Genomic DNA, 144,179 nt, shown 5'->3' with positions numbered 1-144,179 from the left:
ATTGAAAAATTCAGCAAGCTGTACACCATTAACCTAATTCTGTTATTAGCTTGTTTAAGAGAATGGGAAAAAAACATTTCTCGTGAGATTAGGAAGTTTGATTCAAGTCAGGGGCGGCTCCAGGATTTCCTTGAGGGGGGGGCGCGACGGGCTGCTTACCCCTCCCCACTGCCCCCACTCCCTCCCTTTCTCCCCCCCTCTCTCTCTCCCTCCCTCTCTCTCCCTCCCTCTCTCTCCCTCCCTCTCTCTCTCATGATGTGACATACAAGCGTCAAAATAAGATAAGAGTTTCGGCATTATAGTTGAGAAAGAATGAAGGAATTGGTACAAATTGTATGGTTTTAATGAGCGAATTACACCGAATACACCGAGAAACTTGCAAAAGCCCCTGTTATTTTCTGGAAAAAGTTGTAAAAGCCATTTCCGATTTTAGTGTGGAATTTCAAACGATCTGTAAATTTTTCGTTCCAAACGGGAGACACAAGCTTTGAATAGACGTTCTAATCGTAGTTTTCGATGGAGAGTTGAGGGAAATAGGGCGAGAAAATAAAAAAAAAACGCTGTGCAATCTTATGGGAAAATTGTGAGTATAATTTACGACTCATGTATTATTTATGCACTTTCAATTATGATCAAATCATGAAAACAGAGAATCCACACCAAATACAGCAAACCCCATCCCTGTAGACCAAAAATTGAGAGAGAAAAAGCAGACATAAGCGTAACATTTATAAATAAAGGGTAGTCTACGGTAATTGATGCGAGTTCGCATTTCATACCCCTTGGCAAAGTGTTTATCGGGCGAAATGAAGTTTTCTCTTCAATGTATAAAATTCCAGTTTTACCCATAAGTGTTTAACTTTTGGATGATTGATCGAGAAAATACAACTGAAGTCGACAGTAAAATCATTTGCCGCATTTCATTTGAATATCTTCGAAAATATTTTTGAGAAGTCACTATAGAGGTTATTATCAAGTATTTATAAATACAATCATGTGCACATTCAAAGTTCTATGGCCGTTGTCATTGGTTTCATGTCATTAAATTCCGGAATTTTCTTAAAAAAAAGTTATAATCTAATTCCGTTAACATTGTACTTTTATTTTTTCAATGACGGTGTGCATTTATCACATATTTTTTCAAGCATGCTTTCTAACGAGTTTTTTATTTCCATGAAAACAGCTGGGATTAGTGTATTCAACTTGAAGCACTCTACTGACTCTCCAACAAATCTGTCCTTGATATCCTAATTTACGTAATCTAAGATGGGAATAATGATTATTTTTTCCCAATACGCGATTATATCGTCTTCATCATTGTAGCCGGGTAATTTGCTCGAATCTTTTGCCGATTGGCTGCACGTGGAATGCGGATTTGAATGTCCATTTCCTCCATAATTTTCTTAGCCTTTGCAAAAATTCCATAAGTTTTAAGAAAATTTTATAAGAGTTCATCCGCTTATACTTTAGTACTTCAAAAGTTAGGTCAACTTTTTTTTAGCTTGAAAAACATCTACAGTCCCATTTTGCAAATATCTGCTTGAAATATAAATTGCACTCAAAACATCACTCAGACTATATACAGTTCAAATTAATTCATAATTACAAATTGATAGCAATAAACATCTTCCTTTAGTTGCCGTTTATAATCATCCCACTTTGACACTTTTTCGAGAGCTTTGGCAATATCATATGTGAGTCGTTTCTAAAAGTTAGATTAGCTTTATGCCTTTCTACCCATCTAGTCTCACAGTTACTTGTCATTTGATGAACTAAGATATCAACAATGGCTTTATTACGTTTACTTGATGCTTTAAAAAGTCGCGGGAAGAGATGTCGAGTCTCGTTCCTTTGAATCATTTTCTAGCCGAGGCTTCTTCCTTGTTAGCCACCTAACCATTTTGCATATCTATGCAAATCAATTTACATCTACACGTACACAAAGAAAGAGAAATCAATTTGATAACATAAAAAAAGAATACAACCCCAAAACGAAGGCAACTGTCCAAGCTCACGTGGGATTGATGAATTACTCCAACCGTTTCAGAGAGAAAGTCTTCAACTTTAGAATGTGTCGTCAGAAGAAATCTTCGACAATTTTAATAATAATAATAATATATTTATTTATTTTCTGTGGCAAAGCCACCTTAGAAAAACAATACATTTACATTATAATATATCAGTCTGCACTAGTGAATACAAATAATAATATTATAGATGTGCACATTTACATTACATATGATATTATTTAATAGTGTTCAAGAATATACAAAGGTGGGAAAGACTTTTACAAAGAAAAAGTTTTATAAAGATATTTCCAGTATTTATATTTAAAAGATTCTAATGATTTCACTTGGGTTAAGTTCGTTGGCAGAGAATGCCATAATTTTATTGCACTTACAACAAAAGATTTTCCATATACATAACTTTTGTGTGGTGGAAAGTAAAAATGAACTTGTCGTCTAATTTTCAATGAGGATTCAGTAGTCTGTCTTATGGGAAACATATCATACAGATAAGCTGGCATATGATTACGTATTAATTTAAAAATGAACAATCCCAGGAGATATTTTCTCCTAAGAGAAACTGGTAGCCATCCAAGTTCCCGAAGGTGGGGACTGATGTGTTCAAACTTCCGTTTACCATAAATAAATCTGGCACATGAATGCATTAGCCGTTGGAGCTTAAGGTTTAGTTCCTCAGTAAGGTCATAATAAACTAAGCAGCAATACTCTAGATGAGGAAATATTAACGTGGAAATAAGTTTCTTTCTGGTGTCCATAGGAAGTAAATGTTTATATATTTTCAACTGATATAGTGTGGAATTTATTCTGTTTGAAATTTGGGATACGTTATCTCTCCAGGAAATATTATTACTAATAGTAACACCAAGATTACGAGCGTTCTGGGAATAAATAATTTCATGATTATCAACCTTTATTTTTGGTATTTGGTCCAAATCAATACGCTGAAGCATACGTGTGCCTCCCATAATTAGGGCTTTAGTTTTGGCACCATTTAAAATGAAATTATTTGATGCAGCCCAAGAATGCAGTTTTAGCACGTCAGAATTCACTTTGCTTACGGCCTCTGCAATTTCTTGGGGTTTACAGTGGTAGTAAATCTGTAAGTCGTCTGCATAAAGCATATATCTACAATATTTCAGTTGCTGAGGCAGATCCAGAATGTAAATTGAGAAAAGAAGTGGCCCAAGTACCGAACCCTGGGGAACTCCAAGTGTGACAGAATTCCATTCTGACAATTTCCCGTCATGTCCCTTAACTGCTTGTTTCCTACCATGAAGGTAAGACAGAAACCAGTTCAGCACGCTACAAGATAATTTCAGTGACTTAAGTTTTAAAAGAAACTTAGTATGATCGACACGGTCGAAGGCCTTACTGAAGTCAAACAAAACAACAATAGTGACCATTTTGTTTTCAATTGCTAGTCTTATATCATCAGTTACTTTAAGCAGTGCAGTTTGGGTACTGAAACACTTACGAAAACCAGACTGATAAGGGTCAAATAGATTCCGATTTTCAAGGTGTTCACTTAATTGATTGTGAACTATTTTTTCTAAACATTTTGAGAGATAGCATAAAATAGAAATAGGTCGATAATGGGATACATCTGAAGGATTTTTGATCTTTTTTATGGGACGAACCAAGCTATATTTCCATTCGATCGGGAATATGGCCATTGATAAGGAAAAGTTCATAATCTCAGTTAGGGCAGGCAGAATTACTGGCATTGACATTCTTATGTATGATGGCGAAATATTGTCACTTCCAGTCGCTTTTGATTTCGATTCGAGCAAGAACCTTTGTATATCTCCTGGAGTAACGTGACGAAAGTAAAAATTGCTATCATCAAATGGTACTAAAGGATCAATAGACTGGTGACTATCAGTGAATGTTAAATGAGAGGGTGGAGGCAGCGTCAAGTAATCATTAAATTGGTTCAACGTGATGTTCGGAATAATAGAGTTATCTTTTTGTCGAAGTAGACCAATGTGCCTTAGTTCACGCCAAATTAAATGTGGCTTTGGCAGGCCTTCAAGTTTTGTAGCGTAATAAGAGCGCTTTGCGGCCTTTACAAGATGATTGACTGCATTTCTAAGAACTTTATACCTAGCATACACTTCAATGTTTCTAGACCTAACATAGGCTCGATGAATCCTGTCTCTTTCTTTCATTTGCTGTTTCAGCTCTTTAGTTAATCATGGAGCAGCATGGCGACGTGGGATGATTGTGCGTAATGTAGTGTGATTGGATATACAGTTGAGAATATTTTCATTAAACAATTTAACTTTCTCATCAATATTGTTCGAGGTGAATACAGTACACCAATCTTTTTCAGCTAGGTCATTTATAAAATCATCAAGATTAACATTTTTTAAATCTCGATAAATAAATGGGGAAAGGGTAACTCTAGAGAATTTAAACTTATAGGTGATATGAATTAAGTCATGGGACGAGAGAAATGGAACAGGACATTGTGATGCGCAGATAACTTTATCCTCGTCATCTACGATGAAGTGATCAAGCCAGGTATCACCATGAAACGTGTGGTGGGTTGGTTGAAAAGGAACCATATACATGTTATTGCTATGAATAAAACCTTTTAGATAATTACTGCTAGTGGACTCTCTAGTTAAATCAATATTGAGATCCCCCGTAATAATAATATTCTTATATGCAGTACTAAATTCGGAAAGCTCTGTTTCAAAGTTGAACAAGAGACTGGATTTTGGTGGGCGGTATATAACACACAGTAAAATTTTTGAGGAATTTTCTCCTGAGACCTCGACTAAGATACACTCGGGTTGAGAATACTTGAGATAGGCGCCCATCTTGGGAGGTGGCCACAATGCTTGCCTTAATGTCATGACGTACATAAACACCTACACCTCCACCAACTTTTCCTACCCTATCACACCTTAGAAATAGGTATTTATCAAGATTTACCATAGTATCGTTAATATTGGGGTTCAACCACGTTTCAGAAGTACATATAATATCATATTGATGCTCAGTAAAATAGAGTCAAAATTCATCAATGTGCTGTATCAGTGATTGACAGTTAACATGACAAAGTTTTAAATCATTCATGAATATGAAATCTTAACAGTACAATTGTATTTTTACAGATAATTTCACAAGAAACGGCACAACACATTTCACAACCAATTAATACAGTAATACATATAATAGTAATATTTATGCATAATTTGAAAATGGAACTATAAATGTGCATAATAAGGCATTGATTCAACAAATCATTTAATCTTAAAACAAAGAAGGAGAAAGATACTGATACATGAAAAATGAGATATACCCCACAAAATAACGGAAACAATAATTTTTGCTCGTAATTGTACAGACTTCCAACTTCAAACAGCAGGCCAGCAAAACAGATACCTGCGCTTTGTGCTGCTTGACCGTGCGCACGAGTGGAAACGACCGATGAATCTGTAGTCGGAGTTGCAGACTTTCAAATTCGAATCATAGATCTGGCAAGCTCATCTCAAGCAAGGAATATATAGTAGTAAAAAAAATCTCTGCAAAGAAAATAAACTCGCCTGCCGACAGTGAAACAAATTATTCGGAACATCTCAACTTCGAGAAAAACTCTGTCTGGCTGTAGGAATGTACTATGTACCGTAGAATCGGGTGACTTCGGCCACACGCGTTTCGCTCCACAAATTGATACTTGATAGCACAATGGGTGACGAGCCATCATTTCATTCTCGCCTTTCCTGGCATAGGTAAGAGGAGATTGCAAGCAGCAAAAAATTTCCGTCAGTCACCGCCCAGGGGGGGGCGCGCGTCCCCCGCGCCCCCTGGCTGGAGCCGCCCCTGATTCAAGTGCAAATTAACGATTTAAAAGCAAAAGGTAGGGTGGATGAATAAACATAGGAAAGTTCCCTCTTAAACACTTGAGTAAGAGAAGGGAGATATGATTTCACCTTTACTTTTTAATATTGCAACGGAAGAACCCTTGAATAAGGCAAGGAGTATCCAAAAAGGCATCAAATACCCAGCCGACCTCAATATTTTATAGCATTTGACAGCGTGATTTCAGCAGTAAAATTGGATACCCTCCACTAGCTGAAAAGTTTGTGAGAATGCAAGGCAGTAGGAATAGAGGCAAATGAAGGAAAACCCAACACTTAACTTTGAACAAATTGCTAATAACAGGAGTGTTGAAGATATTGAAAACTATTGCATTGAATGTGCAGAGAGTTCTGTGTATCTAGGGGTAACAACAAATAGGTTAAATATTGAAAATTTTGAGATAAAAAATTAGAAAATGCCAATGCAGGCTTTGAAGCCCATCGTAAGTATCACACATGTTATTATCGCCCTATCACCATGTTACAAAATACGATTGTATGAAAGAAATACAAAACCCGTCTCACTATATGGAAGTGAAGCTTGGGTCCACACTAAGAAACCCTGCAACGCACTTTATGAAAAATATAGGAAAGGGTAGTTTCCTTCATCAAAGAAAACGAAAAGCATTGATTGCGATTCGTTACCCACCATTAGTGTATTCAAAATATACAAATTATTTCGTTTTAGAAATAGCGGTTTAGACGAATGGCAATGGTCCATTTTTATCCTCATTTGAAAAGGGCCAGATTGGCGCCCATGCGATGCCAAACCACGTGACGTCACAGGGACCTTGTTTCTATACGAGAAGATAGGAGTTATACATCGTCTGAGGTTACCAATGCATGTATGACGCATAGAGCTCAGGGTAACAAGTCTTAATAATCACTTATTAAAAGTGGCTAAGGTCGGAAAGTTTTCTTCATTTGATAAGGTATTAATAATCCTTATTTAAGACAAGCGCTACCAGCCAGCATGGTACTCAGCTACCCGCTAGCAGCCTGCGTCGTATCAGCGCTAAGCCTCGCCTCAAGGTCACCTCAGGGGGGCAGCGGGAACCAGAAATAAGTCTCACAGAGAGATTTCCCGGCATTCATACTTACGCGTCGCGTTTTCGCGCGCTTGAAAATTTTCACTTTTCATTTAATTGCGAAAAATAGATATCGTCATTTAAAAATCTAAATGCGTGAAATACGTACTCCTGGTGAAAATGAAAATGTTGTTCCCATAACCTTGACTGTGTTACAACTTGAACGACCTCGGCTTGCCCGCTTCTATTTTCGATCCTGGGCACGCTGTTGCTCAAGCCATAATACACCATTTAAGAAGGTACGTCGAGGTAATCGTAGATTAATGCCTGAGAACGCCTCTTTCTTTGAAGGATACTGTGATGCGCGTGGAACCGATGGACGCAAGTTTGAGACAGGGCGACGTCATATTTATTTTCAGCTGATATGTTATGATTTATTTATTTATTTTTCAACGGCAGCAGCCAATTTACAATACTTATACAATAATTTACGATAAATAATACGATTATTTACAATAATGTACAGTAATAATACACAGTGGTAATATACAGAATAATATACAGTAATAATTTACAGTGATAATTTTCAGTGGTATATGAAATGTAAGGTGGTATAAAGTTTGTAAAATATCAGAGGGGAGTGTGACAACGAAGAAGGTTAGACAAAGTAAAGTTAACTAGAGAAACAAGAACAAGAGAACGACATGTCAAGGAACCAGGAGAATGGAGGCCCGTCTGCGGATTTTATGGAGGCTGTCAAAAAAGAGGTCGCATTCGGACGCAACTTGATTTCCGGGACAACGGGTAAATCTTGCAAGAGGACTGTTGAAGTCGAAATTGGTTGCATGGTACCTGCGGCTCAAAATGAGATGCGGCTCAGTGCTGCTAGAGATGAACACAGTGAGCGTTTTGGCCGAAATATTTTACACTTGTAAAAATAGAACCAAGTAAATTTCAGCAACACGTTAGATGATTACTTATTGATTCTGAATAGGGACTTACCAGATGCTAAATAAACAAGAAAATCCTATGAAAGTACTAGGGATGTACGGATCCAGGATTTTTATCGGATCTGGATTCGGATCGGATCCTTGATTTTCGGAGCCGGATCTTTCGGATCGGATATTTTCGGATCCAAATGCATTTTCAAATTCCTGTCGCTGAGATTCCCCCGATGATTGTTCAATCTCTTGGGAAGAGTCACACTGTGTGCCAGTCGTATTTTGCTATTTTTACATTCCACGGCTGAACTTCTTCTACGTAACCTCTGCGAGAGCTTTCAAGCAAAACGGTTCATGAGTAGGACAAGAATCGCTTGCGATGGCTCATTCGAAGATAGAATCGGAACTCTTTCCACCCTTATTGCGCGTTGCATTCACTGAAGCTATGATTCAAAATTTTAAAATTCAAAAAAGCCATTTTATTAATCCGCACTGATGAGAGTAAATTAATGTGGAAGATGAATGCTGTACAAGTAGTAGTTTTCCCTAGGTTGAGTTGCAAAGTTCATGAAGTTGACAAAACGGCTAATTTTTCGGTGCGCGGAGTCATTTATTGCACTGGCCGTGTCTACATTTTCGATTTTTTTTGTAATAAAATAAATGAGAATTAAGGATAAAATTTCCTTTAAAATGACGTATAGTTCATCATTATAGAATGCAGTGAAGCCAGAATATAAATTTCTAAAGTACAGCGGCTCATCATTTTGACGCCGAGAGTAGAAGAAAACGCTGTCTTCTTGGCTGGCACTCGAATGCATGAGGATCAACGTTGCTCTATATTTTCATATTTTCTCCCTTGATTTTAAACATCATGGAATTTTCAGTGTCCTTCCGTAACTGAAATTGAACAAGTGCCATAAATAATTTGAGTCCATCGTAACCATCGAGAAACACCCATCTCGATTTTTGTTGAGAAGTTGAGTTTTTATTCTACGCCGCGCTCGCGGCGGCCGAATTATCGAAAAATCTCAGTTTCAAGTTATTTAGTCGATGAAATATGGAAATATTATTTATGTTAAAGTTATCTTCGCTCACATAGCACACGGGTTTATCATTCAGTTTATTATACTCTTATTTTTCCGTATCGCTCATCCCGACAGACGGCATGCATCGAGGCTTTTCTTCTAATTTCCTCCGTGGGAATGCAGACGAAAATTTTTTCTGGGGTATTATTGCACAGAGGAACAATGCACCACTTGTAATTTTTCCTTATTTCACCCATGTTATCCTTTAAACGCAACGTGGCTCTTCCAAATCTGCAGTTACTGGGCTTGGATCTTGGACTCGTACTGAACTATGACGTCACAGCCAAAGATTAGTGGGGGCGGTATTTTTTAGCCCGCGAAACTCGGGAGACTTTTGGGAGTCATTTTCTAGTATATAAACTGAATTTTAAGCGAAAAAAGTATATTGTGGTACTAAGTGTTTACTGTAGTATATCAGCATACTGTTTCTAAAAAGTATTCAATTTCCCTATTGTCTATTTTTGGTCGGCCATGTGTGCTCTTGCATTCTGTATATCATATGGCTCTTGATGTTTGGTCAATATGTATGAGTCACCGCAAGAGCACTCAACTTAATTGTATGCTCCACTTTGGATATTCATTGGCATGCGATCCTTGGCCTTGCATTGGGGGATGGATGTCTTCATAACACGGTTGAAACATGCCACCCTACATTATGTTTCCCAAGAGTTGTTGCTGTTTTTTCCGATGTCCCAGCTACATAGGGAATTAGGGCATAGTTGGAGATATTCTTCTCTTCTATGTACCACTCCGTTTCCCCGACGGTCCTCTTTTTTTGGGGCCAATTGTTTGTGCATCGTCTCTTCCTAATTTTGATAATGTCATAAATAGTATGGACATAGAAGTCATTTTTCCTGAAGGCGTGGATGATGTGGCATTTTTTGTTCTCAATGGAGTCTCCGTTGCAAATCGAAAAAGCACGTTGGGAAAGAGTGCTTAAGATGGCTATCTACTGCTGTGGGTGATGGTGGGAGTTAATGACATTCTGGTAATGATCTGTGATCATTGGCATACGGTACACAGAGAGGCCAAGATTTACGTTCTGTTTCTTAGAGAAGAGTACATCCCGGAAGGGTAACTGTTTGTTTTCCGCGATCTGCATGGTGAAGTTGATGGAGGTGTTTAGGTTGGTCAGGTGCCGTAAGAAATTGGTCAGTTCGGACTTTTCGTGCGGCCACACGACAAAGGTATTCTCGTCCTAACTCAGGAACATTTTTGGAGGTGTTTCACATGTCTGCAGGGCCTTTTCCTCGAGTTTTTCCATAATAATGTAGGCATTGCAATGATTGGCGATAAAAATGAACCCATGGCTACTCCTTTCCGTTGCCCGTAAAAAGTTCCATTCCCAATAGCAGTGCGTGTGGAAAAATTCGACCATTTTCGGAATGTCTTCTGTCAGTCCTTCGGCGACGAGAGACTTTCCAAAGTCGCAACGATCGCACAGTGGGCGGAATCCAGGAACTAGGCGGAAAAAAGTCCAAAAACCGACTTTACAGTTGGGACAATTTTTGCCGTTAGCCTCATCCTGGGATAGTTGGAGCACCCTTTTTCACCCTTGAGGTCACTACCCTCGGCAAAATAGCACCGCTATGGCCATTTAAAGGCACCCTTTCTACGGTGACCAATTTACGACCAGGCTCAATTGTGTTTTGACAGTGAAGTGAAGAGCTTGCAGTAAGGTGACCAGTCCAAAAGGCATATATGTAGAATTTGGATTACTATTTCTAAGGTATGTTCCACCGTTTTTCATGATATTTAGTGTTACATTTGCCATTTCAAATTTTTTACTGTTTTTTGAAATAAACATTTCAAAAATACTTGATTTTTTGTGATACCAAATGTTTGGTTTGACTTATAAAAAAATGTTCTAGGGATGTCAAGCTAATTTAAGTAATAATGTCTAGAGAATGTATTTAAAAATCAGGCCCCGAAAGGATTTGGTGCGGAAAAGTGCGGAAATATAGTTTTTGTGTTTTTTTCTGGCGACATGGAGAGCGCTGTCGTGACGCACGGAGAGCTGAGTAGCCTACTTCACGACAAAATCGAGACAAAAGACTCATTACCAGATTATTTAATGAAGAAATTTGAGTTGAGTCACAGTGAAATTAATGCTAAGAAGTGTAACAGTGTAGCTATTAGGAATTTTTTAAACAATTACGCCAGGCGTTTAAAAAAAGTGGCGTTTAAAAAAAATATAATACGTGGCTTCAAAACCCATTGCTCCTGCCCAAAAAAGAGACAGAAAAACGTCTCAGAATTAACTTTAGTGCCGAAGCTAAGCCATCAACTTCCAAGGGATGACCTAGAAAAGTGTTCGAACACTGCACGGATAGAGCGAAATGGACGAGAGTGCAGCCGTTGATTAAGTCGCGCACAGAGGATGAAATCGTGTTCGCGGCCCAGTATTCTCTCCTTTCTTCTGGGAAACGAGACGCCGCAGCTATGGTGAGAGCAGTTACCCAAACTACTTAGTAGGGCTAATAAACTAAAGAAAGCCTACAATTCGCCCCCATACCACACAATACCTGGAGAGGAGGCGCTAGCGCTTCTGATTGAAACTGGATTGACAAAGGCGCAGTACACGAGAATCAGGACAGGAGCGAATGACAGATGAAGCAACATTTACCCGTCCTATGATGTGTTAAAATAGTCAAAATTGCAGTGCTATCCTCCTAAGGAAACTTTAAAAGTAGCAGAAAGGTGTGCAGAAATAAATTACTAGCTCTTTTGGACCACACAATCGAACGCATTGTACTAGTGCAAAAGGATGTTCTCATGCAGTGCACTATTGAGAGAGAATGCATTTAATACTGAAATGGAAGTGTGACGGTAGCAGTGGTCAAAGCGTATATAAACAGCGCTATGAAACTTAACGAGGGTGCTCAGAATGATTCATCTATGTTTGTCATCTCTCTCGTACCTCTAGAATTATATGAAATGCAGGGACTAGTGGGGAATTGAACGATACAGTGGAAAAATCCACAACCGTCGTCCACTGGCCTGTCAAACGTCGTCTGCCGGCCAATAAAAGTAATACATGATGCTTCCATAATAGAATCAGCCATTCTTCCTATTGGACAGTTGTCAGAAGAGGCACAGGAGGCAAGAGAAAAGGATGTTAAAAAATTAGGAGTAGGCATGCTATGAAGATTTCTCGTTCCGCAAATATTGAGGATGCCTTCATTAGGTTGCTAATTTATTCAGATCCTCTCATTTCATCCAAGCGTCAACAAAGTACAAAGAAAAGTAATGGTATTTCTGCTGAAGTTTTGTAATTATTAAAAGAGCCATATGAAACCAGGAGAAAGTGAGGTACATTATAGCAGTGAAATCGAAACGTCAGAGAGTGACTAATAATATGATAATATTATTGTGAATATTATAATTTTGCCGCAGGGAAAATTAGATGCATTTTTTTGACTCGTATATTAATTTTGACTCGTATATTAATATTAATTAAACTTTTAGCTACCTTTACCATTTGTATAAAACTATTATTTTGCTCTTCTTCGCTTGTACTGAGTGAATTAATGAAATAGATATTTTATTCATTTGAATGTTTGTAGCCTTGCTCTGCTCATATTTGTTTTTGTTTTGTCTTGAGGAATGATTTGAATACCTGATCGTATACAATAAAATCATTTATATCTCTTTTCTACATTTTTACTTCTGCCTCAGTCAAAATCAACAAAATTTGTGCGGAATCGAATTCGTGGAGGCGGGTGATCACGGTTTCTTTGTTAGCCGCAAGTACGCTGTCGCATGTACTGCCATAAACCGCCTCCCCCCGCAAACAAAAGTGCCAATATTTTCTACGATTTGGAAGATATAGTTTTGGAGACAATCACAATTCCTGGGCAAGTAAAAGGAAGTACCATTATCGAATGTACATGCAAGGTTACCATTGTCAAACCGCTAGTTTAGGACTAGACCCTAACTACCGTTAAATGGCATTGAATGGCTAAAATTGAGTTTAAAGCGAATTTATACTTAAAAATATCATTGGCTAATAATTTTCACTAATAAATTAACAAAAATATGGAGATAGTTCATATTTTGCCCAAATTTAGAAAAAAAAAATTTTTTCCGCCTAGATTGGGCATTCCGCCCACTGTGGATCGGTGCCTTTTTAACGCCAAGTTATTCAGCCGCCATATTAGTAGTATAACTTATAGGGTCATTCCATGTCAACTCAACCAGGGTCCCACGCCCACCATCTCAGATTTTGATAATTTTTTCCCTGTTGTTAGTTTCAACCTTAGTTAAGAAAAATCCAAAATATTAAAGACCCATTGCAAGTATTTTCCAAGATATGAGTGTTTGAAGTCAATGAGGCACACACAAATTCTGCACACCAGTCAAATTATTCAAAACTACCATATTTGTGCACCTGTACAACCTAAACAAAATGAGTGAAGCTAGTAAAAATTTTAGAGGCTATAAACATGCTGCTATAGTTTTCAAAAATCCTATCAAAACGATTTTCTCTTGAAAACTTTTTTTTCTATAAATGTTCAAAAATTGCACTTTTGACAAATTTCGTCAAAAAAGTGACATTTTCAAATACTTGTAAAAATCACATATGTCAAATGAAAGCCATAAAAATCTCTGTAAGCATGGTAAAGACCACCAACTTTAATAAAGAGTGAGGTTTTGGGCAATTTTGGATTTATTTGTTAATAAATCTTATGAAAATCATCGTTCCGCTAATGTTTTTTGTTGAAAAATGCCACTTTTTCAACTTCTAATAACAAAAAAGGGACACCAATTAGGTGACTGAGTTTTTTAATATAACTTGCACTATACTCTCTCTTTCAGTAAAATTAAACCTGAAGTTGCTTCCATGATGGATAGTGCTTCTATGATTTATTTTAATGATGGTTGTAAAACGGCGGGCTACAGCACTTATGTTTCAGGGCATCCCCCAAAAGGAGAGTTGTATATTTGAGTATCAAAGTTCCTGTAAACCCCTACCATTCTTTAAATTTAGCTGGTAATCTATTTTTAATTTCCAAATAGTATAAAATGGAAACATTTTAGCAAATATATGGATTTACTAGATATTTGCAATTAGGCAAAAACTGGTTGAATATGTACCTATTTGAAGGATAAGTACATAACTCTGACCTCTTAATTCTGAAGGTAAGCATCCCAGGCCTTCTCAATTGCAGTGACTGTGGAATCTGGCAAGGTACACTGCCTTCCTGTGATGGTCTTACGCTCTGGTAGATGCATTAACACATCAGTCAACATTATCCAGCACTAATCCAAATGTTTTGGCAAAATGTTTGACCTAGCCTTACCATCTGGTGTCATGAAATTCACAAGAATTTCACCATCCTCAACTGTTTGAACAACACAGCCAATGTACCATCTGTTTTCATACACAGCACCGACATAATAGCCAGGTGCATGATGAAAATATATGGGAAGTGGAGACGTTTAGACACACGTAGTTCAAGTCTGCTTTTGAGTTTGAGCACTTTCAATATGTTAGTTACTCTCATTGGAATCCCAAGTTTCATGTTGCTATGCTTTAGCTCTCAACACAGAGTAGATATCATTTAGACCATGAGTGTTTGAAATTGAAGATTAGAGTTCTGGTGTGTCAACTACTAATTTTATGAATTTGGACATCCCTGGAGGTTGTGGAACTTTTTAGTTTGAATTTCCATGTGATATGTAATGGAGGGTTTTGATATCTGCTTTACTTGAAAACTTTTGGAAGACAAATGTCACTAGACCACTTAAACTCAAGAACAAGGATTGTGCTACATAAATGATCTTCGATTGGAGTTGAAAGGTAACTTAGTATGGAGAAGGGGGTTTCGTCATATCTCCTCTGCAGGAACGGTCTCACCAGATTTTTAGATTTGTCTCCTCCACAAGTGTGTATATTTGGAAAAATATGCATTCTTACAATGATGCTGCATTCCATTTGGGGAACATTCTAGACCACTCAGAAAAAGCTTATGGGAAATTAGTGTGCAGACAGCAAGAAAAATTGAAATGCACAGCGGAAAATCTGTTAAACCTGGTCAAAAGTTATACCCTTGATGTTTAGCTTTGGTTTCAAGTTTTGAGGACATTCAGGTTGAAGATGCATTCTGCCCACCTCATTGTATCAAGCATGAAGATACATTGAAGCATGTTAATACAAGTTTTGAAAGTCTTAGCTGTTCACCAATCAAAATTTCAAATTTGAGTCAGACTAACAGATGAAGTTATAGCAGGAACAAAATTCACTCTTGTCAAGTAGTCAATTCACTCCTGGAAGAAAGAGTGAGCACATGCTTTGATGTACCAGGGCATAGTTTTCATAATTAAAACAGAGTTTTTAAATTTGATAATTGTTCTGATTTCAATGCAATGATAGATGATCTCAAAAAAAAATGTGAAGAATCAAACTGGGAAAAGCAGTCGTAAGTTCTTACACTGGTGCCAACAAGATGGACTATATTGTTAGCAGCGTTCGAATTCTCACTGATATCACGGCGGAGGGATACTCCGTCGCATCGGGCTGACGACGGATGTGGCGGAGGGAGCGCCGCTAGTGCCGGGTCTACACTAGTAACTTAAGTGACTACTTAAGTTGGCTCTGTATTTAAGTTGGTAGTGTAGGTGTCACCAGCTTCATTTAAGTACACCTCCACTTATAAGTCATCTTAGAACCCAACTTAGATTGCGTAGGCAACTGTTTCCGCACGGTTGAAGCTCTTCATGTGTTGTAAATGGCACATAAATACCCATCTCACGTCATCCTGACAAAAAATATTCTGTTTCGGTAACCAGTGGACGAAATCTTCGTGCCACTATGAAAGCTTCGACAGTTAGTCCGGAGAAAAAACAGGATCAACTATCTACTTCAAGTTTTATTCTTCAACCATTTTTAAAGAGTCACAACAAAGTAAAACAACCAATCCTTGACTACAAAAAAGTACATAGATACTTTTTTCTGTTGATAAAAAAATGGCATTGTCCGCGAATATACGAAATATACATTTCATGGAAATCTTAACACTCCCCCTCGGACAATACCTGTTTTGAAAATGCAATAATCATTTCACCTTCAATCTCTGAATGAGTACCAAACAGCACAAGACATTATAATTATAAAATATTCAAACATCTTAAATTCTATTGTACAGATCCTTAAGTCCTATCATCTTTGATAGCACTTTGATTCTTGTCCCTGGCAGTCTTTTAGTAAATATATCCGCAGTATTCTTGTCTGATGGTACATATATAAAATACACCATTTTTTCTTTGACTTGTTCCATGATGAAATGGTATTTAACAAAGAAATGTTTGTTTCCTTCAGTTATAACATCATTTTTGGCAATGGCAATGGAACTCTCATTATCACAATAAATAACACAAGGTTTAGGCATTAAACATCCTTGATTAATTTCTATTAACAACTCTGATAACCATACTATTTCAGTTACACACTCATACAATGCAATAAACTCTGCATGAGTTGATGAGGTTGCCATGCATTTTTGCTTCCTTGCTCGCCAGATAAATGGAGCCCCTGCTAAAGAAATATGATATCCTGTAATGGACTTACAATAACCTTTACTGCCTGCCCAGTCTGCATCAGAGTATGCATTAATTTTACTTTGACATTTTTTGATAACATAAAGCATAACCTCTAGTCTTAGACAAAAATCTAAACATATGCTTGACATTTTTCCAATCAGTTTGACATGGCTCCTCCATATACTGACTTAAAATACACACAGCATAGGAAATGTCTGGTCTTGTATTTCCAGACAAATGCAACAAACAGCCTATTGCTTTTCGATACAAATAATTGCTTATTTGGTTTTCGACATCTCTCTCTTGAAAATCTACTGGTAAAGGAGTATTCACCCCATGACAATCTTGCATCTCGAATTCTTCCAACATATATTTTATATAATTCTCCTGATCAATATATACCACACTTCTTTCAGGTCTCTGTATTCTTATGGACAAAATATTATGGGCTGAACCAAGATCCTTGACTCCTACATGCTTACCTAGATAACTCTTAAACTGTGATATCTTGTCCTTCGTTCCGACAAGCAACATATCATCAACATAAACCCCTACTTTAAGGTCAGACATGCTAAAAATACATGGATCACTTAAACACTGTTTTAATCCATACACAGACAAAATTGAGCTAAGATGCAAATACCAATTTCTACCTGATTGCTTTAAACCGTATATACTCTTGTTTAACTTACATACATAAAACTTTCTATCAACCGTTATATTCTCTCCGAGATATTTTGGTATCTCCATGTACACATCCTCTTCTAATTTACTGTTTAAATATGCCCCTACAATATCCAACTGATCCATTTCTAAATCTGTCTCAACAGCAATAGCTATAAGAAGCCTCAGACTTTTCTTTTGAATAACAGGACTAAATGTGTCATGGTAATCAACTCCATGAATTTGACCATATCCCTGAGCAACTAACCTTGCCTTGAACTTTATAATTTCCCCTTTATCATTACGTTTCAAAGCAAACACCCATTTTGAACCTACAATATTTAATCCCTCTGGTCTTGGCACTATTTCCCATGTCCCTTGGTCTGACAAAACTTTTACTTCTTCTTGCATTGCCTGTTTCCAAAACTCAGAATCTTTACTATTAAAAGCCTCTGTTACTGTCCCTGGAATGGAAGTACACTCAATACTTGCATGAGCATAGTTGCAGCTTTGACAAGATGTTGGCTTCCTAACACGCTTTGACCTCCTTGGAATGGACTGGCTTGGTACCTCACCTGCAACCTCACCAGGGTCAAGGTTTGTCACTGGTACCTCTAAATTAGTAACTGTGGGGTAGACCACCAAGACAGGCTGTTCAACGTCATCCTCCAAAACTGCAACACGAGGCGCTGCCTCCTCTGGTATCTCAGGCACTGCTCCCCCTGAAACTGAATCTGGGACCACTGGAGTCAGACCTGGTATCACCACCGCGTGTGATGAAATTTGGTTTGATTTAGTCTCCTCAGCTTTTCCATCGCCTGTGAAAACATAGCCTTGTTCCACAATGTCTTCTCCTGGATCAGGTTCGCCATCGCTGTCTAGATCGGGAATCTTGATATCATCTCGGCTCATCTTGAAAGGAAATTTTGATTCGTTGAACCTGACATCTCTGCTGATTATTACTTTCTTCTTTTTCAGACTCCAAAGTCGATATCCTTTGATGCCCTCTTCATATCCTAACATGATGCTTTCTTCTCCTCTGGGACTCAATTTTCCATCTCTTGTCTCTCTTGGCTGCCATGCCCATGCCTGGCATCCAAAAACTCTTAGATAGTTATAATCTATCTCTTTTAGTTCCCGTCCTTTCCACAAACTCATTGGAATATTGCTATTTCGTGCAGAAGTAGGAGACAAATTTCTGAGATGTACAGCAGTCATGAGAGCTTCTCCCCAAAATCTTTTATGAAGACCAGATTTTATCAGTAAACATCTCGTTGTATTCAGAATAGTTTCCTTGTACCTCTCAGATAGCCCATTTTGCTGTGGAGTATATGCCACTGAGAAACGATGTAAGATTCCACATTCTTCCAGGTGTACTGAGAATTTTTTATCTGTGTATTCTCCACCATTGTCACTCTGGAATTCCTTAATTTTCCTATCGTGCAGGCACTCCACTCTACGTTGAAATTTCTTGAAATTTTCAAATACTTCTGACTTCTTTTTCAATAAGTAGACCATAGAATACCTTGTAAAATCATCAATAAATGTGACAAAGTACTTAGCTCCGTTTAAAGTCTTGGGTGTAAATGGACCTGCCACATCAGAATGGATTCTATCCAAGACCTTGCATGTATCTTCTCCACCTATGTTAGGAAATTTTAACCTTTTCATTTTCCCAGCATTACAAGTGTCACAATCAAAATGGTTAATTCCACATTTTTTATCCAAAGGAATTCTCTTCATATCGTCTTCATTTAGATGCCCCAGTCTATCATGCCATATTATGGTAGATACTATGGATGCTTTCTTTGTCTCAGAAATAATCTTGACATCTTCAATGCTGACTCCTCCTACTGTAGTGATGTAATATAAATTATTTACGAGAAATGCCTTTAAGAAAACTTCTCCTTCATCTGATATCTCGTTCACCCCTTGATAACATGAGAACTTCATTCCCTTCTTGTCCAATACTCCTTGTGAAAGCAAATTATCTTTCAAATCAGGGATGTACAGTACATCTGAGAAGTCTATAGTAAAGCCACCACATTCAGTGGAGATCTCCAATTTTATGGTGCCAATTCCTTTGACTTCCAAAGCATATCCATCACCCACAACAACTTGACCAGTTATGGGACAAAGATTTATGAATAAATCTTTTCTATTGGTCATGTGGTCTGATGCTCCACCGTCCAGTATCCATAATCCCCCACCTCCTATACTTTTCTCTTGGTGAGTACACAATGCTTTATATCCTCTTGTGATGACAGAAGCTCGCCCCTTCTTCACAGATTCAAAATTTTGATTCTTCTCTATAGAATTTTGTTTCTTATCAGGGCACTGGAAAGATAGATGTCCCTCTGTTCCACATACATAACAGATGGGAGGATGGCTTTTCCTTCCACCTTTACCTTTGTTCTTTCCTTTCCCTTTAAACCTATTCACTCCATGCTCAGAAAACTCTGATTCCTTTGTGACCTTGTAAACTTGATGTGCATCGCTATTATCTTCAGATTTGAGCTCTTTCTTTTCTCTTGACATGCATAGCATCTTCTGCTCTTCCACAAGCATGTCACCCAATACTTCTCTTGAGACTAATTTCCCTTTCCGATAACTCTGGACAAAAAACTTCCAATCAGATGGAAGGCCGTTTAGATATACATTAGCTAGCATATCATCATCAATTTCCATACCACATTTCTTGATTTTCCTGCGATAATCGTTTATTATGGCAACATATTGATGAATACTCATCTCCTTAGTCTTTTGTGTGTTCCACATAGCTCGATTGAAGCTGCATAGCTCAGAGCGGCCGTAACTCGTGCACATGGTCTCCAACGCTTCCCACGCTGCCTTAGCATTATCGCAGGCGTCCACATGCTCCAGAAAAGTCTTCTGAACGTTACAATAGATGAGTCCCAGACATGTGTTGTCCAGCCTTTTCCTCCGTTTCACCTCATAATCCGGCGGATCTGCCGCGACTAACACACCGTTCTCTTCTATCGTCCACTCTTCAAAACCTTTGATAGCTTCAATGCATTGAGCTTTTAAGAATAACCCCTTCATTCCTAGTGTCCACTCGTAATAGTTCGGCCCTTCAAGTTTATCAGCCACAGGTAACTGCCCCTGGGCTGACTCGCTATCCATCATTTGATTTTGCCGCCGTCCGGACATCGTTCCTCTCTTTTTCTTTTTACGAGTTCGACGAGTTATTCCAAGCCAGACTCTGGTTGATTTGTACTCGAAGTTTATCACCGTTTGCTCAAACGATAGTCTTCTTCGCCAACACGTTTAATTCTCCGCACTTATGCCTGATGGGTCCATAACCTGACAAAAAATATTCTGTTTCGGTAACCAGTGGACGAAATCTTCGTGCCACTATGAAAGCTTCGACAGTTAGTCCGGAGAAAAAACAGGATCAACTATCTACTTCAAGTTTTATTCTTCAACCATTTTTAAAGAGTCACAACAAAGTAAAACAACCAACCCTTGACTACAAAAAAGTACATAGATACTTTTTTCTGTTGATAAAAAAATGGCATTGTCCGCGAATATACGAAATATACATTTCATGGAAATCTTAACACATCCCGTTGATTATGTTCATGCATGCATGTTCATGATTATGTTCTAAGTTGTGCTGTATTGTATGATGTGGTTATTGAGTTATATATACGTTAGTTAATTTCTAGTGTTGGGGATATTAATTCGACGAATTTATTTTGTAGTGTTTCTCATCTTATTGTTGGTTTTATTTCCGTGAAAACTAATTGCTATGCCTGTTGCTCACGGTGAAACTCGATTTATAAAACTTAGAAACGTTTTAAGGAATTTTAAGACTGACAATGAGACGACGGCAGAGGATCCGGTAAAACAGTTTATTTTCCATGGTGTCATAATCGAAAATAACGTAAACGAATGCACTCAGTAACTTCCCACACACTGTTATTGAAACTATTGCATAGGGCTTTAATGTTAGTCCTAGGGATGCCGAGGGAGATAAGATGTGGCGATTTCATTTGACGTGGGAGGAATTAATGGTTGAAATTTAACATCAATGGTTTTAATAAAGCAGTGGAATTTGACTAGCAATAAGTGTTTTTGTTTACGTTATGAATATGTCATTCCACGAAGTCACGCTTAGTAATTCTAAATTCCTATGGCTCCATCACCTCTCGCCATATAGCGTTCCCTCAGGAACTGAAATCGGTCTTTCCTTTTAACCTTCTGAATCCAAAATGGTTAATTCACGGAGTTTGGAAGTTTATTTCAAATAACAGTCGCTTTGGATCAAAGAATCACTAATTGCTCTCCTAGACCTTCATCTGTCAACATAACTGTTTCCCGATATAGACAATCACGGTGCTGAAGTCGACTTAAAGCTCAAGTGTAGCTACCGCACCATATTTAAGATTATATTTAAGTTAAGTGTGTAGTGTAGACAAGGCATAGGGCGCGCTAGGGGAATGGAGGGGAAGGAGACGGATGACGAAGCGAAGCCTGTCCAAGCCTGTCCGGAGGCGGCATATTGGATGCGAGCCCTGGCCTGAGCACACGCATGGTCGTGTTGTACCTGTGCAAATAAATGTGTAAAGCCGAGAGTCTCATGTCATTTTCAAAAGATCTAACATCAGAAGTGGGATTCTTCTCTGCGCTCAAGACGACGCCGACGCTGGGAAGAAATATTTTTTCTAGCTGCTGACGGAATGGAGGAGATACTCCTCGATGTGCTGAAGAAGGTGAAGAGCAGCCAAGGAGCCATAGACCAGATTGACCTGCCCCTTTTCCGCCCAGACATTGACGATGCTCAACGCTGGATTCAACATGCCGAGATAATTATGGAGGAGTTCTACTGGTCGGATGTCCAGACGCTTGTAAGAGTGAGGCGTTATTTGACTGACGAATCCAAGGTATGGTCCGAGAGCTGGTCTCCAGCTGGTGTGCTTTCAAAAACGATATTTTTAGAAGTTTTCCCCTCGCGGAAAATTCTTGGCCGATTGCTTGTTGAAGCTGCTGCTTGCAAAACTTCAGATTTCAATACTTTTACTGCATATGCTTAAGAAATTGACCCTTCTTAAAAGATTGGGAGCCCAATGGGGACCTGAAGATTTAATTGAATTAATTGTTCACGGCATAAGTGACGGGAAAATCCAGGAGTCAGCGAAAATGCGCGACTTTACATCCGTCTCTGATCTAATTTCTTATTTGAGCTCCCTTCAGAAGGTGGCACGTGGGGAAGTAGTCGAAGGAGATAACGTCGAATCAGTTCGGCGGGTGTTTATGGGCTTAATTGATACTGGAGCGGACGTATCTTTGATGTGTGATAAATTTTTGGCTACTTTCTCTGGTAAATTAATACGAAACGAACTTCCCATCATGTGGATTTTACCTGGGAGACTTATATCGAAGTTCCGTTTTGACGCAACCGTTGAGATTACTGGTCAAAATTCGAAGCTCACTTTCGTGATGGTACCTTCTGCATGCCTCGATTACGATGTCATTGTAGGGTGCAACCTATTTGAAGACATAATGTTAGCCGCTGTCACGGACTGCGACGGTACTCGCGTGATTCGGCGACAGCTGCCTGGCGTCATTTGAGCACGGCGAGTCGATTGAGGGTGAGAGGGGTCGGACAGAGGGGAAAAGCGGGGTGGGTAACTCTCGCCGGCAACGCATTGCCGAATGTCGCCACCGTAGCGTGGGAGATTCAAAACCGCGCCTGTTCGAATAGCGTACGCTTCTGGTCGTTTTTCTTAAATTCATACTCCACTATTTCCATCTCTTCGTTGAACACTAATGCAGAAAGACTAAGGAATAGCAACTGCCGCCACAGTGGAAGGGATAGTACATAAATAAATAATCCAAAAATATTTTAAAACATTTATTTCTCTTCTTCACTAATACATATGTTGACATGTTTATAAAAAGGTAAAGTATCAAAGCTGAATAAATAAACGAAAGTAACACAACAGTAGATACAGGTAAACGGAAATAATATTCCAACAGTAGGAATACCCATTACCAAAAAGATTCAACAACATAGTTACCTTCTACAAAAACCCATCACAAATACAAAAGCAAACACTACCTATTTAAAACCAATGAAAAGACTCAGGCATGGTAAAAATTGAATCATGTCATTAGAGTATTGTCAAAAACATACTATCAGAAATATTTTTATTAAATGAAAAAAAAATATTCTATGCAAATAATCTCCTCTATAAAATTCAGAACCCAAGAGGTTTGCCAACAGGAATAGGGTGGTTTCCTATTATTTTTTTATTGCCTTAATCGAAAGATTATTACTCCTGGATACGTATTTCGCGCTTTTAGATTTTTAAATGACAACATCTATTTTTCGCGATTAAATGAAAAGTGAAAATTTTCAAGCGCGCGAAAACGCGACGCTTAAGTATGCATGCCGGGAAATATCTCCGTACGTCGTATTTCTGGTTCCCCCTCCCACCCGGTGAGGTGACCTTGAGGCGAGGCTTAGCTCTGATACATCGCAGGATGCTAGCGGATAGCTGAGTACCTTGCTGAATGGTAGCGCATGGCTTAAAAAAGGTTTATTAATACCTTATAAAACGAAGAAAACTTTCCGACCTTAGCCAGTTTTAATAGGTGATTATTAAGACATGTTTCCCTGAGCTCTGTGCCTCATGCATGCATTGGTAACCTCAGACGATGTATAACTCCTATCTACTCGTATAGAAACTAGGTCCCTGTGACGTCATGCAGAGTGGAATCGCATGGGCGCCAATCTGGCCTTTTTCAAATGAGGATAAAATTTGGCCCTTGCCATTCGTCTAAACCGGTATTTCAAAAACCAAATAATTTGTGTATTATGAATACACTAATGGTGGGTAACGAATCGCAATCAATACCTTTCGTTTTCTTTGATGAAGGAAACTACCCTATTAGTCTCCAATGAGAAGAACGAGGCAATTGAAAACTATGACAACTGAAACCAATTCATTGGGGTCAAGAAGAATGAAGTAAGAAGGTAATATTAACGTATTATGCTGGTATAGGTAAATTTACATGGTGCATATGTTTATGCCTATCACCCCTTCCCTCTTTGAACTTTTTCCATTAATTCGTATTAAGGCACTTTCCCGTTCATGTTACCCATGAATTCTTTCCTTCCCCCTAACTCTCTTTTGGATCATTAAACCTACTATCATGGTTCCTCCATTCTTCATCCAAAATGATCAAACTTCACAAACGTAACCAATTTAATTAACATTCTCACCACACTTCATTTACCACATTTAACTATTTCCATACCGCCCTTACAATTTAATCTCTGTACATGTTAAACAGCAATGATGAAATTGGACTGCCATGCCTCACACCTTGAACAGCAGATGCCAACCTAGATTCTACATAAGCTAATCCCACCAACACAGTCCAATTCAAAGAAATATCAAGGATCAGTCGCCTGTTCCTCCAACCTATCACTATTCCCAACGAGGATTAGCCAATGAAATGGATGGAAAACCTGTATAAAATCTAAGGAACCGGGATACACAACAAATTTCCATGGTAGTTTCCATTCAATAAGGCACCTCATTACTAATATGTCATCATGAGTTGACTTTTCCCTTATAAAATTTAAACTGCTATTCGCCCACATAATTGTACACTCGAATTATCATTCATGTAACGTAAATTAATCAAAAACAAATAAATAATTTTAACTGAAAGCAGACTCATCATCAAACATTCTAGAGAATGCATCTCCCACGAAAAGAAGCAATTATTGTGTGCTACTAGGTTATAAAAATCAAATAAATCATTTTTAGTGGAAAATGATTCCACAAAAAATCCTAAACAGCAAGTGCCCCTTTTCTGGTAAGAAACAAATAGTGTTTGCCACTAGGTTAGCGCTCACATTAATCAGCTAAAACATAATCACCAACACATGAAAAACACATGAACAAAATTCGTCAAGCACGCTCATCAAGGAAGCAAGCAAGGAAACGAAAAAGCAATACATCATTTTCATTGGCAACAGACTTGAAAAAATTCTAAATAGGAAGTAACCCTTTCCTGGTAAGAAACAATTAGCTAATGCCTTTAGGTTAGGACTCACATTAATCAGCAAAATTTATAAGCCCACCACAAGAGAAACTCAAGAACAAAAGTTACCCACAGCAAGGAAACAAGGAAGCTATAAAATATTTTCAGGGGAAGCAGAGATAGCATATATATACTATGTAGCAAGTTCCCCGGTCCTGTTAAGAAGCTATTATGTTTTTCGAGTAGGTTTGTATTCACATTTATTGGCCAAGTAGATAAGCCCGCCACTAGAGATGTACTAGAGTAAAATGCTATCAAACGAAAGGAATCACCAAAGCAAAAACTCAGTTTCAATGGAAACAGGCCTAGACAAACATCCTAAATAGGAAGTGCCCCTTTCCAGGTAAGGAGCAATTAGTCAAAGCCATTACGTATGGACACAGAAGGAAAATGACAATACACAACCCCCACCACTACAGGCACACAAGAAAAAATACAATCTCAAGAACAGAATCAAATCAAATCAGCAATAAATTATAATCAATGGAAGTGGACCTGACAAACATCCTAAAGAGCAAATACCACTTTTCTGGTAAGATGCAATTATTTACGCCTCTAGGTTTGGACTCACATCAATTAGACAATTGCATAAGCCCACCACAGGAGATACACAAGCTCAAAGTGCATTTGCAGGCAATTAATCAAAATAGCATAAAATTATTTTCAATCGACACAATACTAGCCAAATATATTAAATAGGAAGTGCCCTTTTCCTGGTAAGGAGCAATTAGTTTATGCCACTAGGACAGGAGACACAATATAGAGCACAGTTCACCACCCACACCACACAAGAAACAGGCGAAAAAGTCACACCAAAGCCAAAAATAAAAAGCAATAAAAATACTCTGAAAGCAGAGAAAGCACAAATATCCTAAGTAGCAAGTGCCCTTTTCCTGGTAAGGAGCAATTAGTTTATGCCACAAGGACAGGAGACACAATATAGAGCACCCTTTGACAACCCCCATATTAATTCAAAACCACCACCATATGAATAACACAATGAAATATCTTATGCAAATAAAGAAAAAATGAAATATATACATATAGGCATAAATATAAATCAAAACTTACTTCTTTCCTCTGCAGTACATTCTTATGCTGTTTTCTATAACTGCATCATACATATCTTGCGAAAGATCATGCGCTGAGCATTTAACCCAGGAAAAACGCTCTTTTGCATTTAGACTTTTAGAAAGGCTTTTTTTTAATCCTATTTTGTGGGCAACATTAGGTATTTCTTTTGTTAAATTTTCTGTTACACTATATATGGCATCCTTTAGCAATGCTGATGGAAAAAATGTCTTGCCATCTCTATTCAGGGCAGAATGCTTGCCAAAGTTCTCTCCAAATAGCGATTCTTCCGTGTATATTACATTAATACAGTCATTGCAAGTCAATGATTTCATCACAGACTTGAGGACTGTATTACACAATTCCAACCTCTGCATTTCGCCAGAAATTGGGTTGACATCATCAGGGGTGTCAGTTGCTTCCAGGTTTTCTATGCTAAACTCCTCATCCTGAGGAACTTCATCAGGAATTTGCTGCATGAGCTCCTCTAAATCCGATAAAAAAGTGTCATCATCTACTTGACAATTTCCACCTTTTCTTCCGACCTTGGGAGTTCCATGCAGCATGGATGTCTTGATGGAGGATGCAAATTGCTGAGTGGTAGGGTTACTGTTACATCCACTGTGGAACCTTATGCTCCCAAACAAATTCTCCAGCGGGTCTTGATTAAGCCTCCTCGTTTCCAGTTTTTTCAACCCCTCCTTCTTTAGCCTACACCACAGCAATTTAACAGCCCTAATAGTGGACATCCATCCATCCTGGGACCTAGGTCTTATTGATTTTATTATTTTTGGCTTGCCAGAAGGATGTAAAAGTATCTCTCCTGTTGAAGTTTTCTTAAGTAATAAGAACGTCAGGATCTTCAGCTTCTTCAGTGCTTCATTCCAGAAGGCAATATGTGGACTGGTGTCACACAACGGAGACAATAAATCATCAACATCTTGCCCCTGATTAAAGCTGTTGAAGCTTTGAAAGAGCTTCTTGATGAATACCAGGAATTCTGCTGTCACCGCAGCACCAGGATCCATAAGCCCTGTCAAAATAAATTTATTGGAAATAGCATGAGATCAGTTATTGAACAGAATGGACTCCAAAGCATGACTATAATTTTTTTAAAAAACATACCAAGCCCAACAAAGACATCCATTTGAGAAGCTAGAGCCTGGCTAAAAATGTTGGCAGCCATTGAAACACTCATCTTCTCCTTCCACCTAGGTTGTAAACATGCCGGGGTAATCTTTGGGAAGGCGATAACATTTCCACTGCATCCTCTACTTATAGTAACAGCCTCCTCAATATGCTGCCATTTTCCAATGCCTGAAACCTGTGCCCCAGCAATGTCAACCTAGTCAATAATGTTTGAGAAGAAAACATTTGCATTACATCAAAGATCAAATGCCTACTAGCAACAATTATACATAGATGGAGACTTCCAATGGGCTACACACCTTGCCCTCGATGCAATACTTTATAAACATATTCCTCGTGCATTTCATGAGGTGAGGAGGATCATGAAGTGTGTATACTTCTTCTCCATTAAGGCTGAAAGTAAGTGGCATTCAGTTGTGTTAGAAATTCCCTTCTTTGGCAACAAATACATTTAGTAGGAGAACACTTAATCTTGTGCCCTAAATATAAGTCTGGAATAAAAATAATTCACCTGGCTTACCTGATGTAAGGGTGGGTTTTTGTGGACCCAAGTATTTTTAATGCAGACGTATTGTTGCTACCCATGTCACAGACTATGGCAGCTACCTTCAGCCCAGCATTATTCAAGGCTGAAAGCACCTCCTTTATTAAAACAGCCATACATAGGCTCGGGGACTCCTTTTATAAAAAGACAGGAAAATTAGCTTTTCCTGTGTGCTCCATCGCCTTGCATTCCTAGGAACATTACTGTTCCTCAATAAGGAAGAAATTATAGTGGAAGATTCCTTCGGTGCTTGAGCAAAGAGCAATTTGCTAACATCAGATTCCCCTTTTAATAGGGATGAAACTTTCTTTTGAGCCTCCTGCTGTTTTTGCTTCAAGTAAGAAACCTTCTTGGAGCACTCTCTTAATCTTTCATACAGGTACTTCTTACGGGGAGTGGATCCTACGAGTCGCCGGCAGCTATAACCCCTGGGAAAGAGGGTGCCAGATTTCACCTTTTTGGGGGTGCAGGAGTAGGTACTGGATGAACCTTCCCCATCATGTGATATTCTTGATGGAGGAGGCAAGTTATCTGCATTGCTCATGATGCCATCTTTAAAATTTTGGTAACTGGTGGTGGAAGTGGGTGTGGATAGATTGATGTCTGACACTGAAGCTGGTGGACCGCAGGTGATAGTGAATGTAGCAGATGAATGAGCCATAGGTTCAGGCGATGACAAAGTAACTGAGTGAGGGCTAACTGCAGGAATGCTATCTTCTGCATGTAATGGAGGTGAAGGCAAAGTAGAGGGTTGTGTTTGGAGAGTAGATAAGATGCTTGTGGAAGGAGAAGTATGTGTTGTAGATGAACTATGGCTGCTTGCAGGTGGATGGGATGATACTGAAGGCCCAGGATCACTGTCAGGGACACTGAATATCTCTGGAATAGCTCCTCGATGCAGCTTTTTGGCGATTGGGCACATATACTGTGCTGCTGTGAAATGCTTTTCACAGAGGTATGCAGACTTTGATACCTTATCCAGAGGTCTCCCAAGTAAATTGGGGTTGTTAGCCCTTCTCACCCATTCCAAGCATCTGAAAAATGTTCATCACGAAACTATGAAAACCTGCTTTTGTTACTTTTTAAAAATATTGTCAATGCTAAAAATATGAATACTTAGCACATATTAAAATATCCTTATGAAAAGTGAAGTACTTCACCTTACAATAGAATATTTCCACAATAAGATAAAAATAATGATGAGTGCTCCTTCTCCTTACTTCGCAAACAAGATATACCATCAAATGCACTACCTTTTTGATGCTGCTTCAAATACTTCACTAAAAGTTCATCACCAGTGAAAGAGATTTGAAAGTAATTATTTATTTACATTCCAATTACATGCTAGTTATGACAGCAATGGTGCACACACACCCACGACTACATGAAGTGAAGATTTACTGAGCGAATGCGTCAAAGTACATTCTCGAAGAAATTGCATGATGTGCCCAATTAATTCAAAATCAATATCATGCATCCGGTGAAGCTTGCCAAAATTACAGCTTGCATTGGCTAATATTAAACGTTAACGCAATTAAGATTAAACGGCACTTAATAAATTCATTCACTTATCCAATAGTATTCAAAATCACTTGCATGTACTTACTTGAAGCTGCCATTACAGCTTGCCATAAACATTGACAATGGAAAAAGGCATTCGAAAATTATATGTCATACAAAAATCCTTAATAATTTAAAATACGTCAAGTGCATACGACTGTTATATGCCCAAAGGCCGATAACAACGATATTTCATGCACATGCATACACCATACCAGCTACCATACTTATTTTATAAAAGGTGTTATAAGTAAATTGCGATATTTTATGGACTTTATTAAAGGAACTACCACATTCAATCGCAATTCTAGATATGATTACCACACCAAAATCCAGGAGACGCGATCCACCTGTAAGATATGAATGAAATTATTTATCAAGGCACAATGCCAGATGAACAGGAATTACTTTCATTCACCGTCCCAAAACTCCTTAACCCTGAAACTGATCTAAATGGAGAAAATACTCCGATGTCACAATGGTATCACATTGGATCCCTCTCTACAGGATGGACACAAAAAAGATTAAGTCAGTACACAATGATAATACACGGTAGACATTATCTATTATTCACGGTTGACAGATTTTAGTCTATCATAATTTTATGAACGGCGTTATATCAAATGTCAGTAACAATAAGAAGTAACGGTTGAAAGCAATTACGATACAAATTGTAGAACAACATGTTATGGAATAAGAGGGTAACAATATCCTTTAAAATACTCACAAGTTTTCATTCCGAGGAAATGCATGCAATTTCACCGGATTTTCCGGTGTACGTCTACTATCACAGTTGATAGCACTGCACTTTCTAATTGTAGACATCTTCAACATGTCAAGATGTCAATAAATTAAACACGGCTCGAAATATCCGAGTTTTAGATTATAAACAAGGTCCCACTTCGATTCACTCAAAAACAACCTGTGTTTACTGTAATACTGCCTTCCCATAGGCTAGCGAGCTAGCGACAAGAGCTAGTAGTGACAATCGGCAATGCGTTGCCGGCGAGAGTTACCCACCCCGCTTTTCCCCTCTGTCCGACCCCTCTCACCCTCAATCGACTCGCCGTGATTTGAGTTTCGGAGGATACGATGAACGCCCTCAGCGTGCAAAAGGACTACTATTCTCAGACAAGTGTAGTGCTAAAAAATTACGCCGAAATGATAACCTCTGGGACAGAAGTTTCCACAGTAAATAATGCTTCAATGGAAATAAATTTGATTGACAACTTTATTGTCAACCGACGGCCTTACCGTCTATCGTCGAGTGAGCGTGCGGAAGTTCGCAAAATTGCGGATGACCTAGTATCCAATTGCGTTATTAGAGGGAGCCCCTCCCCGTACGCTTGTCCCGTCCTTTTAGTGAAAAAAAAATGGGACGTACCGTATGTGTGTTGATTTCCGAGGAGGGCATCCGTCCAAGCCAGAGTAAAATCAAAGCATTGAAAAATTTATCTCGCCCTACCGACGTTAAGCAGGTCCGACAATTTATGGGGTTAGCCGGATACTTCCGAAAATTTATTCCCGAGTTTGCTAGTCGTACCGCATGCATAAATGACCTTACAAAAAAGAATGTAAGTTTCGTTTGGACGACAGAACATGAGGAAGCTAGAAAGTACATAATTGACTGTTTGACCGCCGAACCACTCTTGGTGGTATTCAACCCCGATATGCCCACGGAGTTGCATACAATGCGAGTGCGGTAGGCTACGGAGGAATCCTCATTCAAAAATATGACGGGGAAAGCAGAGTGGTTGCGTATTACAGCAAACGTACCTCTTCTACTGAGGCGAAATATCACTCCTATGAATTGGAGACCCTAGCCATCGTCAACTCTCTAAAGCATTTCCGAGTGTATCTTATCGGGATTAAATTTGTTATTGTCACTGATTGTAATTCAGTCAAATCGACTATGAACAAACGCGATATTGTTCCTCGAATAGCCCGATGGTGGACATACATGCAGGATTTCAATTTTGAGATAATTTACCGTAAAGGCTCTACCCTGAGCCACGTTGATTATCTTAGCCGTAATCCTGTCTCAGTCTTGCGAGTCTCTCAGCACGATTCGTGGTTACACATCGAGCCAAAGGGCAATGCCGAAGTTCGGCAAATGCTTTCCGAGTTGCGTGAGGGAATATTAGACTCGAATCAATACGTTGAGAAGGATGGCTTTGAGAAGGATGGCTTACTATGTCATCAAGAGATTTTAAAAAAATAGGAGGAAATTGCTGCGCTACTATGTCCCCCGACAAAGTAGGCTTGGACTTCTGCGATTATTTCATGACGAGCAGTGCCATATTGGAGCAGAGAAAACAATTAAGTCAATAAGTTTGCATTCTGGTTTCCGCGGCTAAGACAGTCTGTCAAAAACTATGTGAAACACTGCCTTGTTTGTGTTGTTAAGAAGACGCAAACAGGTTCTCTACAGGGACTCGTTCAATTACCCAATAAGGTTCCAGTCCCAATGCACACGATACACATCGATTGTCTGGGACCCTTGCCGGTGTCTATTGATGGACACAGATATGCGCTTGTACTAATTGATTCTTTCACTAAGCATTGCAACATGGTTGCCTTAAAATCTGTAAGATCTGATGAGACTCTGCGAGCCCTGCAATTTTTTATTTCCTGCTTCGGAGCTCCTGAATTAATCATTATGGACAGTGGCACCAATTTTCATAACTTGGCAGTGGCTAAGTGCCTAAATGAATGGAACGTTCGTTATCACTTCATAACACCCGATATTCACAGAGCAAACAGACAAGTGGAGCGTTATATGCGCACCATCATGAACTTAATAAGAATTGAGACAAGGTTCAGGGCAGAATGGCCGAGCGTTTTGTGGAGAATTAAGTTAGTTTTGAACACTACCATGCAAAAAGCGACAGGGGTCAGTCTGCTCAATTGCTCATTGGTATTGAAGTCACCACCCCATTCATTCAAGCCGCCTTAAATGACCTTTCAAGTGATCTAACTCCTGTGAGAAATATGAATGTTGACAGGAGGCGTGTCATCGAGCGACTTCGATCAGATGAATCATCTAGAGCAGCTCTCAACTCCAGAGGGCGTGACACCCAGCAGTACAGCATTGGAGACTTCGTGCTGCTTCACCGGGCGAGCAAGCTTCACGCGAGCAAGGCGGATTTCGAATTCCTTGGTCCTTACGAAGTTCGAGAGGTGACACCAGAGGGACGCTACGAGCTCAAACGGGTCGGCACTACGAGACAAAGGATCGTCAAGGCTGCCAAGGAACAGCTGCGACCGTGGCCGAAGGATTGGTCGGCTGCGACTGACATGTAAGACCTTATCTCTCTCCATGAGGGGGAGGGGTGAGGTACGAGGTAAGCCTGTACCCGTGATTTGTTTTGGCTTTCCGGGGTCTTCGGACCTTGAAGCATGGGTTTGAATGAACTCATGATTTGTGTTGGCTTCCGAGGTCGGAGTACCTTGAAGCATGGGTTTGAATGAACTCATGATATGTTTTGGCTTCCGAGGTCTGAGCACCTTGAAGCATGGGTTTGAATGCACCCATGGTTTGTTTTGTTTTCCGGGGTCTTCGGACCTTGAAGCATGGGTTTTAAAGAACTCATGATTTGTTCTGGTTTTCCGAAGGTTATGCACCTTCACGCATGATTGCTCCCATTATGCGTTTTGTTTTCCAAGGCCTTAGGGGTCTTGAGGTGTGTGACAAACTAATTTATTTAGATTTCAGATCGACACGAGTTGAACTCTGGAGCCAGCCTGGGTCCATAATGTGCCTATTTTGATGGCTGAGTGCTATCAGTGTACCTTACAACTTGATAATTAGATGTCGCTGCTAATGACAGTGGGATCGCGAGTTTGTATTCGGCTCTTTGTTGTTTTCACTTGTTCTAAGTTGAGTTCTTGCAATTTCAGACCTCGCGCAGCGGCAGTTCCGAGAGCGTAACTGCATTAGGATGGCCGTGTTAGCAGCGTTCGAATTCTCACTGATATCACGGCGGAGGGATACTCCGTCGCATCGGGCTGACGACGGATGTGGCGGAGGGAGCACCGCTAGGGCGCGCTAGGGGAATGGAGGGGAAGGAGACGGATGACGAAGCGAAGCCTGTCCAAGCCTGTCCGGAGGCGGCATATTGGATGCGAGCCCTGGCCTGAGCACACGCATGGTCGTGTTGTACCTGTGCAAATAAATGTGTAAAGCCGAGAGTCTCATGTCATTTTCAAAAGATCTAACAATATCAAAAATAGCTGAAGTGTGCAATGTAACTAAATAGCAAGTAAAGCAAGCTCGAGATCTGAGGAAAAGGAAAGGTATACTTCCAGATGTGTCCTGGAAAGAAGGAAAACAGCTAGCTGATAATATCAAAATAGGTGTAATTAAATTTTAAATTCAGTATGTGTTTGTATGGAACACCAGAATATTACGCTTATGCTAGATGTACTTCCTTCAGTTAAAATGGAATACAAAGATGCAATGAAGTGCATAGTTTGTGACATTGGTTACAATCGGAGTATGGTGCACAGGTGTGAGCAGTGCCCAGGTAAAAAGCAGCTGCGTGAATTGCTATGCAACCATTTAGCTAAGTAGTTATCAGATGATTTAACTCTTACTGATTTTCAGAGGACACATACAGATCATACAATAACTGAGAATGTACAAGTAAATGTAAATGATTTTATAGACCGGCTTTATGGTGAAAGATGTTAAAATTAATCATTTTACTGCTGTATTTCAGGCCAAATTTTTTAGAAGAATTGAATATTGATAAGGTCATAATTTTACTTGACTTTGGTGAGAATTTCTCTTTCATTGTGCAAGATGCCGTTCAGGGATTTTTCTGGGACAACCGATAGGCAACAGATCATCCACTTGTTATCTATCATAAAGTTGATGAAAATGTGTCCTACATGACCTTGTGCATCATCAGTGACTGCTTGGATCACGATGCAGTAGCAGTATATCCCCTATGAATGAGCCATGCCAATGTATAAGAATGTATAAAATTTTGAAACAGTTTTACAAATTTTTTTCATAGGAGATGCCTTTATCAGATAAGTAATTAAGTTTATTAAGGAGATATTTTTTGGCATTGCAAAATGCAAATATTTTAGTGACAGAACTGCAAGCCAGCATAAAAATTCAAAAATATAAAAAATATATGCTTGCATTAATCAGGCTTTGATTTGTCAGCAGAATGGCATTTTTTGCCACAAGTCATAAAAAAAGTGTATGTGATGAATCGGGGGAACGGTAAAATGTTTACCTACAAGAGCCTGTTTACAACAACCCAGTGGACGAAACATTTTATCAGTGTGTGACTTGAGTGAGTTGATAAAAATGTTGAAGGCATAAAAACATCATATGTTTCCAGTGATGATGTAGAGATTTGGAAACAAAAATTGAACATGCAGTTTTAAAACTCTAAAACAATTAAGGGACAAGACCTCCTCACTAAAACATTTCAATCAGTGAAAATGAGTAACAATTCAGTGGACGTTCTCTGCCCAAGTTCAGAGTGCCAAGAAAAGTTGATTTAATAAAAAGATAAATAAAAGCATGTGCCAAGAACATTATTAAAAACCGTGGAACTTATGTCACCACGGTATATAAAAGCAGATGGTACATTGGCTGTGTAATTCAAACAGTTGAGGATGCTTACCATCAGGCTTAAGAGGTTAGAGGTATGTACTTATCCTTCAAATAGGTACATATTCAACCAGTTTTTGCCTAATTGCAAATATCTAGTAAATCCATATATTTGCTAAAATGTTTCCATTTTATACTATTTGGAAATTAAAAATAGATTACCAGCTAAATTTAAAGAATGGTAGGGGTTTACAGGAACTTTGATACTCAAATACAACTCCCCTTCTGGGGGATGCCCTGAAACATAAGTGCTGTAGCCCGCCGTTTTACAACCATCATTAAAATAAATCATAGAAGCACTATCCATCATGGGAGCAACTTCAGGTTTAATTTTCCTGAAAGAGGGAGTATAGTGCAAGTTATATTAAAAAACTCAGTCACCTAATTGGTGTCCTTTTTTGTTATTAGAAGTTGAAAAAGTGGCATTTTTCAACAAAAAACATTAGCGGAATGATGATTTTCATAAGATTTATTAACAAATAAATCCAAAATTACCCAAAACCTCACTCTATATTAAAGTTGGTGGTCTTTACCATGCTTACAGAGATTTTTATGGCTTTCATTTGATATATGTGATTTTTACAAGTATTTGAAAATGTCACTTTTTTGACGAAATTTGTCGAAAGTGCAATTTTTGAACATTTATAGAAAAAAATTTTCAAGTGAAAATCGTTGTGATAGGATTTTTTAAAACTATAGCAGCATGTTTATATCCTCTAAAATTTTTACTAGCTTCACTCATTTGGTTTAGGTTGTACAGGTGCACAAATATGGTAGTTTTGAATAATTTGACTGGTGTGCAGAATTTGTGTGTGCCTCATTGACTTCAAACACTCATATCTTGGAAAATACTTGCAATGGGTCTTTAATATTTTGGATTTTTCTTAACTAAGGTTGAAACTAACAACAGGGGAAAAATTATCAAAATCTGAGATGGTGAGTGTGGGACCCCCCAAAAATTGGTTGAGTTGACATGGAATGACCCTATAGCGTATGGTGTTACGGCTATTTATAATTTGGAATTAGAACTGCGATTTTAATGGCTTCTTACCAGCCGCAGGTTTGATCCTTTTGTATTCACCTGATCCATTACCCAATTGGTAAAACGTAAAATAATATTTCATAAAGAAAACAAAGCGTAAATAATTGCAGAAGATCATATGTGGCGTAAATAATAAATATTAATTACCCTGTTGAAATGAGAAGTCTCCTCAATTAATTGATCACATTTGTGATGAAGAGTTGATGGATTTCGATCAAAAACATTAGTAATACTGGCATTTTTAATTGATACTATGGTTTAAAAGCCGTCGATAATTGCGCCTTCACAGAAACAACAGCATCGAGTGCTGCGCATTATTATTCCGTGAAGGCGGGAAGGCAGTGAAAGCATTTGTTGTCAACGAGAGGAATGCTGAATATTCACGTAAGGTTTATTTTCACTATGCCAGTTTATTTTTCGCAATGGTTTAAATCGTATAACTGTTAAATGAGTTCTAAATTGCAGTGGGTATATTCGAATGATTCAAATATGGTGTTGAAATAATGTGATATAGTAGTGTCTGTTTAATTTTGATGGTAAACGTTTCTTTTTTCTGTCATACAGCCGTGGTGTCGATTCAATTTTTAAATCAGTGGTTTTCCAAGAAAAATATTGCTGAAATTGCAGCTATCCTCTGAATTCCCTTATTAGGCACATGGTAAGTACGTACTTAAATCGAAAGACATCTTTTCATCTCTGGTGGTAACTTTTTTAATCTCTAGTTAAACTTGGCAGTATTTAATCATCTATCCGATTGTTATACTAAAAAAATACTCTAATGATAAGACTACGACGGCATTATGGTTCCTTACACCACTTGGAGTCACCGTATACACTTAATGTTTATGTGGCTCCGTAGCTGAGTAGGATTACTTCACGCAAATTTGATGCACTGAAGTTATGGGGGGGATTCGAACCTGAGCCAATTGTATTTTTTTTATTTTGTGAAAGGTCAATTGATAACATCAACACAATAGTTTACTCAATAAAAAAATTACCACCAAATTTTTTAAGCGACTAATTTATTTTTAAATAATGACTCAATCTGCCTTAATACATTTATTTCTAAACAAACTTATTCAAAGAGTGGAAATAAGCAGGGGAAGTGGCAGAGGTTGTAATTTGTCCTTGCTACTGTCGAATTTCCATTGGTAAAAATCTGTACTCCTATTGTGGACAATACTCAATAAATAGCCAGATACACTCGTGTGAAATCAGAATGATAGCCGTAGATCATGATGTTTGAAACTATCGATAACACTGATCAACCAAAAAATAATTTTTCCTATTCTAGCCATATGTTTTGCTAATCCTCTGGTATTTTTCGGGCTGATTCCGAAACTGGGCCAGATGTTTTCTATCGCATTGAGTTTTTTTAGGGCAATCGGATTCAAAGGAGTTTAAGTAAATAAATAAAATAATGTGAAAAATGGGTACTCACTCGTAATTTTCTCGCATATTTAGCTTCTGACGAATCCCTTTTCAGTGTCCACCGCTAATCTGATAATATGTTTCTGAACTTTTCATGGTGCTGTTCGTGCATCAGTGAAATATTCTGGTGGAAACACATATCGTGTTGAGCACTAACGGCGCCAAGGTATGTAGGATGTTTAGCCATTGTGGTGATATTTAGCCATTCTCTCTCCTAGAAAACCTTCAAATGCATTTTTGAATGACTTCCACGAATTTTTTTTGTTGAACTCTTTTTGTCAAAATTCCGAATTCTTCAGCACTTATTCAAAAAAAAAATCTGTGGCCCAATAAAAAATCCTTCTATTATCTGTTTTTCACTGATTTTTTGGACATTTGTTTCAAATATGTAAAACCTGCACCATTTTTACACATATCTTTTACTAAATTTTTAAAAATCCCTAATTTAATACTTAGAGGTAGCAAAATAATGTTTTTAGGATCGTAAAAAGATGAAAAGGACATTTTTGAATCCAGTGACGAGTGCTTAAGTTATAGCCAATCTTTTTTCAAGCAATGATTTTTTCTGTCTCTGCTATCCCAATCGTGGAAGAAGCAATAATATTTTGGTGCAGTGAAACTGTATGCCTAGTAAAATGCAGCTACTTCTAATTTTCCACAAATTTTGGGTACTGAAAAATTTACTGCCTATTCTAGTAAGATTCTTTTATGTCGGTTCCATGAGCTAATGCTTTGGAGGGAAGTTCAATTCCATTATGTTAAAAAACAGCCTTTAAATGACGTTAAAGGAATCAATGAACTGAATGATCATCTGTGTTATATTCAAAACTAAGAGTACCCATAACAGAGAGAACATCATTGCAAAACTTAACTTTTGTTATCATGAGAAAAAATTATTTGAATTCGTCATTGAGAGGTGGATGCATAGAAAGTTTTGTATTTGGATCCAGCAAATTCCAACCCATCAATTGTGATCTTAAGATTTCTCTCTGCTTTTTAGACAAATTTAAGTTGCGCAATAGATCACTTAAATACTCTTTTGTCATAAAATGAGGTGTATCAGAAATGTTTGGTCCAAAAATTGGGTCTTTCGAGTTTTCGAATCCATAATTCTCAGATACTTTCTGAATATTCGCTAAGATCAACATTTTGTGTGGTTCCACCACTGGTAAATTTTTCAAGTGTGGGGTTGATTCTAGGTTGTTTGGATCTTTTACAGTGCGTTTTGACTGTGGTGTTATTCCTTTAATTTCTGTTTCACAAAAATAGATTTCAGAAATATGATCCTTAGCTTCCCGTCGAATCATGAGGACGGAAAAATTCATATGACATTTTCCATCAGTCCAACCAGTGAGAAGCCTTTCACACCTGCTACATATCGCAGAAGACTCCGATCCTGTATCCAGGTCACCCAACGGACAGTCATAATAAAGTCTAAAACACTGTCTCAAAAAGGTAATATTCCTCCTTTTAGCCTTCAAAGTAATTTCACCGCACACGTAGTAAAAGTAATCGTGGTAGTTCACGCACTGTTTAGGCCCATTCCCCCTTTTAAAAATGTCTGCCAAAAAAGTATGGCTTGTAAATTTTTTCAAATGGTGTTTTGTGATTGTCTACTTGTAGGGAACCAATGAAAAAAATTCAGGATAATTAAAAATGCTGAACAACATGGCCTCGGTGATTTGAAACGGACTGACCCCATGATGAAAGCTAAGACATTTCATAACGATTACAATGTAATAAGCTGACATTTCCTGCGAGCAACAAATTTCTAAAACCGTCTGCAGATGAAAAACACACGTCTTTACGCGCCGACAGTCACATACTTATTTGGAGTGGAAGCTGATTATGCATTGCATCAAAAAAAATGATAGGTTACTGCAAGTTTAATTATATATTTTGTTGGGACAGGAAGGCATGCTCTCGTAGGACAACATGTTATGACAGGAAATTATTATTTTTACCTGTTCATGCTATTATGATATATATATGAAATAAATTACTACTTTTGTAAAAGAAAAAACATACATTCAGCTGTCCCAATGAAACTAGACGTGATGGAAATAATCCCTGCCCAGATTCCAAATCAGCCAAAAAATACGTCTGAGACCATCCAAAGACGCGTCCTGGAGACGTCGCGACGTCTCCAGGACAAAATCTTTGTTCACCAGTGTGGGAAGTTATGTAATTAAAAGCAACAATGCTTTTCTTCCAATAGGAGTGCGAAATACAAATATATCCAAGGATTAAGTTGAAGTAAATTGATACATGAAATCTTTCACCCTTAAAAAAGGACGAAAGGGTAATTGTGTGACCTCGGCTAGGGCCCATGATAGGGGGTCCTCCACCGGAAGATTTTGGGAAATCGCACGCCTACAGATGGATTTTGACGCTATTCTGGCTCTTAAAATTTAGATTCAAGTTAATAAAAAGTATCAATTTTGTAAATAAAAATACTAAGAAAAATGAAAATTACATAGCTTAAAAATTTAGATAGGTGTGATGGTTCTATTATCTATTTAGAATATTTGTACCTAAAAACCGCACTGAAATATAAAAATCCTCCAGAATAACTTTCGAATAACCCTTTCAAAAAGCATAAGGTTCTCTTTTATCTTCTAAAACCTTTATTTCATTATTTTTTTTACAAACTTTGCATGCCGATTAAGCTGTAAATAAAGCTGTAGATAAAAATAATCTAAGCTTAGAATTTTATAATTGTTAAAAATAATTTGATATTAATCGACCTTTCACAAAATAAAAAAATCATTTGGTTCGGATTCGAATACCTCCCGATAACTTCAGTGTATCATATGCGCGTGAAGTAATCCTACTCAGCTACGGAATCACATAAACATTCCGTGTTCACGGTGAGTCCAAATATGAATCTGAAGAGAGGAAATCCTCGCCACGGAGCTCGCAAGAAAACACTTCGAAGGCCCAACATGAGCGTGGACGTGAGTTTCCTCAGCGAATTCTATCCGCTAGGGCATTTCAGCCTGTAGTTTGACTCCTTTCTCGCTAGCCCGGTCGCCCCCACGTCAGTCCTCGTTGGCTATTGCTGGCGTACCGGTGAGAGATGCAGGCTAACTTATGTGCCAACCTTCTAAGTTTTTATCGACCCTACCACATAAGTTAAGTGGGACTCGTGGGTGTCTACATACTTTTGAAAACGATAGTACATTTTCTGGCAGCTTTCCCAGTCGTTTTTCGCCCTTTCTCGGAGCACACCCTACACCTCTTTCGAGCCTTCTTTTGTCCTGATGGTGCGGGAATTTTTTCAGTGAAATGCTTTTCAGATATTCTAGTTATCTCGGCTCTGGCGTTTTCAAGGGGCGATTCGTCTTCCAATGTAACTAACTCCGAACAAATTTTTTGCGTAAAATAGGTGACTGCAACGGATGTTTGGCTTAACTGATTGTGGCATTTGTCACTGCCATAACTATTAGGTGGAATACCAGCTTACGCCACCACTTCACTGATCGATGATCCAGGGCACCGTAACTCATTAGTTGATCAATTAGATCTACACCAAATTTTTTCTTGTTATAGTGTATTACTATCGCAGGTTTAGTTTTCTCCCTTCCTCTGCGATCTTTGAAAGTGATCATGTCACTTGTATGTCGAGTGGAGAGCAGAAACACATCACGTTTGTCTTTCCAACGCTGGACTAATATATTTTCATGTCGCGCGAAAACATGCTATCCATGTGATAGGCGAGCATTTTTTATTGCCAATGGAATCCCCGCCCTATTTTTCATGATAGTACCTACTAATCCCGTTTGAAGGCTTTCCAATTCACGGGCCAGGGCTTGTGTAAAATCGGTCTGTATATAATGTGTGACCCTTTTTAGCAAGCGTAGCCAAAAGTCTCTTGACTATAGCCAATCCAGAGTTTTCCTGGCCATGAAACACATCCACATTCCAAACAAAACCACTGCTTGCTTCTGGGAGCATGTAGAGTTTTATGCCATATTTGCTTGGCTTCTGAGGCATGTACACTTTGTAGCAAAACCTACCACGAAAGGGACAAATTCCCTCATCTACAGTTATATCCTCCGCAGGTTGGTAGGATTTTTGAAATTTATTTCGAAAATCCTCGAGCAATGGACGCACTTTGAATAGGGGGTCGTGACGGTCTACGCGTTTTTCAATGAATAATTGGTTGTCCGCAAGATGGAAATTTCCTAAGATTGCAAGTAATCTATCTCTAGAAAAAACACCAGGACAGAAGCCACACGCCAAGACGGGATCAGTACTCCAATGATCATGGATACGAGGACGTTTGCTAAAGCTCATGTGCATTATAACGGCAAGAAACTTTTTTACGTCACCTTGAGTCACTGTTTTCCAGGATTGCAATCTGCTTTTTGCGGATAGTAAGTTCCCTCTCCTCAGTTTTGCAATTCTTTGCCTTGCATATAAGTTCGTATTTTCCTTGATACAATTTATCAAATCAATGTCGAAAAATGTTCAAAAAATCATCATCTCACTTGAACTATTTAGCCCAGTACATATTTGATTTCACACCATAGTCACCAGTGAAGATTACATACTTCAAAGATGGAAAGATTATCGTTAGAATAGAGGCTCGAAAAGAAGCTAAGTTCCATATCCTAAATAAAAACCTTGGGAACTGCATCAATATCACTCCAAATATCTCCCGGGCCCGCTCCTCTGTTAGTTGACCGTCTTCCTCTAGGTGCACCCCTACGATTTCACATTGTTTTTTGAGCTTCTCCTCGCTTACTTAGCTGTTGCACCATTTCTGGTTCGTTCATACCTTCAGAGTCTAATATTAAATATCATATGAACAATGAAAAACAGTAATCGTACGAATAAATGTTGCGCAAAAGATATATAAAAGAAGTCAAAAAAAGGTCACGCAGGTTGCGTTACTATACGCTAGAAATGGAAATTACCTCTTGAACTATCTTTGCTGGGCATGTAATCATCATCGCAATCTGAGTCATCAAAATCACTTTCACTATCATCGCTGTCGAAACAATTCAACGCATTGGCAATGTCTTCGTCGGCGAGATTTCGCTCCATGATCACTGGCGAAAGAACGCACGAATGACAAACGAGGTAGGGATTTCCAAACCTTCAGACAAATTTTGTCTTGAAGGAGAAAAAATATGATGAAATATATGACTTTGTGGCATTAACTTCACCTATAAGAGCAAATGCATGAATCCGAGTAATACCAGCTGCGTAACTTTGAGGCGGGAGCCGCCACAATGTAAACAAAATGCCCGTCGTAATATTACGCCTCCCGCAAATTCTGCAACACCTCGCGCCGCATAATATTAAGCGGTTAGCGCTCAAAGTGTTAAAAGTCTTAGCAGACATAAGTTGTACACCAGTGAGCTTTTATGATCACAATTGCTCAAATTTAGCACTATCTTTGTATTTTCCTTCGATTGTATCTCCTAACGTTAAAAACGATAATGATTATTTTAAGAAAATAAGACTTGGTTTAATTCGTAATCCTGAAGTATGTATGTGATGTATTTAGTGCACGAACGCTTTAATACTCTCTCATGTATTCATGAGATTTGGCTGAGCAGACTTCTTTATGAATTTGCAAGTCTCATTCTCCTGTAAGTAGAATTAATTACCAGTGAATGTTCGTGCTGAAAATACATTATCAGCCTTTAAGAGAGCCATTTATAATTATTTACTGTTGCCATTCCTGAATGAAATATGAAATCTAATTCCTTTATTCAACTTTAAACTAAATTATGGACTCAATTTAAAGTTGAATGATACTTCTTGCTTTTTTATTACTATTTTTTAATATAATGTACTTTAAAGTCTTTAAAAATCTTCGCAAGTCTAAAAGGGTATTAGTCGGTCGATCTTGAATAAAAAGTACCTTTGAGGATAGGTTATTTGTTGGAAAAGGTATTGTCATTTGCACTCGAATGAGATGAAGTCAATCTTGGAGGGTGCCTACTCCAAATTGCAAGACAATGAAAAATACAGTGTTGTTTCTAATTGTTGAGTCTAGATGATACCGTTTGTGTTTCCTTTGAGTGCCACCAGGAGGTGAACCCATCGTCGCCAGCCGAGGAGGCCGGACTTCGAGCTTTCGAGGATTACATTATCGGAGCTGACTCGGTTCTTCACAAGAGCGGTAAACATTTTGTGGGGTGATTGGGGGCCCCAGTCGAGATAAAAGTTAATAAAAAGTAGTGATTTCTCAAGAAAAAATGTTGTGAGAATGCATAGCTTGTAAAATTTTCTAATTTATCCTGGTTCTAGTATCCATTTTTTTAATTTTTTCCTTGAAACTCCACTGAAATATAAAAAGCCTCTAAAATAACCAAGGACATGAGTCGGTTCCTAAATTTTTTTGGTTCTCGGTACTGGTCCGATTCTCTCCCATTGGTTCTCGATACTCGGCTCCAAGGATAAACTATTATTATCTGAATTAATGGCAAATTTTGATGAACAACAACAAGAAGTCAATGACAATAATTTCACTTAAGAATTAAATCAGCAGGAAAGCTCTTTAGAAAAAATCTTAAGATTGTCTCCATAATTTTATTTTCCTAGTAAAAAAAAGTTTAAATAACACGTTGTTAAAGAATGCATGATCGACCAATGTGTCACATTACATCAGGCAGCCACACTTTCTTTCTCCAGGTTTTGACTTTAAAAATTCAACATTTTTACCCTATTTATTCTTTTCTGGTAGAAATATTGCGTGCAGTACCAAACAGGCATCCACTGAAAACAGTAGGGGTTGAATGTTGGTGGTGGTTTTCGGGAATTGCTGCGTATGTAACATTTTCACATTCAACGTTTCACTCCTCCTACTGGGAGCGTTATCAAGAGAATGGGAGGGAAGCCGTTGTCGTCCTGAGCTTATAAATGTTTCGTTACCCATTGTTGACCCGATTTTGAATTTTAGGCGATAGCCGTTGGTCATTACAGGCATCCCCCGAGTTACGTTTGTCTTGACGTACGTAAATCCGTACTTATGTAAGTGATAACCGTATTTCAAATGATTACGTTAATTTTCGAATGCGAGCGCGAAGAAATAGATATTCGCTCGTACAACCTATGGTAGAAAAAATACCCAGACGGCACAGGAAGTTTTCGTACCTAAATACGAGGGTGGACAATCAAGATACAAAAATCGCGCTTAGGAAGTTACTTAGAAGGTTTTGTTTCTTTATTTCCTTTAATGACGAAAAAAGATGCAAGAGGACTGGCAAATTCATATGCATCGATAAAATTGTATCTCATCGATAAAACTGTATTCGGTCTGGGACTATTTTCTTTCGCGGGTGGTGCCATCTGGTGCCATCGTGCCCTATCCTCCTAGAAAGATCACATGCCTTCACAAGCCGTTGGAGATCGCGTCGTTTACGTCACGTCTCACTACATTTCAGGGATTTTTGTGGTTAAGTTAGTGAAGAATAGAGTGTCTGGTAATGTGGAAGTTTCCCTTATTCTTTAATTTCATTCACTGGGCTTCAGAAACGTGTTTGTGAGATATTTTTGTTATAAATGCCTTTCGTGTGTGTATTGTCGGGATGTAATGGAAACTCCGGGACATATGGTTCAAGTTTTTAGCTCTCCAAAAGATCCTGAGTTGAAGAAGAAGTGCATTTGGGCGATAAGAAGAAAACATTTCACCCCTACGAAAAACTGTTAGGTATGTACTCTACCTCGCTGTAATTATTTGGATGTAATTTTAAGTCAGAAGTGGCTATTCAGTACTAAAAATGGTGATTCAAAATATTGTAGCAGCAATTCTTTTGAAAATTCTTGCATTTTAGTTGTCTTTTTTGTATTAATTCATTCGGTAAACGTGTGGTTAAAGGAGAAACTAGGAATAAGCTGCCAAGTTTATAGGATCGAATATTGCTTCTTAGCTTGCCCTATGGTGTATTACACGTCGGCTTTCATCATTTCAAATTATCTTATGCTATAGTTTAAAACAATAAAAATATCAGGCATACAAATATTTACTATATTTACGAGCCTAGTAATTTGATTTCTCATGCAGAAATACCAAAAATTGGAAATGATTTGACCTAATAAGTTACATGGTATTTTATTATTTATTAATTTTAGGTGTGTGAGCTTCACATTGCACCATTGTGATATCAGAAAGTAATCTGTGGCCTTGGACGAGAAGACGAGGAGAAAATTCTTGCTGAATGGAAGGTGCCCAGATTGGAGGAAGGTACCATTGCTTCACTGTTACCTGTCGCCAAGAAGACAGACATTGTGGCAGAAGTGACATATTTGTGGATGTGGATTTGATTTGTGCAAGTTGGTGCAGTGATAGTGGACGTTCATCGGAGAAAGTATTGACGATAGTTTGTATGTATCGACCAGTCCTCTTTTAAATAATTTTCTATTCGAAAGAGAATAAGAGTAATTGTTTCGCTAAATTAGATGTGGGATAGAAGAGAAAATTGGAAATATTATTGTGGTTGACAATAGAAAATACATAATATATGTATTGTATTTCTGTGGGTTTTTTCTTTCCTGCCTCTTTAAAATTTCTTGCGGTGGTGACTTCATGCAAAGTAAGTATAAAATCGGAGGTGTGATCTAAGAGTGTGTGATTTGGCAGGACTTTCATATTTTTAATAGGTTGATACATTTACTGCAGTGACCTAGAGACTTTTACTCATCCCAAATAATTTTTCAAATACTTTAGCGCCTGATATGGGTAAGTTTTAGTAGCTGAGACTGAACTATACGTTAATTTTTGCTTGCATTTTGATGAATTCGATCATACTAATAGCAGATGTGTCAGCAATCCTGTTTCATCGGCAATTTTTATTTAAAAATTTTATTTCGTCAGGCTTTAGGGTAAGCTTTTTAATGCTCGTGGGCTATGTGATGTCTTATTTAGTGTCAAAATTAATAAGAATTTACTCTCATTAACATCTCAAGGTTTCCAAGTAAGTACGAGCCACTTAACAATGCTGGATGCTGGTGGTGCGTGAATTAGCCGTGAGAATCTCATTTTTCGCAGAGTTATTTAAGTGGCCGAGTAAGTTTTGTAAGTTCTCAATGGGTAAATAATACTATATCATGAATTCTAATTACCATGAAAAACTCACAACCGACAAAAACTTTGTCGGTCGTGAGTCTTTCATGGTAATTAGAATTCATGATATGGTGTTATTTACCTATTGAGAACTTACAATTCATTCGTATCAAGGTTCTCGCTACGGTCGGTAGTTATCGATTGTGTTGCGTTCGATACATTTTTCGATCGTGCGAGTTACGATATAACTAATTTCGACCTAATCGATTGAGATTAGCCTGAGTGCCGTGTTCCTGCGCGCTATGTATCCAATCGTACGTGCTTAGTAGCGGACATTCACATGCTGCGTACGCGCTTCGTCGACAGGCCGCGAATGGTATGTATCCATTGACGAAAAGCGACGGAGCAGCACAGTATCCCCTTAGTCAATGGGTACTATGTACATACGAATTAGATACGGAGGGTTCTGTGCCGTCTGGGTATCGATTGGTTATCGAGTTTTTTTACGTGCTAAAAATAACAAAGTGACCCATATTTGTCATTCCTCGAAGGAATTTTCATTAATTTCTGCAGAAAAATCGCTTATAAATCCCAAGTCAGCAATCAACGGGAAAATTTGCAGTTCTAACGATGGATGTGGTTGCGCTCATTCCTGTATGATACAACTTGTTATACAGGATGCTCACCCGAACTCCGACTTTCTACTATTTAAAATTTGTATCCTTAAGTTTGGACATTTCCATCTGTGGCATTAAAAGAAAATGAAGTTCAAGCAGAAATCTTTATTGTGTAAAAGAATTGTTTAGTACCCACGTAACGGCATTGAAATTTTGAGTGGTGGCAATGAACGCCACGAAAAAGTTTAGAAAAAGTTGACACACGATATTAATTGTGTAATTGTTTACATGTTTCTGGCGGAAGATTTTATTAAGCTGCATTTTCTCGTTCTCTCATATTGTGTGCATCTGTAAATGAATATTGCGTCATTGAAAGCTTTTCCCCACTAACTTTGTTGCACTTTAATGGTGGAGTTGGCTGAATAAAAGCTCACTTTTAATTAGCTTCATGCTTTGGAAATACTCTTCGATGTTTCCAGCGAAGTAAATATTGAAATGATGATATTTTCACGTTATTTTATTGTGATATGAGACAGTGAAAGTATGTTTCCGTGCGTGAAAGATTGAGTGTATGTGTGTGTGAATGTATCTAAGAATATAGTTATTCACTGGTATTTTTTGTGTGTTATTTGCTCGTAATCCTAGACACTCCTACTACGTGTATTTACTGTGGCAGTGAAACCACCAGATTCATCGATCAACGTAATATATAAAAGGCAGAAGATATAATGATTATAGGTAGGTAGACAATGCATTCTTTGGGCCCTTAGATCGCAGTATAACATAATACTACTACTTCCTTGGCACTACAGCCCGGTATGGGCTTTGGCCTCCCTCAAGACGCCTGTCCATTCTCTCCTGTTCTGCACTTTCTCCCACCATCTGACAATCCTCATTGCCTTTATGTCATCTTCCACATCCTGCATCCATCTTTTCCTCGGTCTTCCTCTTTTTCTCTTTCCATCCATATTTCCATGTAGAATCTTCTTAGGCACCCTTTCTTCACTCATTCTTTTTACATGACCTAGCCAAGCTAGCCGTTGGGTCTTCACAAACCTCACTATGTCTTCGCCTCGGATAATATTTTCTATTTCCTTGTTTGTTCTTATCCTCCAAGTTACCCCATCTGTCACGGGACCATATATCTTTCACAAAAGCTTCCGTTCAAATATCCGCAGAGCTTGCTCGTTTCCAGTGGAGATGCTCCACGTTTCTGCTCCATATGTCACGACCGGTCTGATAAGTGTCTTATAGATCTTGAATTTCATCTCCTTAGATAGAAGAGTTGACTTCAGGAGCTTAATATTAGCAAAGTAAGCCCTATTTCTAGCCATTATCCTCTTGTTGATCTCTTCTGTCATTGAGTTCTTACAGTTTAAATTAGTACCAAGGTAGCTGAAATATTTTACATTTTCAAAGTTGTACTGCCCAAATGTAACGTTTTGAGTCCATCTTCTGTCTTCCGTGGTCGACATTCTCATGTATTTGGTTTTTCTCTCATTTATTCTGAGCCCTATATTCTTACTCTTCTGTTCTAAGATTTTGAATATTTCTTATAACATAATGAATCAATTTAAGTATTCAGTTTAGTAATGTAGCGTTGAGATACGTACTTTCCTGAATCCACGCGATTGGTCAACTCTGGGAATAATATTATGCATTTTGATTGGCAATGCTCGAGATGCAACTCTCAGACTATATTAATGTTTATCAATTTTGTATCTAATAACGTAAGAATACGCAGTAGAATTCATGAATATCGCAGTGAATTGAATGAAACTTCACCGAGAATTTACCGCGCATTTCTTCGCTGAGAATTTCACCGCGCCGATCGAAATCTCTGAAGCACTAACTCAAAGGTTCGACTTACGTAAATTTCGACTTACGCAGAGTCTGCCGGAACGCATCTCTTACATAACTCGGGGGATGCCTGTATATTGGGCCAGGAACCCTCTCCATATGCTAATGATGCAGGCCTTTTCGAAACTCTAACCCGCCGAGCCAAAATCGTGTTTGATGCGGAGCATATCAGTGGTGAAATGCTACACCTTATGTGGGCACTGAAAGGTAATGGTTACAGTGTCTCATTCATAAAAAGAGCGATGAAAGAAAGACACCCGCCTCAAGATGACGACCACAAGGGGAAGAATTAACATATGATAAACTTCCATACATCTCCGGGGTCACTGATAGAATCGCTAGGATCCTTCAAAAAGGCTACATGAAGACTCACTTCCGCACGGTGAAGAAAATTCAAAATATCCTACCTTCACCGAAGGATAGCCATCCTCCCCTTCAATCCATGGGAGTGTATGAGGTTCCCTGCTGCTGCGCCAGAAGCTACATGGGACAGAGCCAGCGTTCAATCACCCAAAAGCTTAAAGAGCACGAAAGAGCGTTAAAATTACATCAGTGGGACGCATCAGCTGTCGCTGAACATTAGGCCTCCAGCCCTGGGCATAGAATAATGTTTAACGTTACATGGGTATTGGCGAAGACGGTAGAATATCATCAGCGTCTTATGCGTGAATCCATCGAGATAGCGAAAAGGCCTAATAACTTTAATAGGGAGGATGGATATATAACCTCAGCCACACAGGGAGAGGGTTCCTGGCCCAATCTAATGACCGACGGCTATCGCCTAAAATTCAAAATAGGGTCAACGATGGGTAACGAAACATGTATAAGCTCAGGACGAGAACGGTTTCCCTCCCATTGATAACATTCCCAGTGGGAGGAGTGAAACGTTGAGTGTGAAAATGTTACGTACGCAGCAATTCCCGAAAACCACCACCAACATTGATAAAAGAATCTGTGAAAATCTTCATACGAAAAGTAGTGGTTGAATTTGATTGGCCACGCGAAATATGCTCAGAGCACAGTTTACACACTTCATAGCATCAGGATCTATAGTGAAACTCCCCCAACATCTGATGACATCATCCGTTAATTTGTTGTAACTAGTGAGTCAGTTCAAAATATGTTCTGTATTCTGCGATGTAGCTTAAATTGTTACTTTAATTGACAACTCACTTGCATGCTTCACTGTCACAGTTCCTACAACCTCAACAATAAACTGCCCGATACGCCGCTACAGCGACACCATGGATAAACTGAGCAGACGTGAATTAAAGCATAGTTGCAATGCAGTGTTGCATTCTGCAGGATAACAACACTTTTCTTTGCCTTGCATAGGTTTATCAACTTTCGAACAATTTCTGGGAACATATCTTGCTTGTATGTCGAAGATTTACTGTATGTGTACGTGATTCAATCGTAACACCACTTTCACTTGAAACGATTTTCCGCTGATCGCAGTATATTGCAGTCCACACTGCGTTGCTGAGAGTCGTATTTTCTGAGCACCGCCTGAATATCATGTGAACGGCAGCTGGCAAGAAGTCGTTTCGTCTGAAAGCGGCCTCAATGTAGCATTGTCTGTACAGTTAAACTTCGATTTTACGCACTTTGATTTTACATCAAGTCTCGTTTTTACGCAGCGACACTCAAGTCCGGCCGGAAAGTATAGGGAATTGCAATGGTGAAACTTCGATTTTACATCTTTTCTTGATTTTACGCAGCTTTCTTTCGACTTTTTTTGAAAATCCCGATTGGAGCAATATGAAGTTAGGTTATTCATTCGTCTCAATGAGTAGCAAAAATGAATACAGGAACGGTTGAAATGACGTTGCGCTGTTGAACGAGAAACTAAAAACATCGCGAATCTAATTATTGTTTCTTCCTGCGTCTTCTCAGTAATATTTCAGTCTCCTTTACGAACGCAAATATCTCTCTTAGTTCAAATTTGCCGTTGAAGGATATCGAAACCTAAAACATACGGCAATCGCCGTGTATGCGTAACTACTTTTGATTAAGGCAGATGATCGCCGGAGATATTAACATTATCACCTTTCGTTTATTATTCGACTTATTGTTGGGAGCTGTTTATAACCAATTGATTGTAATTACAGTAGATGATCGTTTATCCAGAATTATGAACTACGGAATATCTAGCCCTAACGGAAAGTTTTCTAGAATTTTGCCAATGCTATGTTTTCCGTCGCCCCGGCGAAATATAACGGTGAGATGATCCATTAAAAATCCTCCCGTGCCAAAATTTTGGCTTCCAAGGTGATCCAAAAAAAAGTCGTACTTCTGGTATGGACGTAAGTCGATGGTGATTCAAAACGATGATAAAAGCAGCATGCGTTCCCTCATTCCGCGGGCTAACCCCACATCTGCGGGGACGAGTCTTAGAGAATGGAGGTGAGGGAAAGTTAATTGCGCGGCGCGCTTATCAGAGCTGACTCAACTTGTATCGCATTGTCAGTGGGTTTAAATGAAAGATGGTTGAAACTTACACCCCGCCAGGTGGCAAGCGTTTATTTTTAACGGAACGGGAGTTAATCCCTCGGAGAATAACTCGCGTCGTCAATCGTCATGTAATCATTGAAGTAACCCAGAGAAGTCAAACTCAAGACGTGAGTGTTAAGGCAGTCCCTTTAACTGAGGAATGGCTTAGCACCATTAAATCGAATTACAAAAAGAGTCCGGTGTTGTTTTCAGATATGGGGAAGCAAAATATTACGTGAAGATGAGTCACACAGCTTGTGAGTCGAAGGTCCCGGCGCTGAATCTGCGGAAGAATGCCGACAGAGAAGCTATACCCGGTAGATCCTATCTACTGGTGCTAAAATTTCATGGGAAAATGCTTTTTTCCGGTGTTTAGATCACTTTTTAAAAAAAAGTGATCTAAACACCGGATGTGGTTAAATGGATTTCCTGAAAACTGCTTTTAGTGAGATTAGTTTCGAAAATTAGCTTCTCTGCGAGCATCTAGTATCACCATTCCAAAATTTCTCCTGGGTAACAGAAGTAATCTTAGTGCCAGAAATGTTAGCAATTCAACAATGGGAAACATTGTTCAGGAATGCAACATTGTTTCTCTTAAGGTAACATGTCATCTGTGGTGTTGCTTGTGAGTAAATAAGATTATTAGGCTTCATTTTCTTGCCTCCAAATGAGTAATTGAATCGGGGAAACATGTGACGCGATTGAAAAGGATTTCATGCTCCTTTACTATGAAACCTCACGTGTGAGACTTTCTGGTTCTGTTTCTGGCCTAAATCAGAACTGTACTAAAGTGTATTACTAAGCGTTCTAAAAATAATGAGCAAGTGTTATCCTGGAAACTATACTCCAACTCAATACCAACTCTTGATTTTACACACTTTGATTTTACACAGTGCCCATATTTCAGTCCCTCCAACTGCGTAAAATCAAAGTTTTACTGTATTTGATGCGGTAGAAATTTGAACCAAGAAGGGGCAGTACCGAGAGCCATGTAGCGGAACCGACTCATCGCTAAATATACGTAACCGTTGTGAGTAGTCGTTTCAGAAAAGCATCAGGGTCTCTTCTATCTTCTTAACACTTTATTTAATTTATTTTTATATGATATTGATACCCTGAGTATGTTATAAATAAAACAAGAAATGAGTGCGTAGAATGTTATGATTGCAAAATAAATTTGGTTCTAGTAATCTGAGTACAGTGAAACCTCTCTTTAACGAAAGTCAAGGGACCGAAATTTTGCCATTTCGTTGATCGGGAGTTTGTTCCCCGGGTATGATACGCACGTTGCATCATCCTGGGGGCATGGAAATTGAAGCAAGTCTGCTTGAGTTATCTTCATTCTACCTTCGCACACTTCGAAACAGTGCTGATTTCTTCAGCTGCAATGCAAATTGCGGGCCAGAGACCACAATTAGGAAGCCTAAGTGCGTATTATTCAATCACTTTGCGTGCTTTTTAACCCGGCAGTGGTCGCGTGGGGTGTCCCGGACACCCCAGCCTTATATAAGCGCCATTTTTTCTTGCAATTGTGACTGCAATGATCTGTAACCTCGTCTAGCTGATTTTTTAAGCTTTTTGAGGATAAATGTAAAAGATCATTATAAAATCAATGCAAGTTTTTAAGAAAAGTTACTTTTGTCAAAGCTCTGCAGAGTGGGGTGCGCCAGACACCCCACGCGACCGTTCTCGCTACGGTTTACTGCTTAGTATTTATAGTCGCCTTGAATGTTTTTCATCCATTCTCATCAGATATTATAGCTACTTTTTCTGAAACTGGCCATGAATGTTGTCTTTTTATGTTTGCATAAATAAATATTTATGTATTGGTTTATTTATTGCCTCAATTTATGTAAAGAAATAGAAAGTAATTTCTAATAATGTTACAGTGATTTTTCTCGAAGTGAGCCACGAAAAATCGATCATGTGATACTTACAGCACGTTCATTCAGTACTCTATGGATTCATGCAGTCTTTCTGAAAAAAGGAAAAAGCTAATATATTTTGACTTTTGATTGAAAATTAGGAGGAGGAATTATTTGTTTCTGACGTCAACTGTTGTAGAAAATGCGATTTTTTAGAAGTGATTTTTTTAAGACTTCGTTCAATTACGTTAGTGCTGTAGTTATTCAAAAAAATCATTATTTACATGTCTCTGTGAATTTACCATTGAAGGTTGGCCCAATAACACTTACATTCATCGTTTTCAATTCATACTACATGTCAGCTACCTCTAGAGTAAAAGAAAGAGTCTTTGTCTTTTGAATGAATCTTTGAGGGAGGAAGATTGATTCTGATGAAAAATAAGATGGGTGTCGTATAGCTGCGCATGACACTTACACTGAACAACAGTGCAGAGATGATGAACTTTTGTAAAAGGGAAGGGAGCTTATGTACGTTGTAAAGTATGGAGTTGCAACATGCAATACGCAGGGATCAAGACCAAGCGTAAGAACATAAAATTGTAGCAGTGTTACTGAGAGGTGTGGACATGTTAGCAAAAAAAAATTTGATTCAAAACACGAATGGTTTGTTTTCGTATGATGTTCATTGATAGAATGGCAGAGAAAATTGTAAATTGCACTAATATTCAGGTAGAGAAAGTCACTGAAAATTATTCTCGTAAAAGAGACAGTGAAACAGACAGGAAAAACTAAAAATTCCTGAATAGAATTTTACTGCTAATCAGGGTAAATAAAGCTGAGTAACTGAATGATTTATTGTTTTGGAACCACGATGGATTAGGAGTGGAAATATGTTATTCCTCCATGAGCCATAACATATTTCTCTTTTCCCCTTTATCTTTTCGTTTCGGAAACGTGACTGCTAGAGTAGAGAAACGAAAAGCGGTAAATTAGCACCAAGTGGAGATGTATTTGAGATATTTGCTCGCAAATCACGGCAACATTTAGAAATGGGCCATGAGAAAAAGCTGATGAGCAATTGATTCCTTCTCAAAGAAGATGTTCATATAGGCAATATTTACCTTCCAACTCCGCAAAAAGTAGCATCAACATTTTTGCATTGGCAAATTTGATTGTATTTGAAGATGTACCTACTCAGGATGGCAACCAGAGTGTCCAGTTTTTGTAGATAACAGTCCAAAAGAGGAGTTAAAGCGAATGTTTTCTTTTGTAAACAGAAACGGGAAGAATATAATTTGAACTACTGGTTCAATAATATTCCGCAAGCAGATGAAATTCCAAGCAATAATTTGATGGTTGCGTGAACAGTGCGCAAAAAATAAAAGAGATTTAGCAGTTGAATGTCGTATATGTAAGAGAAAGAAGAAAATAGCAGCTTATTTAGGTTTAGGAAGAAAAAAGCACTAGTTTCCTGCGTCGTAAAATGGTCAAAGAATGTAATTCTTTCGCCAACAATTCTCAGCTATTTCTATCAATGAATCCAAGACGAACAGATAGTAAAAGAATACCGGAAATATTGACCTTTTATAACTGCACTGAAGGAGGTCTAGCCACATTAGACAAAATAGGCAGCACCTATCATACGAACAAGAACATCGGGAGAGGGTCCATGGCCATTTTCTTTCATTTGCCAAACACTGCTGATATCAGTGCATTTGTTATACCTAGGTATTCCAATTCATAAAAGGAATTGCAAAAAAGTTTTCTTCGTGAGATAACTCGATCGTTAACTTTTCCATACAGTAAAATTAGATCGATATTGAACACGATCTCTAGAGACTCGAAAAAATAGGGAAGTATGCGTAAAATGAGCCTGAGAAAAGGATGAGGAGAAATAAAGAAAAAAGTTGGAAGATGTGTTTTTTTTTCCAACTGATATACAAACAAAAATATACTGTGAACTTTGTTAGAAACTAATGCGTGGTACACATTTCCTGAAAATTTTGAAAAGTGATTAGAAGCAAATAAATAGTTTACATGATTTATTTTCTATATTCTTTAGATTCAATAAAACTTTTCAATAGCATGAAAGTGAACTTCTGTTGAGGACTACATATTTGTTAGTTTACCTTTCCAATGCTGTATATACATAATTTGTAAAAGGAGCATTTCAATAGTTAAAAGTGACCATAATATCATCGTAAATTTTTCCTCAAGAATACATTTTGGGAAATCGATGCAATATCGATAAGTAGATTAATTTAGTACATTTATTAGTATTTACGTAAGGCAAATAGAGGTCAAAGCTGAAAATATGATGAGATACAGTGATAGATGTTTATAAAAGTATATGCCACGTATTTATAACTCAATATTTCAACTGTGCTCTTTGGCTGAAACAAAAAAATGGCAATTTTTTTCCGGAGGAACTGGGACTGCCTACTGGAAAATAGGGTATTCAAAAACATTTTCTTAAAAAAATAAAAGTTGAATTTATGGTTTGAAATATATAGTGTATCCATTTCTAAATAAACAAAGGATGCGTAGCGATGTGAAATTTTTAAATAATATATACTGTTCGACAGAAATTGAAGAAAATCTTTTGGGGTGTCAAAGACACCCCACGCGACCATTTATGTTCGGAAAATGGGCGCGACTACCGCCGGGTTAATCGGTTTTCAAAAATTGGTTTCGTAGAAGAGGAGTTCATTCATTGGGGTTTTTCACTACACCCATGTCTCGTATAGCGCAATTTTGATATAGCGCAAATTCGTTCTTCAGGGAAACATTGCAATGCAGTGTAGCCTAATCAAAATCTTAAACGCTCTCATGATAAAATGTGAACTTGCGCTAAGTGCACACAAAATTGCAATCTTTTACGCATATTAACATTATTGCTCGCCTCAAATCTTCTTTTTTGTTTATATATTAATCGAAATCCATTGCTGTGCAGTGGCCAAAAGTATTACTCGTCATTGGGTCCAGATAGCCGGCCTACCGAAGTAATTTATCTCGTCTCCTTAACAGAATGGTAATAAATAATTTAGATCATTAACCCTTTCGCTGCTGTTCAATCTCCGGAAACCTTCTCCTCACATGCGGCGAAAATGTTAAAATGCGTTTCCTGGGCCCATGGAGCAGGTACTTCCAGGATGGGTGTGGTACACCCTCCGAAGGGTCACTAATCCGCGACCCTTTCCTCGACGAACTCACCCTCGCAGGACCGTCTCATCGGCCCTACCAGCGGGGGCCCTACCCCCCGACAAGTGACCGCTCTGATTGCATTTTGAAAATCAACCAATCAATCCGATCATCACAATATGATTGTTCTCATCGCTCTCCTGCCAATCAAGCAATCAAGTACGTCTTTGAACCGTGTCTCTGCGATAAAAAATAACGATTTTGCTAACCTTGCAACAAAACGTGGCTGCGGACCACCGGAAAACGATCATTATAACAAAGTTAACAAAATCGTTATTTTTCATCGCAGAAACACGGTTCAAAGACGTACTTGATTGCTTGATTGGCAGGAGTGCGATGAAAACAATCATTTTTTGATGATCGGATTTATTGATTGATTTAAACATTTCAGTCAGAGCGATCACTTTTCCGGAGGTAGGGCCCCCGCTGGTAGGGCCGATGAGACGGTCCTGCGTGGGTGAGTTCGTCGAGGAAAGGGTCCTGGATTAGTGGGTCCCTTCGAAGTGCTTCGGCGTAAGTGCTGAACGCATGGCAGGGAGGAAGAAAAAGTACGTCCACCGCAGTCTACCGTGCGGACGTACTAGGTACGTCCACAGCAGTGAAAGGGTTAATCAAGCGTGAGGCTGGTGGAAATGAGTTTCTTTTTAAGCAATACAGTTTGAGATGTATTTTTGCCGTCATAGGATATCGGGCGATTGACTTCCAGGTGGAGGGTCTACGCTATAGCCTTCAAGGTCATCAGTATTCACGGGGGAGAAATGGAGCGGTGGCCGAGTTGCATATGAATCAATAGCATCAACACATAAAAGGGTCCGCTATAGAGCCTCAAACACAATGGCTTCGCTCCCTCCCCGCAGTCGTAGGCCTTCTGCGTCTCAGGAATACAGTTCAAAGGTAGAAGGTGATTTAGATAGAGCCATACAGAGTAAAAACCAAAAGAATATGGCAAAAAATAGGAATGCGTGTAGAAAAATCAAGAATTTATCAAGAAACACCTTAAACCTAGAAGAAGTCAATTGCTTTGAAAATGGAGAGCGTCAAAGCGATATTGCTTGGAAGTTTAAACGCACGATGCCTTATTCTTAATAAAGACGAAGTTAAAACATCAGTGACCTCAGCTGCACCAGCTTCAACCAAGCGGTCTACACATACGGAAAGTTCATAGTGAATCAGTACAAAAAGACGAGGGTGGTAATCGCTCCGAGACATTCAGTGAAAGCTCCGGTTGGTTCCAGAATTTAAACGGTAAGCAGGTATTTTCAGTGCGGCGATATCAGGTGAATCTGCAAGTGTTGATAGCGCAGTCACCACAACATTTTCTGATGAGCTCCAAGCTGTGATTGAAAGTGGCTCCTTTCCCCTCGACTAGTTTTTAGTGTTGATGAGACGATATTCTTTTGGAAAAGAATGCATTCTCGTTCATTCATTTTCAGGGAATGAAAACCTGGGTCAGGTTTCGAGGCATTTAAAGACTGTTTCACGTAGCTGCTAATGACTTGGAGGACTTCAAATTAAAATGATTTATCATTCATTAACTCCGCTGGCTATGAAATGGCATTCAAAGAAGCATTTTCCTGTCATTTCAATGAGCAACAAAAGGGCCTGGGTGACACGATAGTTGTTTTTACACTGGTTTGAAATATCGTCAACTGTCGGCAACGCATTATGATCCCCTGAGATAGCAGATGTTGGCCCACCCACACGACAAGAGGGAATTTCGAAAGCACGTAAGAATTTTTTTTTAACGTGAATAAAAGTCTTTGAATGCAAGCATACTATCTTTAAAGGTGTTTAAACTATAAACATTTATATAAATAATGTTTTCTAAGGCTTTTTATGGGAATATAGATGTTTTAGAGGAAATTCAATGCCCAAGACCTATGCTACCAGGAATGCATCCCTATCTTCCCAGTGTTAAAACGCTCTCATATAACGCAAATTTGTATAGCGCAAAGATCCCAAGGAACGCATCCCTTGCGCTATACGAGACATGGGTGTACCGTGTTTACATAGACAATTGGCCGGACCAATAGCATTTGTTCGTTGAACGGAGTTCTTCGTTCAGCGGGAGTTCGTTAATGTGAGGTTTTACTGTATTTTTTACTACATCTTTCACATAGGCTTCACGATAGACAAGCGCATTGTGGGGGCCCCTAAGCTCTGGGCCCAAGGCAATTGCTGATCAGCTGACCTAGTCAGCATTTGTTCGTTGCATATCGGCTGACGTGGTGATTACTGCTGACCTAGTCAGTGGTAATCACCAGGGGCGGTTTGGGCTGGTCGCTCAAGCCCCTCTGTTTTATGTCGAGAGGTATTTTGTTTTGCAATCAGTCAACAGCCCTTATTTTGACCTCTCTGAGCACAAAAATCGTAGATGCCTGTTCAAAAAGCTTTCTGAAAGTGAGATATTCAAGTTAAGAGATGGCATTTTCTCTTAAAGGTCATATCACATGGGGCACTTCATTTTTGCAGGTTAGCACTGAAAATGTTTGTTGAAATTGCAAGAATGCATGCTCGGGATTAGAACAGAGGTTATTTTGCCGTCTCGCATCCACGCATCCTCACATTTATTCTAGCAATACTCCTCTATACACGACGAAATATTGATTATGCCTCGGTGTGTACGTAAGATTGCACAATTACGTGCTCCTTGTAAAACGGCCTTTAGAATTGGAATAAATCACTGGATTAAACATGTGTTGTAACAGATTGACTCAGTATAAATATCATAAAATGGCCTTATTTCTCAAGATACTTAGGAAAGTGGTTGCGTCTGTTGCTGATTGTGTTACATGTGTTTGTCTTTGTTGCAGAGGACTTGTTCTCGCTGATTGAGGCCCACGAGGGGCGTGCGTTGAAGCTGTACGTGTACAATACTCAGGAGGACGCTTGCTGTGAGGTGACAATCACGCCCAACTCGGGGTGGGGAGGAGAGGGGAGGTAAGTGAATATTCAGCACTCTTGCTAACAGCCTTATCACAAAGGTCTGGCTTTTACGAAGCAAATCGTTTGTCCCAGTGTAGGAGCCAATCCAATCTATAGTTAAAGAAACGTCATTAAGAAATTTAAGTTGTTACTAAATCTATAATCCCTGCCCCGAGCCTTATTCATGAAGGCCTCGATTTTGTCGTATCCTCGACAATGTCGAGGGGGCGACGTTCAAGCCTCTACGTTTCCGTAAGTTGCAATTCCACAAAGCTTATTGTCGCTGTTTTGAGGCCACCCTAGGCAGAATAAATATCGAGGCGACGTAGGCCTCGACAATTATTTCGAGTCTTGTTTATACTCTATTTACAAGGATAGCAGCTGACGTATTTAGAACCTTACAGTTCAGTAGCTGACGTACGTATGATGGTGATCACGGTCTTATTTCATATATTTAAGAAGGCAAAATAGGTATAATGATACATGTATGGTTGTATAATTTAATAATATCATAATTCCAAAAACCGAAGTTTCATGAGGTTGTTTCATAAGCTATCACCTGTGTTATTTTCTGTGAAGAATCGTTATTAAATATTCGCCAACACGAATCTCAGTCACATTAGAACAATATTTATGTAGCGGATTTTACTGCCCCTAAATTTGTGGAGTTGGGCAAAACTCATGAACTCCCACTGACTGATTTAGGGTTGTGTCAAGGTTCGTGTTGATTTCGTGATTATCATGGGTTGTGTTCATCTGTCCGATGCATGTTATATGGCTGTGTTTTCTGCTGTAGGTGATTGATGTAGCAATGTTGGAAAGGAGGAAAATCTCTGTAGTAATATCGAGAAAATGGTAACTTTATTGAGGGTTGTTTTTTATACCTAGACTATAGCTCGCCAGCATGGAAACAACTTACAGCTGTAGAGATAAATGAGTGTGCTTGTTTTGAACTGTAGTAGGTGGTGGTTCTCTTTGAACTTGATAATTTATGGAATACCTAGTTCTCTAAATGCATTGTACTTATTTGTGGATAGCATGAGATAAATACGTTTACATATTGTGCATTGATTCATAATATTTTGGAGCCAAACATCACATGCATCATTGGTACTTTCTTGTTATAACGTGTTGAATATGAATTATGGTTTTCATCGTGTAGCAATTTCCTGATTTTTATGCTTCTTCATGACCGTTGCCATATCATAAGTACTACTGTTTTAGTGCTACTGATTCTTTCCCATGAGCATGGTAAGTTATCATTCCTTAACACTTTCAACGCGGCGGTAATTTTTTTAAGTTTTGCCGGTGACTGAATTTTAATTCTTCGGTTTTAGATGGTTTCGGTCTCATTTTGAATAGATTGTTCATTGGAAGTTACGAAAAAATTTTTTTTTTATGAAAAATCGCAATTTCAAATTTGACGACGATCGTCGTCCGACGTCACCGGATAGCACAGCAGTCGTGTAATGCGTGGTTGCATAACCGAGCCCATTTTTCCGATGACTTTTTCTTTTTACTGTATGCCATGTTCTGTCTCTAATCTGACATGTCAATTGAATATAAATTGATCCGTGCCGTAAATATTAATTAGCAAGAACGTTGATGGCTGTGTAATATTCGAATTTCTTAGTCGTTGATAGAGAATTATGTGGCATGACCTTTTCTATTTCAACTTTTTGAATTTCTATTTGAAGGATCCGACGAGGAATATATCTTTCAAATCAAAGACGAGGTGGGAATTTAAAACAAATAAAGATGTAAATTTCATATATTTAAATTAACACTAAGAGGACGAGAGTTTCACCCCACCTATAAGGACGGCTAGTGTTCATTTGATCACAAATTCCTTTTATCGAATTCAATGCCGTTTTTCTACCCATTGACGGTGTTATTGTAATATTGTTCAAATCCATTCTTTAAAAACTTATCTTAGCATTAACAATGGTATTTCTGTTGAAAACTATACGTAATTATTATTTCTGAAAATAATGAGTTATATTATGTTCAGTTGTCATGAGTCTCAAAGTAAATTCTCTCAAATTTCAAAATTATATTGTTTTAAATGAAAAAAAGGACCTGCTCTAACCATTTATCTATGTATAAAAAATGATTTTTCATTCATTGAAACTAAAATGTATAAAATATTTCGAAGCATAATTTTTCAGACTCGTTTTTATTTTTTCGGCGCAATTTCCGGGAAATATATTTTTGCGTTGAAACAAACAAAGGAGGAATAATACAGAGAAGGAGACGACATTCCAAGTGGATACAAAAATTGGGTTTAGACGACAACTTCCGAAGTGCTAATCACCCGAACCCGACCCGGGTGCTGATCCCTATCTTCTAGGAACTTGCGCTAATGCTTCTTACACGTTCCAGGAGGGAATACCAAAGTTAGGAAACAATAGAATTTTACATCTTTCGCTCTTCCTCTGCACTCCCGAAAGGAAACAACGGTTTTCACCAGGTACATGGTGGGGGGACCGAAAACCAGGAAAAATAAAAAATATTTTGAAATTATTATCATTTAATACTTAAATTTTACATAACATTTAATAATGGAATACATAATATTTAATACATTAAATCATGGAGAGGACTAACATTGAACATTTCTATGAAATGCTTCAAAGCATGGCTTCAAGCACAGGGGTGGGCATCCCTCACAGGCGGGGCAAAAATATGCCGTCTCCTTCCTGAACCCTCTAGACTAATAGAACGTGCAGCGTCGTTGAGGGACACGTTTTCGTTTTTGGTCGATGTCATGTGTCTCTGGAAAGTGCTTAGACAATCCAAGGACCCTGGAGGTTAGGCTGGGAGAGGAACGAGGAATAGGTTCGGAATATGACGGACTGATTTTGTAGAGTCGATCAGACGATTGCGGCTCATCACGACCAGGATTACTCGCAAAATGCAGAGCTTGCATGATCGCGGTGAACCTGTCCCTGCCAATGCATTTCCTAAAGCAAGGATAATTGAAAAGGGGGTCTACACTCCAATAGTCGGATATTCTACTCAATGGGCATTAGGCCGGCCCTTATTTTTCAGAATTTCGAAAAGTTATGTTTTCCTGGTCTCATAATGATCCAAATGAGGTTTATATTCACGTGTTAAAATTTGGTTACTTTAAAATAATGGCAACCCGTGCCCCAAGGGCCCTAAGTACTAAGGACCCTCAATTGAGTTTTTTCGGATAAAAAAAATGCTATTCCTAAGTAAAACGTAAAAGTAAAGCCCTTTAGGGCCAATTTTCTGTTGGTTTTGACCTATCTCTAAGCGTTTAGGAGATATCGTCCGTCGTAAAGCAATCCCCCCCAGGGCGCCACCCCGCACAGCGGCACCGCTGAGGTACGGCCCGCACCACTTACTACAGACTTCCCCTCCACCCCCTCCCCTCCCTCGGCAAAGACTTTGCTCCTGACGACAAGATTTACGTGCTAGTGGTACAGTATTGAATAGTTTTGTTCATCTTCTGTCATGATTAATGTTGTTAAGGCCCATAATGTCAATTTTAACTCTTCAACGCCGTATTATGTACGAGTACTGGGTACATACCCCTTAAACCTTGATTTTTTTCCGCCAAACAGCCGCGAACCATTCCAGCAGGCTTTGTTCCATAGTGCTTTTTATGTACAAAATATTATAAGCATGTGATACAATTGTGTCTATGAATTATAAAGGAATGTAGGGAATGGGCATGTGCTCATGTGGTAGAGAACCCCAAAAACGTTAAAAATTCCACCGATGTGAGCGGCTTCCACTTCGTTATTCTTGCTCGGGGAAATACATTAGCAGAAATTAAAACGTCTGCTTGTCTATTTGTCTCCGTCACTATCAAGTCCACCATGTCATCTGTCATGAGGAGGTCAAAATATTTACGGGGATCGTCTCCTGAGTCTTGCGTCTTGAGGCCAGGGGTGTCAGTGAAGGGGAATTGTGGGTGGGTTGGTCTTTTTTCCGTCCAAGTGTAAGTCTTTGTCGCAGTTCTCGTCATAAGGGGAGAGGACTGAGAGCATAGAGGGCCAGGAGGGGAAGGAGAAGCATATCTTGAGGGATCACCCACTCTGCCTTCTTCTTCATCCTCCGAGGATCCCCACTGCGTTTCCCCGAAGGAGGAATCTTCGCTTTCTTCGTCCATAGAAAGAAGTTCCGCCATCTCCTCTGCAGAAAGCACCCTCCCGAATCTTCTTTCTTCCTCCCTCCTCTTCCTTTTTGGGGGTGGAAATGACCGCGAGGCCGATGGCTGCGGACTTGGGGGACGAGAAGGGGTGTCAGGGGGCTGGTGGCTTTCACCAGAACTCGAAGGGCTGGGGTACTGCTGGAGGTTGGAAGGGGAGGTTATGAGGGGAGTTGGGTGGTTTTCTCAATAGACTGGCTTTTGACACCCCGCTTCCCTTTCTTCGGGACCCCTTTCCCCGGTAGTCCCTTCCCTTTGCGGTCCATTCCCCCTTGTTACCTCCGCGTTTCCTTTCTGAAAACAAGAATGTTTACAAGTACATGTTTATATGAATGTATAACAAGAAAAAACATCGCATAGCAATGAAATAATTGAGTAATGTTTATGATATCACGTACCTTACTGCCTAAGAACTTGGATCGGAAGTTATCAGGAAATTTTTGTAAAATTTCGCTTCCACTTGTTTGCTATATACAGGAGAAAAAGAAACAATATCAGCAGGCAAAATTGAAGCAAATCAATAATAGTACTTTTATTAAAATTACAATAACAACAAGCGCAAATGATGATAAATATTTATCGAATGTCATAAAGGAAATATTCAAGTTACAAGTGACTGGAGTAAAATACTGCAAATTATCACCTATTGAAGACAAACTAGTAAAAAAACGTAAAATATTTGCTAATAGCATATTCCTGGTAAAATTAAATGCAGCAATGTAATCACATGGTCCGGAATGCATTGTAATGCTTAGCCTCAATCTAAACTAGAATAATGAGTATCTGTCCAAAACGGAATTTTTTTTCACATAATGTAACAATTTTACTGAACGACTTTACTTCTCTGCTTTAAAATACAATTAAAGGAAACAACTTTAAATTCACGAAGTTATTTTGTAAACGCAATTTCAAAATTTTATCACAAGCGATATATCTCCAAAAAAAAATTATAAAAAAAATAAAAAAACACCGATGAAATCGTAATATGGGTACGAGGAGAATGCAGAGGTGAAAGGGGGGGGGGAGGAAATCTCAAATAAAACAATGCAAAACTTTCAACTCATGATTTTTACCACATACGAAAGTTGTTTTACGTTAAAAAGGGGTCGGTAAACATTAAAACCACAAAAAGAGAGTGATAATTAACAAAAAAAAAGTGTAACTTACCACCGAAAAGAAACAGCTGTAGGAACCTTCCTGGAGATGAGTCGCTCCGGCTACTGGCGATGCACTCGCTCTGAGGGCTAATGAACGACTGACAAGCAAAATGGAAGCGCTATGGGTCGGCGTCTCTCGTATATGGCCTTGGAAAGGGAGAGCGGACTTGGACGACGATCGTCGTCCGGCGTCACTGGATAGCACCCGGCGGACGACGATCGTCGTCAGTCAGCGTTGAACGTGTTAATAGAACTATAAAGGGACGTAGTTGTGAGATAAATTAACGTCTCTCGTAGGAATTGTAAAGGCTTTATATGAACTCCGGTGGAGTGCTATGAATGAGAGTACCTATCCCGCACTTAATTAAAGATCTTTTTTTAAATTAGAAATTAAGAGGTATTAATTAAAGATCAAGTTGCTTAACACTTTCACTGCTGGCCATTTTGATGAAAAATATCACCGTGAGCGGCAGTGGTTTTTGTGCATAACTAAGTAGATATGTCTCTATGGATACCGTAAAAAATGATAATAATGATCCTATGATTGTTTTAAACAAATAATATGAAGGACGCACGGGTGTGTCCTCCGCTCACAGCATTGGCAAAGCTATGCAACCCGTGTCACATGAGTTATGCAACCCGCTCCACGACAAAATTTTATCTCCCTTAATTCTTTTCTAACGTTCATGTATTTCGACTTATTTTGCAAACAAATAGATATATTTAAAAATTTGGAGCATTCGAAAATGATAAAATTTTATTTTTAATGAAATATTTTTTTATTTTTAATGAAATAATATTTTTCTCGTAAAATAATTACAAACTCATAATTTACTCAATGTTTTGGGATAACTTTCAAGAATCAAACTGAAAAAAACACTAGAATGAAGAGTGCTATTTAAGTCAGTGATATTATTTCGGAGGCTTTCGTGGTTACTTGATTGGTGATGGTTTTCCGGGGTGTAAACCCTGTGTAACGCGGTGTAAACCCGGAAAACCATCACCAAGTCAGTGATATATTTTAGACTTACGAAAATATCCCAAAGCATAAAGTCGTTTTTTTTACGGGCAATCAGGATCTCACTCTATACACTCACTCTATTTTTGGCACATTTTTCACTGCACTTTTTTCTTCCCTTTCTTTTCATTTCCAAATTATGTGGCGAGTGAATATGTTCAGGGGAACTCATTGAAGGTATTGCCTCAGGATAGACATTTGGCAATGATTTTATTAGTTCATCACGGTATTCTAACAATTTTTTACGTTTCCCACTAAATCTTTGGTATAGAATGAAAGAATGAATAATTATTATCTGAATAAAGTATATTCTCAACTTAAGGTACCAATGGAGAGTTTTTTGTTATGCAAAGACAATATGACAACAACTGATCGGTCTTGTCTTTGCCTCCAATATGTTTATTGTAGGCGTCCACCATACTGGGCTTAGTTGAAACCCTTCCCTGCCTGCTCGCAAAATCGTGTCCATACTCGGACGAAATCATCTTCACATCTCTTTTATCCCTCCATTTCAAAACGCACCCCCCCCCATTATATTGTAGCGAGCCACACATTCACCCTTCTCTAATTTTTCAATAAAATATCAGGGTTATTTATTTCTTCATTAGCAGAATGACTCTACAGTATGCTCTATCTGTACAGTATGTTTTTGCAGACATTGGGAAAGGTTCACGCTGTCGTAAAAGTTATCCATGTACACAGTGTACCCCTTATTTTTAAAATTTGCCAAGAATTTGTGAGTCACTTTCTCAGCGTTCCCTGCTCCCTCCACTTCTTTACTCTCGGTGCCAAAATGTATCAAGCAATCCAAAACCAAACCGCATTGATTAGTGATCACGTATAATTTTATTTTGTATTTGTGATGTTTGTTAGGAATGAATTGTTTTAATAGTAACCGTGGATAACGTCAACTACATAGAACCACGGATTCGTCTAGACTCACAGCCCTTTCCGCGTAGCACACTTCACTCATACTTGCATAGAATGTATCATGCAAGGGTCGTATTTTGTAAAATGGATAACTGGGTAAGTGTTCGCCTTCAACCACATTTCTAAGTGCATAGTGCGCAATATGTGCAGAAGCTATCTCGATATATGCATTTGGAAAAAACAGGGAGATTATATATTTCAGATTTTTTCCAATTATATTATAATCTACTAAGAGAAATATTTCCCATTTCGGAAATTGAAGTCCAAAAAATTTCCAATTATCTTGGACTCAAGACTTATTCCATGACGCTATTCTAACATTTGGAGAAGTATTATTTCGAACTACATTTTCAGCATTCATTTTCGTTTCTGTTACAACTCAAAAAAATGTCATTGGCAATGAGTAGGGACATGCAAAAGTCGCAAATGCGATAACGCGAATTTTAACGCAAATTCCGGGGTTTTCCCGCGAAAAAGGCGATTTCCGCGGTTTTCCCGCGAATGCGCGAATTTCGTGGTAATTGCGATTTTCTCCAATTCATGGGCGATTTTCACTAACTCAGACGCGATTTTCACCATATTTTTCTTCTGCTCATGCTTCTCCCACGAAATTGTTTTTCGAGGCGTACATTTAAGCCGTAATTTTTTCACTGCATTGGCCGCTTTCTGACGCGACGAATTTCCATAGGCCGCCGTTCACGGCACAGTGCCGTGAGATGTCTCGTTTGAAAGTGAGAGAGATGTCTTGTTCGAAAGTGGCCTGAATTTCACGGAACCGTGCCGTGAACAGCGGCCGGCGAAAAGTCCTCGCATTTGGAAGTTGTCTTAAGGTAGCACTGAGTGTATTTCACGCCATAAACGGCGCACTGCCGGGCCGGATTGAACCTTGCCTTGCTGACTGTCAACAACGCCATGCGTCAACTGCGCGATTCTACTCGCTTGAAGACATGCATTGAGATCAATGGTTATTTGAAAGCACAGTGCCGTGCCGTTGACGACGGCCGGAGCAAAGCAAAAGTCTGAAAGCGGCAAAAAATGGCTGTGCGCTTTCTATTCCGTGAAATACACACGGAGCTACATTGTGGCAGCTTTCAGCCGAAACGACTTATCGCCAGCTGCCGTTCCCGGCTCAGCGCCGTAAAATTCAGGCCACTTTCTGACAAGACGAATCTCTGGATTTCACGGCGCTGTAGAGGGAACGGCGGCCCGCGGAAATTAGTCGCGTCGGTGAGCGGCCAATGCCGTGAAAAAATTACGGCTTAAATATACGCCTCGAAAAACAATTTCATGCAGAGCAGAAGGAAAAAAAATGAAAATCGCGTCTGAGTTGGTGAAAATCGCCCATGAATTGGAGAAAATTCATGATTTCCACAAAGAAACACACTCGAGGAAATAAGGCGACTTGTTTGTCCAGAGGATGTCTAAACCGTATTCACGATGTCTAAAAAGTAGCCAAAATGCCATGGGAATCTGATGGTTGACTTAATAAAATTACTGGAGGATTCAAACTATGTTAGGATTGGGTAGGATAATTAATTAATTAACACATGGCTGTATAGGTGTGAAATCTTCATTAGAAAAACCGGAAGTGGGAACTTATACAGACAAACAAAAGAAGCACACAAATAAAATAGAAACAGCTGAAACACACTGTGCAAAAAGAACTTGGCGCGAGTTTAAATCAAGATTACTATTTCCAACAAACTATCCAAATGCTCATATTCTATAAAGAGTTAACCCTTTCGCTGCTAATGACGGAAATGTACGGCAGGATGTTTCTTGACCCGGGAGACGAAAATCTTCGTCTGAGATTTTCCTACGCAGGCCTAATGCCGAAAATACGTTTCCTTGGTCTCCTCCTTTTATGACATTCGTAGGTTCGCAAAGTCTTAGTTTCGGGACCCAACACAGGCCAACACCATGGACTGGCATAATCTGTGCAAAAACTGCCGAAATCCGCAAGCATTTACCTAGACCCTTGTCTCTTATTACCCCTCTTTGTTGCAAGGGACCGCAGTCATGCAATTGTTCATTCAGTTAGATTGCGAAATAAATATATGGTTCTTTCTCAAAAAATATAAACTAAGAACTGAATTCTTTGTCTTTTGGCAGCGTTTACAATTTTTAAACGAAATTCTACCATAAATGTTAACTTATATCTCGCTTTCAGTATAAAATCAACATGGAAATTGTTACTGCAGTAAATTCATTAATGCTGACAGTAGAGCTTCATTCAAAATTTTAATATTCTCAGAATAAATCAAGGAATTCAATTGGAAGACTGCAATTTACGTGCAATCAACAATCATCTATATAGATTTAGATATAAATTCACATAAACAAAGCATGAGTTGACAGTGAACCAATGCCACTGGTAGGGTTATAAACCACGAAAGGAGAGAGACCAACTACCCTCAGAGTCCAAGATAATGCAAAATGCCCACTAGGAAGGATCAGAAAAGGTTGGTGTTGAGAGTGTTTTATTATCTGCAAGACCTTTCTTAACAGATGTCCAGCATAAATGCTCCATACAGAGGGGACCGAAGAGTCTCATGGAGCACAGTCCTGCATTCATGCTAAGGAGAGAACTCCACCATTTTGAAAGAGTTAAAAGTTAAAAATGAGCCTCGAGAATATTCATAAGAGTACTTTTTTTTTAGATAAAACCACTTATTACATCTGCGAAACATGAAAACCTCTAACGCAGCTGCTGTAAAGTCAATACCTATGCAGATGGCTAAATAGGCATCACCCAAACTTAGTTCTCTTATGGTAGAAGACCTAAGCAAAAAAACAGGTATTTGAAAAGATCTAGTTTTTGATCCCCAAGAAGTTCCGTCTACAGACATGAACCCTGCCTTAAAAACAAAAAATTCATGGCCTTGAATCAATGGAGACAGAGAAGTTGATGCTGGGGTTGGGAGAATTACAGAAATTACTACAAAAGCAAAATTCCCGGGGTTCAGTGGATGTAATTAAAGCAATCCAGGAGCTCAAATGTCTGAGACATCGTTCGCATCTAAGTGCCTTTAAGCAATTTGGATCCCTTCGGCAAACATGGACTGAGAAAGATTTCTTTCCTGCTATATCACTGTGTTAACAGATAAGAGAACAAATGTAAAAGATGAGAACTTGATCACAATAGCAATATTTCATTTGAAATTACAAGCATTTAAAAGTAACTTCTCTCTATATAAGCTAGATACATGTATACGCGAAGGATAAATATGTAAAATAGGTGAATTCAGTCAATGCTCCATGTATATTATTGCTTAAATTATTCCCGGTCAATAATATCCTAAATTTAGGGCAATGTGTGGGCCACAGGAAGGATGGCTCTCAATCAGCATAAATTATTTTGCCGTTAAAATAACACCGATTTCAGGGCAAAATAACATCGCTTTTGTAGAAAAATAACACTACTTTTGGCTATAAAATAACCCCACCTTTTGCATGTCCCTAGCAATGAGTACTAAATAGTCGTAAGGATTCTCGCTGGGAACATTTTATTTTAGTCCTGAGGTGCCAGAAAAAGGGATATCTGTTACTTGGAGTTCAGCTTAGTACCATAAATCGAAGTTATTTGAGTGCTTTCGGAAAAGTTTTGATGAAGGTTCATGGGCGTTTTCTTCCTGACTCTCTTCGGAAGACTCCTTTGGAATTCCTTTCTGGAATGCATTATCTTCCTTGCTATCCATCTCCTCATCAAACCGCATAAGGATATCCATCAACTCTAAATTAGTCTTTTTCTTCAAATTTCTCTTAGGTTATTCATCTCTTTTTTTCATCACGTTCCCGCTGAACCAGATGTTGATGCCACTGACTCCTTAGCTACCTAATGTGATGGGAAAAAATCAAGATAGTCAGGTCACAGAGTGGTCAGGTAACAGGTGACACCTCCGATGATGCTTCAGAGGATAGATATCTCCGAAAATCGAGCATATCAATCTATTCCGAAGGCTCCGAGCACCTAGTACCTTCTTGTGGCAGCGTCATACTAGCAATGATATTGTAGCCAGAGGGCGTGGAGTGATGAGAGTGAAAGGAATGCCTCGACGACACTGTTTTTATAGGCCATACGAAATGATATCCGCATGAAATGAGACGAAATATTACCCTTTTATTTCACACATTATTGTGATCGTCTTGGAATTCCCGGTATTAAATTTCCGTCACATCGGCATTGAATTTCATTCTCAAGGTCAATACTAATGGATCCTGTGTCAAATATTTTATCTTGAAATGGAGGTCTATTTCAGTTCCGTGTGTAATGTATACGCAGAGAGGTAAATATATTCCTATCAGTCAGTTTAACAAAGTATATAACCCTTTGCAATTGAACCATAATATAACGAGACACTTGTCTAGCATATTTTGACTCTGGGTTTTGTGGAACAAGTGATTGAATGTTCAGCAACATTATATTTAAACAAAATTCGGCAACATTACGGCATGTTTATATAATCAATAGGCCATATGGAAGAATAAAAGAAGAGTGCAATGGATTATAATTCATTATTATTGAGGGGGATTACCTAATGCCCCTCGATATGCCTTATGGTAATAACTTCTTAGAGCTAACTTTTTCCGCGTTATGCACGATAAAGGTACATACTTTATTATTATGGAAAATTCTGGCTTCGAACCTGGGTCAACTACGCGTATTATTTTTTCAAGGGATTTATCGTCGCTAAACGTAATATCTATTATGTTCAAATGCAGCAACCATGACAATTGTCGAAACCAATGTGCTCACATATTTTTGCTATCTTCAGATATATCTACACATTTCCACATATTTGAATAAACTAAATATAACACTTTATATGACATAAATAATATTTAGAAGAGTTTTGAATGCATATGATACCAATTTATCTCCGCTTCCGAGACGATTAAGTTCAGAAAAAAGTAAAATATCATAAAAATTACGAAAAAATGGAAAAAATGAAGAAGTAGTTAGCTGAAAAATGAGAGGTAATTCCTAGAAACGACGGCCAACACTGAATAGTACGAAATGTAATAGAGCAGCGAGAGGTAATTTGGAGCGGCCAAGACGTTCTCGGCTGATTCTATGGCCATTTGAAAACGGGTCGGAGCAGGACGCACGGGTGCGTCCTCCGCTCAGCACAACAGTTTGCGTAGGACGCACCAGTGCGTCCGCCGCAGCGAAAGTGTTAAGTAGGTACCACACTTTTAAATAATGAAAAAGAAAGCATTTCTCAGTATGATTGTTATCACAGGTTTTTATTGGATACTTTATTTGTTAAAAGTGAAATCAATGCACTAGGTTCATATAACACATAATTCTGAGCTTTGTCTTGAATAGTAATTGACCTTAGAATTAGCACAAGGAAAAAACAAAGGTGTTGTAGCACTAATTGTGAGTGGGAAATTAAGAATATTGCTTGGGTGACATAATTTAATATAGTTGATGATTTTATTGAAAGTATTTTTTATGCTTAGCTAACAAATTGATACTCAATTAGGAATTATAATACATGGTATTCTAACATGACAAGCATATTGATAATTTTCTTAGACAACTGTTCATTGTAAACTTATGATAAGGCTGAAAGTAATGAATGATACATTCAAAGCTAATTAAAATCTTTGTACCATCCTTCATTATCCTCTGGAGCTAATTATGGATGATGATATCGCCTTGATTTGGTTAAGGAGGAGAAGAAATTTAATGAGAAGAGGAGAAATAATGAGGAATAGAAGACGATTAAAAAATTTGAGGTCCACATCAGTACCTTTCAAAATGCCAAATGAAACCTTTATGGGGCTATACAGGATATCTGAGGAATTAACTATGAATTTAATAAACGAGTTGCGACCTTATCTACCTGTTGCCACCAGGGGATCATCTGTGTCCCCTGAATCAAAGGTAGTATGGTTGCCAAAATTGACTGAAATTTTTTTAAATTTCTGATGCAATTATGTTTATTAATTTACTCAAATCAATTTTCTTTAATGAGGTAGGTACTCTGCGCTCCTTTTTTTGGCCAAGGCTGCTGTCGAAAATCAGCTGGTAGTGACAGCAATTTAGGGTTGAGCCAGAGTTCTGAAAAAAATCAGTAATTTAGTCTTGCATGATTAAAAGTTGAATATAAATTTCAATGCTATGGTACACTTTAAACAATTTTCTATATTAATTTAACTTATTTGTGGGTAGATTCTTTACTGCTGACTCAGTTATCCTCATCAATTAAGGTTGAGGGCCCCTTAGAGGAGCAGTGCACTTCTTTAGAGGCCGAAGCTAGGAGCAATTTATAATGAATGATGCGTACTTCGATATTACTTACCGGCTTAATATGGGCTTCACTTTATTTGTTTATAGAGAAGTATCTGTCCCTGCACAAGTGAAGAAAGATGGTCCCTTTCCACCTTCCCACTAGGACTGGAAACATGGTGGCCTATAGATTTCATGTTCAACCTCCCACACCAAGGCCTCAGTTAATTGTTTCACTGCCCCCTCAACCTCTCCCATGATGATATTTTTACACCCCAGATATACTGCATTCAACCCTGTTACCAGCACAATGTTTTACCTTGAAAGAAGTGATTTTTGGGAACAAAATGTGCAGGAGGGATTTAATTTAATTTTTCATAAAATTGGATACATTACATTCAATATTGAATTAAATCCCCGTACTCATCGCGAGCACCCTTTATTGCTTGGCAGGCCATCTTAATGGATGCAATTGTCTCTTTCATGCTCTCGGCCAAACTACTTAACGCAATGGCCTTTGCCTCACTGTGCTGAGTCCTCTCTTTTGCTGCCAGAGCCAACGTGCAATCGGAATCATCATCTGAAAAACTAATAGTTAGACTTGTTTTATATGACTCTGAAGCGTTTCATTTTATAATTACGTCCTAGTAGCTTAATAAATTATTGCAACGTCATTTATTTTCTATAATCTCAATCAAGGTTTGTGCTTGGATTATGTACTAGTAATATTAGAATAATAACATTGACTGACGGTTGTTCAGGAATATGTAAGGCAACATGAAAATAGTTCTATCGCAATAGCAGCTGAGCATTTAGGGATATTTTTAGTCCTCCATATAACTACCATATCTGTAGTTACATATTATTTCTTACTTGGTGGAGATGGTCGCTTCCTTTTTCTGGTCCTTGGTACTGTGTCACATACAGGATTTGAGGGAGGGAGGACTGGAGGGTAATGATTTTCTTCTGTGGGGAATGTTTGTGAGGTGGATGGCATTGGAGATGGCTTTGTAATCGCATTTTCTGTGGCTTATATGCGATTTTGTATTAGTTCAAAATTTAGTGGGATTTGAAATGGCTATTGGTGGGATGTAATTTCTGTTGTAGGGGAATATGATGTCAAGCAATGAATGGGGTTTTTATCTGGTGATGAAGGAGGAGAAGGCGAATCAGATGCAGGTATGGGATGTGATTCTTGGCTTATGCGGTGCTGAAAAAAGTTTAAAAAATTGTTAGACATAAAACCATGAAATGCAGTACATCTGCCATCCCTCAATCATTCATGAATTTTGAAGGCTAATGTGTTTTTATAGCCTATTGACTAAAATATCAAATTAAGCTTTTACTCTTTAAATTTTTATTCATTAAGTTTATCATAAAACCACGAATCTTTTTAAAGAGTGGTCACAGCCACAAATTGGCCATTTAAGTCATTGGTCATTCAACAACAATTTAAACTTACTATCAAAGGGTCTGCAAGGCCATCCTCCCCATCCGCTGCCTTTTCCCCCACCAAGCTTAGCACTTGTTGCTCTAACTCAGTGAGGGGGGTGATTTTAAGGCGGCCACCTCCACCAGTTCCACTGGCATGGGTCCTTATTTTGAATGCCTTTTTTTGTATCTAGATGCCAGTCTTGCCATGTCTAACAAAAATAAATAATTCAAATATTAGCTTTATAATAGATTAGAATTCTGCATTGAGATTATTTGGAATGCTTAGGAAGGCATAAAATGCTCTGGTTCTTGAAACTTTTAACTGATTTAGATTGAAAGCATTGGCAATTTTTTTTTATTACTGCTTTAAGCAGTGACTAACTCTAGGCCTTCATGAATGAGAAATATAAATTACAAATACCTTCGCCCACTAAACTGCTGATCTCGTTGCTCCAGTTGGGCAGGCATTTAATTGGTCACTTAAATTGGCCCACAGGCATTGCACTGTGCTGGCAGCATTGCTGCCTTTGATGCGGTTGCGTGCCGAGCCTGGGTGCTCCCGCATGTATTGAATCAAAATTTCCCTCTGCTCATGTGAAACACGTGCCTTTTGGCGACTCATGCTGTTTTCAAGTGACTCTTACAGTGTAAAATCAAAAAGTATGCCATAATTAATGTGTGATTAGGTAACGCAAAATTAATTTCAATTTTAATGAGTTTGTATGCAGACATTATGTGATAGAATCTTATTCTGTATATTTTATTAGTATTTATTTCCACCTATTTACCCAAAACCTAACAGAAGAACTTATTCTATATCTTTGCATTTGAGGAAAATCGGTAATTCTTAATATATGCAATGTTACGGTCAACTTCAGAATTTTTATGAAGCATTGGGGCGACAATGTTGAACAACATGCATTATTTTCTTATTATGTCGATAAATTTGCGTAAATAGTTGTTGATAATAACTACCCTGTATAGAACATTGAAATAATTCAATCAATCAATAAGTCAATCTAGATGTTTCAGGATCAATAAATGGGAAATAATTTTTCAAGTTTCTTTGAATCCGATTATGTTTTGTTATGTGTGATTCTTTCACTGCCTTTCTTGACTGATTGGCAAATCTATGCGATTTTGTTGTACATATCTGGCTGCTGTCCTACCTTCCCTCAACACCTGGGAGGGGTACCGAAAGGGAACCCACGACATGAAACATTTCGGCCAAGTTATCAGTTATACAGTACTATGGTTATACCATAGCCACCCAGCACTCAGTTTGAAAACACCATCGTGACAGGTTATGCTTTGCGGTTGGACTGTTTTTTTTATCGTAGTTCCAGCTTTAAATTTCGAACGAAGGATAGGAATTTTAAAATGTCAAAAGCTAGTGATACTGTTCATACCAGGGCAAGTGAATTCAGCTGAGAAGGATTTTATGTGAAAGACAGAGTATTACTGTGCAAAGTGGATAAAATATTTTAATTTGAAAGATTTGACACTTTGTTAAAGCTCATCAGTAGCGATACACATAAACGTGCGAAAGAAAGGGGACCCGCAAAACAACGGCTATCATTTGAACACACAGTCACTCAGTCAAAGAAAGCAAAGGAGGAGCTTGTTGTTGCCACTACAGAAGAATTTTTAAGGGCTTTATTTAGTGTAGAATGAACTTGACAATCCAAACATTCTGAAATGGCTCACAAAGCATACATATATGCACAAGGTGGGGATTTGTCATTTGCCGATTGTATTCGCCAAGACTACATTGAACCAATACAACTTGAACCATTTCCTTCATTTAGTTTTATCAGAAATTTTGTACAATCGAAATTGTGCTGAATGTTACATAAAATGAATAATAAAAGAATAAGTATACATGAAATGTGTATCACAAAATAATAAAATGCCTATAAACATGGGAAAATTGTAGCATTATAATAACACCGTCAAGATTTTCTATAACACCTAAATTATGTGGTTTTAAAAAGAATTTTAGCAAAAAATTAAATTGCTTTCACGGACCTCTAATCATGACGTAATGTGTCCTCTGTGAAACTAATAATAATAATTATTATTGATGAAATACTACATCATAATTCGTCATTTACAATGAGTTTGTTAAGGAGTTTCCATTTATTCCACTAGTCAGTCAGTCTGTTGTCTTCTCTTATTGCCTCTTAAATACCATTTCTAAACTGTAAGTAAAATTGATTTCAATACAATCCTCGGGAAACTATTATTGGGCGTAGAATACAAAGCAAAGCATTTCAATACGGAACCGAAAACAGGCAACTGATTTCTCGTAGGTGGCACAAAAAAGTGCTTTCATTCTGCTGTGAGGAACTATATAGGAGTTTTCCCTTGAAGGGTAGAAGAAGCGTAGGCCGTGACACATTGCACATGCAGCTAATGTTAGGGGCCTTGAAGCTGGGTTGGACGACGCGGAAATGCTAGTCAAAATTCACTCCTCAGTCAACTGCCCAATTGGTTATGCAATATAGTAGTCCAATTTCAACAAATAAGTAAGCGCGTAAGAATCAATAGCCATGCAGCATCCCATGGACCTTGTGATAGGCATTGCGAAGTTTTAAGATCAGAAAAATGTTTAAAGTATGTGTGTGCAGCATCAAGTCATCCGTCACTGGGACTTGATCCGTGGAACCTCTGATTCTAATCAGTAAAGTGTCTGAATTTTAAGCATGGTTTGCCCTCTTTTGCCACCCGATAACGACTTAACTTTGCCATATAACACGCCTTCCTCTCCTTCCTTCTGAAACTTTTCCATTTCCTCACGCTATCTTTCCCACCAAGCCTCCCTTGCCCTCTTAGTTTCACGTCGTAATCGATTATTTAGTTCCCTATACATTCTTTTGCCCTGTTCTGTGTCCATGTTCTTCCACTTCCTCCTCTCCTGCATTTCTTTTACCATGTTCTCCGTTATCCACGGCTTCTTTATCTTCTACTGTCAACATAACCAATTGACTTCTCAGCCGCTTTAACTATTCCCATTTTAATATTATCCCTTCTTTCCTTAACAGTCTTCATACTTTCAATCTCCCTTACACTAATGTCCACTAGTTCCTGATATTCTCTCCTCATATTCCCCTTCAGTGCTTCCAACTCCCCTTCAGAGTCACCAATGCTCAATTGGTTGTACTCCTTTTTTCAGGGAAGAGATAGTTGGTAGGGTTTCCCACTTCCATTCCAACAGTGTTTTTCACGTGACACCATCTCGTGGACTATTTGTCTGGCTCCTACCCTTCGACCTGTCTGGTATGGCTGGCTCTACTGGGAAAAATTTAGAATTAATCCCACCAGTGCAGCTCTAGAGGTTATAGAAACACGCAAGCCTTTCCACGGCAGCAAGGATGTAGCCCAAGGGAAATATATTACTATATATAAACAAGATATTCTATGTTACTAATAGAATACATAGTATAAGGATCAATAAAATATAATATCCCTCAGAAAGCCGTAAAACTCACCATTTTGAACCATTTCTCTTGAAATTCTGCAATTTATTATTCTCTCACCTAAAGCTTATCCTGGTGGGTATTCCATACCCCCACACACCCCGGTATAAGTTACACCTAAACCCCTCCCCCCCACCAGCCTTAATTCCTAGCTGCGCCCCGGCGATGTATGTTCAGAAAGTAAGTTCCATATAGACATGATAAAAGAGAAATTTATTGCACATATCTCTACCACTCTTAAGGCCTGGTTACACGGTACATTAGAATGTACAAGATTCTGTACATTTTTCTGAATGGTTTGCTGAACAGATTCTTGTACATTCACATGGACAAGATCCACGGCTAGGTGGTTACACGGTACATTTTTTCGGACATTTTTTCGTACATTTTTAATTGTGCAACAAATTATTTCAACTTCAAATATAAACCAATGGGGAACATGCAAACTTTTTTAAAAGTACTAAAATAATAAGATCCTTGCCTCAAATGTACTTGCCGAAAATTCCGCGGATGAATAATGTTTTATAGGTGAGATATGAGTCTTTAAAAATAATCTTCATCGACTCTTTGACAACACGTGATGGAGCGTGCGCGCGTTACATCACGGCACGGTACCCACTGATGACAGACGGAGGAAGTGGATAGAAAAACTGTATATGTAGGCACTCAAAAGCAAATTTGGCGAATATAATTGCTGTTTTAGCGTCAAACCTGGGATAGGGTTGGGTTGCCAAGGCGTTGTTGAAATAAATAAAGGCGATTGTTGGGGGAGCTTTGGATTGTTTGGAAAGATTAAATTAAAATAGGTTGATCGCAGATTGTGATCTATGTGACACACCTACATTATTTGCGTAATGTGGTAAGTGTATTGCAGCGTGGACCTTCAATAGAAAAACGTGTGAAAACCATATAAATCGTGTATCCCATAAAACCGTATAAAGTGCTCCGTCGTCTAGTGCCTCTATTTACTTGCCGAAGAAGTTTTTTGCATGTGTTCGATAGGACAAAAATAAAAGGAATAAGTGTTGGTCGATCCACAGAATGGAGTCAAATACATTATCTATATTGTCAATGGGATATCCTCAAGGTAAGTACACTCTTAAATCAGGGTTACCGTGGGATTTTATCAAGTAACTTATTTCACTTTGTAAATGTCTCTATAAATGTACCTATCATTCTACCCATTGTAGGATCAAATTATAAGGAAAGTGGCTATTTACGAGAATAGGTAAATACTGATAACGTTCAAACCACGGAGAAAAATAAGGAATGTAATTGGCGGCCGGCCTCTCGTCGAAAGGAGCCCCTAACAAGGAATATTCATGAAGTGCAGGGTTCCCACTCAACCGTGAAAACCTTAAAACCGTGAATTAGCCGAGAATTTCGTCTACTGTGAAAAAACCTGGAAAAAGCCGTGAATTTCGTCCTAAAACCTTAAAAATATCTCAATCTTGATAATAATACCTTCCCAGAAATTTTCAACTTCGTTCGTGGCGAGCGCACTTCTATTCATTGTAGCGAGCATCGTCGCATGGGTCAGAAAAGCGTGGGAACGAATGTTGCCTGAAGAAAAAAAAACATCTTTTCCCAGCGCAGGCCTTTTCTCTCCTCCCCTCCTGAAATATGACACCACTTCTCATCAGCTTGTTTACTTTCCTCGACTGGCTTGGTTTCCCCTCCCTCGGTCACTGGATAGTCCCCCTTCTACCCAATTAGGCTTCCCACTGACTGCGGCGACCACTTTCGAAACTAAATCTAGATGGCATTAGTTTCGAAAAATTTGAACGTTTATTCAACACCCTCAAACCTGTGATTGGAAGACCGCTAACCTGGACAACCTGCTATGCGCTGTGGACACTACGCTCCTTGCGTTTGAACCGGGAGACAGCGAGCTTTCAGCGCGACGTTACTAATTCTCGCGCCTTGCGGCCTGAAAACGAGAGAAGATTTCCGCTTATGGCAACACAGCATTACACGATCTTCGCATGCGTCGACCTGGGCCTTGCCAGTTTTGCGTTAAAATGGTGAAAGTTAAAATAACATGTTTCATCAGGTATTTATTATGTCTTTATATATTTCAAACCGAGTGAATTATAATTTACCCATTTGCACCTATCTAAGATAAGGTTTTTTTTCCCTAACTCCTGAAGAAAACAGTCTTACAGTCGAATGCAAAATTCTCGACGTCAATCGGGTTGCATAATTTTCGTCGGAAAAAATTATGGATACCTGAGGTTGCAACCTAATATTTATAGCTATGCAACGAAAAAACAACGTCAAAAATACCTGAATAGTAATTTAGCTTATTTAATTTTGTGTTTAAGTGAAAAACTATTGCCATTTTAGGCAGCAGGTGAAGCGTGCGTACCAATCAATTGCCGGGTGCACTTCTGCCGTGTCCGCGAGATCGCCTGCTTTCCCCCTGGGTTCGGCTCCGTTGAAGTTAGAGCTTGATCAACTTACAAAATTTTTGTGTGATTGATTACAATTTACCTAAATTTTAACCAGGGGCGGATCCAGGATTTCTTTCTGGGGAGTGGGGAGCACAACCAAAGCCGTATCCAGGATTTTGTTCTGGGGGGGCACAAGGATAACTCATGATACAAAACGAGCGCAATGATAATGTGACCATATTCAAAATCTTGCATATTTTTTAAGTGTCTGGGGGGTATGTGCACCCGTTACCCTCCCTAGATCCGCCTAGGATCGTAACGTTAAAGCCTCCATGCCGTCGCGATATAAACTGCTACAAAGTCGTTCCATTTTTCCCAGAACAACAGTATGAAGGGAACATGATTTGCCTCTGATTAGAGAGATCGATTCAGTTTTGGTTTCTGAGTATTACGATAACAGAGAAAAGATGTCATTACACTGCCGCTTTCAAAAGAAAAGTTATACGGTGGAACCTCGATCTATCGTTTCAGCATTGATCGTTCGCCGTTTCTGATCCAAAATAAAGCTCCTTATAGGCAATGTAATATTTTCCCGCATCCATCGTTCCCCGAAGTATTGTTTCTCGCATTGATCGTTTGAAGATCGTGGTTCCGACGCATAATTTTCCCGCATCCATCGTTAGACGTAAATGAGACGAAATAAATACAATGTGTAATATTTGGCTAAAAACGAAAAGCACATAGTTGGAATCTTCCCCAAGAGATGGAACTACCATTGGGAGAAGCTTAGTGCCGTGGGAAAGTAACATTAGCGCATTTCCCAAGATCCGTTATCCTCCTCCATTCAGCATTCGCCTCCCCCCTTCTGACGTTTTCCTCTTCTTCAAAATAAAAAAAGGCCCCAGCTCGCGCAGGGATTGTATTACGAAGACCTTAGCTTCGAAAAAATATCGACGTACGCGAGAACAATAGAAACGTGTTTCGCGCTCTACCCTCTTCTCACCCACTGACCTTTTTCAGCCTAATTCCTTCAAAGTTTCCAGTTCCTGGAGGTCAACTGCTGCACAAGTCCCCTATTAGCCAAAAAGGTATCTAACAATGATATTCAGCAATTGCTATTATGCTTTTATTAGATTGAAATGTTAGCCATTTGCACGTAATTAAAAGAAAAACGAGACCAAACGCGATGTATTTTAAGCAAGGAAATAGATGAAAAAATACGATGGTGATTTTTGGCGAGACGCGATATCGTCGTAGCTTAGCTTCTCGGCAGTTAATTCGGCATTTTGTCCCGGAAACATGATATCAGGTTGTTATCAGTTATCAATATACGAGCTTTACTATAAGTCTCACTTGTCAGAGCTACTGACGAAGGGATATCTTCTTAGGATTTTTGTTTCTCCCTACTAACAATCCGAATTCATCTGCTCATCTGGCGCTACGATAGTTAGAAAAGAATGGGTATCTTTAGGGTAAAAAATTTGATGGCGCAGTCATATGGTCACGCTTCTCCCTCTGCAGTATGCTCTGCGTACCCCCCTACGCGATAGCATCAGTTCCGAACTTAACCTCGTACGAGTGGTTCCCTACTTTCCAGGGTGGCTGGACTTCGAACCACCGAGTGTTTTCCATGTGGGTTTAATAAAGTCAAGTTTCATTTTCACTAGTTCAATTTTATTCGTCTTCGGACCTTGGCCACTCCGAAGAAACTATTGAGAACTTTAAGAGATGGACTGAAAATAATTGAACATGAAGAAAAGAATCCGGGCTAGATGCGTGTGAATATTGCAGAGCGCCTTGGGTTGTCCGCTAGCACATGACGGTAGGGGTGGGGGTAGAGTGAGCTACCCGGAGAAAATAAGTAAAGATATGAAGGCGAAGATCCAGATGAGCGTGCCCCTGACGATTAACGCAACATAGTTCACGCTTTACACACTACCTCAATTATATTTAAAATACATTCATTAGACAGGAACAATTCAAGTAATAGACTATTTTTGGCCTTCGTCATCCATCTCACAACCAGTCACTGTGCCGGCGAATGCGGTTGTTTTAGGCACAACATGCACATTGCTCTCGTGAATACGTGTACTGGAAATGGTGTTTGATGGATAAGAATTTTTACATCAGACTGAAATCCATGATAGCAGTGTAAATTCCGAGTGGAGAGCAAACATTTTTTTAGTGAGTTGGCGTTTTCCTTCAGAATTTTGAAAGAGATATGGGTCGAATCAACAATATGACGTAGGTTTCTTGATAAAGTACTACTATTCCTGTTATTATCTTAAATATTTTTTGAAACCTTTAATTACTCGCCAAAATCTTGCGTTTCCTGGGACATAGGCAACCTAGCAAAAAATAAAGCATTGATCTTTTTTCCGCATTCATTTTATAATCGTAACGTTATTAGGAAAAAAATTTTTTCCCCTAGTGGAGTTCCAAAAAAGGAGGGTAGTCTTAGATTTGAGCTAATACGGTGTATGAAATTGTTTTTCGATTTATTATGTTCTATAAACAATTTTCATAAAATATTTTTCTTTAAATAAGAAAGAATCAATTTATTATATTCTATAAACAATTTAAATAAAATATTTTCCGTTAAATAAGAATGATTGGGGTGGGGGAAATTTGGTTACTGTGCAGTTATACTGTGTGTAAAAAACAATCTCTCGGCGAGGAATTAAAAAGGACCTCGGGTGTCAGGACAGAAGAAGGTCCGAAGGGTATTCGGCGTCGAGGCAAGAGCGCGGTTGGGCTGGTCCTTTAGTCGGCCCTGAATTTTGCAAACGATAGATCACGTCATAACAGATATCACTTTTCATTGCGGCGTTAACATTCACGGCGTTTGCCGCGTACATTAATTTTCTGTTGATATACGGCCAGTGATTTTCTTACTGTTGGCTTATTAACGGACCGTGAATTTAGCGAAATTGTGACCGTGAAAACCTGAAAAAAAACCGTGAAAACGTGAAAAATAACCGTGAAAACCTGGAAAAAGCCGTGAATTTCATTATTCAGGTAAGAGTGGGAACCCTGGAAGTGTCTTTCGCTGATATCGTTCAAATTTTGTTGGATAGTAGTGTTCCATAATAAAGGCACATTTTAAAATTTTCTCTTGCCTTTAAGCCTTGTGATATAATAAACAGGACATAATAAAGGCAGTTGAATTTTAGACTTGAAAGCGAGTGTGTCATGATTTCTCTCCATCCTTCTCCTGTGAATCGGTGCATGCTACAGGAATATACGAGAAATGTAAGACTTTTGGCAAGGTAAATTCAGTACTTATTACTGCGTTGCCCATAACGTTTGCTGCATGTCTACGCAACACCTAAAAGTTCGACTCGTTTTGCAGTCGGTCTCGATTCAAAAACAGGAACTTGAGTAAATACAGCGTAAATAGTACTTGAAACTTATTTCCTTGTCTATCAAATGCTTATTTATGACCTTTTAACGATCATTTGGATCTCAATCTTGGACAATTCTCGCGGTTCAAACATTCAGCGCCTTTCCATCTGATCATTCCTTTTACCCATCCCTTTTCTTTTGTTCCACCTTTTCGCAACCAAAGAGTGATAAATCCTAAACAATCAAGACGTCAAAATCAAAATAACTATCGGAGCCATACATAAACAAAGAAGTGCCCATACAAGCCAGATGAACTGAATGTGTCATTTTTGTAGTCTGCCACCAGCAGCTCGATTCTATAAATGTGATACCTGTGCTTCGCGTGCTTCGAACCACAGTGGAGTTCTCACGCCTCTCTCCGTGAAAGACGTTCAAGCGATCCTGCAAGCCTGTGTCGTGAGATGTTTGACGAATTGCAAACTATCACTTTAGTTTCTTATGTTGGTAGCTGTGCGGATGCGAGGAACGAATCAGAATCTCCGACACAAAGTTAATTCGGCGGCCAACTGCAACTTCAATTACCATAGAGAAACATATACAATGCCGTGGAATATTCACTCCCAAAGTAAATAATACTTCTTTACTCAATTTTGAGTGAGGTCTTTTCTTTTAAAAGTACCTATTAATGATAAGTTACGGTTGCTTAATTAGTTTATAGCTATTAACTGTATATTACCTCTTTTATATGTTGTCAAGTGCTGCATATCAAAGTCAGTTATCACGTAGCGGGCTCGTAATTGCACAATTAGCTCTAATTTCCTCATAATATGGAGCTAATGCTTACGCGGAATGAGAGCAAGTGTTATTTTATTATTTAATAATGGTTCATTCTCGTATGCGTTTGAGCTGTTCTCATCATTTCAGTACATAATTTTAAATGCGCTGTGGTGCGTATACATATGTGTCTGATTGTGCAAGCACATGCCACTATTCACGATTTATACTGATGAAAATTTTTCCGGCGTGAATACGAGTAGATTATTAACAGTTTCTGCTAGAGGGCGAGATGTTTACATGTTTTAGTATTTCTATTATGTCAACAGAAAAACGAATCATGTTGGTCGTGTTGCTGAACAGCAGCAATAATGCATGCAAGAGATGGAATAGATGATCAATGTTTATCTTAACGTACTAAAGTATGCCCCGGCAAGCCATCTAAACGTCTACGAATTAATCGTGGTGTGAACTCAGTGATCCATCGCCAATCTTGCGTCTTGAAGGGATTGATATCGCGTATCTGCCGTCGAAGTATGTGCATCTATTGCCTCTGTCGACATTGGTGCTCATGCAACAGTAGCGGAGGTATGTAAAGAGCCTCCATTCTCACTAATAAAAACAAATTGAAGGCTTGAACTTACGAAACAAATATTAATTAAATCTGTTAACATTCAATACTGCACAATACTTTTACCGTTGGTTCTACTCCAAATTATTATGAACATTAAGTGTGAGTATTTTACTTGTACATTCTAGAAGATGCACAAATATAAGATAATTGTCAAACCCTCAGCGCAAGGTTTAACTTCCCACCAACTTCAATCGCAATGAAGGCCAATCAATTTAAATAGGACGCGAATGTAAATTTAACTTTACGCATTTCTTTTATTTGTTTTCAACACATATTACTTATGGCAAGTGACAATATGAAATAGCCACCATCGTAATTAATGAATAATGTGCTATTAATTATCAATCACAGCGTAAATTCATAATGAAAAATTAGAGCGCATTGCCGCGACGAAGCTACCACGGGCCCTCTTGGGCGTGAATACTTTCACGGACGCGGCTGTGAGAGTGATGTCACTAAAAAGTTTCAGAATCACTCCAGCGTCAAAGCCGTGAATACATTGACGAAATCCGCTTGAGACGGCCGTATGACATTTACAGAATCGAGCTGCAGGTGACTCTGTTATGAGTCCAAATTGTACGATTGTCTGAACGAAATTAGAACAGGCATTCAGAAATTCATACATCTTACATTTTGAGTGGTTACACGGTGCATTTTTGGGTTCATCCTGGGATGCAGACATTCTCACATTTTCTTGTACATTCTAATGTACCGTGTAACCAGGCCTTTTCACTAGTTTTGGATGTAGATGCCGTCCAAATAAATTATATAAATTGACAGCCTTCCTGACCCCCCCCTGAGCACCACAAAATGAACATAAATCCGCAATTTATTAATATCGCACCTACCGCTTATCCTGGTGGGAATTCTATAACCCCCACAGACCCCCGGTATTAGTTTCACATAAACCTCCCTCAGGCTAAATTCTTCAATTCTTTTAATAATATCAAGTTTTTGTTCTAATGTCACCGTTTTTTCTTCACGTCTGAAGAACCTCCAGGATAGCCACTCATCTTCGTGGACATTTTTTTCGATTGGAATCAGAAAAATGTTCGGATAATGGGTAAATGAGGCAAAAATTATTCGCCCAGATGCATATTCAACATGTGCTACCCACGCCAACCTTTTCTGTTAAACGAAAATTATCAATTTCATTAATATAGTAATATTTACTATGCATCAGATGCGCTTTTGTCCTAATTGCCATTCAATTTTTTTTCCCCGTGCATAATTTGAACAACGTTATCGCGAAGCAACAACGTCGTTAAATGATGAAGGGTTTCAATTTTTGGACAACGTTAAACTGGATGGCGTTAAACGAGGACTCACTGTACTATATTTACGATATCTCTTAAAGACATAAAATCAGAAAATAAGCATTTTTGGCTGGTGGCGATGTTTTTGGCCTAGTTTCTCTAAAATAAGAATTTCCTCATTGTTTTCTAGGTTGTCATGGCTGCAGGTTGAGAAGTCGTTGCTTCAACCAAACAGCGGCAGTGTAGTGAAGACGGGAGTTCCTTGGCGATGCCCCTGCAGGTTACCTCTCAGTGGAGTGTGGTCTTGCAGACGACGGGAGCGTAGGAGTTAGCGGTGAGTGCATTTGTCAGGGAACAGGGGGTCCAATGACCGGTAGAATCTTGCAATCGGGAACATGCATGATTTTGTTAAAGTACTAGAGAAATAACTCTATGTATTCAATGGAAATTTTGTGGATGAATGACGTTTTTTAACTGAGGTAAGAGTCTTTCGAAATAACTCTTCATCAGCTGCCTGAAAACACAATTTCATCATGAGTGCTTGTGCATGACGTCACGGCACGGTATCCACTGATGACACACTGAGGAAGTGGATAGAAAATTGGTCTATGCTGGGTCTTAAATGCAAATTTGGTGAAAATATTGCCGTTTTAATGTCAGACTGGAGATTGTGAATATGTTGGGTTGCCTAAGCGTTGTTGGAACTAATAAGCGTGACGTCAGAGTCCAATAAACAAAACGTTTACGTGGTGCCTGTAGACTATTCGTCCCAGTTTTAGAAAAACCTATGTATCACTTAGTATCTTTTTCTCAGTACAATTTATTATCCAAGCTCTAGATTACTAGCAAACGAGAACCTTGATTTAATTTATGTTCCATTTCAATTTTTTGGATTCTCAACTCCGCACCAAGAAATCTTAAAATTAAAGTCACAGAGTATTCTTATAGCGCTAAAGAATTAAGTAATTTTGGCGAACTTTGAAGCCCTGTAGCAACAAGAATATTGAGAATTATGAAGTCAGATTTTGCGTACGTTAATAACTTTAACTTGATTATCTATTCACGTTAAAAATATACTATTTTAATTTTATCAGATACCACATTAGTTTGTAGTAAATGTGTGAATATACTATGGCATTATATGTACAACAATGGAAAATGAATCATTTGTTTTCATTATCACCATATTATGATGTTGTAATTATTTTGATTTATGGTTTATGCCCATGTAATTAACTTAATATTAATACAGTAAAACCTCTATGTAGTGAACCTCTTTGCATCATAAACCTCCATACTTCATACCACCCCCACAGTCCCGTCTGATTTACATGTAAATTTATAGGCAAACCTCTTTGTAGTGAAACTCTTTTTCTCATAACACCTCCACTTCTCATACCAAGGAGACACCCCCGAGATGGCCTAACTACCTCCGCAAATCGTACCGAGAAAACTAGAGACCATTAATGCAGCCGTGATTACGTGTATGGAATGAAATTTTCAGCAATAAATGTTTCACCTTTTTTTATACGTACACCCTTAATATGTTGTAATTTTCACATTAACCATTAGTTATGGCCAATTTGTTCAATATGAGAGCATACATGACAGTAAATAATAAAAAAGGTATCCAACGATCCAAATCATTTTAAGTGACTGTTGAATTAAAGGGATCACATCATTTTCTCTCTGGTCATGGTACAAATCATGCGATAGCGCTCGCTTTCTGTAATTATGAAATAATAAGTGCATGTTCACTAATGCGTGCATGTTTATTTAAACACATAAATGTAATGGTTTAAAAGATAGTAATGCCTTTCATTTCCAAAGAATATGAAAAAATTGTGCCTATCACTAAAATTTCTCTATAGATAACCTCCATTCATCAAATTGCCCAAATTTTGGTCCCCTCCATTACGATGTAAAGAGGTTTCACTGTATTATTCTTCAAAGCGTGAAAGTCCTGCTTTCACAAAAATAACAAAAAAAACAATGTCTCTGCGCTTCGATTTTAATGAGTGTTAAATATCGCACACATCCTGCAGTGTAGGCTGAGTATTCTCCCGTATGTTTTGCGTGACATATAATCAAAGGATAAACACACCACACACACTAATTCGTCGCTTTTGTCACCTGTGGGTGAAGACGAGCTCCAGTCCACTTTGGAGGCACAACCAAGTGCACTATTAGACGAAATCACTGTTCGGCAGCTGCTTCTAACTAGACGATGCAATTTTGATATTGCCAGCGAGTAGCCTAGTCAGATCCAGGATCAGGGGCCAGTGATTTTGAGAGTGGGCCAGCGTTTACTAGCCGCAATCAGAACTGATAATGTTGTGAAATTTCTTCGACTTACAGGCACTTTGGTTGTGTGTGTAGTTATGCTCTGATTTGGTTGTACACTTTGGAGATGAAATTGCTTCAACTGTTCCTTTAAATAACATGTTCATTGTTGTTGTTTTGCTTCTGAGTAAATAGACTAAATAAAATTGAAAAGCTCAATACTTGAATCAGTAGGAAGCTCTTTTAGATCCGAAAGTCCATAAAAATCACACAGATTGATAGAATAGAATTTGTTCTTAAAATTCTATTCTATCAATGTAAGCTACACTCCTAGATTAGAAATGGTATTTAAACATGTTACAATCATGATTAAATGTAGCAAATGGGAAACTTATTTGATGTTATGGTCAAATTTCATGCATGTATGTTCACGACCAGCTGATGATTTGAAATAGTGATTCGACATTCAAGTTATGATAGCCTCTAGTGGTATTTATTTTTCTCTACAATAATTACGTGTTCAACATAATGTGCTATGCCATAATTGAAGCTCTTTATTGCCTTGTTTCATTATCCATCAAATCCTACAACATTCCCTAGAGATGTAATGATTCTTAAGTAGGTAACACTGAAATATTATCTCATGATGTGGTATATAAGAATCACCATATTAGTCCATGAGTTTTTAGCATATCCTTCACCACGACGTGGGATAACAGGGTGTCCACAGGAAAATCAGGAATCATGCTTGAATTATAAGTCCCTGGAATTATGCGTGAATTACTGTATAAGGGTGTGTAAGAGGTGCACTCCTATTTTGAGCATCGGAGCTAAAGAAAAAAAAAAACTTTTTGGCATTTTTTTTATCCTATCGTGCGGTGTAGCAGACTTAAGCCTGGACTTTCGACAGTTATCAAATTTTCCACTTTCAATAGTAATAATACACGCGGCGTTTTTCAGATAAATTTACATGGTATGTATGGTGCTCGGAGATTAGTAGGTGTTCACTTGTAGCCTTAACCTTCTGATGCTTACTAGGAATGGTCGGATCAGATAACTCAGATGCAAATATCCACGAATAATGCCCTTCACCTTAATGTACTTCGGATCCAAATTCGTCAAAGAAATTGAATCTGAATCCTAAATTTTCAATCATTGCTTTCGTGAATGCAACGACCCTTGAGAGGAAGTAGAAAGAGTTCCGATCCTCTCTTCATATACGCCGTTGCACCACGATATTTGTCCTACTCAGGTGCAATTTCTTTAGAGCTCATGTAGGAGTATTGCAATAGAATTTCAGCCGTGGAAATTTGTAAATCAAAACACGACAGGCACATGGTGTGAATCTTCCCTAGAGATTGGACAACAATCGGGGGAATCTCAGCGCCGTTAAAAAATAACCACGGCATAGATTTAACAAAATACCCCTGGCCCTCCACCAGCCCCTGCCTATCATGTTTTTTTCCTTTCCGAGACCCCATGGACCATAAATCACTTGCCTCAAAGGAAAATATCAAGTAACGTGGGAACAATGGAAACTTGCTTCAACCCTTCCCCATCTCACCAACTGACCTTCATCGATCTCTCAGTTTCTGGAGGCCAAATGCTAGGTGAGTCACCTCGTGAGCCCGAAGATATCTCAATAGCTTTCAATAATTGTAAGGCACACACAAAGTTCAAAAAAAGAAAGATCTAACGCGACGCATATCTGACAGAATTTAAGTTTTTTAAGCTCTAATTATGACACAAAGATTTATAGTTACCACAAGGCTACTAATATTCAAAATAGTCCAAACAGCTAAATTTCGGAAGGAACAAGCGTAGCATGAGCGCATTCAAACAAGACAAGACGGACTGGAAACTTCTGGCAACTCAAACTGCATTTATCACATTGCTGCCCCTTCGCTTTGAAGACAATGACGTCACGTGCAAGATCGGACGTGTTCTTCCCTTTCTCCTTTGCCCTCAGCCTCGTTGCGGAGGAAAGACGGAGGGAGCGAGCTCCTTCCCCTCTACCTCTCCTTCAACGCTCTTCACTTGTAAACATTTCAGATTTCTTCTATCCGCCATTCAGTCAAACAATGTACACACTCGTTTGAATTTTTTAAACAGCAGGTTTTGACTCCAATATAATTTTCAATCGCAATAACCCTTATAATATTGTATGAAGATGATTTTTGAGAAAGCAGGCCCCTAGCGTAATGGTAATTACTCGGCAAGACAGATGTTGACTATTGTCCAAGTATTGTCCTTCAAAACTGCACTTTTCTCCACGTTTGACAAGCGAGTACTATTTGCAGTATAAGGGCCGTATTCTTAGTCGACCCTGTAGGGTCAACCAACCCTGGATACGTCATCAGCCCCTACATAAACCGATCTCGCCCTACATACGCCAAGTCAAGCCCTACATATGGCCGTTTTTGGAACTAAACGGGCCCTACTTGATGTAGGGCACCCGAACCAACCCTACACCCTACGAAAACGTGGCGGCCAAATATCGTCTGCTGATCACTTCGATTAAAGAATCTACGTTGCAATGGATATTAAGGGGGACGACCTCACACAAGCCATTTTAAAATGTACAGTAACACAGCGGAAATGTAATAATACTACCACTTTATAACCACCAAGTAAAATAAATTATAAAATTGACTGAACTAAAAAGAACAATATAGCGGTATAAATCATCTTGTTTCTACGAATATATAATATTTTTCACTTTCGGCACTTGGTATACTTTTGGGAAACTAATACTTCGTTTACGTATAACCATAGAGAATGTATTTTCGTGCCATTATTTGACACATAATAAACTTAACTACGTAAGGTGAAAGTGAATGACGAACCTTGATGATGCAACGTAAGTTCCCACTTCAATGCTCATATTTGCTCCATACTTATTACTATCTTGTACGTAGACCACTTTTGAAGTAATTTAAAGACAATTAGGTTCTACTTTTGGCTCGATATGAGAGTATTTGTAGCGATAATTAAGGTACCGACACGACACCGATTGTTTATTTACCTTGAGCCGTTGCCCTAACAATACGCCCGAAAATTATCAGACGTCTTTTCAGTTTCATAGATAGTTCCCATTTTGCCACCAGAATGGAAAATTGCCACTGCGCCATCATCTACATCATCTCAGAGAATTTTACGATAGAATTACTCCCCACCACTTATGTAGGGTCGACTGAGAAACGCATGTAGGGGCCTTTTGTTATGTAGGGACGGATTTGTAGGGTCGACTAAGAATACGGCCCTAAATGCTGCGGTATGCCCACCCGTAGCAGTAAATTTAGTGCGCCCTCCGGAGCGGAAAACCCCACGGGATCTTTTCCATGTTCACATCTGGGGTACCTACCGATGTGATGCTTTCGAGTAAAAAATGCAAACAGGAGCATTGTAAAAATACGTCACTAAGGAAGAAACTCCCCTGCCTCCCGCTTGTTTTTGACCTTGGTTTTTAGATGACTGACTCACGCTGGAAACCAAGGCCACTGAGTTCCTCTTTGGCTAGCAACCGGGGAAAGGGAGGAGGGGAAGATACAAAGTTTGTGTAAGAGGCGCACCCCCATTTTCGTCTGCAATTGCTGGGGAAAAAAGGTGCGCCTCTTACACGTGCTTATACGGTATTCATGAATTTTTGCTCTAACCGGGAATATTAAATTTTTTTTCAAATTCATTTCACATATAATTTTTCCTGTTCAATTTTTCTGGCTGAAAATGTTTGTTTCAATTTTAAGTGCACCATCTAAGTATAATTTCTACTGCCGCAGCGAAATGTGGTATGACGGACAAGGCAACAGATTCGAAATGTCTATCACCCTTTGACTTTATGTAACATTCAAAAACACAAGGAATAGAATTCCATGTGACAACAAAATCGGCTTATTAGATCAAAATAGCGTCTCGAATTGAATATATTTAAATTTTAAATGCATTGTGTGCTAAGTAATCTATCCTTGTCCATAAATATAATATTATTTAGAAGTATTGAAATGATTTGGAGTGTCTTAACATTCTTAGCCATCATAGTAATAACGTAAGATTAGCCTGGAATTTTTTCAGTTTTTCTTGGAAAACTGGGAACTATGCATGAATTTTTCTACTTCGATTGGTTGAACATCCTGTGGAATCAATTGGAGCATGAAGGCTAATTGCATGAAAAGGGGCTAGCTAACCTCTTCCTTGTCCTTGTAAATACATAAATATAATATTATTTAAGAGTATATGAGTAATTTTCGGTGTGTTAAAATTCTAATCCATCGCAGTAATAACGTGGCATCAACCGGGATTGTTGTAAAATTTCTTTGACTTGCATGTGCTTTGTTTGTGCGTGTACATGTTCTGATTTGGTTGTACACTTTGAAAGATGTACTTTGAGTTAGTGTATGTTACATTTATACATACTATGTTGGTATGCTTGTATTGGAGTTTGGCCTGTTTCTTCACTCTTCTTTGATGTGCGTTCATTGTCTTCTGAGAACAGGGCTCGGGGATTTGGCGGATGGGGATAGTGGCAGACATTGCGTGTGCTCGCACTCCGGCAAGGGATTTGGCAAGAGCAATCAGCTGTTGTGCCACGTAAGGACGCACCACTCGGGGGAGCTCCCCTTTGCGTGCGGCAATTGCGGACGACGGTACGTCAAGGCAAGTGACCTGACCCAGCACGCAAAGAGCCACAGTGCCGTCAAACCGCACAGGTAAAGTCATGGACTGAAATTCTCCTCTTGTGGAAAAAAACTTCGAATTGGAGGTGGAAGGAATTCTAAATTTTCTCTCGTCCAATTCGTGAGTGTTTCTTAGATCTTTCCCTCCGCTGAGGATGTCTGTTTACCTGTGAAGCTGTGATGTCGTGGAATCATGTGGGCCTTTTTGTCTTTCCAGAATACTCTGTGAATTTGATGATGAAACGCCTGAAAAAAGTCTGCTTTTGTTCCACGTAGCAATCTGCAAAACCTATTCAGCTTTATTGAATTTGTGCGATGACTTGGTTTGATATTTCGCATTCATATTTCTGGGTCGAATTTGGCAAAGACATCACCTTGTTCTCCAACCCCTCCGCTCTCATATACAGTAAAACCTCTATGTAGTGAACCTCTTTACATCGTAAACCTCCATACTTCGTACCAATCCTCTGGTCCCGTCAGATTTACATGTAAATTTATAGGCAAACCTCTATATAGTGAACCTCTTCATCTCGTATTTTTTCGATGCTTTCGTGAACGATCGTAGTTTAAAATTTATTGCGCTTAGCGACAGTCATATGTCTTGCCTGCGTATTTATGCTGCGAAATCTGGCTATTCCATCGGGAGTCCGGGACGTCAATTTCTAGCAATACTGAACAAACATCAATCCATGCGCGGCAGTGTTAGGTGAAGGAGGCAGCTAATTAGCTGATACGCGGTAGGGCATTGAAATTTTTTACCGTCACTGCCACATTCTGAAGTAGTTCGCCCAGCATTCTCACCTGTGGCCTGAGTCTTGAATCCTTCGTTATGCCTCAACGAATAAAATCCGTCGTTATGACGAACTCATTCGTTGTCATTTGTTCGTTATCCCAAACGCGCGAGTTTTGAACACTTTCGTTGCCAACGAAAGTTTTTCAGCGAATGTATTCCTTCGTTTACGCAACGAAAAACGAAGAGCATTCGTTCATAGCCTAACGAAGTTAAATCATATTGTTTGTTTACACCAGTGTGGCGGCCTTGAGACGTGTTATTTTGATGAGGGGAGCTTATGAAGAGGAAAGGCGAGGCGAGAGAGATATCTAAGGGACCGGCAAAATACATACGATCTTCCCGAAGATTATTTTGCTCAAATATTTCGCCTTAATCAAGAGGCAACTTTGGGTTTAGTGGAAGAGCTAAGGCCTTACATGCATTCTTCACGAAGATCATGCATTCCTATTGAAATAAAGGTATTTACCTGTAGGCATGGACTAATTTCATTTTTTTACCATCAGTAAAATGAGTCCTACTAAAGAAAGTGAACTTGTTATTTTTGCAAAATTGTTAGCCGTAGATTTAACCTTTTCTTGTCAACGATTACTACGTTTCTCTTACTATGGAAACTACGATAAAAAAACCTATTTTTCTTGAATGCAGGTTGTTACAGCATTGCATTTTTTTGCCTGTGGCAGCTATCAAAGGCCAGTTGGATTAAATTTATTTTTGAATGTAAACCAAAAGACTGTAAGTCGAATAATTAAGGATATAACTGATATGGTGAATGAACATTTACTTCACAAATGGGTTGCATTCCCAATTAATATTGATAAGCAGAGAAGGATAAAAGCACGGTAAACAAATTATTTCATTAAGATATATTCCAGGTTGAATGAGTACCGTATAAGCGCGTGTAAGAGGCGCACCTTTTTTCCCAAACATTGCAGCCGAAAATGGGGGTGCGCCTCTTACACAAACTTCTCATCTTCCCCCCTCCCCTACCCGGTCGCAAGTCCAAGGGGAACTGAGGGGCCTTGGTTTACAGCGTGAGTCAGTCATATGAAACCCTGGGTCAAAATCAAGCGGCAGGTAGGGGAGTTTCTCCCTTAGTGACGTATTTTTAAAATGCTCCTGTTTGAATTTCTTGTAAGCATCGCGCCGTCACGTCGGCACCCCAGAGGTGAAAATTGAAAAGATCGCGCGGGGTGATTCGCTCCGGAGCGCGCGCTAAATTTACTGCCACAAGTCATTTATATCCCGCGGCATTTATACTGCATATAGTAATCGCTTATCAAACGTATAGAAACGCAGAGTTTTGAAGGACATACCTGATTCGCCAACATCTGTCTTGCCGAGCAATTTCCATTACGCTGAGCTCCTGATCTTTCAAAAATTATCTTCAGACGCTAATATGAGGATTTTTGCAACTGAAAATTATATTGGTGTCAAAACCTGCGGTTTAAAAAATTCGAACGAGTGTGTTCATTGTTGGACTAGCGCTGGAGGAGAGGTCGAGGGGAAGGAGCGCGCTCCATATTTCAAGCTACGAGGCTATGAGCGAAGGAGCAAGGGAAGAACATGTCCGATCTTGCGTGTGACGTCGTTGCCTTTAAAGTGAAGAGGCGAAGGCACAGCAATGTCATATACGCAGTTTGCGTTGCCTGAAGTTTCCAGTCCATCTCGTCTTGTTTGAATGCGCTTATGCTACGCTTGTTTCTTCCGAAATTGTGCCGTTAGGACTAAGTTGAATATTAGTAGCCTTGTTTTAGCTATAAATCTTTGTGTCAATCAATTAGAGCTCAAAAAACTTAAATGCTGTCAGATATACGTCGCCTTAGGTCTAATTCTTTTTATAACCTCGTGCGTGTCATACAATTGCTGAAAGATATTGAGATATATTCTCGAGCTCAGAAGGTGACTCACCTAGCTTTTGACCTCCAGAAACTCGGAGAATTGAACCTGGTAGACCGAAAAAGGTCAGTTGGTGAGATGGGGTAGGGATGAAACGCGTTTCCATTGATCCCCTGTAACTTGATAATTTCCTATTTTCCTATGGAGTCCCGGAAAGGAAAAAAAAACGGCCCCTTGCACACACACCGAATTTGGACGGCCGGTAAAATATCGGCCGATATTTTACCGGCGAAGCGATGCTTGCACACACGCCGGATTTTTACCGGTCAAAGGATGAGTTGCTATGTTTTGAGCCGGCGACGGCGATCCACAGTGACAATGGCCGGCAGCTAACCGGCATTTAGCCGGTACCGGCGCGTGTTCGGTACGTGCGCAAGCTCCAATGCTCTCCCATTGTTCACTATTGGAATGTGGACGGCCGATATTTTACCGGCCGTCCAAAATCGGTGTGTGCGCAAGGGGCCTTAAATCTACGACGTGGTTATTTTCCTAAGGCGCTGAGATTGCCCCGATTGTTGTCCTATCTCTTGGGAAGGTTCATGCTGTGTGTCTGTCGTGTTTTGCTTTAAAATTTTCCACGGCTGTAATTCTATTGTAATACTCCTGAGAGAGCTTTTAAAAGAAATTGTTCGTGAGTAGGACAAGCAACGTAGAGCGATGATGTATGCGAAGAGAGGATTGGAACTCTTTCTACTCCCTCTTATGCCCCTATTATCGCCGCAGTTATCAAAATTTCCTCTTTCAAATAGTACTGAAAGAGGAAATTTCGATAACTGTCGAAATTCCAGGCATACATCTGCAACTTCGCACGATAGGATAAAAAAATACCGTAAAATTTTTTTTTCTTTATACAGTAAACTCTTGATTTTACGAAGTCAGTGGGACCGGAAAATTGGCACTTCGTAAAATCGAGTTTCGTAAATTCAAACCTTTTTCATAAGTCACGAAAAAAATGTTCGCTTTTGTTTATTCCGCCGTTTTTTGTCTTTAGTGATCTTATTTAAATGTTTTCGGTGGTTATTCTCGGTATAATTCATAGAAAAGGCTTTTTGCTTTCGATTTATGATGTGAAAAATCGTTAAATACCACCATACAATTCCCATTTCTAGTTCATACTTCAACATCAACGATCGCTAAAGAAATTCCCGACCAGTTTCGAAAACGTAATCAAATAATGAATTGCAATGTTTATTATAAGAATTAACAGTAATAAATTTGTGGTTAGGAGCCAATAGCTACTATTAAGTATGCAAAAGATAGATATTTGTTTCTGACACCCACGGAATTTTAGCGGCAGCCGGCCTAACCGCCATTTATGTCGCCCTCTATCTCTCAGTGACGAGAAAAAAAGAAAAACAAGGGTCTTAGCCCGTTTCCAAAATAACCTTCGTAAGTTAATATTTCGAGTTACTTCGTATTTTCAGCAAAATGTGCTCTATTTTCACTGAGACTCAATTACGATCATAAATAACGTAGGATATGTGATTATCTTCTGGCGAATATTTGAAGTAAATTCTGTTTGAGTTCTCCGTCCGACTACTATGTGTTCCATCATCTTCGCAGACGTTGCCATAAAAGACTTAATTCTTCATCAGGACTGTATTCTTCATACCGGGTGTGAGGTGACCTGTTCATATAGTATGTTTCTCTCCTTTTATGCCGACAGGAGCAAGGTTCTAACCGGAAAACGACAGGAGAAACATCTTACAGTATCGGAGAAATATAGATAGAAACGTTATTATCCACATTGATTGTTTTCCTACAAGAGACGTTTTATCATTTCTCAACGTGGTTAAGTATTGGTTCGCTAGCGTGAATTCCCAAAAAATGACACGCAAAAACCTGTACCGTCACCTCATTTAGTTTTCGTGTTCCTTTCTCCGCCGTATTGAAAGTTAGGCAAAGGATCATTGACATAGAGAAAAGATTTTCTTAGTTTTTGCACTAAAAAATAGTCGCGCCATAATCGTAAATAAATATAGTGTGGAAAGAGCAAAGAAATTAATTTCAATTGAAAAGTCAGCTGAGAAGAAGAGAGACAATTATAAGCGCGGCACCATTTTCCCGATAGTGGAAGATACTTCTTCCGCCTCTCTCCGGTTAATAACTTCCCCCCGTTGCAGGTAAAGATGAACCATGCCCTTCTCCACAATCGGGGAACGTTCCCAGTGGGTGGGGTGAATAAGAGTGGGATGGGGATTGCCTGAGGGAAGAAGTGTGGTCAGCACAAGGACTGGTGAAGGGGGCAGGACAAAGAAGGGTGGGGAAATGGCCTTCAGCTCTGCCTCAGTCTACTTTTGGGGGCCGTATTTTTTTGCGACGCACATAAGCACAGTCTCCTTAGGGAGGGAGTGAATGGGAAATGCTGGGGAAGGAGGGGTTTGGGATGCGTAAGGTGGGTGTCAGCAAGATCAGCCAAAGGCGGCAGGAGGGAAGGGACGGCTTTGGAAAGACAGAACCCCAGCATGGGAGAACGGGGAAGCGCGTGAGAAGAAAGTTCATGGTTAGACTTGGAAGTGTGTCTTCATTACGAGAAGCCTGAAATATAAATTGGCGGTAAATAGAGCCCAGTACTTAAGACATTTAAGTTGTTCATTCACAAAGGCCAATATATACACGAAAAGATATTATGGCGCGGATTGCATGTATCAACGTCCATTTCGGGATGTTATTAATTTCTGTTCCCATTTATAAAAGTAGCAAATAGATTTGAAAGAATGATAATCATGAATAAAAATATCTAAATCGATATCCAAACGCACATGAGCAAAATAGATGAATGTATACATACCGCGATCCATCGCAAGTAATACCGCTCAAGCTTCTTCCGGTATAGGACTTTAAAATCCTGGATAATGCCTTGGTCCAAGGGCTGGGACTTGCTAGTCGAGTTCGGGGGTAAAAAGAGGACTCGAACATTAGCCAATTTTAGATCTTCCACGTATTTATGAACGGTGGCATTATCCATTATTAAAACAATTTTGCTGTTCTCTCCAGCAATTTTTCTCTGTAGACGTATAACCGTTTGCTGGAAAATTTCTCGGGTCATCCAGCTGTTTTTATTTGCATGGTAAAAAACGGGGAGGGCTTCCAATTTTACATGTTTTAAGCACCGTGGCCTTTCAAATTTCCCAATGACAACGGGCTTATTTTGTCCGTGCCCGTTTGGTTGACGCACAGCCCCACAGTAACACGCACTTTACTCTTTTTCCCCCCATGGCACCTTTGCCCTTTGAAACCCAGGGTTGCATCAGGTAATGCATTAAAAAATAGCCCAGTTTCAGGGGCCAGCGAGGGTGAGCTCGTCGAGGAAAGGGTCCCGGATTAGGGACCCTTCGAAGTGCTTCGGCGAAAAGTAGTCAAATAGTCTTCGAAGTACGTTCACAGCAGTGCAACGGGTTAATTAGGGGTGTACGAAATACTCCGTGCTACCTTCCTGACATGTTAAACTACGAATTATTGTCGATGCTATGTTTACGAACAGGCACGTAAATAGGGGCATAATGTCAGCCGCGATATTTTAACTGAACTCCTACTCCCCCTAAATTCCCACAGTGAGGTTTTTGGCGACCCATTTCTCTCCAAAGTTGCATTATCATTTACGATTTCGCACTTTTGATGGACCACAGTTGGAAGCGCTGATTTTTTAGCTACTTGCGCCGGCGTAACTAGTTTTGTTGACAAATTTTTCGCCGTAGTTCGTATAAACGAATGCCATTTGCTCCTAGGGACCGAGCCAAGGTTCGTAAATTCAAAAAATTTCGTATAATCGAAACTTCGTATAATCGAATAGCGCCATGTATTTAGCATAGGCTTTTCACCGGGACCGCAATATCACTTCGTATAATCGAAAACTTCGTAAAATCCTGCTTCGTAAAATCAAGAGTTTACTGTAGCTTCCTTCCTCAAAATAGGGGTGCGCCTCTTACACGTGTGCGCCTCTTACACAAGCTTATACGGTATTCAACGTTGGACATAATTATTGATGATATTCCTAACTAAATCTAACTAAGTCTAAATTGCAGATTTTTGGAGGAAAAGAATTTCCCCGGTATTCTCGGTGCAATTGATTGCACGCACGTGAAGATCAAGGCTCCCCATGTAAATGATGAAGTATATCCTGAACACCTTTACGTTAATAGGCATGGTTATCATTCCATAAATGTTCAGCTGGTAATATACATATGTAGCATGAATATTGGTTAAACAGCCTATGTAGATAATTACCTACTATTTCTTGCTTGTTTCCCTTTAAAATCAGATATGTGACTATGATTTAAACATTTTAAATGTTAACGCAAGATACCCTGGGGGAACACATGATTCCTTCATTTGAAGGAGCTCAAACATATACAGGGCATTGGAAAATGCTCATTCTGTAGGAACCCTAGATGGATGGCTTATAGGTATGCTACAGTTTACTTTTCAAGTTGACAAGAATGTATTAATCATCAAATTGAGTAAGCACCCATTCTGTCGGTTTTATAAAGAAGTGCTAAATACCAAAATGAAATACTTTGTTTTCATCCCAGGGGATAGTGGTTACCCTCTTCAGCCTTGGCTGATGACACCAGTATTAAATGCAATACCAGGAACCCCAGAGAACAGGTATACAGAGGCACATGCTGCTGCAAGAAACTGCATTGAAAGATGCAACGGTGTCCTCAAGAGTAGGTTTCGATGCTTGCTATCTGAGAGAGGACTACATTATTCCCCTGAGAGAGCTTCATTAATCGTTAACACTTGTGTTGTTATACACAACATGTGCAAGAGGTATAACTTGGAAGATGATAATATACAGCTTCCTCCGGCAAATAGAGCTGCAGGTTATGCAAGGGAAGATATTGAGCATCATGCTCATAATGAAGCCCTAAGAATTCGTCGCCAAATTATTAGAGCTCGGTTTTCCTAATTTAGTTAAACTGAATGATATTTATTATCCTTAGAAAATAGTCAACCATGCCGATCTACATCATCACTCGTTTTGTAATTCACCAGTTATTTTGTAATTAATCTCCTGTATGAAAATCGATGAATTCTGTACTGTTGATGCAGTAAAACATCCAGTTGTGAATAAACAATTTCTCCTTCGGAGCAAGTGGCACCAAAAATGAGTGTATGATTTAATCAACCTTTAGGTTTAAATGACTTACCTGATTATAATACCACATACTATCCCTAAAATAGCTGGTATTTATCCAACTCTGCATGCAGATGACACTAAATTCATTGTTTTTTCTTCAGTCTTCAATCTCTCATCACCGATGGTATAACTGTCAGTGAATCGCTGATGGCTTAAGAACTCCCTTAAACTGAACATTGTGAAATCACACAATGTATTTCAGAAATATACACGAGCCTAAGAGGGGCATTTCCCTATCCCCATACATTTTTTAGGAAGAAGTGTCATCACTTATTGACTAATTACATAGTTGTTTAAAAGGGAGAGTGTGAAATTGGGTTAGTGCTCATTTTTTAGTTGTACCTATTATATTAGAATTAATGTATTTAATGGATTGTTTGAAATAGGTTCATTGGCACAACTTTGCAATGTTATTCTTAGTAGTGTGAGATTAGAATTAGTGGATTATTTTTATCATGGGTGTCAATTCTGTTTCTAAACTTTGTATTAGAAAGATAGAAACTTTGGATGTACACATTTGCTATTCATGTACATCTAATGCTGCCACCAGGCAATAGTCTACCTGCAGCAATGTGTAATTATAATAATTAATGGCACGCATATTCCTCAAGATAATTCAGCCAAATATTTAAGGATGCACATAGACTCAAATGTTTCATGGGATACCCATATTTGTTTTTGGTCAACAAATTTAGCTTCATCTGCTTCCTCATTAGATCCATCCGCTAAACGGAGTCAACTGACATTCTCTATAACATTTACTAAGGCTTGTTCCACTCCCATGCATCATATAGTACATATAATCTTTTGGTGAACTTCCTCTGTCTTGAAATTGTTCAATATTCAAAAGAAGGTTGTTTGAATTATACCTCATGCCAATAACAACAGCCCATGCAGACATTACCATTCAAGAAGTTAAAAATTTTACCCTTTCTTGAGTGAGCATAATTTAAACATTCTTTACACAAAAAAACATGAACGAATATTACTTCAACTCAGATGTTCACCAGTACTCCAACTGAAAACAAAATGATCTGCACCAACCATTTGTATGAACTAGGAAATCACCTATAGGGCCTCAACGTATGGGGCTGCAACTTTACTATAAAATTCCCTTTCAAATAAAGATTTCCCAACTGATAAGGCTTTCATGGATAAAGTGAAGGTATTTCTCCTCTCAAAATAGGATTACTATGAAAACTTGTAAATTCTTAAGTCTTTTTGTATTCATCCAAACATTGCCCCTAAGTGTACCATGTACTTCTACCTCTACATGCATCTAAATCAATGACTTCAATGACTAATGGTAGTGCATTTCTTTAGCACCTCTACTAAAATGCTGATGGCAGAATTGACCATTCCCATTTTTACCCATCGTAAACATAATGATATTGCTGGTGATGCTTTTACTATTTTCTAAAAACCATACATCTGAATCAATGCACTCATTGCTTTCTGATCCTTTGGCAATTAAATATTGATATTTATTATTATTATTTAAAATATTTCAAACAAATCTGATGCCATAGATGTAACATAGGTTCAAATTACTTTTTTATTAAATAATTTTGTAGGCATTCTGAAATCTTTTCAAAAGCATCAGCTTGCTTCTCAGCTGCAGCTGCTTTTCTACTTTCAGTTTGTTGGAGGTCATTTAAAGATTTTAAAATTTGATTAAGAACGTTTAACATTTTTCCTTCAATCTCTTTTTTAAATTTCAATTTCTCTTCCTCTATCTGAGAAAGCCTTTCCGTCGTTCTTTCATAAGGAGAAATGTTCTTGCCTGTTAATCAGGAAGGAAAGATTCAACAAATGAAATTAAAGTAATTAATATAAGCATTAATGTGGTAGTTATCAATTCACCATGGTTCACCAGGTACTTCAATTATCCCTATGAAACACTCTTAGTTTTATACCTTTGAGTTTTCTCTTCTCTTTCACAAAATTCCTATTAATTGGGGAAGAATGAGGAGATATCTGCCTTGACAAAAATGGAGAGGGTGGAGGCACTATCTCTTCCAAGGGCGAGGAGGGTTCTCTTACTGTGTAATACAATCATTTTAATTTCCATCAATTGGCATTGATCACACCAGAGCATATCTCTTAGTACAAGTTATTTATTTAAAACTCTTTTATCATTCCTTAAGTGTGCATTGCACCTTTTCTCACTGCTTGTTTATAAGAAAACCAAGAATCATATTGTATGTATTTGAGTTTGGAAAATTGTCATTTTCCAGTACACACCTGCATTGGTATTATCTTCAAAGCTACTACTACATCCAAAGTCCATGAGCACTTGCCCTACCAGTAATAAAATATATTAATGAGGCCCTATATCCAAATATGCTACAAACTATGAATAGGTGACAGCTTTTTACAAACCTATGGCTGACAGGACCTCCTCATTATCAACTGAAATCTCCTCCTTTTAAAATGGAAATTCCGTAATGTTAACAAATACTAAGGAATCAAAATAATCATACATACTTAGCTCAAATATACTGAAGTTTATCAAAAATACCTCCACAAGCGATTCCTTACAACCTGGATCTCCGTAGGTACAAACTTTTCCAACAGTTTCTAAAAGTCTTTCCTCCAATGGGCTTAAATTTTCCTTTGACATGCCTCCCCCACCTGTCTCTTTATGATATTTCTGGAGACGCAACGCTTTTGCTTTAACTGAGCTTCTCCAGTCTGCCCATGTCTGTCTCAAAATCAATGTTGCAAGCACTTTTAGCTAACCATTGATACATGAATTATAACGCGCAAAACTATTCTGAATTCAAAAGCAGTTAACAGACTTGATGAGAACGTTAGAACAAGGAGCATGAATTACGAAGAGAGGAACCGAATAAATAAACACCTTTTTCCAAAGACATCCAATTAATTTCATCTAAATGATTACAGTTCAAGTTATTTCACTTCAACGGCATTACTTACTTCTGGACTGAAGTTTTTCAATAATGTTTACATTTTCCAAGATTTAGTTCAGTCATAATCAGCAAAACATTACCTTCTTCCACTTCTCCTCGTCCTTCGCTGAACCCTGGCCTGCTGCATTTAATTGCTGTGCGATAGTTTCCCAGCATTTCTGTTTAGATTTGCTTGTTACCTTAGGGCCAAGCTTTCCGGTTAAAATAGTTTTATGCCTCGTATAAAGTTCAAGCATTAGCTCCTGCTGCTTCTCGAAGACTTTGCTCATTCTTTTCTTACCTACACTCTCCATTATATTTTTATTACAATGTATGATTACAAAAATCCGCTCCTAAGCTGCACTAGTCGCTCCAAAGGAAAAATAAACACTGTAAGAATCCATAGTAACCATCAGTAACGGTGGGTTGGGGTACGATTGCGTTAGAGCAGTCATTTGTTTTAGTTTGGTACAAAGCCACAGACGTCGCTGCAGCACCAGCGGGAATAACGAAACGAAGATTACTCGCTGTACTGTTAACGAAAAAATTAAGGACTTGCTCCGCGATTCGTTGATGCCGAAATTCGCTATGAGGCTAACGAAGTTACCGATGATAACGAAAACGTCGATTTGTGTTCGGTGAGTAACGAAAATTTCAAGACTCAGGCCACTGGAAATCACGTCCTTTCGCAGACCAAGCGTTTCTGTGTGCCCTCAACAGAGTTTTTCTTCGGAACGCTCCGTGCATTGTATTTTGGAGAGAGGGAATTCAACAAAATTTTCAAAATTACGCTCAATTTTTTGTCTATTTTTTGCCATAGTCACGTGTTTATTTATTTTTTTATAATCTTTAACAAGTCACATGTTATAAGAATGATAAATCAATTCTAAAAGATATAATAAGGAGTATTTTCAATTAATTGCCATAAAATATGAAAAAATATGAAAATTACGTAATTAATCATAGGATGATGATGGATTCAAGAAAAAAAAGAAGGCGACTGCTTGACATTGCCACATAATTAGCAATTTTCCTAGCCACCTACGAGGACAGGCAGAAGGCAGTGACCTTTGGAATACCATCATTCACCCTCACATCTATTTCAAACAACCGAGGAAAAACAGAAGAAACTGGCTAGGCTGCACAAATAAAAAAAACTCAGGCAGTTAAATACAAGGATGAAGAAATTATGTTTAGAAATATAAAACTATTGTTCTTTCCTGTTCCGAACACAATTAGTAAATTACAACCCTTACACCAGGGAATTAATTCTTAAGTAAAAAGGCATTAACGAAAACAGCTAGTGATTTATTTACAGTGAAAATGACATTAAAAAGTGCTCGTGGAATTGAAAACATTATTTCGAGAGAGTTAGAAAAAAATTTTAAGCACACCCATTAACTAATTTATTTTCTAAAAAGGCCTCTTCAACAATTTAGTTATACCTTTGTGTAATCATTAAATTGTAAATATATGTTCACTTATGCATACCTATATGTTTAAATATATTAATATAATGGTTTAATAGACAGTAGCACCTTTCATTTCCCAAGGATATGAAAAATTGGTGCCTACCACTAAAACCTCTCTATAGTGAACCTCCATACATCAAATTGCCAAAATTTTGGTCCCGTCCATTACGATGTAAAGAGGTTTTACTATACAAATTTAATCAGTTACACAGCCTGAATAAATTGATTTCACCCTCGGCCATTGGGATGGCTTTTGGGGTAATATTTTGATGTTGTAATCGAGATTGTTGATGCTTTCCAGGTGATTATAATATTTCAGGGCATCAGAACTCTTTCAAGGGCGCTGGAAAAATTATAGGCTTGACAATAATAAGAAATCTCTTCTTTTACTATTCTAAAAGCCGTTTTACACGGTACATGGAATTGTGCAATCTGACATACGTCCGAAGGCGCAATCAAAATTGTGTCGTGTAAAGCAGTGAATTGCTAGAACACATGCGAGAATGCGTGGATGCGAGATGGCAGAATAGCCCCTGTTCTAATTTCGTTCATGCATTCGTGCAATTCCACGCCATTTTAGAAATTAATGCACCTCTAACCGGCGCAATTCCATGCCCCGTGTAAAGCGGCCTTAAGAATTCATTATTTCTGTCATGTAGTTTCTGTTCGCTCAGCATGACATTTAAATTTTTACGCCGATGTTTCTCCTATCGTTACAAAACCATTGCTGCCTTCCACACTAGAACCATCGCAATACCTTGGGTCACAGCCTCTGGCATCGCAGCCAGCTTCCCAGGCCCTGTCCCTGGAACAAGGCTTTCGACAGCTTCTCCCGGCCACCGCGCCCGGAATGCTGCCCACACCTGCAGACCAGGAGGTTCTAGGGCTGCTTACGCTCCTGGCAAACAACAAGGACTCCCCGAAGCTCACCAGCACCATCTCTTACTCACATTGGGGTCAGAACGGCCGAATCTTTCGACCACTAAGAGGAATATTGGGTACAACCGTACTAGGATCCTTGCCATCGCCGCCACCCATGGGTGGGAAACAGCATCACGGATATCAACCCCAAACGAGATCCTGCGGCGCCTGCACACTCTCATGTGGGTGCAGACGGGGGAGAGGCCCTTTGCATGTGGCGCGTGCCACAAGCGCTTCTCGCAGAAGAGCACGCTCAACCACCACGCAAAGATGCACTGAACGCTGTTCGTTGGGTGAGAGAAGAATAATAATAATAATAATAAGTATTTGCCTTTATTCGGACGAGATTGAGACTACAAAGTCCCCTCTTCCACCTTACCCCTCGATAGCGTCAATGCAAACATATAAAAAATGGTATATAAACCTTAACAGTACAAAAGATACACAATAGACACTATTTGTGAAATGTCAAAAAAAGATAAAAAAGTATGTGTGAAATTTTTGTGTTAAAAAGATTTCTGTGTGTGGGAGAAAACATGAGGATAAGGGTGTAATATCCTTCAGCGAAACAACCCAGGGCAGGAAAACGCCCACACCAGAAGGGGGGCGTAAAAAACCTACGAAAACCTACTGACAAGGAGAAGTCGCCAAAGTGATGTTCAGGATCTGGATGCGGATGTTATTTTCTAAAACTATATAGGTAAGGTAGAAAAATTGTCGTTTTTTACGTTCCTGAAGCACCAGTATTTTCCAGCTTAAACGTTTTTTATTCAAAATTTCATTTCCACCAGGCATTCCCTCCATTAGATTTCTAACCGCCCACGCACTGTCTTTCCAACGAATCTCGATGTTTACAACAAAATGTCCTTCCACTCACCATACGTCCCTTATGACCTGCCTTCAAGCGTCCTTCAAAGACTTCCGTCCCAACAACCCTGCGTCCACAACTGACCCTCGATAATCCCTGAATGAGGCGCCGAGGCCCAATTGTGTGAAAGCGGGTGCGAAAGGTAAACAAAGAAGGCCTCGAAAACGGCTTAGGTAGGCTGCTGGAAAGAAGGATCATTGTGCTGGATGGATGGAAGAGAAAACTAGCTAGGGTCAGTAACTGAATGTGAGGATAGGCGATGGTGTTTATTTGTTGATAAGAAAGACTTGAGATTACGAATATACGAAGAGGCTGTGGGAGAAATGGCTAGGGCGAGGATGATTAAATTCCCCGGAAATTTGCGTGTAAGTAATTATATACGTCCTACAATTCGCGTGGTAAGGCACAATTCGGAGTTTTGTTTAAAATCCATAAATTGATATTAAACTTAAAAAATCGCAAAGTAACTAATTAAAACGAATTGGGGTAAAATGTAACAGTGATTTCAAAAATTGGAAGAGAGAAAAAATATTGCCGGCGATGGGTCTCGAACCCAGGACACCAAATACAGCTTACAGGACCAATGCCCTACACCGCACCGCCACGGCCGTAGTTGAGTGGGAGTGCTTACTCAAGGGACCTGATGCTGCGCAAAATCTTTACATACGATTATCTCTCGAACCCGGGCCTATGTGGAAGAAAGCCGTGACACTTTTTCTACCTTACCTATATAGTTTTAGAAAATAACATCCGCATCCAGATCCTGAACATCACTTTGGCGACTTCTCCTTGTGAGTGAAAGCTAATGTCATGTTACATGTAAAATACAACATAGTTAATGAGGTACAAAAAGGATAGAGGTGTCGTTCCATGTCAAATCACCCAGAAATTTTCAAAATGACACCCACCGACTTGGATTGTAATGAAATTTTTGTCACTAGCTGCTATCACCTATTTAATGACTCATGCAAAATAGTTCCTCTCTCACTCTCATAGTTTGCAAGATATGAGGAGTTGAAGTTTGAGATGTTTGCTCAGAAGTGGCGCTAGTGGGAGTCAAATTCCAGAGTGCAGGGCACAGGGTAAAAATTCATAACTCAGAATCCACTTAATATGTTTGAATGAAATTTTGACCCCTTGTCTATCCAAGTACATTGCTTCCATAGTAATGTCTTTTATTCCCCTTGCGTTGTTATGTTAGCCAAAATGATGTCAACAGTTGTTAATTAACCGATTTCTTAAGCTCAAAAACATTACTTCATATTTTCAGAATTATCACCAAAAGGCAGAGCAGTTAACTCATCCAATTTTTTTTTAATTGAAGGTTAATATGTGCTCCAATAAACTGTGAAATAAAAATGGTGGTGTTTTGACTGCCACCATGAGTATTTCAGGTTTTACTTTTTTTTCTGCCCCCGTGAGAGGGATTTTGGACACGTACTGTAAGATAATAAGTATAAGTGTATCCATACCTTCATGAGGATATATTTGAAATATTGGTCAGTAAATCTAAGACCAAACATGTAGTCTAGTGAATGTGGCTCTTGTTCATACAATTGTTTTTAATAACAATACTTGGCTTGTGGCAGCTGAGGGGAAAAGAGTCCAAATGGCTCAGAAATGTGAAATGATGCTTTTTTCCTGGAATTTACCCATTTTTCAAGTGTTTAGTTTATGGAAAAATTGGTATCAACATACATAAGACTCTTACTGTGCATTAGAGGATAAATGGAAATACTAATTTAATTAAAATTATTTAAATAATACACTTCAGTGTGTTTAAGGCATCTCCTGAACATCTCTGGAGGTTCTGACGGGCAACTAAACGCTTAACAGTACCACCAATTCCATCACATGGGGATTTTCGATGGCTTGTAGCAAAGAATGTCCATGATGCCATTAAGGAGAAATCCTGGTAATGCGTGCAAATATGTATTGAGAAATTTTTTGCAGTTCTTGTACCGTCCTGCACAACCATCACTAAAGTAACTCAATTTTTTGACTAAAGTAATTTTTTCCTTAGCAAAGCACAATATTATTCTTTGGGTTTCATAAACAAAAGCTACATCATGCTCCAAATCATCTGACAAGATGCATAAACTGGAAATAATAAGCTGTTTAGTAAGGTGATCTTGAGTATAAATCACAACAGGGTGTACCGTACAACTATCACTTGTCCAGTGATACCCTTGTGCCTCATCCTGGATAACATATGAGTAGGTCTCACTGAAAAAGAACAAGAGGACAGTAGAGAACAGCTGCTACATGGGGTCCAAGATTTTCTTTCATTTGCTTAAGGTAGTTTGCCTGTACCTTCGTAATAAATGAATGGGGCACCAGTTTTTCCACTCTTTCAATTAAAGTTAATCGTTACTCATCAAATGTCGCAGTGAAGTTCACCAGTTGATATCTGTCCCTGGAAACCCACTGACTGTATGAAATTTCATCTCTGGGGTCACATTGTTCAAACTTTTTCAGCAGTAAGCTTTTCAATTTTTCACGTGAAGGACTCTTAGAGCAATGTCGCAGTATACAGTCCCTATTATTTCTAGAGCGCACAAAATAACCTATTAGGTCCTGGCTTGTTTCCTCTATATTACAGGCATTAAGCAGTAGGTTGACATTTTAATGAATTGTGCAAACACACACTGAATGCGTTCCAGGAGATCCTGCTACCACAAACCATTTTGGACCTAGGTTGCAGAATTTAGAAAAGCCAATTTTAATTCTGGGGAAGTCCAATTTAAAAGTGGAATACAATTCCTTCAAGTTAGCAAGTAATAATCTCTTCTGATCATGCACATTTTTGGAGATACTAATGGAATCTTTCTTTCCAGGCATCATTCTGGAGTACTCATCACTTTCATAGAAAGTCCTAACTAATTGTAATGTTTTATTTTTGCCTTCCCTTTTCTCAATTCAGGTGCAGCTAATTTTCCATTGTCTCTGAAAAGTTCTCTTGCTTGGCAGGCAGTGTACTCACTCACATGAAACTCTTCCATTACTTTCTTCCTGCTCCATGAAGTTGGTACCAATGATAACAGATGTACCTTTCCTTGATGAGTGCTTGATGTGTCAACTTTTTGTTTGATTAAGTCTATGAGCACATCCATATCATGAACTTTCTGAAGTAGTCCTTTTGGGAGTTTTGGGTCATCCTTTTCTGGAGATAATTCTTTATCAAGAACTCTTTTAACTTTCCTTTTAAAATTACTGCATGCTGACTCTACTTTCCTTTTAGCGTAGGTTGACCTTCTGTGAGATGATATGCCATGAAATTTTAAAGGTGACTCCTCTATATCTTGCAGCGTTCTGTTAAGTAGCTCAGTTGATTTTTCTTGGGATACTGTTGTTTGAAAATTCAAAATACTATCATTGCTGTCTTTATCTACTGCTTCAACATCAGAAAGCTCATTTCCAAACCTGGAGTGTTTCTTTACCTCCTCCCTACATGGCTGGCATATTTTCATTTCTGGCACTAATTTCCGAAGAGTTGGGATTTTACAGGCCTTTCCTGCAAATTCAAGACTTGCATTTCTCTGTGATTTTGATATTTTCTTCTTGTGGCTCTTAAAAGGATCAAGACAATATATTTGGTAGGTTTAATACTTTTTCAAATAGTATATTCTGTGATGTTTGCAGACATTGGATAGGACTTCCCCGGGTACACCACTTCTGAGAGATAACAGCTGTTTTTGAAGTATACTCATGATCTCAATTTTGTTCAGTTGCACCACTGGTGTTGCAATCAGATGCAGTTACTTTTCCAATGCTGCACAGTTCAACAATTTGCTCATTTTGAAGCATAGTGGAGACACTAACCTTTTTTAATGTCGAAGTTCACGATGAGCAGCTTTGCCTAACTCATAGCACACACAATTAATGTACTGGTAAATATACACTGATCGTACACACAGAATAAACTTGGACACCCATGGAGCATCTTCACACAAGAAGACTTGGCAGAAGACTAAAAGTGGTACCCTAGAATCTATTTTGATTTATCATGCCCTCACTGTGATAATTGAAACATTTTATTCTTCCTAATGTAGAGGTTGCACTTAATTCTCTTATTCCTTGGGGAGATGGAATAACACTGGAAAGTGAGGCTGAATAGGGGGGATTGTATTACCTTCTCAAGTTTGTCATTTTATACAATCATATGTGAGGCAGGGGAGAAGGGCACATAATGTCAGCATTATCTCTCCCAGTGAAATAGAAATTTAATACTCCAGTTGCCATCTAGGAATTTGGATATTGGGGACAACCTGCTGCATATCTTTAAGTAATACCATTTGTTCTGCCAGCTCTTCCATCACCAAGGGTCTGGAAGACCGTACTTCTTTTGTGAAAGTGAGGCTAACTTTGTACAACTCCAGTTCAGCGGGACTCATTTAATCACTTTTTCACAGATCTTAACAAACTTGTACATTGCATTTGCTTATGATGACCACTGGTTTTTTGGATTAGTGATTTCTAAACACGAGGAAGAAATGATGTGAAAGTGAAATTTATGCACCTATATGGAAAATCCCCATGTGATGGAATTGGTGGTACTGTTAAGCGTTTAGTTGCCCGTCAGAACCTCCAGAGATGTTCAGGAGATGCCTTAAACACACTGAAGTGTATTATTTAAATAATTTTAATTAAATTAGTATTTCCATTTATCCTCTAATGCACAGTAAGAGTCTTATGTATGTTGATACCAATTTTTCCATAAACTAAACACTTGAAAAATGGGTAAATTCCAGGAAAAAAGCATCATTTCACATTTCTGAGCCATTTGGACTCTTTTCCCCTCAGCTGCCACAAGCCAAGTATTGTTATTAAAAACAATTGTATGAACAAGAGCCACATTCACTAGACTACATGTTTGGTCTTAGATTTACTGACCAATATTTCAAATATATCCTCATGAAGGTATGGATACACTTATACTTATTATCTTACAGTACGTGTCCAAAATCCCTCTCACGGGGGCAGAAAAAAAAGTAAAACCTGAAATACTCATGGTGGCAGTCAAAACACCACCATTTTTATTTCACAGTTTATTGGAGCACATATTAACCTTCAATTAAAAAAAAATTGGATGAGTTAACTGCTCTGCCTTTTGGTGATAATTCTGAAAATATGAAGTAATGTTTTTGAGCTTAAGAAATCGGTTAATTAACAACTGTTGACATCATTTTGGCTAACATAACAACGCAAGGGGAATAAAAGACATTACTATGGAAGCAATGTACTTGGATAGACAAGGGGTCAAAATTTCATTCAAACATATTAAGTGGATTCTGAGTTATGAATTTTTACCCTGTGCCCTGCACTCTGGAATTTGACTCCCACTAGCCACTCGCCACTTCTGAGCAAACATCTCAAACTTCGACTCCTCATATCTTGCAAACTATGAGAGTGAGAGAGGAACTATTTTGCATGAGTCATTAAATAGGTGATAGCAGCTAGTGACAAAAATTTCATTGAAATCCGAGTCGGTGGGTGCCATGCCTGGGTGAACTGACATGGAATGACCCATAGAGGTGTCGTTCCGTCCCCCTTCTTTGTCCGAAATGATCTCCGTTGACCCAAGTTTCATTATGATTGAGGGACTATCGGTATTGCTGCTGACAACATGCTCTGGTAAAGAAGTTAGCGCCTCTCTTTTACAGGCTCATCCTTACCAAACTACGAGCTTCTCGTCTTCATGTTCACGATTTTTAGTCACAACTCTTACAATCTCAAATGTGGATCCTTTAATTACAGAGTAAATTTCTAACGATTCATGCAATCATGATGGATTCCACTCCGAAAAAAAACTAGAGATTACAAGGTAAACATACGTATTATAAACACCCTGAAGTTTAGCCCAATGAGAAAAGGCATCACACAACCGTTCGTCATATGTGTAGCAATGTTTCATAGTATTTCCTTTTGAATTTGTAACAAAAAAAAAAAAGGTTTAATTGCCTAAGGTACACTATCACAATTTCAATTTCTATCACAAAAGCACACGCGGCCAGGCCTCGACCACGCTCTCCAGCTCAGCACGACCCACTGCCCGCGGCTCCTCGTGACAGACTGCCTACACGCCGCTGACCAGCTCCCTCTCCTCCTCCGGGTCTTGCATTGCGTTGTGCGCCAGCCCCAAATCAAGTGGGGCCATGAAAGGCGCACTTTACCCGTTACATCCCTTCTGAAAAAAAACCAATACTTTAGCGAAACGGGTCGGAGGTCTTCGATGTACACGGTACATTCCTTCTTTTCACGTAGAGATTCGAGCCGGTAAATTGTTGGGGACACTTTCCTCGTGACACAGTACGGACCTTCGAATTTAGGCTCGAGTTTCTCGGCGTGGTACTCAGAGGGATCTGATAAGACGTGGTTAAGTTTCCATATGAGGAATACCTAAATTTAAATGAAAAGTGAAAATTCTCAAGCGTGCAAAAATGTGACTGCTAGGTATGAATGTCAGGAAAAGCCAGTGTGACCTCATTCAGGTTCCCACTGTTGCCGTGTGAGGTTACCTTGGGGCGAGGGTATGTGTGCTGATACAATGCAGGCTGCTAGCAGGTAGCAGAGTACCCTGCTAGCAGGTAGCGCTTGGCTTAAATAAGGATTATTAATACCCTGTCAAACGAAGAAAACTTTCTGACCTCAGGCAATTTTAATAGGTGATTAGTTAGACATGTCTCCCTGAGCTCTGTGCCTCATGCATGCATTGGTAATCTCGGACGATGTAAAACTCCTATCTACTCGTATAGAAACTAGGTCCCTGTGACGTCACGTGGAGTGGAATCGTATGGGCACCAACCTGGCCTTTTTCAAATGAGGTTAAAATTTACCATTGCCATTCGTCTAAACTGGAATTTCTCAAACCAAATAATTTGTATATTATGAATACACTAATGGTGGGTAACGAATCACAATCAATGCCTTTCGTTTCGTTAGACGAAGGTAACTACCCTATTGATTCCATATTTCGCAAGGGGTGATACAAAAAGACCTAGCGTAAATAGATGTTTGATAAGGTGGGGGGTAGGGGGAAGATGGTAAGGTGGTGGGGGGGGTATTTCTGAACAAACATTTAAACATTTCCTAGATAACAATTTGAAAAATTTATTTAACCCTTTTACTGCCAACGGGCTGATATATCAGTCCTTGCTGGTTGAGCGAAAACTGTCCAAATTATTTCACTTTTTTTGTGATTGTGGCCTTTTTATGGGCTGTAATTTAAGTAAACCCCCTTAATCTATCTATGGTTATAAGATATAAATATATCTTAGGAATTGGGAAAAAATCTAGAAGTATTAAATAATATTAAGTAGCTGAGAAATTTTTAAACCTGAAATGTTGCTAATTCCGGAAAATAGCCTTGGCAGTCTTCGTACATCCCACCTGAAATAGGCTGCTGCAGTAAAAGGGTTAAAATCGATCGTGTATTGCATGGTGAAAATGTTTAACAGGTGATATAATTGATGAACCATTTCTGGCGATACTATGTTATATCATTCATGGAAGACGGAAAATGTATTCTGTCTCCTTTGCTAGGAGATGACGACAACTTAAAAATTTCTGTTCTCACAAAATATCTTCTCCCAAACTACCTGATCATGTTAACAATTCATAATTAATTTCCTCGATTAATCTTAGTTGTTTGCACTGGAACAAATTTTCATTTTTGTCTCGCAAATATTATTTTCATAAATTTGCTTTTGCCGAAAAATTTTACATCAGCATCTTCCAGCATTTTTATTTCACGATGAATGGAACATGCAGGAGAGAGAATTGCAATGAGGGTCTTACGAGATTCTTTAGAGTAATACCCCGAAAATGAACCAGGAGAATCTTTCAGAGACCAAAAGTTAGTCAGAAAAAAGTTACAGATCTAAGACTGCAAAGTGGCTGTTCCCCAGTGTAATTAATGATCAATATATATAGCATTCAAGGTTATTTTGACAAAGTTAAAAGTTTATCAAAGGAGTTTTATGGTTTAGCAATTCGTGACAATGAATAACAAATTTAGATCATGTGCCTCTCACGTGCTGTTTAAAATGTTTGGCTGATTGTGAGTGTGGTATGACTTTACATTTTGCCTTTTTGGAAGCTGAATTTTGTGGTGAATTTTCTACTTTTTTTTTGCATATACAGTAAACTCTTGATTTTACGAAGTCAGTGGGACCGGAAAATTGGCACTTCGTAAAATCGAGTTTCGTAAATTCAAACCTTTTTCATAAGTCACGAGAAAATGCTCGCTTTTGTTTCTTCCGCCATTTTTTGTCTTCATTGGCCTTATTTAAATGTTTTTGGTGGTTATTCTCGGTATAATTCATAGAAAAGGCTTTTTGTTATCGATTTATGATGTGAAAAATCGTTAAATAATTATACCACCATAAAATTCCCATTTCTTGTTCATACTTCAACATCAACGATCGCTAAAGAAATTCCCGACCAGTTTAGGAAACGTAATCAAATAATGAATTGCAATGTTTATTATGAGAATTTAATGTTATAAGTTTGTGGTTAGGAGCGAATAGCAACTATTAAGTATGCTAAGTATAGATATTTGTTTCTGACACCCACGGAATTATAGCGGCAGCCAGCCTAACCGCCATTTATGTCGCCCTCTATCGCAAAGTGACGAGAAAAAAAGAAAAACAAGGGCCTTAGCCCGTTACCAAAATAACCTTCGTAAGTTAATATTTCGAGTTACTTCGTATTTTCAGCAGAATGTGCTCTATTTTCACTGAGATTCAATTACGATCATAAATAAGGTAGGATGTGATTATCTTCTGGCGAATATTTGAAGTAAATTCTGTTTGCGTTATCCGTCCGACTACTGTGCTCCATCATCTTTGCAGACGTTGCCATAAAAGACTTAATTTTTCATCAGGACCATATTTTTCATACTGGGTGTGAGGTGACCTGTTCATATAGTATGTTTTTCTCCTTTTATGCCGACAGGAGCAAGGTTCCAACCGGAAAACGACAGGAGAAACATCTTACAGTTTCGGAGAAATAGGGAGAGAAACGTTATTATCCACATTGATTGTTTTCCTACAAAGACGTTTTAACATTTCTCAACGTGGTGAAATATTGGTTCACTTGCGTGGATTCCCAAAAATGATACGCAAAAACCTGTACCTTCACCTCATTTAGTTTTCGTGTTTCTTTTTCCGCCGTATTGAAAGTTATGCAAAGGATCATTGACATAGAGAAAAGATTTTCTTAGTTTTAGCACTAAAAAATAGGCGTGTCATAATCGTAAATAAATATAGAGTGGAAAGCGCTAAGAAAATAATTAAATTTCAATTTTTAAGTCAGCAGAGAAGAAGAGCGACAATTTTATAAGCACGGCACCATTTCCCTGACAATGGAAGATACTTCTCCAGCCTCTCTCCGGTTAAAAACTTACCCCCCCTTGCCAGTAAATATGAACCATGCCCTTCTCTACAGTCGGAGAACATTCCCAGTGGATGGGGTGAATAGGAGTGGGATGGGGATTGCCCTAGGAAATAAGTGTGGTCAGCATAAGGAGAGGTGAAGAGGGCAGGAGAAAGAAGGGTGGGGAAAGGTCCTTCAGCTCTGCCTCAGACTACGTTTGGGGGCCGTATTTTGTTGCGACGCAAGCAAGCTCCGTGACCTTAGGAAGGGAGTGAATGGGATATGCTGGGGAAGGAGGGGTTTGGGATGCGTAAGGTGGGTGTCAGCAAGATCAGCCAAAGGCGGCAGGAGGGAGTAAACAAAGAATTGGGAAAGAAAGAATTCTCAGCATGGGAAAATGGGGAAGCGCATGAGAAGAAAGTTGATGGTTAGACTTGGAAGTGCGTCTTCATTACAAGAAGCCTGAAAAATAAATTGGCGGTAAATAGAGCCTGATACTTGAGATATTTAAGTTGTTTATTCACAAAGGCCTAGATATATACACGAAAAGATATTACCCAAAAAAATCTGTTATTTTTTTGCTTTTTTCCCTTCTCCATTGCCGCTTCCACCATGGTTTTGAACTTGCATATGTGGTAATTAAATTGGGGGTCCAAATCGTTAGCCAGATCAAAATGTCTTGAATGTTTGGAAGGCAGCGTATACTTCTTTTTTATTAGATGGAATTACTTCCTCACTTTCATCATCGTCGTCACTGCTATTCTGACTAGTCCCGGCCGCTGCTTCTTCGGACACAGGCACCGGCGTCGAATCATCGCAAGCCTGGAGATCATCATCTAGCGCAATATAATCACTAGCTGTTGCGCGCTGTGCTCCTGCTTCTTCCAAATATTTTTTAAAATCTTCTTTTAAGCCACTAATCTCCTCCGCGATTTCATCTGCCGCAGCTTCCTGAAGGTACAACGTAACGATTCAACCAGAGCCGTGATATTAAAGGAGTAAAATTACTATTAGGTTAGTTGTATCAATTACTAACCTCGAGAACATCCTCATGATGCGCTATCGGAGGGAATCCGGCCGATTTCCAGCAATTTGCGATGGTAGTGGAGGAAATCTCTCTCCAGGACTCGGCTATGGCGTGGATTGCATGTATCAACGTCCATTTCGGGATGTTATTCATTTCTGTTCCCATTTCTAAAAGTAGCAAATAGATTTGAAAGAATGATAATCATGAATAAAAATATCTAAATCGATATCCAAACGCACATGAGCAAAATAGATGAATGTATACATACCGATCCATCGCAAGTAATACCGCTCAAGCTCCTTCTGGTATAGGACTTAAAAATCCTGGATAATGCCTTGGTCCAAGGGCTGGGACTTACTAGTCGAGTTCGGGGGTAAAAAGAGGACTCGAACATTAGCCAATTTTAGATCTTCCACGTATTTATGAACGGTGGCATTATCCATTATTAAAAAAGTTTTGCGGTTCTCTCCAGCAATTTTTCTCTGTAGACGTATAACTGTTTGCTGGAAAATTTCTCGGGTCATCCAGCTGTTTTTATTTGCATGGTAAAAAACTGGGATGGCTTCCAATTTTACATGTTTTAAGCACCGTGGCCTTTCAAATTTCCCAATGACAACGGGCTTGATTTTGTCCGTGCCTGTTTGGTTGACGCACAGCCCCACAGTAACATGCACTTTACTCTTTTTCCCCTCATGGCACCCCTGCCCTTTGAAACCCAGGGTTGCGTCAGGTAATGTATTAGAAAATAGCCCAGTTTCATCAAAATTGTAGCGATCTCTGGGACTATATTCTTGAAGTATATCATCGTTATCGATGTGCCATTTATCAATAATTTCAGTACTAACAGAGCCTTCTTCCCCACTTATCTTCAGAGATACAATGTTGAATCTTGATTTAAAATTAGTCAACCACCCACCAGAACATTTAAAATCGTCAATTTTTCTGTTGCAAGGCTATGTATTCGGCCTTTTCTTGTAATATTGGTCCACTAATTGGAAGATTTTGCTCACGGCACTTACAAAAGAAAGTGTATAGCTCCTCTTCAACCTCCGCGAACTTGGCGCAGCTCAGATATTTCCTTTTCAGCGAAACACCCGACCCCACTTTTTCTTGTAGTTTGCCGCTGTTTGCTAGAATTGTCGGCAAAGTCGACAGTGGGATTCCAAACTTTTCCGCTATCTCACTTTTAGTTAATCTCTTTGCCTTCTCCTCTTCAATAATTTTCATTTTTATTTCTAAAGGTTATACTCTTCTTTTTTGTTTTAGCTGTGAAGGCTCCATATTCCCAAATTTCAAACACACTCGCTAAGAAAATGTTACTATTGTAGATCCAGAGAAGCACTGGTTGTTGCTTACGCACTCGCAAGGCACAGACTGAAGCCCTTCGCACCCTCGTGAATTAAGCACAAGCCCATCCGGTACGATTCAGCGCTTTCAGGACGAAAGACAGCCAGACAGCCTTGTGGATAGATACCAATGTGCTTGGGCGAAAACTTAATGCACAGAATCATCAAATCCCCATTCGAATTAGCAATAGAGGAGCCATTTCTCCCTCAATATAGGCTCGTGTATAAAATATGATATCATCAGTGATATCCTTACTACTTCTCCCCATCTCTTGTCGCTGGCAACCGCAGTATTTTCCCCGACCTTCCCCCCCTCCAAAATATAACGTTAGCGTCTAAAATGAAATATATTTCCTCTATCACCGAGTGCATTAATTCTCTTCCTTCCTCATATTTCCAACTGTTAATGAGAAAAGTGTTGTCACGAGGTTATTATTATAGATTATTAACCCGCATGAATGTTGAAATTTGAGTATTTTTATGGACTTGTGACATTTTCGTGGTATGATTCAATTACGCAGGGTTTAAGTAGGAGTGTACGAAATACTCCGCGCGACCTTCCTGACATGTTAAACTACGAATTATTGTCGATGATATGTTTACGAACAGGCACGTAAATAGGGGCATAATGTCAGCCGCGATATTTTTACTGAACTCCTACTTCCCCTAAATTCCCACAGTGAGGTTTTTGGCGATCCATTTCTCTCCAAAGTTGCATTATCATTTACGATTTCGCACTTTTGATGGACCACAGTTGGAAGCGCTGATTTTTTAGCTTTTTATGCCGGCGTAACTAGTTTGGTTGACAAATTTTTCGCCGTAGTTCGTATAAACGAATGCCATTTGCTCCTAGGGACCAAGCCGAGGTTCGTAAATTCAAATCATTTCATATAATCGAAACTTTGTATAATCCAATAGTGCCATGTATTTGGCATAGGCTTTTCGCCAGGACCACAATATCACTTCGTATAATTGAAAACTTCGTAAAATCAAGAGTTTACTGTAATCCCTTTTCAAATACTCCAAATTATCCAGCTGCGGCATTAATTATTAATGATCAATATATATATAGCATTCAAGGTTATTTTGACAGTTTAAAGTTCATCAAAGGGTTTTATGGTTTAAAAATTGGTGAGAATGAATAACAAATTTAGGTCGTATGCCTCCCACGTGCTGTTTAAAATGTTTGGCTGAGTGTGATATGACTTTACATTTTGCCTTTTTGGAAGCTGAATTTTGTGGTGAATTTTCTACTTTTTTGCGTATAATCCCTTTTCAAATACTCCAAATTATCCAGCTGTGGCATATCAGTGTCGCAGATTATCAATGCATGATTTTAACTCTCATTTGATGTTTTCCGCAATCTTCATTATAAATAAAATTGTATGCAAAATCACCAGAATGACTGCATTTTAATGTTAGAAAACACAGGGCTTATTATTCCAATCGTAAAACGGATGCGATCGTGTGTTAGCTGCATTCATGGGAGCTCCGTGTTCCTTTTTCCAAGCGTCTCATATTTCCAGGTCTTATATGGACCAGTAGGGATACAAGTACACTCGTGCTATCATCTCTAAAAAGATTGGGTGAAGAAAGCTCTTAGTGAACCCAGAAAGCAATCTTAAATAAGAGAAAATGTACGTAAATAAAAATAAATTGTTTGCTTTACCTTCATTATAAATATGTAAGCACTAAGCTTACAGGAAGGGCCAGGTTCGTAGAAGGCAGAATGCGATGACAAGTCTGGTTCCACACGTTTAATTGTCAGAGCGCAGGTACAAACTCCCCCTCCGAGATACAGCGTAAGACTATTCCCTCCAAGAGGCTTCCTCCCGTGTCGCGTCCGTCTCGTGACCCTCTCGGCATCTTCCTATTGGCCGGAAGAGGTCGCATGATTATGCACATCATACGCCTTCCCACGCCAAGATACTGCAACGTGTTACGGCATAAAGTGTTGGAGGAATACGCGGAGACCAATTCCCACGCGAGAGCATGTTGCAAGTTGTTAATTGGAGTAGGGTGTCAGAGTCATGCACGAGGATGGATCCCACGCAAGAGGTTGCAACGTGTTATGAGTTTCAGATACTGGACCCATCACTCGAACGCGACTCTGCGATTCTTCCGTTACCCTGAGAGCGAAACCGAGGTGGCACGAGACGGCAATTGAGACACCCTTACAAATATTAAAAAAAATTAAAAGTCGAAGTTTGGTTTATCCGTGTATTCCGATTGTTCGTGCCGTCTCTTCTCCCTGTCATCTCAGCCCACTAGGATATATGTAATTGGGAGTGTAACGTACCTCAATGCGGCCGTTCTTGCACCGTGTGAGATGGGCTGTGGTTATGAAATATGTTCATGTGCAGGCAGGAAAGTTTCATTTTCACTTGCTCACTTGCTATCCAGTGGTGTAGCGAGGAATTTCGTTTGGGGGGGAGGTCCGAAGCCATGGGGGAAAATGTTTGAAAAACAGGATAAAAAGTAATGGTTTTTCAACTAATTTTAATAATCGACAAAACTTTATTTATTAAAGAAATAATTTTTAAATTCATGATTTTTCAATGTTTCATTTTCTTTTATGAAGGAAAATAATTTTGTTTTTATACTCTGGGGGGGGGGGTCCGGATCCCCTGGACACCCCCCTGGCTATGCCAATGATGCTATAACGAGATATGAATGAATTAACCCATTAGTGCCCATAATTCCCTAGTTGTTATATTTGAACAATATCTTCAAAAAATGGTCTTAGGAGTTTTTGAAACAACATATATTAAATTTAGCACTCAATAATAATTTTTTCATTGTTTTCTGAAGTGGCAACTTTAGTTGCCGACGGGCACTAGCATAGTCAAAATATGCAAACTTCATTCCATCTTCGCTATTTTTCAGTTTACCAGTGGTTTTTTGAGGTTAACTTCTTCAAAATAAATGCTGTGCTCCTATTGCAATGCAATAGAGGAGATTATGAAATATTTGCATTCGGGCACTGCTATTTTATAATATTCTTACCATTTCCTCACACAAGAATGGGATGTTATTCTGGCAAGATGGGTAATGATTTTCTGTGAATTCGATAACCTATCGCAACACTTTTAAAATGTTCTTTTGAACTTTATTAGCTTAAAACAATTGTTAATATTGCACATATATTTTTAAAATAAATCGCATTTACAAAAATGACAACACTTGATATGTTTCATTTTTACAAACAAATAAAACTTATTAACACGGACTGGCAGAAAAAACTCAAGATCATATACATTTTCAGAAAAAAAATGAAGCACAGTAATTTTAAGATGTAGTTTGTGCAATAGATTATAGAATGAATATATTGAAAATTTGAACAAAATGTATTACTTTCATTTCTTTCACAACAATGCGCCCAAAGGAACAATAGGAAATTAAAGAAACACATTTTACACACTACGAATGAAAATCTCCGAAACATTTGTTAGCATGCAGTGGTGCATCACATTTTGTGCAAAGATGATGTGTTCTTTTTTTACAAACACGACATCGCCGATACTTTGAATTCCCCCTCCCAATTATGTGATCTTTGTGATCTCGGCGAAAATTATTTCTCGGAGAAGACGAAAATGGTGACCGCACTCCTGGTGACAACGGGGCAACAGCAAAAGATTTAAGGAGAAAAATTGCACACTGGCGCCTGAAATCAAGTTGGGGCATTTCATTACCAAATAACCTTCTATAAAGAAGCCATCCTTGGACCACTGAAATGTCTACCGCCCAGGCAAAAAATGGCCACCACCATTTCTTTGTCCTGATTGCTGTGCGATAGGTTTCAACAAATTGGTCGCAAATATCCACCCCGCCCATATTTGCATTGTACCTAGCGATTGTACCTGGAACATCAACAAACTGAATCTTTTTTTCTGCCCTGGAATACCGAGTTGATTTTTTCATAGGCTCCATGGGTTCACAATTTGAGAGAACGGTGACAACGGCGTTATCATTCCACCGTACCGCAATTAGATAAGAAGAAGCGGAAAAACCGGTAGAACCCCTGTTCGTCTTTTTCCAAGCCCTCTTGTCAGGTAGCTTCATATTTGATCCGACTCTGTTTTCTCGCAATGTCCCTGTTCCTCCCAATCTCTTTTTGGTCAACTCAGTTAAAAGTTCAACTGACGTAAATAGGTTGTCGAAATCCTCTGCTAAACCTAACACAACGTCCCCCCCCTTGGCCCAACCCAGTGTCAGGAAGACGAGTGGATGAACCGCAGTAAGGCTCAGCATGATGTATGTAGCCTGTTGGATCAGCAGCAACCCACAGCTTGAATCCAAAGCGAATGGGTTTTCCTCTAATAAACTGTTTGCTCCCATGCCGGCCGTAATAGAGAATCATGCTCTCATCGATGCTCAAACTGTTCCCCGGTTCTATTTGTTTGAATGCCTGGTTGAGGAAATCAAACAAAGGACGTACCTTGTACATTCGGTCACTCCCATTGTTAGCATCATTATCTGCCAGGTGAAGGTAGCGAAGTAAATTTTCAAACTTGTTTCGCCTTATTGCATCCGCAACTATTTTCACGTGGCAATCCGGGTCCACCTTCCAATACATTCTCTTTTGAGAGAGGCGGTGGTATCCTGACAAAAGCATTACCCCTATTAATGAATGTATTTCGTCACTTGTTGCCTCTAAACCATGAACAAGATGTTGGGCGGCACACCGGTTGCTTTCTATGACTATACGATTCACTAAACATTCCGAAAAAATTGCTTTGAAGGCATCAAATGGGGAGTTCACAGTTTCGCGCAAATGGTCTTCCGCATTGGGGAGATATTTTGGCGATACATTTTCAATTTTGGAAGCAAAGTCCTGACAGTTTTCCTCCCAACATCGCACGGGGTAACAACGCTTTCGCTTCTTGGGCTTCTTCACGGTTAGCGTTACTGAGGTTTCACACATTTCACTGAAATTACCCAGTCCATTCTGGACCAATCTCTCCTCAGCCTCCTCGGAGAAGTCAGCATGAACCTCTGACTGCAGAATACGAGCCGGAAGATGGCTGAAGTCTCCTTCCACCTCCTCGTCAGAAAGATCGGAATCCTGATCGCTTATCATTCCCTTCTCTTCAACGGGAGGGCAAATGGCAATGCTTTCCGGGGAAACATCGTCCTCCAATAGGGCATCTAGAATTTCATTCAGGCGCAAGCCTCGTTTAATACAATTCCTATGGGCCCTAAAAGCGAATTAATAAACAATGGTGTGTAACATAGCAAATGAAACCGACCTTATTTCGATAGAATTTGCAAATAATAGTGCTTTTTCCCAATGCCAAAAAAATGGGCAACCTGCTATTTAATCAAAAATATATCGATATTTTAGGAAGATTAGAAGAACAAAACACCGAATAATGCATGAAAAGTTCAAAAGTACTCAATAAAGTTTTAATAGCTACTGTTTAAGTACTTATACTACTTTGAAACTGAATTAAATCAAAAAAATACGAATATTTGCAATTTTTGACTACGCTAGTGCCCGTCGGCAACTTAAGTTGCCATCACTTTTTACATTGGCATAGAAAAAAAACAAAACCATATTTCTACGTAATAATTTGGATAGTAATTCATTAAAGCTTTCACTATAAGTTGAAAAATAAATATTAGTGAATATAATACGGAAAAAGTCCTCAGCTAACATGATAAAGAAGATAGTCACCAGTCGTCGGCTGAACACCTGGAGGAGCTGCAGTAATCCGACCAGTACGCGAAACACAATCGAACTGACGAGGAACGAGCAGCGCTGGCCAACAATGTAAGGTCTAGTAAAAGCACACACGAAGAATCATATGAATTGACTACTTAGTAAACGTTGTATGAGACAAAATGTAGCATGGCAACTAAAGTTGCCGACGGGCACTAATGGGTTAAATGACTACCTCTGTAAATGGAAAAATATTCATTAAGCTGTCCTAAGGAAATAGACGTCATAAAAAGAATATAAGCACAGATTTGGAATAAGAATGAAAAATATATCTAAGATCGACCAACTATGTCTCTAGGACATAATCTATGTTGAACAGTGAAAATAATGATGTAATTAATTGTCACGATTATTTTAACAAAGTTTTAAGTTTACCAAAAGAGTTCTATGGTTTAACAATGGGTGAGAATGAATAACAAATTTAGTGTATGCCGTTTAAAATATATGGCTGTGTGTGGTATGACTACATTTTGCCTTTTTGGAAGCTGAATTTTGTGGTGAATTTTCTTATAGGTTTGTTAAACAGAAATTTCATTATGCTGAATTGTGCAAAAAATATTGCATGAAACCACACGAATGAAAGTACATAAAAAAAACTCAATGAAACATCATTAGTGAAAAATATATTTTGTCAAATACAATTGAAAATAACTAAAATTCAAATTCATGTACTTACCAACGGTATCTTCGATGGTGCTTATCAGTTTTCAATGTAGCGCCCATTTTCTTTATTTTAAAGGTGAAAAGAGTTCAGGAAGGCGATCTTACGAGAACTACCGATAGTAATTGTAATTATGACGACTTTTCCACAGATTGCAATTACCCCGACTGCTATTTTTTACTTTCCTCGTTAGCACGTTTTCCTGGTTAGTACGTTCATTTTTTGTGGTCCCTTCAGAAACGTACTAAACAAGTTCCACTGTATATCTAAATACTTTACGCATGGCTGATGATATTCATGAACTATTAGCTGATCAAAATCATTTAAGTTGAATGTCAGATATCTGATATTTTCTTCTACTCTTGTTTGAATACTCTAAATTATAAGCATTATGCATTTTGCGGATACATAGTAAATAGTCTTAAATTGTGGTTAAAATGAACTAAACTCACTATGGTCCACAAACCTATTGTTAAATTTTTAAAATGCTCAGGATAGTTATTTTCAATATACTTGTAATGGTAACCAATTAATTTATAAAATAATAATGGGTTCTAGTAACTGATTACAATTTTTATTGCCAAATATATTTCACGCACTCCTGATAATCTTCTTGGACTGTTAGATGATCAAAATTTTCTTTTCATTCCAGGTGAATTGCAGTTGAGTGTTTAGTCCAACTGATGCCAAAGAAGATGAGAAAATGCCCTAATACATATTAGGCGGAGAGAAGATGCCATTAGCCATCTGGGCTCTGGTGCAGGATTTTTTAGTTAATAAAGTGAATAATTACTGTTCTGGAAGTTTCTATACAGTCAATTCATATACATCGTTTTGCCTCATTTCTGGTTTTTTATAGAATTCTTTTTATAAGATTTTCTTTTATATATTTTTTTCAAGAGTGGGGCTTTACTGGAGGATTTGCGGCGTTTATATTCCCTTATTGTTGATGCCAGTTATCCCCCAAGAGAGATCTGTCTCCGATGCAACAGTTTACGTCCCTCATATCAGTTTATCTTTAGGCTGCCCTACATCAGGCGGCGATTCAGCCGAGAGTGACTTGTGTCCCGACAACATCATCATGGTGGTGATTTAATAAAAAATTCTGTGGAAAAACAAATTTTTAGGTATTCGTTAAAAAATGTCTTGCCAGGTACAAGATGGTTCCTTTGGAGTTAACCAGAGTAATTTTTAATAGGAGAATACTCAGTCAGGTTTAAATGGAGAAATCAAAAATGGAGAAATCAAAAATATAAGCCCTGGTTTTTCCTGAACCTGCTTTCACGACGGCGTGGGATAAGTAAGTGTTATTTTTTATTGATTTGGTATTACAAGAATCATCAGAATGTTCAGAGAAACATTACCCAGGATTCCAGGACACATACAATGGTCTCTCAGGTCGGCCTTTGGTCTGCGTTGGGTGGCAGTGACATGGGGAATACGATCGGGGTGGGACTGTCGTTCTTGTTCTCGATATTTTACCATAAATTCCAAGTTTCCCACTTGTATGGGTCCTCTCCTTCCCTATCAATGCGAGGGTGGCATGCTAGTATTTTTAACAATATTTGCTTTTTTCAAGCCAAAAAATTAAACAAATAGTGTGTTTTTTCAGCACGTCATTCCATGTATGTAGGTACACATGAGCAATGTAAACACAGTATGTTAGGTGGGCATATATATGTATATGGTCATCTGCTATATTGCAAGTTATTTTGACTGCTAATAATCAGGGAAAAAGATTACATATACTTACTACTTCCCTTTCAACAGAGGATATATGTATTCAATGTTTTATTTAGAATCTATCTGAAATGGATGATTATTTTTACCATAATTACTTGTCTCAGGCGTGACATCATGGAATTGAATCAACATAATAAATAATTTGGGTTGATTTTATTAATAAGTTATAAGTTACAATATGTTAGAGTTCCACCAGATTAAATCTGAATCATTTCTCTCCATATACCTAACATTGAATTCTGACTCTATATTGTTCTCTGGAATTCTACGTTCCTATCCTTACTCTTCAAAAATCACTCCCCATTGTGTTGGAAATTGTCCTCTTAGTAAATAGCAAATATAATTGCACCGTAATACTCTACACTCCAGTAAATAAACCTTTCTCCAACCTTTTCTTTTGCCCTCCTGTACTGTGCGTAGAAAACTTTTGTGAAGGACATTGTTGAGTATCTCGCGGGTACCCCATTTACAATTCATAAATTATATGCACTGTTTTAGTATTTCCTGTAATTCAACACCATGTCTTTCTTTTTTAATTATATAATATCTTGCTATGCATAATTCATAAATACATAGGAGGCTACATTTAGGTTTTTACATTTCTTTTCTCCGAAATGGCAGTCGAATATTTCATATTAATTGCTATTGCATGTAACTGTGCATTGACTATCATGGAATGGAAAAACAACTACTAAAGGTGCCATCATGTAGAATGTAGACATTGTTGAAGTTGTAAGTTAATAAAATTTATGGCATTCAACTTTTATCCCCGCACTCATATGATTAAACAAGTTTTTTTCTTCCCACCAACGGCTGTGGGGTAAAATTCAAAGTTTTCAAAATAAAAATTGAAGTTTTCAAAAACAATTTAATGTTTAAAAAATCATCCATCACCTAAATAATGACCAAGTGGTAGAGCTCAAATACAAAAATTGTCAAAGGGACAAAATAATTAAAAAGTTAACAAGATTAACGTAATTTGGGGTGACTAAGTTATTCACACAGCACAGTCACGGAAAGGTTGAAACTCTTATGTGATGATCCTCTCAGAAACTCTTTCCCGTTCATGAATGCTTTGGTTAAGGGTTTGCCCCCTTGTATATAGTATTTATAGATATGCTTTCCGTTACATATATATACCTACTCTAACGAATTGATATAGAAACTAGCTCTAAACATAGACCCTATTTTACGTGCTCTTTTATTATGTTGCAATTGAGTGGTATAAGTTCTTTAAAGGGCCACAGCCCTCCCCTTGGGTGTCCAATGTGTGTATACACACTAGATAGAGTGGTGATTTTGTTCGAACCCCAAATAATGCAGAGAGGTAATAGATACCCCCTGCTTTGGCCCTTATTCTGCATCCACCGCTGGCTGTTACAATTATACTTGCAGAACCTATTGTGCGTGTTTGGTTTTAGTATAAGAAGCAGAGAAGAGTTTCACAAAGAAATAAATAAAGGCCTCTGGACTTATATTACCTTGCGTTCATGCTTTTTGGCCAAGATCCACCCAGCTGGGAATAATTCAACCCCTTTACGACCCTCCCCTATCAGACCGTTGTGTTTTTTAGTGGCACAGCGCACAGGGGAATTTAGGGGGATAAACCCCTCCCCCCCCCCAGAGCTCATAAATTTTTTAAAGTTTAATCCATCTCACTTAATTAGATTGATATTACTAATAATATAGAATAGTGTAAGGATTAATAAAGTTTCCCTCAGAAAGCCATAAAACTCACCATTTTGAACCATTTATCTTTAACAAATATTTCTTGGGTTTGCATCCAGGTTAAAGCTTTAATGCAAGCCTGACGTTTTGGAAGACGACTTGTCTTCCATCCTCCGAAACGTCGGCTTGCATAAAAGCTTTAACCTGGATGCAAACCCGATAAATATTTGTCAGAAGTATTCACCAGGAAAAACTTAAATCGTTTATTTATCTTTAAAATTCCGCAATTTATTAATCTCGCACCTACCCCGTATCCTGGAGGGTATTCCATACCCCCACACACCCCGCGGTATTAGTTGCACGCAAACATCCCCCCCCACCCCCCAGCCTTAATTGCTAGCTGCGCCCATGGTAACTGCGATTCTTACCTGTGATTGCGATCACCGATAGGAGAATCACTTTTAAAAGTCAGCCGTGATTTGTGGCGATGCTATTCTTGCTATGTATTTTGCCCGATTCCAATGAACGAGCTCCCTATAAGACCTTTGTTCGTGAGATTAAAAAAAAATAATACTTTTGTGTGTGTGACTGTTTATTCTCTCGTCTTCTATGCATCTTCTGTTCCAGGCGTCGAAGGCTTAGGTCGTAGCATTTTCGCACCGAACTTCGGGTTAAGCCGACGGACGTTTTCATACGCGGAAGACCAATGACGCCCGGTATAGTTGTCGCGGATGTTTTTGACGTAAACGATCGGAGGTTGTGTCTTGCTGTCGAGAGGGAAGGGAAGCGACCGCTGAGGTAGCAAAATCTCTTTTTCTAAGATCGTGGTAGCAATGTCGGATGCATTCAGGCCCAGCCTGAGACACTCAGCTTAGCGAGTCCTTTAGGGCCATTCTTCGACAATTAAACCCAACCCTTCAACTCATTTATGATCATCTTCACTGCAGGAATCCGTTGCTATGTGGTTAAATAGTCGAGTTTTTTTTCAATGATAAATTTCAATGAATAGTACTATTTTTTCTACTTTGAAATGAATTCTTCGGCTTTTTTCTGTGCGTAAGCGTAAGCAACACAATTTTAGAATTAAAAATTAACAGACTTCTTCGGAAAATGGATTCTGGGGTTCCGTAGGGGAACATGTTGAGCGATCCTTCTGCGTCTAAAGAACGTGAGTGTACATTGCATTTCGATAATAACCATTAATAAATAGTAATGCCAAGAACGCACCATAACCAATCAACCAATGAAGTGTGTGCATTAGAAAAAATCACTATCAAGTGTTGAAACTTTAAAAGCAATTCAATGTGTGAAATATAACTAAACAAACTCATGTGAAAAGTTTCATGACCTTATCCACACAAGAAGTTAAGAAAAAAATTGCTCAAATATAGCATATATGCCAATGAAAAAATAATTTTACAACAAAGTATGCGTTCTAAAAATACGCAATAGCCATTTTATCAATTTGTATTAATGTTTGCAACTTATTGCGGAAGACGAATGTTGTAGACGTATTTGTTATTCCTAGGTTGAGTTACGAAGTTGACAAAACGGCTAATTTTATGGTGCGCGGAGTCATTTATTGCACTGGCGTGTCTTGAATCAAAATCTTTTTATGAAAAATTAAAAAATCAATTGATTTTTGAATTTTTCATAAAAGAAAAATATGAATCAGAATTGAGAAAAAAAATCATTAAAGTGACGTATTATTATTTACTTTCTTCGCCAATATGTGCGGTTTTAGAAATCCGAGTGGAGACGAATGGCAACGGTCAATTTTATCCTCATTTGAAAAAGGCCAGATTGGCGCCCATGCGATGCCACTCCTCGTGACGTCACAGGGACCTAGTTTCTATACGAGTAGATAGGAGTTTTACATCGTCTCAGATTACCAATGCTTGCATGATGCACAGAGCTCAGGGAAACGTCTTAATAATCACTTATTATAACTGGCTAAGGTCGGAAAGTTTTCTTCGTTTGATAAGGTATTAATAATCCTTATTTAAGCCAAGCGCTACTAGCTAGCAGGGTACTCTGCTACCTGCTAGCATCCTGCGTCGTATCAGCGCCCAGAGCCTCGCCCCAAGGTCACCTCACACCGCGACAGCGGGAACCAGAATGACGTCGCACGGGCTTTTCCCAGCATACATACTTAAACGTCGCGTTTTCGCGCGCTTGAAAATTTTCACTTTTCATTTAATCGCAAAAAATAGATATCGTCATTTAAAAATATAAAAGCGTGAAATACGTACTCCAGGAGTAATTATCTTTTTATTTAGGCAATAAAAAATAATAGGAAACCACCCTTTTTATGAATTAGGAGATATTTTCAGCCGAACGCATAGATATGGGAATTGACTTCCAATGGCTTGCCTTAACCATGCGTTACACCACTTTGCCACGTCTCCAAACCAAAAGAGAGACAGAGGAGAGGAAACCCGGCGCTACGCCGAAGAACCGCGATATTGTTGTGAGGTGACCTTGGGGCGAGACTTTGAGCGCTGATACGACGCAGGATGCTACCAGGTAGCAGAGTACCCTGCTAGCAGGTAGTGCTTGGCTTAAATAAGGATAATTATTACCCTATCAAACGAAGGAAACTTTGTTAACCATAGGCAATTTTAATGGGTGATTATCAAGAGATGTTTCCCTGAGCTCTGTGCCTCATGCATCCATTATTAATCTCAGACAATGTGGAACTCGTATAGAAACTAGTTCCCTGTGACGTCACGAGGATCGCATGGGCGCCAATCTGGCCTTTTTCAAATGAGGTTAAAAAATGACCATAGCCATTCGTCTTTAACTGGGATTACTAAAACCGAATAATTAGTATATTATGAATACACCAATGGTGGGTAACTAATCGCAATCAATGCATTACGTTTTCTTAGACGAAGGAAACTAACCTATTGGTCGTGCCCGTGGACCAGTTTATTATTATGGGATAGGTTGCCGCCTCAAATGAATTTTGTGTTTGTCCTGAAGCCCGTCGCCCGTTTTAAAATGCTTCCCTCCTGGCCAATTCTTCAATTCAGCGTAAATATGGAAGTCACACGGCAATAGATGCACATTGCACGGTGCATCGACTCGACATAGAATCTTTAAGGCGTTTTCGACAGTTCGCCGATTGTTGTTGATAGCTCGCCGACGCTACCAAGTAGTAGAGGTGGTGGGAGATGGAATCACGGATACCGCACCAGCACTGCAATTCCTTCTTGATCCAAGGAAACTGGATTTCTTAGAACAGTTTGAAATCGTGAATTGCCCCGCTGATTTTAAATTATGTAACGACCATATTCCACTCACCCCTTCTGAACGTTACCCCACCTCCAACCCATCGCCCATTGACGTCATCAGTAACCTCGGCATGAACACACCCCAATAACCCCTCCCCTCCCTCCCTCCCCCTCCTGAAAAACTACAAAAAGGCTGTCACCCAAGGAAACTGGACCTTGACAATGGCACAAAATGCCGAAATCATTGTCGGTGAAAGTAAAATGGTGTGGAAACGGACAAGTTGTTTTAATAAGCTGAATATCAGAGATTTCCACCGCATCACGCCGGACACTGTATCTTTTATTAAAATTAAAGACATCATACCTCCGAAGAACTCAAGACTTTTATTTTTTTATATCGTCTACCTTTTATAACTTGTGTGCCACCAGAGGAAGCAACCGGCCTAGCAACAGATCTCCTGGAGGCAGCCAAGATCGCAGAAAAAACGAAGCACGAATTATCCACCCTTCTCAAAATATGTGTGGCGGAAAATTATGCCAAGTTCGATGGTAAATTTTACAAACAAAGTAGTGGCCTCGCTATGGGCTCACCACTTTCTCCGTTGTTGGCAGATGTTTTTGTTGATTATTTGGAAGGAAAAGTTTTTAGCTCAGGAAACAGACAGCCTACTACATTCTGTGGTATACTAGTGTCGGTAGGTACTGATCGGCAACTGAATTTGTTCTTGATTTTTTTAATTGATTAAAAAAGTAATTTTGATGAGCATAATGCAATGACCGCCGTGAATTGGACTCTAGAGAATAGTTATAAATTTAAAAAAATATTGAAAGTCAGGACAGTACTCTTAAGCCTGAATCACACGATCATTTTTTTCGTCGCGAAAGTGATCACTATCGCGATCACTAGGCGAATTGATCGTCGCCGGCAATTGTTTTTAGGGATCGCGATGAGGATTCCCATCGCTATTTTTCATCTCTTTAGTCCGGTCGCTTTTTCCGTCGCTAAAAGGGCTAAAACCGTCACTAAAACCCCATATCAACTAATCGGAACGCATGCCCGTATGGAGCGATTGCAGCGCAACGTTTGACAATTGTGGGAACGACATAGATAAACAAACACGCTGTATATTTTCGTGATGCGGGTCCTATGACAACGAGCTGTGATATCGGAAATGATGCGAAAGCCGACGACGACGGGAGTGACCGTGTGATTCAGAAAAATGATCACTAGAGCGATCGCTTTTCGCGACGGGAAAGGTGATTGCGATAGTGATCACTTTCGCGGCGAAAAAGAATGATCGTGTGATTTAGGCTTTATAAAAGAATATCTTTACCCATCATTTTCCCCTATTCCGGTGTCCGTTTAAAATTCATCCAGTAACTAGGTAACAATAATAAGATAAACAATTTTTCTTGGATATGGCACAATTCAGAAAGATCATTCAAGTGCTTACAAAAATAACAAAGATGAAAAAAGTAATTTTGCTGAACATTTAATATACAACTACCATAGGAGCGATTTTAAACTTAATATTTTAAAATTTTGCATCGATCGTAATTTTTTAAATTTTGAATTGGACTCTAGAGAGCAGTTGGAAATTTTAAAAATTATTGAAAGTCAGGACAGTACTCTTATAAATGAATATTTCTACCCATCCTTTTCCCCTATTTTGGCGTCCGTTATAAAATTCATCTGGTAACTAGGTAACAATATTAAGATAAACAAATCATTATTTGCGCCTAAAGATAATGATAATTCATTGAAACCCGGGTCGCGCCATATAAAAAAAGAAGTGTTTTTATAGTAACTGTGTAATATCCAAGAAAACCAGTAACACTCTCTTTTTGGCAATTTTGAAAGTTGAACGTCCGCTGTGGCGTAGCAAAGAGTTAACCTTTGCGGAGGCTTCCGCAGTGATTAAATTGATGAAGGTTCTTTATGTTTAGTAAAATAAATCATTAAAAAAGTTTTTTGTCCTCCAAAAATGAGCCTACACGGCAGAATCACGGAAAACCTTCCTCAAAAAGATTTCGATTTAAAATGGAGGCCACTGATATTCGCAGGTGAAAATTTATTATTTCGGGATTTCTTTCGCAGAGTTTTACTTTCTTACAATTCCTATTGTTTTTTTTACTAAAGGCTGAATGACGCAATCATTTTTTTTCCATCCTATTCAAGGAACAGGCTAAAATGATCGCTCCAATGATCGCATAAGTGATAGTGGAAAAATGACCGTTTCCCTTATATCACCATTTTCCGCCTATGCTCCATAGGGATGGCAATCCCATCCCTTATCCCTTCATTGGGCACGTCCCTTTTCCCATCGCTGGCACGGTCCTTCAACCAATCAGAAGGCACGGCTGCTCACCGCGACCGTAACACCTATTTGATTGGCTACAAATTGAATGACAGGGCTAAATTCAAAACAGACGGAATAAGCGATGGAAAAACCTGTCGATGTCAATGTGAATGACCGAATGATGAGTTATAAAGTGATAGGTCAATGAGAAATCACATTCATGGTACCTGAAAACATATTCTCAGGAGCTATGAGTCAATACCGCTACATAATACCACGCAAGGCGCCAAAAAAGGCGTGTGGCAGGGGGTGTTAAGGCACGAGCCGATTAGAAATGAAAAAACAAAGTACTTCATCAAAATTACGACTAGCTTTAATAATAGCATTAAGTTATAGCATCATTAATTTTAATACACGCTTCGTTATTAGTTTTCATTTAATTCTGTTTGGTCAATTGAAACGCAATTGCGCAATGTTTTTGTTTACCTGTATTAATAATGTAATAGCACTTATTGTCAACACACGAATCACCCGTTGCTATGCATTAGTTGAGGAGAAATGAACTCCCATATCTATCCGTTCAGCTAAATAAATATCTTTCTTAAATTATCGTTTCTTTCGGACCTGGAAATATGGTACGGTTCTCTATGTCGCTCTGAAAGAGATTATTATGTACACGTAGATGTAAAATGGAGGGTGATAACAATAATTATGAATAATATTTTCTTAAACCCAGTGAGTTTCATGCCGTGAACGCATGTTTTCGCATTATTTCTTATAATGAGGAGATCGTCTAAAATCCAAAATCTATTCATAGATACAAGCGTTAATAATATTTCCCTTTTGATTCGAGAAAACGTGCAAGTATAAGTGCCCAAAATTGTTTGAAATTTGTTTTCTTAGAGGTTGCTGTATCCAAAAGAGTATCGATGCTGAAATGAATTTGCATAAACTTTTCGTATTCAACTCGTGATTGAATACGAAACCGTTTAGAACGGATGTATCTCGTGATGCATGCGTCTTATCATGTTCATCTCTATTTTTGTGTTCAAAATGAAATAGATTTGGATTTAATGAACAAAATGTGTGGTCATCATTCAAACAGTGATTTAACTCGGTCGGTTGGTTCGTTTGTATACATGATAGAGATCCTTCCAGGATAAGCAAGGGGTGTATGAATTTTACGTATTAGGGCAGTGAAACCACTCTCTTGGCTTCACCGAAATTGGTGAAGTGGTAGCGTAATTTGTTAGTATGCGTGACTTTTATTGGACCGTGTGGTGTGCATGTTGCATCCAATTGCATGCTGGTGATTGATCACCCCCTGCCAAACACCCCAGAGGTGGCCCGCAGGGTATTATGCAGATGTAGATTTAGACATCAATACTCAATTGTTCAGGCAATCTAAGTCTTTAGTTATATAAAAAGGCAATGCACATGCAAGCAACAGTAGGGTAGTTTCCTTCATCAACGAAAATGAAAGGCATTGATTGCGATTCGTTACCCACCGTAAGCGTATTCATAATATAAAAAAATTATTTGGTTTTAGAATTCCAATTTTAGACGAATGTTAATGGTCAATTTTAACTTCATTTGAAAAACGCCAGATTAGCGCCCATACGATGCCACTCCATGTGACGTCGTAGGGAACTAGATTCTATACGAGTAGTTAGGTGTTTTACATCCTCTGAGATTACCAATGCATGCATAAGTCACAGAGCTCAGGGAAACATTTCTTCATAATCACCTATAAAAATTGCCTATTGTCGGAGAGTTTGATAAGGTATAAATAATCCTTATTTAAGCCAAGCGCTACCTGCTAGCAGACTGCGTCGTATCAGCGCTCATAGCATCGCCCCAAGGTCAACTCACACGGCGACAGCGAGAACCAGAATGACGTCACACGGGGTTTTCCCATCATTCATACTAAGCCGTCGCGTTTTCGCGCGGGTGAAAATTTTCACTTTTCATTTAATCGCGAAGAATAGATATCGTCATTTAAAAATTTAAATGCGTGAAATACGTACTCCATGAGTAATAATATTTCGATTCAGGCAATAAAAAAATAATAGGTAACCACCCTATTCCCACATCTATCCTCTACAGCAGAATCTAGAGAAAAATCTACTGTTACTGCGCGGTGATTTAATTGATGAAGGTTTTTATGGTTAGTGAATCAATCGATTGTTAAAAATCAGTCTCCTATGGATGGGTGCACTAACACATTCAGCCCCCTTTAAAAACCTATTTGGCGATGCGATCAAAGGGAAAGATTTCTCTGGATTCCGAACGCGAAGACATGGTGAATAATCGTTAATATTCACACGAGCGGTTATAACGCGACGCATCTCTGTCATACAACTCGCTGCGTCCTCGCAGGAAATTCTTATCGTGTTTGTTTTTCTCTTCGTGAAGGCGGCAGTACCCCTGCGATTTCGAATTGGTGTTTGTTTATGGCCAAACAGTATGCACCGATTGTTTTCATAAACAACGGCGTGTCCGGGTTATGAAAAGTAGAGAGGGGGGAACGAGCCGCGGTCGTTCAAGATTTAAAAAATGAAAGGTTTAGGAAACCGAAATTTCAAGAAAATTATAAGAACGCTTTCTTGGTTTTTTTTAATGTTTGCTCATAAAAAAATCATTTGATTTTAATGACGTGTTTTATAGTGGTATATTATTCTTGGATTTAAAGAAAAATTGTTAAAAATTACTTTTGATTCTAAGGGGGATTTTAGCCCCCCCTCCTGGGTACGTCCATGTTAATTACATTTGCATCGGATTGTATCTGCAAACGCGAGGAATAGCGTGGAAAGGAGATGAATTTGCTGCATTGAGTCATCTTGGATGTAAATTTTTAGTTATAATCCCTAATCAATGCTGGTAAAAGCACAGAGAATAAGAAGGTGAGTAATTAAAAAAGTATTTAATACTATATGATTCATCTGATGCCGTAATGTGGCGATCGCTATTCAATTGTTTGTATTCATGAGACCTCGTCTCTCATTTATGCTTTTGTATTTGAGTCTACGCTATCGCATGCCGCAGCGAGGTCTTATATTTCATCCTTCTTTCCATATTATACCTATTTGCCAATGCGCTCTTTGGGAAAGATTACTCTGGATTCCGTATACGAAGGCATCGTGCATGATCGATATCATTCACCCGATGAATCACTGTCGTTTAGCTCGCTGCGACGTCCAAGAAAAATCCGTTCGTGAATTTTATTTACTCTTCGTGAAGGCGGCAGTAATCCTGCGATTTCGAATTTGTGTTTTTTTGTGCGGAGCTTATAGGTGTGCAAATATGCAGGGGAGGCTCTAATGGGAATGACGAATGCTATTAATTTCATTATTCACTGTTAATTCCAAGTTTTAAGCAATTGATATTTCGAATCCTTACTAAACATGAGATACATTTTAACCCTAGATTAGACTACAATCACTGAGGATCGTAGATTAGCATTACCCATGCCCAAAGCCCCAAAGAATAACTGTAGATCCCGTACGGAGTCATCGTGAATGATGGCTAATATCATTCACTCTCGCTGTGAACATGGCGAACTACTGCCGTTCGGCTGGCCGCATTTTCTTCAATGTTTGCTTAAAATGCAGTGACCTGTGTCACGTACTAACCGTAGGAAGGAAACCCTTTCCATAAGGCATTGGGATGACTCAATTCAGAGTTGAGGGTGGAGAAAAAATATCGCATCGACTATGCGAAGCGACTCTGAATATCGTTCAGTTGCTGGGTAACCGTGTGACGAGAGTGTTGAATTTTATTCCCGAGTGTGCCTTTTCTGTCTAGTGAAGAAATTATTCCCGTGTTCTGACAACATGAAAGAAGTGTTTTACACTTATCGAAGATTTTAATCTTTCGTGGTGCAAAGTGAGTAAGTGCATTGGTGAATGTGGATTAATAAAATAATCCGAATTTGGAAATCACTGAATTAGCGCCTGGTGCATATAGTGTCAAGTGCGTTCTATGGTGTACGTGGGGAAGCACCTTGTGGTGATTGTGTTGTATTGTGTAGCTTGTTGGGTTAACATTAAATAAGTTACCGAAGAAGAGTAACAAGGATTATCGGATCTTACGATTTGGCTTCTTTCTTGTGGAAAGCGTCTAACGGCTCCAATTACAAGGAAAAAATAAAGTAAGGATAATTTTCATATTTAATTAAACTAATTGTATTACATTTATTTATACCTTTGCTTGTGGGAATAAAGTTTTATTGGCTTTATTAATCACACTGATTGTATGTATTTAGAATTATTTATGGCCAAGGTGTAGCATTATTATACTTTAAAACCCACTGCCCACCTCTGGTTTACAGAGTCATAATAATGTTTCGTGTGAACGAACCGGAATACGAAAAAATCATGGTATCCACCCCTACCGAAATTTGTAGAAACACTAAATTCTCCATCTAATTTTAATCAAGTGAAAGTTAGGTATCACCTACACGAATCCTTAGACCAATAGAAATCATCTTCCCACATCGCCTCCGTGGCGAAATCGGCTGGCGCGTTCGGCTGTTAACCCAAAGGTTGGTGGCTCGAGCCAAGCCGGGGGCGTTATTTCTGGACGATATTATTAAGAGTGACGGGAAAAGACCAGAGGCCTTTTTCGGGGGGAGGGTATTTGGGGGACCCAAACCACCCTACAACGAGAGAAAGCGATTGCAGATGAACGAACGATTAAAAAAAAAGACGTATTTTTTCTGACAAGGAGACTTTATGTAAGTAATGTCAAGAAAGAAATGAAACTATTTTTATTTGATAGTAGACACTTAGGTACGAATACTGTCGAAGGGTTTTGTCCATATACGCCCGGGTTTGCAGGAATGAAGCATTTGAAAATACGCTGCCTTTGTAGTCTCGTCTTATCTGTCGTGGAAAAACCGACATTCTGAATCAATGTGTCTATTATATCTCTTATTTTATTTTTATTATCTGATCTTCCGTAGTATGTTGGCGTTCGTAATATATATAACTAACTCCCCTATAAACACTCTCACTACCTCTTTACAAGGATACAAAAATTGTTGGACCATTAATTATAAACTGTTTTAGATAAAATGTGGGGTTTATGACCCCTGTTACCCCCCCTTACATCCGTGGTTATTAGCATCTGTTTTCGCAGGATTAGGTCTTCAGTGAGGGTAAGCTGAAGTACAGCCATGGGGTTGGGGGAGTTGGCACCCCTGTGTAGATTGCAATAGCACTTCCATTCATATGAAAATTCATTTTCTTTACTCACGTATTCAAAATTTTTTCCCGTGAAGTTCTTCTCCGATGCCATATTCGTACCAAATATCGACACTGCATTTTCTCCTTGCTTATTTCTCATATCCGTGACAGCAGCTCCGAATAACACTTGGATCAATGCCCAGGAAAACGATTGGAACAGCATCACTGTAAAATTACACCGAAGAATAAATACGGCATTAGAAAGGATTTTGGAAGTATATGTACGAGATTTTGGAAGTAGATGTAGATTTAAATAGATATATTGCATGAATCCGATAGTTTGAATAAATATTATGGGATTATCGTTATAGTATGGGACTTGTAGGGATTCTATTGATAGGGTGATTAAGCAAACAAATGATAATCATAAATATCAATAAGTGACCACATTAAATATTGCTGAGATACAGGTAGTTTATCCGAGAAATTGAAAAAAGTACTTGTAATATATTATGGGACTGTGAAAACAATGTCAATAACCCATCCTATTCAACCCGATAAGTTTATGGAATATTAATGAGGGATTCCTGTTGAAAAGACAACACAAAGGGCGCCATTGAACAATTGCGGTGGGGCGTGGAACTATATTTGAGGGGATTTACGAAAATATAATTATATTGTAATCACTCACTCGATCGCTGCATCAAACGGAAGGTTGCTATGGAGAGACGTAAACATAGACAGGACATTCCGTACCCCCATTCTCTGTAAGCAGTAAAGCACGTGTACCGTAGGATCATTTCCCAGCAAAACGGCGATGAAGAATTTACCTGTAAAAATACACAAAAGAGACCGTCACTTACGGCCTGTTTACACGGAATATCAACCATTTACAACTTAATGTCTGAATGTACGAACGCGTAAATGAACATGAAAATGCACCGGGTAACCAGGGCCGGCCCCAGCAGGTGCGCGGCCAGGGGCGAACTTTCAGTGCGGGGCCGTTCACTTAAAATATTAAACTCTACACCCCATCTACAAACTCGAGCATTTTTAATCCCTACCACTCTCTGGCTAAGTATGCGTTCCCCTCCCAAATTAAGACTTCGTAATTACGCCGTTATGATACCATCACGCAGTTGAGTTCGTTGTTATCACTCACACGACACAGTACTGTACTGACAAACGCAATTGCACAATAAATTTACTGCATTATTATTCCTTTTTCATGATATTAATTTTTGTCTAGCCTGGACTTAACAATATAGTAATAGTTGGAATTGGGTTCTCAAAACTATCGCATATTTTATTTTTTGTTCAGGAACGCGGGCCCCCCCCCAAAGCGCGGGGCCCGTGGTGGTCGCCCCGCCCTAAGGCCGGCCCTGCGTGTAACCACCCAGCTTAAGCAAATGCATCTACAGGAAATGGAACCTGTTCTAATTTTGTTCATGCATTCGTGAAATATTCCGTTTATATCCACCAAAGTCGTTCATTCATTCACACATTAACCCGTACGTTTTAATGTACCGCTTAATTATGCCTTAAGAAAGAAATACCGTTCGAAGGGAAACCGATTTTCCCGCTGATAAAACGCAGGGCGGCCAGATGTTTGTGATGAGTTGTCGAGTCAAAAAGTGCAGCAAATTGAATCATAAGATCCCAGCAGTTGACCATGTTATTGTATTTTGATGAATATTAGCCAAACAACGACGAATCAAGCACTGAAATGCATATTATACGATGGCAATTATAATGATAATACACATTAATAATAATATTTTACTCACGGACCCAAATACTGCCAATCACGTTTATGTCGTCCCAGCAAGCCGTTGTTTGCACCAGGTTTTCTTCCAACTCTGACCTCTCGTGCACACGCTATTTCACTGTTTTTAAATTTCTCCACCAAACTCCGCGTGCACGAAAAATAATCACGTATCTGCATCCGTGTATCCATTGGGTCGTCATACAGACGTCAATGGAGTTAGAAACAGCCGTCTGTTGATGTAGACAATGTTACGCTATAGCGGTGTGCAAGCAGTTTGAAATGAGACAAAAGATAACGATTCATATGGTGTGATGACGCTTAAGAAGACCGTTGAGTTGTGGGTGGAGGAGGAAAGTCAGGGAGGTGGGGAGGATACGAAAATGGAATGAGGAGTTGAATAGAGCATTTAAAAACCGTCGGAGAGTCAAAAGGGCCCAGACACTGAGACAGACGAACTTGTTCCGCGCACAAGGAAAGCAGACGTGACGTCAGGAAAACAAAAGCCAATCGGTGTTCGAAATCTTTAATCAAAAAGTGGCGTAATAGTTTTTAAAATTATTTTAAAAGAATGTATTCAAAAATATTGCATTTTAAATTTATTTTAAATTTTATATTAATTATTAGCTGAACACAGATACTCTATTTTCATTTTTTTACGAAATAAATGAGACTCAAATTTTCGTGACGTCACAAACGTCCTTCACTCAGGTGACGAATCGCATCCACGGAGCCCCAATCCTTCTCAGTGTCCTGCTAACCACCGTGGAGTTAAGACGTAAGTAAACAAGCCATTCATTAGTTCACGTTTTTATCGTGTCATACATATGTCATTGCTATAACATTTTAGTGTTTAATATATCAGTGAATCTGCTTTGCCTGGTGCTTATAATAATTCGTGATTTTCTCTACTTTATTGAGATTTATCCCGCCTTTGATTATTTTGTATTACCCTTGGCAAAGAACCTCAAACGTTTGAAGGTAGCGTAATTGTGATATATATTTGACAGTGATTACTGTGTTTCCATTGTTTCTGCCAAAGATAGGACGATATTGGGATATATTTTCTCTTTTCGATTTTCAATACATTCCCTATTCATTACCGCTTTTTCGCTTTCACGATTCCGAGAGTTATTGCGAGTCTACATTGTTCACAAATTGAGATCGATGTCTAGTGATATAGTTTCAGTAATGTCGTCAGAATGTCTCGCATATCAGATGTTGGTAAATTGTCCGTTGCAGCGATCCATTGGTCATATTGCGATCTTATTTTCACTAATGTAAGGCGGATTCTGATCACTAAGACATAATTGCGATAATATGTGAATTGCTTGCCAAGTACTTTTTCCCTAAGGTCATACGAACTCACTCCTCCGGTGAGACGATTTCCTTAAGAGGTTTTGAAAACAGCTTACTCGAAGGAATTCGTCCCCCATCGTTTGGTTTAAGCGATTGTTATCTCGTATTATTCTCGTATCCGGAGGTAGCTCTTGCCGCAGAATATTCCGAGTTTTATGGGCCTTATCACCAAGGAGATAATATTCTCGCAAGACTGCCCCATTTGACCATCGCTTGTTACACCCAGATGTTTTCAGTCACGAGAGTTATGTGGAGATCTTACTGGACTAACTTCTTAATATAATTCGCGTTTATATTTGAAGTAGACGTCTCTCTCCTTTCTGTCGTCGGCAAGCAGTTGTGATCGCTTAAGTTTATCGCAGTTATTCGGATATTTCGTCTGAATTCAACCAAAAAAACTTCTCATTTTTTTTTTCGCTAACTTTCTCTTCTTTACCGTTGAATCACACGACTGTTGCAAATTATAAGAATTGAATTGAATAGGTAAGTTGATTAACTATCATTTTTCACTATTTTTTAATTTCCGATGTACACCTTTCCGTGTTCACAATAGCCGGACGTTGCTTCGGTAATATTTAATCATTCGGGTTTTGTACTCTTGGTTTCTGCTTGATGATAGCATTATGTTAATGTGTGCCCATTTCTTATTATTTCCAGTAAATTTTGTCCGTGTGAAAATAGTGCTGTGTCAGTTATACGAGTGTGGAATTTCTGGGAATTATATTACGTCGGAGAGATATCCTGAGGGGAGAAATGGTAAGTGGATTTCATTTTTTAATATTATACATCATTTCATTATGTTATATGCCAAAATGTTGCCATTAATATGCTAACCTTTACTTCAAATGGAAGTAATTATTTATTTACATGTGCGGGATTATATGCTTTCGTCTACGAACTGAAGATTTTATTTTTCTTTGTCTTGTTCCTCCGTTAATGGAATTATTAGAAACAATGCAGGGAAAATACAAAATAAGATCGATAGAGCTTCGTATGCGTTTAGGTTTTTTTGCGTGGATCTCAAGATGGAGGTGACGATTTTTTAAAAATTTCCCTGTCATAGTTTACTTATTTCAAAATTAATCATTTTACCACTTAGTGGATTCTAAAATTTTACCTACACCTGAGTATTCGTCATGGATATTAGCGCCTTGTGAATAGGCTTTACGAGTGTTCTTCCGTCTGTATTTGATTTGGTGAAGGATTGGCCTTATTCGATTGTTGCTGTTATTCGATTATATTTTAACGTGATGAACGAATGTTAATAGTGTTTACTAGTTGGCATTTACTGAAAACCTACTCATAAGCCTTTAATGAACTGCCTACTTTGCAACGGATATACA

General features: G+C 38.7%; 2 protein-coding genes and 2 long non-coding RNA genes across 20 annotated transcripts; 1 reads left to right on the top strand and 3 right to left on the bottom strand.

Moving 5' to 3' along the window:
• Positions 1-30,401: 30,401 nt before the first annotated feature.
• Positions 30,402-101,243, top strand: LOC124162523 (Golgi reassembly-stacking protein 1-like). 17 transcript variants are annotated; one of them, XR_006865592.1, is made up of 9 exons: positions 36,524-36,619; positions 36,800-36,893; positions 37,782-37,832; positions 39,009-39,121; positions 43,715-43,805; positions 59,538-59,664; positions 86,678-86,821; positions 93,263-93,476; positions 100,158-101,243. XR_006865592.1 is itself a non-coding variant. In XM_046539094.1 (7 exons), exons 2-5 carry the CDS (start codon positions 36,891-36,893, stop codon positions 86,817-86,819), a joined length of 363 nt encoding a protein of 120 aa, XP_046395050.1. In that variant the 5' UTR covers positions 36,525-36,619; positions 36,800-36,890; the 3' UTR covers positions 86,820-86,821; positions 93,263-93,476; positions 100,158-101,243. The 17 variants fall into 17 exon arrangements, 3 of the variants coding, with proteins under 3 accessions (XP_046395050.1, XP_046395049.1, XP_046395048.1); XR_006865594.1 differs by having other exon boundaries at positions 43,706-43,805; XR_006865591.1 differs by lacking the exons at positions 37,782-37,832; positions 39,009-39,121 and having other exon boundaries at positions 100,158-100,305; positions 100,394-101,243.
• Positions 63,359-65,367, bottom strand: LOC124162526. The gene is made up of 3 exons (XR_006865604.1): positions 64,997-65,367; positions 64,228-64,296; positions 63,359-64,123 (listed from the first exon to the last, which is right to left on the bottom strand). It is a non-coding gene; the product is annotated as an uncharacterized LOC124162526 (long non-coding RNA).
• Positions 72,952-75,837, bottom strand: LOC124162525. Its single transcript, XR_006865603.1, has 5 exons — positions 75,028-75,837; positions 74,635-74,815; positions 74,046-74,382; positions 73,246-73,760; positions 72,952-73,004 (listed from the first exon to the last, which is right to left on the bottom strand). It is a non-coding gene; the product is annotated as an uncharacterized LOC124162525 (long non-coding RNA).
• A 1,498-nt stretch (positions 101,244-102,741) lies between the features above and the next one.
• Positions 102,742-104,597, bottom strand: LOC124162522. The gene is made up of 5 exons (XM_046539090.1): positions 103,797-104,597; positions 103,658-103,700; positions 103,520-103,576; positions 103,192-103,317; positions 102,742-103,058 (listed from the first exon to the last, which is right to left on the bottom strand). The coding sequence occupies exons 1-5, from the start codon at positions 103,896-103,898 to the stop codon at positions 102,823-102,825; spliced, it is 564 nt and encodes a 187-aa protein (XP_046395046.1). The 5' UTR covers positions 103,899-104,597; the 3' UTR covers positions 102,742-102,822.
• Between the last annotated feature and the right edge of the window lie 39,582 nt (positions 104,598-144,179).

Source organism: Ischnura elegans, chromosome 7, assembly GCF_921293095.1.
Source record: "Ischnura elegans chromosome 7, ioIscEleg1.1, whole genome shotgun sequence".
NCBI classification, from domain to species: Eukaryota; Metazoa; Arthropoda; class Insecta; order Odonata; family Coenagrionidae; genus Ischnura; species Ischnura elegans.
This window is presented reverse-complemented; position numbering and strand designations above follow the sequence as displayed.

Coding starts and splice junctions, on each gene's coding strand:
- LOC124162522 (XM_046539090.1), bottom strand. CDS start 103,898: ATGTCAAAGGAAAATTTAAGCCCATTGGAGGAAAGACTTTTAGAAACT. Junction 103,701..103,796: donor GTAAGGAATCGCTTGTGGAG/GTATTTTTGATA, acceptor CCATTTTAAAAG/GAGGAGATTTCAGTTGATAA. Junction 103,318..103,519: donor TGAAGATAATACCAATGCAG/GTGTGTACTGGA, acceptor TGTATTACACAG/TAAGAGAACCCTCCTCGCCC.
- LOC124162523 (XM_046539092.1), top strand. Junction 43,806..59,537: donor CTCGGTTCTTCACAAGAGCG/GTAAACATTTTG, acceptor TCTTTGTTGCAG/AGGACTTGTTCTCGCTGATT. Junction 59,665..86,677: donor GGGTGGGGAGGAGAGGGGAG/GTAAGTGAATAT, acceptor ATTGTTTTCTAG/GTTGTCATGGCTGCAGGTTG.